This window comes from Trachypithecus francoisi, unplaced genomic scaffold (assembly GCF_009764315.1).
Source record: "Trachypithecus francoisi isolate TF-2019V2 unplaced genomic scaffold, Tfra_2.0 Lachesis_group13, whole genome shotgun sequence".
Classification (NCBI taxonomy): Eukaryota; Metazoa; Chordata; class Mammalia; order Primates; family Cercopithecidae; genus Trachypithecus; species Trachypithecus francoisi.
The window spans coordinates 54,948,981-55,070,876 of NW_022681458.1; the positions used below are offsets into that span (position 1 = coordinate 54,948,981).

General features: G+C 38.3%; 1 protein-coding gene across 1 annotated transcript; it reads right to left on the bottom strand.

Annotated features, from left to right (window-relative positions):
* Positions 1 to 45,629: 45,629 nt before the first annotated feature.
* On the bottom strand, positions 45,630 to 117,659 carry FAM171B (family with sequence similarity 171 member B). The gene is made up of 8 exons (XM_033230928.1): positions 117,237 to 117,659; positions 71,104 to 71,337; positions 68,071 to 68,163; positions 64,430 to 64,588; positions 60,496 to 60,666; positions 57,719 to 57,835; positions 50,331 to 50,454; positions 45,630 to 50,080 (listed from the first exon to the last, which is right to left on the bottom strand). Exons 1-8 carry the CDS (start codon positions 117,460 to 117,462, stop codon positions 48,736 to 48,738), a joined length of 2,469 nt encoding a protein of 822 aa, XP_033086819.1. The 5' UTR covers positions 117,463 to 117,659; the 3' UTR covers positions 45,630 to 48,735.
* Positions 117,660 to 121,896: the final 4,237 nt, after the last annotated feature.

Here is a 121,896-nt window from a genome sequence, read left to right on the forward strand (position 1 = left end):
AGTTGTATTGCCAGCCACCCCAGCACTGACTCACCTAAATTTGTGACATCAAATTTCATAGCCAGAGGTGATAGCATGTTCTGAATCTGTTCCCATGCCTCATCTCAGAAGGGCATGTTTAGAGGAAGAAACAAAAGAATTTAAACATACTAAGCCAAGAAGTTATTCCACAGAAAATTCCCCCAATTTTGAGCCATATATAATTGCAAGTAGAGGATTCTGTCCTAAACAATGGCTAGTCAGAAGGTGTTCTCTCAGGAATATATTCACAAATACGTCACATACATTTATAAACACATTACTTTTGGGGGAGAGTGGATTAGCAGGCAGCAATAATCTTTAATAGAATGCACGTGTTGATAGAATATAAACCAGTATCAGTACTACAAAGTGTGAGAACATGTGTTTGAAATCATGCTTTATGAATCAAAATTACCACTAATAAATTTTGAGCAGTCATACTAGAAGAAACACTGGATTATCTTCCTATTCTATCTGTAGAATGTATTACAAAATTTTCATATGAAAAGCATAGCTAAAAATTGAGGGAAAAAAATATAGAGTGGATTTCCTGGCCAAGATGGCTGCCTAGAAGCAGTTAGTGTGTGCTGCTCTCATGGAGAGGAGAAAGAGTGGTGAGTAAACACTAGCCCTTGAACTAGATTGTCCAGGTGAACATGTTGGAACTCATGAAGACACAATACAACCCACAGAGATCAGAGACAAGCAAGACAGGACAGCTGCCCACCTGGGACTGGCGTGGAGCCAGTGGAGGCTCCCCAGCAAGGGGAAATGATGAATGAATGAGAGCCCCCAGGGCCCTACAGTTCTGCCATGGACCTTTGCTCAGGAGATCTTGTGTGAACTCCCCTCCAACCAGGACCTCCAGACTGACATGGAGAGCTATGCGGAGTCTGGGCATAACCACCACTCAGGTACACATGAAATCCCAGGGGCCTCAGACCCCTAGGCACCAGCAACTGCAGCTCCAGCAACAGAGGAGCCCAGACTCCCTTACACATCCCCAGGATAAGGGCTGAAATGACAGGACTGAGGAGTGGACGGACTGCAGTCTTCACTTCCATTGCACTTCAGTGTATGAAGCCAGCTGGCCTGGGACCCTAGCATGGCCACCCCAGTCTCATTTGAGCTTTCTAGCTGCCAGAAGTTCTGCACTTCCCTGAGATGGAGTTCCCAGTGGCAGCAGGCAGGTCCGCCATTTTGCTACCCTGCAGCTCCTGCCCCTGCTGCCCTCAGACTCAGGAGGGAGAAAAGTGGTTAAGGGCTAATACAGGCCCCCAGCACAGTGCAGCTAGCTGCCTTACAGAAAAGCAGCCAGACTTTTCCATACAGTTACCTGCCCCTGTTACTCCTCACAGGGCAGGGCCTCTTGACTTGGGCCCCCAGCACAACCATTCTGCCCTTGCCTGAACACTTGGGTCCAGAGGCAACTCTGCAATTCCCTAGGGAGGAGATCTCAGAGACAACCCACAATACCTCTCCCAGTGCAGCTGCAGTGGTACCACTGTTACTCCTCTTCAGCTAGGGAAGGAACAAAGGGCCTGGTTGCATTTCTGGCACCTTCAGCACACTGCAGCCACCACACAGAGAGGAGTCCAGTCTCGTTTTCCTGTGAGCACCCAACCCCTACTCTTCACCAGGTAGGGCCCCTGACTGGGGACTGCATGGCAGTTGTCCCACCTCCCACTGACCATAGCCACTGGTAGTGGCTCTGTGTTTCCCTAGGGTGGAGCTCCCAAAGGTAACTGACAGCCCCTCTGCCATTGTAGTGGTTCTCTCCTTGCTGCCCTTAGACTGGTGAAGGAACAAAGACCCTGAGTGCTTTATTCATACCTCTAGCATACTGCAGCTACCCCAAGGAGAAGAGACCAGTCTGTCTTCCCTGCAAACCCCCTATAGCCCCCCTGCTCAACACCAGGCAGGGCCCTCCAGCCTGGGTCCACAACACAGCAGCCCCACCCTAGGCTGGTCACTCCAACTGGTAGCAGCTCAGCATTTCTCTAGGATGGAACCCCAAGAGACAAGTGAAAGGCCTTCTGCCATTACCACTGCTAAGGTCCCTGCCTCTGCTGCCTCCAAGCAGGAAGTAACAAGCCTGAGCTCATCCCAGGGATGCAGTGTACAGTCCAAGAGTGCAACCAGCACTGAAGTGGGAGAGGAGCCCACAGTCTCGGAGCACTGAGAAGGAGCACAATTGCAAATTCTAGAAAATAAAGAAGAATCGTATCTGAGCAAGAGTTTACCTACCAGTGATTACACTTAAGTGCCACATAGTGGATCACAACCCAAACTTCAATACCAAAAATAGTTTGCTAATATACAACCCCTTGAAACCAAGGACAAGAATTCAGCTACAAATAAAGACCCTGCACAAAGCCTTGGCTCTCTAAAAACATCCAGAAATGAGCCCAACTGACTTTCCTCAAATGACACAACAGTTCAAGGAACATCAACCCATACAAGTGAGAAAGAACTAGTGCAAGAATTCTGGCAACTCAAAAAGCAAGAGTGTGGTCTTTCATCCGGCCCTACTAGTTCCCCAGGGATAGTTCTTAACCAGGTTGAAATGACATTGAATTCAGAATATGAACAGGAACAAAGATCATTGAGATTCAAGAGAAAGGGAAAACCCAATCCAAAGAATCTAAGCATTGCAATAAACAGTACAGGGACTGAAACACAAAATGGCCATTTTAAGAAGGAACCAAACTGATAGAGCTGAAAAACATACTACAAGAATTTCATAGTACAATCAGAATAGACTCTGAGCAGAATAGATTCTGAGGAAAGAAACTCAGAGCTCAAAAACTGGTTCTCTGCACTATCTCAGACAAAAATAAAGAAAAATCAGTAGAACAGAACGAATAAAATCTCTGAGAAACATGGGATTATGTAAAGAGACCATATCTATGACTCATTAGCATCCCTGAAAGAGGAGAGAAAACAAGCAACTTGGAAAACATATTTGAGGATATCATCCATGAAAATTTCCCCAACCTCTCCAGAAGGGTCAACATTCAAATTTAGGAAATACAGAGAACACCAGTGAGATACTATACAAGATGACCATGCCCAAGACACATATTCATCAGATTCTCCAAGGTCAATATGAAAGAAAAAAATCTTAAAGGCAGTTGTAAAGAAGGGACAGATCACCTACAAAGGGAACCCCATTAGGCTAACACTGGAACTTTCAGCAGAAATCCTACAAACCAGAAGAGATTGGAGGTCTATATTCAGCATTCTTAAAGAAAAGAAACTCCAAGAATCTCATATCAGGCCAAACTAAGTTTCATAAGCAAAAGAGAAATAAGATTCTTTTCAGATAAACAAACGGTAAGGGAATTCATTACCAACAGACCTGCCTTACAAGAGGTCCTTAAGGGAGTGCTAATTATGGAAAGGAAAAACCTTACCAGCCACTATAAAAACACACAAGTATATAGACCATTGACACCATAAAGCAACTATACAACCAAGTCTGCATAATAACCAGCTAACAACATGATGATAGGATCAAATCTGCACATATCAATGTTAACTTTGAATGCAAACAGACTAGATGCCCCAATTAAAAGGCACAGAGTTCCAGGTTGTATAAAGAAGCAAGACCCAACTGTATGCTGTCCTCAAGAGACCCATCTCAGATGCAGTGATACCAAAGAAAAATCTAAGCAAACAGAAGGAGAAAAAAAAAAAAAACAACAAAAAACAAACAAACAAACAAAAACCCATGGAAACAGGGGTTGCTATTTCTAATTTCAGACAAGACAGACTTTAAACCAAAAATCTCAAATAAGACAAGAGTATTACATAACGGTAAAGGGTTCAATTCAGCAAGATAACCTAACTGTGCTAAATATATACACACCAGACACAGAAGCACCCAAGTTCATAAAACAAGTTCTTAGATACCTATGAAGAGACTTAGATAGCCACGTGATAATAGTGGGAGATTTCCAATACCCCACTGACAATATTAGAACATTGAGGCAGAAAACAAAGATGTTTGACATCTGAACTCCACATTTGCCCAAAGAGACCTAACAGACATCTATAGAACTCTCTACCCGCAAACAATAGAATGTACATTCTTCTCATCTGCACATGGCACATACTCAAAAATTGACTATACAATCAGGCATAAAATAATTCTCAGCAAATTGAAAAAAGTCATACCAATCACACTCTCAGATCACAGTATCGGGGGAACCAGCCCCCAATATTTCAATGTAGGTTCTTTTCTATTTTCCCTAAATGTCAGCCAGTCCAAGAAATAAAGGGGAAAAGTACAAAAGAGAAAAAATGTAAAGCTGGGTGTCCAGGGGAGACATCACATGTCGGCAGGTTCCATGATGCCCCCTGAGCTGTAAAACCAGCAAATTTTTATTAGTAATTTTCAAAGGGGCGGGAGTGTATGAATAGTTTGTGGGTCACAGAGATAACATGCTTCAAGGACAATAAAATATCACAAGACAAATGGGTAGGGCAAGGTCACAAGACCAGGGCTAAAGTAGAATTGCTGATGAAGTTTCATGTCCCTCTGTGTATGCATTGTCATTGATAAACATCTTAACAGGGTTCAAGAGCAGAGAACCTGTCTGACTAGAATTTGCCAGGCTGGAATTTCCTAATCCTAGCAAGCCTGGGAGCGCTGCAGGAGACCAGGGTGTGTTTCATCCCTATCTACAACTGCATAAGGCAGATACTCCCAGGTTGGCCATTTTAGAGGCCTCCCCCCCAGGAATGCATTCTTTTCCCAGGGCTGTTAATTATTAATATTCCTTACTGGGGAAAGAATTCAGCTATATTTCTCTTAACTGTTTTTGGCAATAAGAGAAATATGGCTTTGTCCTGCCCAGCTCCCAGGCAGTCAGACCTAATGGTTATCTCCCTTGTTCCCTAAACATTGCTGTTATCGTGTTCTTTTTTCAAGGTGCCCGGATTTCATATTGTTCAAACACACATGCTTTATGAACAATTTGTGCAGTTAATCATCACAGGGTCCTGAGGCAACATACATCTCAGCTTATGAAAATGATGGGAACCCGGGAGGTGGAGCTTGCAGTGAGCCAAGATCGTGCCACTGCACTCCAGCCTGAGCAATAGAGCGAGACTCCATCTAAAAAATATATTAATAACCAAAATCAAAGCCAAAATGGATGAAATTAAGACATGAAAAACCATGAAAAGATGAATAAAACCAGAAATTGGTTTTTAAAAAGAATAAGATACCACTAGCTAGAATAATAAAAAAACAAGAGAAGATCCAAGTAAACATCAGAAATGAAAAATGGAACATTACTACCAATGCACATAAATACAAAAAACCCTTAGAGACTATGATCAACACCTCTTTGCACACAAACTAGAAAACCTACAAGAAATGGATAAATTTCTGGAAACATACAACTTCCCAAGACCAAACCAGGAAGAAACTTATACCCCAAACACACCAGTAATGAGTTCTGAAGTTGAATCAGTAATAAAAAGCCTGCCAACCAGAAAAAAAGCCCAGGAGCAGACAGATTCACAAATTTTTCCAGGCATATAAAGAAGAGTTGGTACAATTCCTGCTGAAGCTATTCCAAAAATTGAAGTAGGAGGGATTCCTTGCTATCTCATTTTATGAGGCCAGCATCATTCTGATACCAAAACTGGGCAAAGACACACACAGCAAAAACAAAAAAAGAAAACTTGCAGCCAATGTCCTTGAGAAATATAGATACAACAATCCTCAACAAAATACTAGCAAACTGAATACAATAGCACATCAAAAAGCTAATCCACCACAATCAAGCAGGATTTATTTCTGGAATGCAATGTTGGTTCAATGCATGTAAATCAATGTGATTTATCATATAAACAAAACTAAAAACAAAAAACACATGATTATCTCAATAGGTGCAGAAAAAGCTTTCAATAAAATTCAGCATCCCTTCATGCTAAAAATCCTTCACAAACTAGAAATTGAAGGAACATACCTCTAAATAATAAAAGCTGTCTATGACAAACCCATAACCAATATCATACTTAATGAATGAAAGCTGGAAGCATTCCTCTTGAAAACTGGAACAAAACAAGAAAGCCCACTCTCACCTTTCCTATTTAACATAGTACTGGAAGTCCTAGTCAAGGCAATCAGGAAAGAGAAAGAAAGAAAAGGAATCCAAATAGGAAGAGAGGAAGTCAAATTATTTGTTGGCAGATGATGTAATTTCATACCTAGAAAAACCCATAATCTGAGCCCAAATGCTCCTAGATCTGACAACTTCAGCAAAGTTTCTGAATACAACATCAGTGTGTGAAAATCAGTAGCATTTCTATACACCAATAACACCCAAGCAGAGTGCCAAAAAATACAATAAAATCCAAAATAGCCACAACACAAAAAATAAAACACCTAGAAATACAACCAGGCAAGTGAAAGATCTCCACAACAGGAACTACAAAACACTGATGAAAGAAATCAGATATGATACAAATGGAAAAACATTTCATGTTCATGGATAGGAATAATTGACATCATTAAAATGGCCATGCTGCCCAAAGCAACATACAGACCCAATGCTATTTCCATCAAACTACCAACAACATTCTTTACAGAATTAGAAAAACGCTATTCTAAAATTTCATATGAAACCAATAAAAGAACCCAATCAGCCAATGTAATCCTAAGCAGAAAGAACAAAGCTGGAGGCATTACATTACCTGACTTAACCCTATACTACAAGGATACAGTAACCAAACGGCATGGTACTGGCACAAAAATAGATACATAGACAAATGGAACAGAATGGATAGCCCAGAAACAAATCTACACACCTACAACTATGTGATCTTTGACAAAGTAGACAGAAACAGGCAATTGGGAAAGGACTCCCTATTTAACAAATGGTGCTGGGGTAGCTGGCTAGCCATATGCACAGGATTAAAACTGGACCCATTCCTTATATCATATACAAAAATCAACTTAAGATGAATTAAAGACTTAAATGTAAAACCTAAAACTATAAAAATCCTTGAAGAAAGTCTAGGAAATATTATTCCAGACATAGGCCTTGGCAAAGGTTTTGTCAAGCAATTGCTACCAAAAAAAAAAAAAAAAAAAGTTGGCAAATGGAAACTAATTAAGCTAAGGAGCTTCAGCACAGCAAAAGCAACTATCAACAGACTAATTAGACAATCCACACAATCAGAGAAAATATTTGCAAACCATGCATCTGACAAAAGTCAAATATCCAGAATCTGTAAGGAACTTAAGCAAAAAGAATTTATTAAAAAGGGGGCAAAGTGTATGAACAGATACTTTTCAAAGAAGATATACATGTGACCTAAAAGCATATGAAAAAAATGTTTATCGTCACTAATCATTAGAGAAATGCAAATCAAAACCACAAGGAGATATCATCTCACACCAATCAAAATGGCCATTATTAAAAGTCACAAACAACAGATACTGGCAAGTCTACAGATAAAAGGGAATCCTTATACATTGCTGGTGGAAATGTAAATTCATTCCGCCACTATAGAACACAGTTTGGTGATTTATCAAAAAACTGAAAACAGCAGTCCCATCATTGGGTATATACTCAAAGGAATCTTAATTGTTCCACTATGAAGACACATGCATACATATGTTTATTGCACACTATTGACATAATAAAGACATGGAATCAACCTAAATGCCCATCAACAGTAGAATGGAGAAAGAAAATGTGGTACATATACACTATGAAATACTATGCATCCATAAAAAGAAATGAGATCATGTTTTTTTGCAGCAACATGGACAGAGCTAGAGACCACTATCCTAAGAAAACTAATGCAGTAACAGAAGAACAAACACCACATGCTCACTTATAAGTGAGAGGTAAACATTCCGTACACATACACACAAAGAAGGAACCAATAGACACCAGGACCTGCTTGAGTGTGGAGGATGGGAAAAGGGTGAAGATTGAAAAACTACCTATTGAATACTATGTTATTACCTGAGTGATGAAATATGTACACCAAACCCCCATGACATGCAATTTATTGTAGAACAAACTTGTGCATGGACCCTGAAACTTAAAGGTAATTTAATAAATAAAATAAATTTAATTAGCTCTTCCTCCACTTGTCTGTCCCAGTGCAAGGGATCTATGTGGCTGCTGGTATATGAAAACACTAACTGGCTTTTCCTTCCTCACTTACCAGAACTTCTAACCAGCAATAAATTAATGCATTGCTCTTGTTAACCTGCAGCATACATAGAGAGTTGAACTGGTTAGTAGGGTTAGTCACAAAATCTTTACTAAAGCATTTGTGAAGACTGCCATTATCATCAAGGCCCACCTCTGCCCCATTGTACTGAATTCAAGTTTGGTGAGAATCAAGCCAACTGTATTTATTTGTTTTTGTTTGTTTGTTTGCTTGTCTTTTGTTTTTTGTTTTTGTTTTTTCCTGCCTGGCTCAGGGCCCAGGTTCTCACTGGTGGTGGCACCTGCTTCCAGACTGTCCTACCGCATTTAGTGTACACACACACACACACACACACACACGTGTGTATATATATACTTTAAGTTCTGGGGTACGTGGGCAAAATGTGCAGGTTTGTTACGTAGATATACATGTACTATGGTGGCTTGCTGCAACTATCAACCCATCATTTACATTACGTATTTCTCCTAATGCTATCGTTCCACTAGCCCCCTACCCCCTGAAAGGCCCCAGTGTGTGATGTTTGCCTCCCTGTGTCCACGTGTTCTCACTGTCCAATTCCCACCCATGAGTGAGAACATGCGGTGTTTGGTTTTCTGTTCTTGTGTTAGTTTGCTGAGAATGATGGTTTCCAGCCCCATCCACATCCCTGAAAAGGAGATGAACTCATCTTTTTTTATGGCTGCATAGTATTCCATGGTTTTCTCCCCATTTTGTGGATTTTTCTTGGATCTACCTTGGGTGTTTGATGTTGGTGAACTTCAGATAAGATCTCTGAGTGGATGTCCTTTTTATTGATGTCGATGCTGTTCCTTTCTGTTTGTTGATTTTCCTTCTAACAGGCCCTTCTGCTGCAGATCTGCTGGGGTTTGCTGGAGGTCCACACCAGACCCTGTTTCCCTGAGTATTACCAGCAGAGGCTGTAGAACAGCAAAAATTGTTGCCTGTTTCTTCCTCTGGAAGCTTCATCCCAGAGGGCCGCCTGCCAGATGTCAGCCAAAGCTCTCCTGTATGAGGTGTCAGTCAGCCCCTACTGGGAGGTGTCTCCCAGCCCCTACTGGGAGGTATCTCCCAGTTAGGAGACATGGGGGTCAGGGACCCACCTGAGGTAGTCTGACCCTTAGCAGAGCTCAAACACTGTCTTGAGAGATCTGCTGCTCTCTTCATAGCTGTTAGGCAGGGACATTTAAGTCTGCTGAAGCTGTGCCCATAGCCACCTGTTCCCCCAGGTGCTCTTTCTCAGGGAGGTGAGGGTTTTAGCTATAAGCTCCTGACTGGGGCTGCTGCCTTTTTTTCAGAGATGCCCTGCCCAGAGAGGAGGAAACTAGAGAGGCAATCTGGCCACAGTGGCCTTGCTGAGCTGTGGTGGGCTCCACCCAGTTCAAACTTCCCAGAGGCTTTGTGTACACCGTGAGGGTAAAACTGCATACTCAAGCCTCAGCAATGGCAGACACCCCTCCCCCCACCAAGTCCGAGCATCCCAGGTTGACTTCAGACTGCTGTGCCCGAATTTTATTGAGGATTTTTGCATCCATGTTCATCAGGGATATTGGTCTAAACTTCTCTTTTTTTTTTGCTGTGTCTCTGCCAGGCTTTCGTGTCAGGATAATGTTGGCCTCATAAAATGAGTTAGGGAGGATTCCCTCTTTTTCTATTGATTGGAATAGTTTCAGAAGGAATGGTACCAACTCCTCCTTGTACCTCTGGTAGAATTTGGCTGTGAATCCGTCTGGTCCTGGACTTTTTTTGGTTGGTAGGCTATTAATTATTGCCTCAATTTCAGAACCTGCTATTGGTCTATTCAGGGATTCAACTTCTTCCTTGTTTAGTCTTGGGAGTGTAAGTGTCCAGGAAATTATCCATTTCTTCTAGATTTTCTAGTTGATTTGCGTAGAGGTGTTTATAGTATTCTCTGATGGTAGTTTGTATTTCTGTGGGGTCGGTGATGATATCCCCTTTATCATTTTTTATTGTGTCTATTTGATTCTTCTCTCCTTTCTTCTTTATTAGTCTTGCTAGCAGTCTATCACTTTTGTAGATCTTTTTTTAAAAAAAGCTCCTGGATTCATTGATTTTTTGGAGGGTTTTTTGTGTCTCTATCTCCTTCAGTTCTGCTCTGATCTTAGTTATTTCTTGCCTTCTGCTAGCTTTTGAATGTGTTTGCTCTTGCTTCTCTAGTTCTTTTAATTGTGATGCTAGGGTGTCAATTTTAGATCTTTCCTGCTTTCTCTTGTGGGCATTTAGTGCTATAAATTTCCCTCTACACACCGCTTTGAATGTGTCCCAGAGATTCTGGTATGTTGTATCTTTGTTCTCATTGGTTTCAAAGAACATCTTTATTTCTGCCTTCATTTCCTTATGTACCCAGTAGTCATTCAGGAGCAGGTTGTTCAGGTTCCAAGTGGTTGAGCAGTTTTGATTGAGTTTCTTAGTCCTGATTCTAGTTTGATTGCACTGTGGTCTGAGAGACAGTTTGTTATAGTTTCTGTTCTTTTATATTTGCTGGGAGTGCTTTACTTCCAACTATGTGGTCAATTTTGGAATAAGTGCAATGTGGTGCTGAGAAGAATGTATATTCCATTGATTTGGGGTGGAGAGTTCTGTAGATGTCTATTAGTTCCGCTTGGTTCAGAGCTGAGTTCAATTCCTGGATATCCTTGTTAACTTTCTGTCTCATTGATCTGTCTAATGTTGACAGGGGGGTGTTAAAATCTCCTGTTATTACTGTGTGGGATATAAGCATCTTTGTAAGTTTCTAAGGATGTGCTTTATGAATCTAGGTGCTCCTGTATTGGGTGCATGTATATTTAGGATAGTTAGCTCTTTTGTTGAATTGATCCCTTTACCATTATGTAATGGCCTTCTTTGTCTCTTTTGATCTTTGTTGGTTTAAAGTCTGTTTTATCAGAGACTAGGATTGTAACCCATGCCTTTTTTTGTTTTCCATTTGCTTGGTAAATCTTCCTCCATCCCTTCATTTTGAGCCTATGTGTGTCTCTGCATGTGAGATGGGTCTCCTGAATACAGCACACTGATGGATCTTGACTCTTTATCCTATTTGCCAGTCTGTGTCTTTTGATTGGACCATATAGTCCATTTACATTTAAGTTTAATATTGTTATGTGTGAATTTGATCCTGTCATTATGATGTTAGCTGGTTATTTTGCTCATTAGTTGATGCAGTTTCTTCCTAGTATCGATGGACTTTATATTTTGGTATGTTTTTGCAGTGGCTGGAACTGGTTGTTCCTTTCCATGTTTGGTGCTTCCTTCAGGAGCTCTTGTAGGGCAGGCCTGCTGGTGACAAAATCTCTAAGCATTTGCTTGTCTGTAAAGGATTTTATTTCTCCTTCACTTATGAAACTTAGTTTGGCTGGATATGAAATTCTGGGTTGAAAATTTTCTTGAAGAATGTTTAATAATCTCTTCTGGCTTGTAGAGTTTCTGCCAAGAGAGCTGCTCTTAGTCTGATGGGCTTTCCTTTGTGGGTAACCCGACCTTTCTCTCTGGGTGCTCTTAACATTTTTTCCTTCATTTCAACTTTGGTGAATCTGACAATTATGTGTCTTGGAGTTGCTCTTCTCAAGGAGTATCTTTGGTGTTCTCTGTATTTCCTGAATTTGAATGTTGGCCTTCCTTCCTAGGTTGGGGAAGTTCTCCTGGATGATATCCTGAAGAGTGTTTTCCAACTTGTTTCCATTTTCCCCCTTAATTTCAGGCACACCAATCAGACGTAGATTTGGTCTTTTCACATAATCCCATATTTCTCGGAGGCTTTGTTCACTGCTTTTTCCTCTTTTTTCTCTAGACTTCTCTTCTCACTTCATTTCATTCATTTGATCTTCAATCACTGATACTCTTTCTTCCAGTTGATTGAATCAGCTACTGAGGCTTGTGTGTTTGTCATGTAGTTCTCATGCCACGGTTTTCAGCTCTATTAGGTCATTTAAAGACTTCTCTACATTGGTTATTCTAGTTAGCTATTAGTCTAATCTTTTTTCAAGATTTTTAACTTCTTTGCAATGGGTTTGAAATTCCTTCTTTAGCTCAGAGAAGTTTGATCATCTGAAGCCTTCTTCTCTGAATTCATCAAAGTCATTCTCCGTCCAGCTTTGTTCCATTGCTGGCAAGGAGCTGCATTCCTTTGGAGGGGGAGAGGTGCTCTGATTTTTAGAATTTTCAGCTTTTCTCTTCTGTTTTTTCCCCACCTTTGTGGTTTTATCTACCTTTGGTAATGTACAGATGGGGTTTTGGTGTGGATATCCTTTCTGTTTGTTAGTTTTCCTTCTACCAGTCAGGACCCTCAGCTGCTGGTCTGTTGGAGTTTTCTCGAGTTCCACTCCAGATGCTGTTTGCCTGGGTATCAGCAATGGAGGCTGCAGGGGAGTGAATATTGCTGAACGACAAATGTTGCTGCCCGATCGTTCCTCTGGAAGCTTCGTCTCAGAGGGGTACCCGGCCGTGTGAGGTGTCAGTCTGCCCCTACTGGGGGGTGCCTCCTGGTTAGGCTGCTTGGGGGTTAGGGACCCACTTGAGGAGGCAGTCTGTCTGTTCTCAGATCTCAAACTCTGTGCTAGGAGAACCACTACTCTCTTCAAAGCTGTCAGACAGGGACACTTAAATCTGCAGAGGTTTCTGGTGCCTTTTATTTGGCTCTGCCCTGTCCCCAGAGGTGGAGTCTACAGAGGCAGGCAGGCCTCCTTGAGCTGCGGTGGGCTCCACCCAGTTCGAGCTTCCCAGCCGCTTTGTTTACCTACTCAAGCCTCAGCAATGGTGGACACCCCTCTCCCAGCCTCGCTGCCACCTTGCAATTAGATCTCAGACTGCTGTGCTAGCAATGAGGGAGGCCCCATGGGCGTCAGACCCTCCAAGCCAAGTGTGGGATATAATCTCCTGGTGTGCTGTTTGCTAAGACCCTTGGACAAGTGCAGTATTAGGGTGAGAGTGACCCCATTTTCCAGGTGCCATGTGTCATGGTTTCCCTCAGCTAGGAAAGGGAATTCCCTTACCCCTTGCACTTCCCAGGGGAGGTGATGCCTCTCCCTCCTTCGGCTCTCACTTGGTGGGCTGCCCCCACTGTCCTGTACCCACTGTCTGACACGCCCCAGTGAGATGAACCTGGTATCTCAGTTGGAAATGCAGAAATTACCTGTTTTCTGTGTCGCTCACGTTGGGAGCCGTAGCCTGGAGCTGTTCCTATTTGGCCATCTTGCCTTCCCCCTTCTATAATAGAATAATTTATATTCCTTTGCATATATACCCAGTAATGGAATTGCTAAGTCAGATGGTATTTCTGCCTCTAGATCTCTGAAGAACCACCACACTGTCTTCCCTAATGGTTGAAGTAATTTACATTCCCACCAACAGTGAAAAGTGTCAATTTTTCTCCACAACCTCACGAGCATCTATTGTTTCTAGACTTTTTAATAATCACCATTCTGACAGGCATGTGATGGTATCTCATTGGGGTTTTGACTCACATTTTACTAATGATCAGTGATGTTTAGCTTTTTTTCATATATTTGGCCACACAAATGTCTTCTTTTGAGAAGGGTCTGTTTATTCCTTTGCCTACTTTTTAATGGGGTTGTTTTTTTCTCATAAATTTAAATTTCTTGTAAAACTTGTATATTAGACCTTTGTCAGTGGACAAAGAAATTTTTCTCCCATTCTGTAGATTTTTTTGTTCACTCTAATGATAGTTTCTTTTGCTGTGCAGAAGCTCTTTAGTTTAACTACAACTCATTTGTCAATTTTGATTTTTGTCGCAATTGCTTTTGGCATTTTCATCATGAAATCTTTTCCCATGCCTATTTCCTGAATGGTATTGCTAGATTTGTTTCTAGGGTTTTTATAGTTTGGGGTTTTACATTTAAGTCTTTAATTCCTCTTTAGTTAATTTTTTATAAGGCGTAAGGAGGGGGTCCAGTTTCAATTTGCTGCATTTGGCTAGCCAGTTCTCCCAGCACCATTTATTAAACAGACAATCCTTTTCCCATTGCTTTTTTGTTTTTTCGTCAGGTTTATCGAAGATCAGGTGGTTGTAGGTGTGTGATCTTATTTCTGAGTTTTCTATTCTGTTCCAATATCTGTGTGTCTGTTTCTGTACCAGTACCATGCTGTTTTGATAACTGTATCCTTGTAGTACAGATTGAAGTCAGGCGGTGTAATGCCTTCAGTTTTGTTCTTTTTGCTAGGATTGCCTTAGCTGTTTGGGCTCTTTTTGTTCCATATGAATTTTAAAATAGTTTTTTCTAATTATGTGAAGAATTTCAATGGTAGTTTAGTAGGAATAGCATAGAATCCATAAATTACTTTGGGCAATATGGCCATTTTTGCAATATTGATTCTTTCTATCCATGAGCATAGAATGTTTTTTCATTTGTGTCCTCTCTGATTTCCTTGAGCGGTGATTTGTAGTTCTCTTTGAAGAGGTTCTTCACTTCCCTTATTAGCTGTATTCCTAGATATTTTATTCTTTTTATAGAAATTGTAAATGGGAGGTCATTCATGATTTGGTTCTCTGCTTGCCTGTTGTTGGTGTACAGGAATGCTAGAGATTGTTGCACATTTAATTTTTTTATCCTGAGACTTTGCTGAAGTTGCTTATCAGCTTAAGAAGTTTTGGGGCTGACATGATGGGATTTTTTTCTAGAAATAGAACCATGCCATCTGCAAACAAAGATAATTTGAATTCCTTTCTCCCTATTTAAATACCCTTTAATTCTTTCTCTCCCCTGATTGCCCTGGCCAGAAACTCCAATACCATGTTAAATAGGAGTGGTGAGAGAGGACATCTTTGTCTTGTGCTGGTTTTCAAGAGAAAGGCTTCCAGATTTTGCCTTTAGTATAATATTGGCTATGGTTTTGCCATATATGACTTTTATTATTTTGAAGTATGTTCCTTCAATACCTAGTTATTGGGAGCTTTTAACATGAAGGCCTTTTCAGTATCTATTAAGATAATCATGTGGCTTTTGTCTCCAATTCTGCTTATGTGATGAATCACATTTATTGATTTGCATATGTTGAACCAACCTTGCGTCCTGGGGATGAAGCCAACTTGATCGTAGTGGATAAATTTTTTGATGTGCGGCTGGATTTCGTTTGCCAGTATATTATTAAGGATTTTTGCATAATGTTCATCAGGAATATTGGCCTGAATTTTTTTTTCTTTTTAACTGTGCCAGGTTTTGGTCTTAGGATGATGCTGGCCTCATGAAATGAGTTAGGAAGGAGTCCCTCCTTTTCAATTGTTTAGAATAATTTCAGCAAAAATGGTACTATCATATTCTGCCCTTGTATCCCAGAACTTAAAATAAAATTAAAAAAGAAAAAGAGAAAGAAATGGTACCACCTCTTCTTTGTACCTGTGGTAGAATTCAGCTGTAAATCCATCTGCTCCAGGGCTTTTTTTGGTTGGTAGGGTATTTGTTACTGCCTTAATTTCAGAACTCATTATTGGTCTATTCAGGAGTTCAGTTTCTTCCTGGTTCAGTCGTGGAAGGCTGTATGTGTGTAGGAATTTATCCATTTCTTCTAGATTTTTTAGTTTATGTGCATAGAGGTGTTTCTAGTATTCTTTGATGATTGCTTGTATTTCTCTGAGGTCAGTGGTGATAATCCCCCTTACCATTTCTGATTGTGTCTATTTGATTTTTCTCTCTTTTCTTTATTAATGTAGCTAGTATTCTATTAATTGATGTTTTTAAAACTCAGCTCCTGGATTCATTGATTTTTTGAAGCATTTTTGTGTTTCTATCTCCTTCAGTTTTTGCTCTGATCTTGGTTATGTATTGCTTTCCAGCTTTGGTGTTTGTTTGATCTTGGTTCTCTAGTTCTTTTAGTTGTGATATTAGCTTGTTAATTTGAAATCTTTCCAGCTTTTTGATGTGGGAATTTGCTGCTATAAATTTCCCTCTTAACACTACTTTAGCCATATCCCAGAGATTCTGGTTCATTGTTCCTTTATTCTCATTAGTTTCAAAGAACTTCTTGATTTCTGCCTTAATTTCATTATTTACCCAGAAGTCATTCAGGAGAAGGTTGTTCAATTTCCATGTAGTTGTGTGGTTTTCAGTGAATTTCATAGTCTTGAGTTCTAGTTTGATTGCATTGCTGTCTGAGAGACTATTATGATTTCATTTCCTTTGAATTTGTTGAGGTATGTTTTACTTCCAATTATGTGATCAATTTAGAGTAAGTGCCATATGGTGATAAAAATGTATATTCTGTTGCTTCGGTGTGGGGAGTTCTGTAGATATCTATCAGATCCACTGCACCCAGAGTTGAGTTCAGGTCCGAATATCTTTGTTAATTTTCTGTCTCAGTGATCTAATATTGTCAGTGGGTTGTTAAAGTCTCCCACTATTATTGTGTGGGAGTCTAAGTCTCTTTGCAGTTCTCTAAGAACTTGCTTTATAAATCTGGGTGCTTCTGTATTGGGTGCATATATATTTAGTATAGTTAGGTCTCCTTGTTGAATTAAACCCTTTATTATCATGTATGCTTTTCTTTGTCTTTTTTGATCTTTGTTGGTTTCAAGTCTGTTTTGTCAGAAACTAGGGTTGTGACCCCTCTTCTTTTTGTTTTCCATTTGCTTGGTAAATTTTCCTGCATCCCTTAATTTTGAGCCTGTGTGTCTTTGCACATGAGATGGGTCTCTTGAAGACAGCATACTGATGAGTCTATACACGATCCAGCTTGCCATTCTTTGTCTTTTAATTGGAGCATTTAACCCATTTACATTTAAGGTTAGTATTGATATGTGTGGATTTGATCCTGTCTTCATGATACTAACTGGTTATTTTGCAGACTTGTTTATATGCTTGCTTCGTGGTGGCACTGGTCTGTGTACTTCAGTGTGCTTTTGTAGTGCCTCGTTAGGTTTTTTTCATATTTAGTGCTTCCTTCAGGACCTCTTGCAAAGCAGGCCTGGTAGTGATGAATTCTCTCAGCATTTGCTTGTCTGAAAAAGTTCTTCTTTCTCCTTCACTTATGAAGCTTAGTTTGGCTGATATGAAATTCTGAGTGGGAAATTATTTTCTTTAAAGATCTTGAATATTGACCCTCAGTCTCTTCTAGCTTGTAGGATTTCCACTGAGAGATCCACTGTTAGTCTTATGGGTTTCCCTTTGTGGGTAACCTGGTCTTTCTCTCCAGCTGCCCTTAACATTTTTTCTTTCATTTCAAACTTAAGAGAATCTGATGATTATGTGTCTTGGGGTTGAATTTCTTATGGAGTATCTTACTGAGGTTCTCTGGATTTCCTGAATTTGAATGTTGGCCTGTCTTGCTAGGTTGGGGAAATTCTTCTTGATGATATCCTGAAGTATGTTTTCCAACTTGGTTCCATTCTCCCTGTCTATTTTAGGTACCCCAGTCAGTTGTAGGTTCAGACTTTATACATAGCTTCATATTTCTCAGAGACTTTGTTCATTTCTTTTCATTCTTTTTTCTCTATTTTTGTTGGTCTTATTTCAGAAAGATAGTCTTCAAGCTCTGAGATTCTTCCCTCCTGTTAGTCTGCTTTGCTATTGTTACTTGTGATTGTTTTGTGAAGTTCTCGTATTGTGTTTTACAGCTCTATCAGGTTATTTATATTCTTCTTTAAACTGGCTATTCTGGTTATCAGCTCCTGTAATGTTTTATCATGATTCTTAGCTTCTTTTCATTGGGTTAGAACATGCTCCTTTAGCTCAGTGAAGTTCATTATTACCCACCTTCTGAAGCCTACTTCTGTCAATTCAGCCATCTCAACCTCAGCCCAGTTCTGTGCCCTTGCTGGAGAAGTGTTGTGGTCATTTGGAGGAAAAGCAGCACTCTGGCTTTTTGAGTTTTCAGCTTTTTTTTGCATTGATTCTTTTTCATATTTGTGGGCTTATTTACCTTCTATTTTTGAGGTTTCTAAACTTTGAGGGTTTTGCAGGGTCTTTCATTTTTTGTTGATGTTACTATTGTTGTTGCTTTCTGTTTAACAGTCAGGCCCCATTTCTGTAGGGCTGCTGTGATTTGCTGGGTGGTGACTCCAAACCCTACTTGCCTTGATTTTTCCCTTACTTGGAGGTATCACCAGAGAAGGCTGCAAAACAGCAAAGATGGCAATCTGCTCCTTTCTCTGGGAGCTCCATCCTAGGTGGAGTATTGACCTGTTGCTGGCCCAGATGCTCCTGTAGGAGTTGTCTGGAGACCTCTGTTAGGAATTCTCACCCAGTCAGGAAGGATGGGATCAAGGACCTGCTTAAAGCAGCAGTCTGGCTGCTTTTTGGTAGAGCAGGTGTCCTGCACTGGGAGAACCCTTCCTCATCTGTACCACCTGAATCTTCAGAGCCAGCAAACTGGAAAGGCCGAGTTGACTAAACCATAGAGATGTCAGATGGCCCTCCCCCTGCAGTCTTCATCCAAGGGAGAGATCAGAGTTCTGTCTATATAACCCTAACTGGAGTTGCTAAAATTTCCACAGGGAGGCCCTGGCCAGTGAAGAGAAATCAAGTGGGGTCCCACTTAAAAAAAGCAATCTGGCCACAATCTGGCACAGCAGCTGTGCTGCACTATGGGGGATTCCTTCTCATCCAGACTGCCTGGACTCCCCAGACCCAGCAAGCTAGAATGACTGAGTTGACCTAACCTTAGAAATGGTGGCCATCCTTCCCCTTGAGAACTCATCCATCTCAGGCAGTTTCCATCCTGTTGCAGTGGCTCTCTGGAATTCCAGGCCAGTGGGTCTTAACTGATGAGGTACCATGGAAATGGGGCCCACAGAACATTGCTGCTTGGCTTCTGGATTAAGCCCTCTTCCTCGGGAAGTATATGAGTAGATCTCCCACCTTGCCAGGATTCTTGGTGTCAGAGTGTGTAAAACTCCTGAGTTTCTGTGTGAGCTTAAGAGGTTGTTCTGCCAAGACTCTATACAGCTCTGTGCATCGCACCCAAGGCCCTGGTGGTGTGGGTTCACAAAGGAATCTCCTGATCCATGTATTGAAAAGATCCATGGGATAAGCGTGGTTTCCCAGGCGGGGCCACATAATTACTCACCACTTTTCTTGGCTGGCAATGGAGGATCCTTCAGCTCCTTGCTGCTCCCAGGTGGGCCATCACTCCACCTTGCTTCTTGCCAGTCTCCGTGGGTTGAGCCATCTGCCTAGTCAGTCCCAATGTGAGGACCTGGAAATTTCAGCTGAAAGTACAGAATTCACTCACTGTTTTCATTTTTCTTCATGAGAGCTGCAGACTGCAGCTGCTTCTAGTTGGGCATCTTCTGTCATCCTGTGTTTTATATCTACTTGTGGAATGTTGCTTTTTTAAAAAGAACTCCTAAAATTGTATAAGTTGGTTCTCCACTGGACAAAATCTGGATCTTCCCTTCCCTCCCATGCATTCTTGACACTACTTTCAGAGTGATCTAAGCACATTCATTTTATCACCTTAATTATTTTCTTCTTCTTCTTCTTCTTCTTCTTCTTCTTCTTCTTCTTCTTCTTCTTCTTCTTCTTCTTCTTCTTCTTCTTCTTCTTCTTCTTTCTTTTTTTTTTTTTTTTTTTGAGATGGAGTTTGCTCTGTCACCCAGGCTGGAGTGCAATGGCACAATCTCGGCTTACTGCAAGCTCTGTCTCCCAGGTTCACACCATTCTCCTGTCTTGGCCTCCTGAGTAACTGGGACTAACAGGTGCCTGACACCATGCCTGGCTAATTTTTTCTTTTTTTTTTTCAATTTCAGTAGAGATGGGGTTTCACTGTGTTAGCCAGGATGGTCTCGATCTCCTGACCTCGTGATCCACCTGCCTTGGTCTCCCAAAGTGCTGGGATTACAGATGTGAGCCACCATGTCCAGCCTTTTTCTTCTTTTAATTGACAAAAATTGTATATATTGTATAAAAAGTGCTTGATGTATGTACCACATTGCATAATATTTGAATCAAATTAACATATCATCATATATATTTATCAGTTTTTTTGTGGTGGGAATATTTAAAGTTACTCTCTTAGCAATTTTAAAGTATACAATATTATAGTCACTACGCTAGTCAATTCATCTCAGGAATTTATTTCTTTTATTAACTGAAGCTTCTTAACCTTTTTAATTTTTCACATTTTTAATTGGCACATAATATACATATTTATGGGGTACATAGTGATGTTTAGAGACATATAGTGTATAGTAATTAGGTTAGGATAATTAACATATTTATCTCAAACATTTGTTATGTCTTTGTGTTGAGCACATTCAGTATCCTTCTAGCTATTTGAAACTATATATGTTATATATATATGTTATGTTAACTATATATATTATATATATGTTTTTAACTATAGTCATCTTACAGTGCTATAGAATACTAGAACTTATTCCTTCTATCCAGCTGTAATTTTGTGTCTTTTAACAATTCTCTCCCTATTCCCACCTTCGCCCCATGCTTCCCAGCCTCTAGGATCCTTTGTTCTATTTTTACTTCTATGAGAACAACGTTTTAGCTTCCATATGTGCATGAGAACATGCAGTGTTTAACTTTCTGTTCCTGGTGTATTTCACTTAATATCCTCCAGTTCAATCCACGTTGCCATAAATGACACAATTTCATTCTTTTTCATGGCTACAGACTATTCCATTGTGTACATAAACCACATATTCTTCTTCCATTCATCTGTTATTGAGCACCTAGGCTTATTTCATATTTTGGCTAATGTAAGTAGTGCTGCAATAAATCTGAGGGTGCAGATGTCTCTTCAATATATTCCTGGTTCCCGGAGCAAGATGGCCAAATAGGAACAGCTCCAGCCTCCAGCTCTCAGCGCGAGTGACACAGAAAACGGGGGATTTCTGCATTTTCAACTGAGGTACTGGGTTCATCTCACTGGAGAGAGCCAGACAATTGGTGCTGGTCAGTTGCTGCAGCCCGACCAGCGAGAGCTGAAGCAGGGCAAGGCATCGCCTCACCTAGGAAGTGCAAGGGGGAAGGGAATCCCTTTTCCTAGCCAAGGGAAACTGAGACACACAACACCTGGAAAATCAGGTAACTCCTACCCTAATACTATGCTTTACCAAGGGTTTTAGCAAATGGCACAAGAGGAGATTATATCCCACACCTGGCCCAGAGGGTCCCATGCCCATGGAGCCTCCCTCATTTCTAGCACAGCAGTCTGAGATCTAACTGCAAGGCAGCAGCGAGACTAGGGGAGGGGCACCTGCCATTGCTGAGGCTTAAGTAGGTAAACAAAGCAGCCTGGAAGGTCCAATAGGGTGGAACCCACCACAGCTCAAGGAACCTGCCTGCCTCTGTAGAATCCACCTCTGGGGACAGGGCATAGCTAAACAAAAAACAGCAGAAACCTCTGCAGCTGTAAATGACCCTGTCTGACAGCTTTGAAGAGAGCAGTGGTTCTCCCAGCATGGAGGTTGAGATATGAGAACGGACAGACTGCAGGCTCAAGTGGGTCCCTGACCCTTGAGTAACCTAACTGGGAGATATCCCCCACTAGGTGCAGACCAACACCTCACACCTCACATGGTTGGGCACACCTCTGAGACAAAGTTTCCAGAGCAAGAATCAGACAGCAACACTCACTGTTCAGCAATATTCTATCTTCTGCAGCCTTCGCTGCTGATACCTAGGCAAACAGGGTCTGGAGTGGACCTCAAGCAAAGTCCAACAGACCTGCAGCTGAAGGTCCTGACTGTTGGAAGGAAAACTAACAAACAGAAAGGACACCCACACCAAAACCCCATCAGTACATCACCATCATCAAAGACCAAAGGCAGATAAAACCACAAAGATGGGGACAAAGCAGGGCAGAAAAGCTGGATATTCAAAAAATCAGAGCACATCTCCCCCTCCAAAGGAATGCAGCTCATCGCCAGCAACGGATCAAAGCTGGATGGAGAATGACTTTGACGAGTTGAGAGAAGGCGGCTTCGGTCGATCAAACTTCTTGGAGCTAAAGGAGGAACTACGTATCCAGCACAAAGAAGCTAAAAATCTTGAAAAAAGAATGGAAGAATGGATCACTAGAATAAACAATGCAGAAAAGGCCATACACAAACTGATAGACATGAAAACTATGACACGAGAAATACGTGACAAATGCACAAGCTTCAGTAACCGACTCGATCAACTGGAAGAAAGAGTATCAGTGATTGAAGATCAAATGAATGAAATGAAGTGAGAAGAGAAGTCTAGAGAAAAAAGAGGAAAAAGCAGTGAACAAAGCCTCCAAGAAATATGGGATTATGTGAAAAGACCAAATCTACGTCTGATTGGTGTGCCTGAAATTAAGGGGGAAAATGGAAACAAGTTGGAAAACACTCTTCAGGATATCATCCAGGAGAACTTCCCCAACCTAGGAAGGAAGGCCAACATTCAAATTCAGGAAATACAGAGAACACCAAAGATACTCCTTGAGAAGAGCAACTCCAAGACACATAATTGTCAGATTCACCAAAGTTGAAATGAAGGAAAAAATGTTAAGAGCACCCAGAGAGAAAGGTCGGGTTACCCACAAAGGAAAGCCCATCAGACTAAGAGCAGATCTCTTGGCAGAAACTCTACAAGCCAGAAGAGATTATTAAACATTCTTCAAGAAAAGAATTTTCAACCCAGAATTTCATATCCAGCCAAACTAAGTTTCATAAGTGAAGGAGAAATAAAATCCTTTACAGACAAGCAAATGCTTAGAGATTTTGTCACCAGCAGGCCTGCCTTACAAGAGACCCTGAAGGAAGCACTAAAAATGGAAAAGAACAATCGGTACCAGCCATTGCAAAAACATGCCAAAATATGAAGATCATCAATGCTAGGAAGAAACTGCATCAACTAACGAGCAAAATAACCAGCTAATATCATAATGACAGGATTAAGTTCACACATAACAATATTAACCTTAAATGTAAATGGACTAAATGGTCCAATTAAAAGACACAGACTGGCAAATAGGATAAAGAGTCAAGACCCATCAGTTTGCTGTATTCAGGAGACCCATCTCACATGCAGAGAGACACATAGGCTCAAAATAAAGGGATGGAGGAAGATCTACCAAGCAAATGGAGAACAAAAAAAAGCAGGGTTTGCAGTCCTAGTCTCTGATAAAACAGACTTTAAACCATCAAAGATCAAAAGAGACAAAGAAGGCCATTACATAATGGTAAAGGGATCAATTCAACAGGAAGAGTTAACTATCCTAAATATAAGGCACCCAATACAGGAGCACCTAGATTCATAAAGCACATCCTTAGAAACTTACAAAGAGACTTAGACTCCCATACAATAATAATGGGAGACTTCAACACCCCCCCTGTCAACATTAGACAGATCAACGAGACAGAAAGTTAACAAGGATATCCAGGAATTGAACTCAGCTCTGAACCAAGCAGAACTAATAGACATCTACAGAACTCTCCACCCCAAATCAATGGAATATACATTCTTCTCAGCACCACATTGCACTTATTCCAAAATTGACCACATAGTTGGAAGTAAAGCACTCCCAGCAAATATAAAAGAACAGAAACTATAACAAACTGTCTCTCAGACCACAGTGCAATCAAACTAGAATCAGGACTAAGAAACTCAATCAAAACCGCTCAACCACTTGGAACCTGAACAACCTGCTCCTGAATGACCACTGGGTACATAAGTAAATGAAGGCAGAAATAAAGATGTTCTTTGAAACCAATGAGAACAAAGATACAACATACCAGAATCTCTGGGACACATTCAAAGCGGTGTGTAGAGGGAAATTTATAGCACTAAATGCCCACAAGACAAAGCAGGAAAGATCTAAAATTGACACCCTAGCATCACAATTAAAAGAACTAGAGAAGCAAGAGCAAACACATTCAAAAGCTAGCAGAAGGCAAGAAATAACTAAGATCAGAGCAGAACTGAAGGAGATAGAGACACAAAAAACCCTCCAAAAAATCAATGAATCCAGGAGCTTTTTTTAAAAAAAAGATCAACAAAATTGATAGACTGCTGGCAAGACTAATAAAGAAGAAAGGAGAGAAGAATCAAATAGACACAATAAAAAATGATAAAGGGGATATCATCACCGACCCCACAGAAATACAAACTACCATCAGAGAATACTATAAACACCTCTACGCAAATCAACTAGAAAATCTAGAAGAAATGGATAATTTCCTGGACACTTACACTCTCCCAAGACTAAACAAGGAAGAAGTTGAATCCCTGAATAGACCAATAGCAGGTTCTGAAATTGAGGCAATAATTAATAGCCTACCAACCAAATAAAGTCCAGGACCAGACGGATTCACAGCCAAATTCTACCAGAGGTACAAGGAGGAGTTGGTACCATTCCTTCTGAAACTATTCCAATCAATAGAAAAAGAGGGAATCCTCCCTAACTCATTTTATGAGGCCAACATTATCCTGATACCAAAGCCTGGCAGAGACACAGCAAAAAAAAAAAGAGAAGTTTAGACCAATATCCCTGATGAACATCGATGCAAAAATCCTCAATAAAATACAGGCAAACTGAATCCAGCAGCACATCAAAAAGCTTATCCACCATGATCAAGTGGGCTTCATCCCTGGGATGCAAGGCTGGTTCAACATACACAAATCAATAAACGTAATCCAGCATATAAACAGAACCAAGGACAAAAATCACATGATTATCTCAATAGATGCAGAAAAGGCCTCTGACAAAATTCAACAGCCCTTCATGCTAAAAACTCTCAATAAATTCGGTATTGATGGAACATATCTCAAAATAATAAGAGCTCTTTATGAGAAACCCACAGCCAATATCATACTGAATGGGCAAAAACTGGAAAAATTCCCTTTGAAAACTGGCACAAGACAGGGATGCCCTCTCTCACCACTTCTATTCAACATAGTGTTGGAAGTTCTGGCTAGGGCAATCAGGCAAGAGAAAGAAGTAAAGAAGGGTATTCAGTTAGGAAAAGAAGAAGTCAAATTGTCCCTGTTTGCAGATGACATGATTGTATATTTAGAAAACCCCATTGTCTCAGCCCAAAATCTCTTTAAGCTGGTAAGCAACTTCAGCAAAATCTCAGGATACAAAATCAATGTGCAAAAATCACAAGTGTTCTTATACACCAGTAATAGACAAACAGAGAGCCAAATCATGACAGAATTCCCATTCACAATTGCTACAAAGAGAATAAAATACCTAGGAATTGAACTTACAAGGGATGTGAACGACCTCTTCAAGGAGAACTACAAACCACTGCTCAATGAAATAAAAGAGGGCACAAACAAATGAAAGAACATTCCATACTCATGGATAGGAAAGGTCAATACTGTGAAAATGGTCATACTGCCCAAGGTAATTTATAGATTCAATGCCATCCCTATTAAGCTACCAATGATTTTCTTCACAGAATTGGAAAAAGCTACTTTAAGTTCGTATGGAATCAAAAAAGAGCCCACATTGCCAAGAGAATCCTAAGTCAAAAGAACAAAGCTGGAGGCATCATGCTATCTGACTTCAAACTATACTACAAGGCTATAGTAACCAAAACAGCATGGTACTGGTACCAAAACAGAGATATAGACCAATGGAACAGAACAGAGCCCTCAGAAATAATACCACACATCTACAGCCATCCGATCTTTGACAAACCTGACAAAAACAAGAAATGGGGAAAGGAATCCCTATTTAATAAATGGTGCTGGGAAAATTGGCTAGCCATAAGTAGAAAGCTGAAACTGGATCCTTTCCTTACACCTTATATGAAAATTAATTCAAAATGGATTAGAGACTTAAATGTTAGACCTGAAACCCTAAAAACCCTAGAAGAAGACATAGGCAATACGATTCAGGATATAGGCATGGGCAAGGACTTCATGTCTAAAACACCAAAAGCAATGGCAACAAAAGCCAAAATTGACAAATGGGATCCAATTAAACTAAAGAACTTCTGCACAGCAAAAGAAACTACCATCAGAGTGAACAGGTACCCTACAGAATGGGAGAAAATTTTTGCAATCTACTCATCTGACAAAGGGCTGGTATCCAGAACCTACAAAGAACTCAATCAAATCTACAAGAAAAAAATGAAAAACCCCATCAAAAAGTGGGCAAAGCATATTAACAGACATTTCTCAAAAGAAGACATTCATACAGCCAACAGACACATGAAAAAATGCTCATCATTACTGGCCATCAGAGAATTGCAAATCAAAACCACAATGAAATACCATCTCACACCAGTTAGAATGTCAATCATTAAAAGATCAGGAAACAACAGGTGCTGGAGAGGATGTGGAGAAATAGGAAGAGTGCTACACTGTTGGTGGGATTGTAAACTAGTTCAACCATTGTGGAAAACAGTATGGCGATTTCTCAAGGATCTAGAACTAGAAATACTATATGACCCAGCTATCCCATTACTGGTTATGTATACCCAAAGGATCGTAAATAATGCTGCTATAAAGACACATGCACATGTATGTTTATTGTGGCACTATTCACAATTGCAAAGATTTGGAACCAACCCAAAGGTCCATCAGTGACAGACTGGATTAAGAAAATGTGGCACATATACACCATGGAATACTATGCAGCCATAGAAAAGGATGAGTTCCTGTCCTTTGTAGGGACATGGATGCAGCTGGAAACCATCATTCTCAGCAAACTATCGCATGAATGGAAAACCAAACACCACATGTTCTCACTCATAGGTGTGAATTGAACAATGAGATCACTTGGACACAGGAAGGGGAACATCACACACCAGGGTCCATTGTGGGGAGGGGGGAGGGTGGCGGGATGTCATTGAGAGTTATAACTGATGTAAATGACGAGTTGATGGGTGTTTACAAGTTGATGGGTGCAGCACACCAACATGGCACATGTATATATATGTAACAAACCTGCACATTGTGCACATGTACCCTAGAACTTAAAGTATAATTAAAAAAATAAAAAATATATACATATATGTGTGTGTATATATATTCATTTCCTTTAGATAAATGTGCAGGAATAAGATTGCTGGATCATATGGTTTTTCTTTTGGTAGTTTTTGGAGGAACTTCCATGCTCTTCTCCATAATGCCTGTACTAATTTACATTCCAACAAACAGTGTATAAGAATACCCCTTTCCCTGCATACTCACCAGCATTTGTTATTGTTTGTCTTTCTGGTAGCCATCCTAACTGGGGTGAGATGATACCTCATTGTGATTTTGATTTGCATTTTGTGATGATTATTGATGAACATTTTTTCATATACTTGTTGGCCATGTATGTCATTTTTTGAGAAATGTCTGCTCAGATTATTTGCACATTTTAATTGAAATTTTGGTTGTTGAGATGTTTGAGTTACTTCTATATTCTAAATATTCCATTGGATGAATAGTTTGCATATATTTTCTCCCATCATATAGGTTTCCTCTTCACTTTGTTGATTGTTTTTGTTGTTCTGTAGAAGCTTTTTTTTTTTTTTTTTTTTTGAGACCGAGTCTCACTCTGTCGCCGGGGCTGGAGTGCAGTGGCTGGATCTCAGCTCACTGCAAGCTCCGCCTCCCGGGTTCACGCCATTCTCCTGCCTCAGCCTCCCGAGTAGCTGGGACTACAGGCGCCCGCCACCTCGCCCGGCTAGTTTTTTTGTATTTTTTAGTAGAGACGGGGTTTCACAGTGTTCGCCAGGATGGTCTCGATCTCCTGACCTCGTGATCCGCCCGTCTCGGCCTCCCAAAGTGATGGGATTACAGGCTTGAGCCACCGCGCCCGGCCTGTAGAAGCTATTTAGTGTGATATAATCCCATTTGTTTATTTTTGCTTTTGTTGCCTGTGCTTTTGAAGATTTTACACAAAAAATCTTTGCCCAGACCAATGTCCTGAATCATTTCTGCTATGTTTTCTTCTAGAAGTTTTAAAATTTATAGTCTGAATTCAATCTGTTTTGAGTTGATTTTTGTATAGCATGAGAGATGGGGCTCTAATTTCATTATTTGGATTTAAATACCATTTTCCCATTATCATTTATTGAAGAGACTGTCTTTAATGGGTGTCATTAGCACTGTTGTCAAAAATCAGTTGGCTATAAATATGTGTATTAATTTCTGGGTTCTCTGTTCTGTTACATTGGTCTGTGTGTCTGTTTTATGCCAATGCCATGCTGTTTTGGTTACTATGGCTTTGCAGTATATTTTGAAATCAGGTAGTGTGATGTTTCCAGCTTTGTTATTTTTGCTCTTTGGAGTCTTCTGTGGTTCCACACAAACTTTAAGATTATTTTTCTATTTCTGTGAATAACATCTTGGTATTTGATGGGGATTACATTGAATCTGTAGATTGCTTTGAGTAGTATAGTCATCTTAACAATATTCTTATCCGTGAGTGTGAGATACCTTTTCATTTGCTTATGTCTTCTTCAATTACTTTTATCAGTGTTATGTAGTTTTCATTGTATAGGTCTTTCACCTATGTGGTTAAATTTATTTCTAGGTATTTTAGGTTTTTGGGTTTGTTTTGTTGTTGTTGTTGTTGTTGTTGTTTTTTTTTTTTTGGTAACTATTGTAAATGGGATTACCTTTTTTCTTTGTTTTTCAACTAGTTCATTATTCGTGTATTGAAACACTACCAACTTTTGTAAGTTGATTTTGTAGCCTGTAACTTCACTGTATTTATTAATTAATTTGAAGACTTTTTTGATAGAGCTTTTAGGTTTTTCTATATTAAGACCATACAATCTTCAAACAGGAACAATCTGACTTCTGTCTTTCCAGTTTAGGTATATTTAGGTTTCTTTCTCCTGCCTAGTTGCTCTGACTAGGATTCCAGTACTATATTAAATAAGAGTGGTATGAGTGGACACCCTTGTGTTCTAGTTTTTAGAGAAAGAGTTTTCAGCTTTCCCCCATTCAGTATGATGTTAGCTGTAGGGTTTTCATATATGGCCTTTATTATATATCTAATTTATTGACATTGTATATCTAATTTCCTTGTATATCTAATTTATTGACAGTTTATATCATGAATGATATTTAGGTTTTATAAAATACTTATTCTATTGAGATGATCATATGATTTTTATTCTTCATTCTGCTTATGTAATGAGGACGTTCATTGATTTCTGTATGTTGAACCATCTGTGCATTCCTGAGATAAATCCCATTTTATCATGGTGTATCTTTTTGATGTGTTGGTGGATTTAGTTTATTATGTCATGTTAGGGTTTTTGTGTCTATGTTCATCAGGAATATCAACCTGTAACTTTCTTTTCTGTTTTTTGTGTCCTTATTTGTTTTGGTATCAGAGTTATGCTGCTCTCATAGAATGAGTTAGAAAGTGTTCTCTTTACTTCAATTTTTTGGAATAGTTTGAGAATAATTGGTATTAATTCTTCTTTAAAAGTTTGGTAGAATTCAGTGGTGAAGCCATCTGGTCATGGACTTTTTATTGTTGGAAGACTTTTAATTACTGATTCAACCTCATTACTTGTTATTGTTCTATTCAACTTTTCTATTTCTTCTTGGTTTAATCTTGGTAGGTTGACTTGTCAAAGATTTATTCATTTCCTCTAGGCTTTCAAACTTATCAGCATATAGTTTATAATAATCTCTAATGGCCTTTTGTATTTCTGTGGTATCAATTGTGAAATCTGCTTGTTCATTTCTATCTTTATTTGGATCTTCTCTCCTTTTTTTTTTTTTTTTTTGATGGAGTCTTGCTCTGTTGCCCAGGCTGGAGTCCAGTGGCACAATCTTGGCTCACTGTAAGCTCCGACTCCCAGGTTCACGCCATTCTCCTTCCTCAGCCTCCCAAGTTGCTGGGACTACAGGTGCCATCCACTATGTCAGGCTAATTTTTCTATTTTTAGTAGAGACAGGATTTCACCATGTTAGCCAGGATGGTCTTAATCTCTTGATCTCGTGATCCACCCACCTTGGCCTCCCAAAGTGCTGGGATTACAGGAGTGAGCCACTGTGCCTGGCCTAGAGTTACCTCTCAATACTGCTTTTGCTGTATCCCATAGGATTTGGTATGTTGTGTCCTATTTTCATTTCTTTCAAGGAATTTTGAAATTTATTTCTTAATTTCTTCTTACCCATGGATTGTTTAGGAGCATGTTGTTTAATTTCCATGTATTTGTATGATTTGAAATGTCCCTTTAAAAAAATAAAAATTGATTTCTAGTTTTATTCTGTTGTGGTCAGATAAGATTTTTGATATGATTTCAGTTTTTTCAAATTTTTTGACACTTGTTTTGTGTTCTCACATGTGGTCAATTCTCTACTGCCAGGGAATTCAAGATGATGGAGAAGCTGGTTGTCTGCCTCAATCTCACTTTTTCCAGTTTAGAAACCACAAGTTGGGGATAATTTTTCTGCATACTTGGCTAAAGTGAGAATTAGGTGGATAACCAGCAAAATTGGTGAAGGGGCATGATGGATGTGGAAATCTAATTCTCTCTTGAGTTGCTCCATTTTTTTTCACTTTGCTGTGGTTCCAGAAACTGTCTCATCTTCATATCAGTACATCATACATTTATCTTTGCCTTTTTTTTTTTTTTTTGAGATGGAGTCTTGCTCTGTCACCAGGCTGGAGTGCAGTGGCACAATATCGGCTCACTAAAATCTCCACCTTCTGGGTTAAAGCGATTTTCCTGCCTCAGCCTCCTGAGTAGCTGGGACTATAGGTGCATGCCACCACACCCACCTAATTTGTGTATTTTTAGTGGAGATGGGGTTTCACCATGTTGTCCAGGATGATCTCAATCTCTTGACCTTGTGATCTGCCCACCTCAGCCTCCCACAGTGCTGGGATTGCAGGCGTGAACTACCACCCTTGGCCTATCTTTGACTTTTGACCAGGGGTATTCAGTCTTTTGGCTTCCCTGGCCACATTGGAAGAATTGTCTTGGGCCACACATAAAATACACAAACACTAACAATAGCTGATGAGCTTTAAAAACAAAAAATCACAAAAAACAAACTTATCTTGTTAGGGTCAGTTACTGGTTCCTTACTTTGTTAATTTGTAATGATCATGATTCCCTGTTTGCTGTTGTTTCTTATGTTTGTATGTCTATGTCTTTGCATTGAATGATTCATTATTTATTCCAGTCATCTCTAGCTTGTTTTGGTTTTTATTCGATATATTTACTTAGACGTACTTTACCACTAGGATCCTGACTCCGTTTTGGCTCTGGATGGCATCTTAGGCTAAGGTTTGCCTCAGGTGGAGCTCTGCCCCTCCTGAATGAGGGAGGTCCATGATATCCTAGCAGTATGGGAAGGTTGGCTAGGGGGTTTGTGCCCAGGGAACCTGTGGGATGAACTTTCACAGTGCTACTGAACAGTCACTCTGATCTGACAGCTCCTTAGGCTGAGTTATGGGGCAGAGTTTCCAAGGCTGGGGATGATATTCCTGCCTTCCCGCTTTGTCTCTGTCCTCAGGGGTATTTCTCCCTTGATGCTTCCTGTGAGTTAAGACAGGGTAGGTCTCCTGCCAGGAAACCCAAGATGATGGGGAAGCTGGTTGTCTCCCTCAATCTCACCTTTTCCAATTTAGAAAACACAATTGGGAAAAAATTTTCTGCATACTTGGAAAAAGTGAGAATCAGGAGACAACCAGCAAAATTTGGGGAGGGGCATGATAGATGTGGAAATCCAATTCTCTTAATGAATTGCTCAGTTTTTTCACTTTATTGTGGTTTCAGAAACTGTCTCATCTTCATATTTGAGTTCTGGGATATTTCTGGTAATAATTTCGGTGCTGTATATATGTATTTTTGGTATTCTGTTGGTTGGGAGAGAGAGAGGCTAGGCAGTGCTTCAGCTAGCTTCTACACAGCAATTTGGAACTCAAATTCTCTCTCATTTATTATTTTATTAAATATGTTTTCTTTACCTTTTCCCTTCTCTTCTTCTGGAATGCCCACAATGTGAATATTTGTTTGTTTAATGGTGTCCTATACATAAATTCGTAGGCTTTCATCGTTCTTTTTTCTTTATCTCTTTTTCTTTGGTCTCTCTGTTATTTCAAACTAACTGTCTTCTAGTTCAGAGACTTTTTTCTTCTGCTTAATCTAGTCTGTTTTTGAAGCTCTTAATTACATTTTTATCTCATTAGTTGAGTTATTCAGCTGTGGAATTCATATTTGTATCTTTTTTTTCCAGTATCTACTTTGTTGTTGAATTTTTCATTCAATTCATGAATTGTTTTTCTGATTTTATTGAATTGTCTATCTGTATTATTTTGTATCTTCACTAAATTTCCTTGATTATTATTCTGATTTTTTGTGACATTTTGCATATTTCCTTATGATTGGGGTCTGTTACTGGAGAATAATTGTGGTCCCTCAAAGGTGTCATGTTTCCTTACTTTTTCATGTTTGATGTGTCCTTCCATTGATTTCTATGCATCTAGCAGAAGGGTCACCCTTTCCAGTTTTATGAAGTAGATGTTGTAGAAAAGATTTATTTCTTTAGATGGGTATTGGGCTGTTGGTTTGATGAGGTATGTTGGCTTTGGTTCTAGGTGGACACAGTAGTGTAGGCTCTATATAGTTTCTTCAGCTATAATCTATATTAGTAATGTTTGTAAGTGTGTCTGTGGCTTAAGCTGAGAAACATAGTGGTGGCAGTGGAGCTTTCCCAGAAATAGGCTTGCTGGGCTGTTTCTCAGGTCAGAGCACATGATGGGTCAGCCAAGGGGTCTGGCTTACTGAGGTTGAGGGTCTATTACTCCAACTGGGGCACAAGCATGTAGTTGCTTAGCCAGCCTGGGGACATGCCTGTCAGGCGCAGCCTGTTTTTGTTTCTCAAGCCTGGGACATGACCACCCAACTACTTAACTGGCCTGAAGGGTGTGTGTTTTAGTGGTGGCCCTCAGGGCTGTTTCTCAGGCCCAGGATGTCAGTGCACAGCTACTCAACTGGCTTGAGTACATATCTGTCAGGGGTGGCCTGTGGAGTTGTTTTTCAGTCCCAGAACACAGGTGCACAGCTCACTGGTCAACTTGAGGACATTTCTGCCCGGGACTGTTTCTCAGGTGTGAATTGCAGGCAGAGTTTTTGGGCAATCCAGGGCAGGGGCATTTCTATGTGGGTCAGGCATGCCACAGGGCTGTTTCTCAGGCATTGGACATGAACATGTAGCCACTCTGCCAGCCTAGGGGTATGGCACCTGCTCAGTGGGGGAGCTCTGGGGGGATGGGGAGTGAGGCACACAGCAGTCTGCTGGCTCAAGAGTAAGTTCACCCTGGGTGGGTTTGCAAGACTTTTTTCCAACTGGATGTGTAGGTAGTGGTGGTTGGTTTGTTTCCCTGCTTTGCAGGACCAGAGTCACAGCTGATCCTGGGCCCAAGCTCTACATAGCTGGGTTTGTGGTGGTCAGCCCCTGGCTCCCCACCACCCAGTGTGGGCTTGATGCAATGAAAATGGAGCCCCAGTGCTTCAGAAGTGCAGTGGCTACTTGCCCCCAGAGGAAGACACACTCCAGCGATGGCCCTGATCTCAACATGGCACTGTGCTGCAGCAGCTTGACTGGGTGTATGGTGGGAGTATACATCTTGTGCTCCTAATCTGGAGCAGTGCACCTATGTGAAGCCCTAACAGCTCTTTCAACTGGGCACAGGGCTTTGAGAGAACCGTATGATACTCCTGTACTAAGGACTTTAGGTATTTACGGTAGCAGTGGGGGCTGATGGGATTTTTCTGCTTACCTTCCTCCCTCACCTCCTCCGCCTCTGCAAGTGGAAGTCCCTCTTGTCTGCACCAATCTGATCTGGGTGAGGGAGACAAGACTTCAGAGGCCAGGTGCCTCCACACTGCCTTCCTGAGTTTCAATCACCATAGATACATCTCCACTCCCCTGCTGCACTCCAGTGTTTTCCCTTCAACATCCGAGTCAATTCTTAGCTGTATTTTCATTGTCTTGGTCTTTTCTTGCAGGGGGAATGAGCACCAAGCATCTGCAGTCAGCCATCTTGCTGATGATGTCACTCCCATTTTGTACCTTGACCAATATGTCCCAATCCCCACGCCCACTCTCCAGCCCTTAGTAACCACCATCTACTCTCTATTTCTATGAGTTTCATTTTAGAGTCCATGTATAAGTGAGGTCTCACAGTATTTGTCTTTCTGTGCCAGACTTTTTTCACTTAGCAAAATGTCCTCCAGATTCATCTATGTTGTCACAAATGGCAGGATTTCCTTTTCTTAAAGGATGAATAGTGTTTATTTTGTAAATATACCGTAGTTTTTAATCCATTCATCCACTGATGAACACTTAGAATGACTTTATAATTTGGCTACTGTGAATAATGCTGCAATGAATATGTGCAGTATCTCTTCAGTGTACTCATTTCTTTTGACTGTATACTCAGAAGAATACTTGGTGGATTATATGATAGTTCCATTATTAATTTGAGGAACCTCCATACTGGTTTATGTAATAGCTTACCAATTTACATTCCTTCCAACAATGTGCTATTGTAATTGGGATTGTTTTCTTGATTTCTTTTTCAGATAATTCATTGTTAGTGTTTACAAAGGCAACTGATTTTTGTACATTGATTTTGTATCCTGAAACTTTATTGAATTCATTTATTAGTTCTAAAAGTTATTTGAAGCCTTTAAAGCTTTTAATGCATAAGATTATGTCATCTGCAGAGACAGTTTACTTCCTTTGTGATTTTAATACTTTTTTTTTCTCTTGCTTAATTGCTCTAGCTAGGACTTCCAGTACTACTTGAATAGAAGTTGTGGGCCGGGCGCGGTGGCTCAAGCCTGTAATCCCAGCACTTTGGGAGGCCGAGACGGGCGGATCACGAGGTCAGGAGATCGAGACCATCCTGGCTAACATGGTGAAACCCCGTCTCTACTAAAAATACAAAAAAAAAACTAGCCGGGCGAGATGGCGGGCGCCTGTAGTCCCAGCTACTGGGGAGGCTGAGGCAGGAGAATGGGGTGAACCCGGGAGGCGGAGCTTGCAGTGAGCCGAGATTGCGCCACTGCACTCCAGCTTGGGCGACAGAGCGAGACTCCGCCTCAAAAAAAAAAAAAAAAAAGAAGTTGTGAGAGTGAATATTGTTCCAGATCTCAGAGGAAACGCTTTCAGCTTTTCATCATTGAGTATGATGTAAGCTGTGGGCTTGTCACATATGGCTTTTATGATGTTGAGGTGTATTCCTTCTGTAACTAATTTATTGGTAGTTTTTATCATGAAAGGATGTTGAATTTTGTTAGATAATTTTTCTTGATGCACTCTTAATATGATATTTGTCTTATATTCTGTTAATGTGGTATATCAATTTATTGATTTGCATATATTGAACCATCCTTACATCCATTAATAAATCCCACTTTACCACAGTGAATAATCATTTTAATGTGCTGTTAAGTTTGTTTCACTAGTGTTTTGATGAGAATTTTTGCATCTATGTTCGTCAGAGATACTGGATTGTAATTTTCTTGTAATGGTATTGTCTGGCTTTGGTATCAGGGCCTCATATAATTCACTTGAAAGTTATTTCTTTTTCTTTGATTTTTGGAAGACTTTCAGAAGGATTGGTATTAGTTCTTCTTTAAATGTTTCATAGAATTCAGCAGTGAAGGCATCAGGTCCTGGGCTTTTTGTGGTGAGTGATTTCCTAAAAAAATTATTAATTCAGTCTCCTTGCTTGTTATTGATCTGCTCAGATTTTCTACTTAATAATTCAGTCTTAGTAGATTGTGTGTATCTAGAAATTTATCCATTCCTTCCAGGTTATCCAATTTGTTGGTGTATACTTGGTAATCTTCTTAACCTCTTTATTTCTATGTCTTTAGTTGTAATAGCTCCTTGTTTATTTCTGATTTTGAGTCTTCTGGTTTTTTCTTAGTGAAAGGTATATCAACTTATCTTTTAAAATATAACAATTCTTAGGTTTATTAATCTCGTCCATTGTTTTCCTAGTTTCTTTTTTTTCCTGGCCTGATCTTTATTATCTTCCTTATACAAACTTTTTCTTGGTTTGTTCTTTTTTCAGACCCTTTTGGCGTAATGTTAGTTTGCGTATTTGGATTTTTTTCCTTTATAATGTAGGCATTTACTGCTTTTGCTGCATTCCACAAGCTTTCATATGTTTTGTTTCCATTTTCTTTTGTATTAATATAATTTTTAATTTCTATTTTAATTTCCTCTTTTTTTTTTTTTTTTTTTTTTGAGACAGAGTCTTTGCTCTTTTGCCCAGGCTGGAGTGCAGTGGCATGATCTCGGCTCACTGCAAGCTCTGCCTTCTGGGTTAACACCATTCTCCTGCCTCGGCCTCCTGAGTAGCTGGGACTAAAAGTGCCTGCCACCACGCCCAGCTAATTTTTTGTATTTTTAGTAGAGATGGGGTTTCACCATGTTAGCCAGGATGGTCTTGATCTCCTGATCTTGTGATCCACCCGCCTTGGCGTCCCAAAGTGCTGGGATTACAGGTGTGAGCCACCATGCCTGGTCTTAATTTCTTTTTTGATCCATTAGTTGATCAGAAACCTATTGCTTAATTTCCACATATTTATGAATTTTCCAATCTTCCTATCATTGCTTTTTAGTTTCATATTATTGTAGTTGAAAGAGATATTTGAGGTGATTTCAATCTTCTTAAATTTGTTTTGTTTTATGACACAACATAAGAATGTTTCATGTGTATTGGAGAAGGATATGTTTCATGTGTATTTGAGAATGTTTCATGTGTATTTGATATGTTTCATGTGTATTTGAGAATGTTTCTTGTGTATTTCATGTGTATTTGAGAATGTTTCATGTGTATTTGAGAAGGATATGTATTCTGCTGCTGTTAGATGGAATGATCTTTCTATATGTCTGCTAGGTTCCTTTGGTTTATCATTCAAGTCCACTTCATCCTTATTGATATTTTTTTCTTTTTGGTATGGATAATATATCCATTGTTGAAAGTAGAATATTAAAGTCCCCCACTGTTATATTGCTGTGTATTTCTCCTTTGTGTTAATATCTGCCTATTATATTCAGATGATCTGATGGTGGGTGCCTATATATTTATAATTGTTATAACCTCTTGATAAATTGACATCTTTATTATATATGAACACTTTTGTCTAATGCAGGCATTTACTACTACATTAGAATTTTATAGTTTTACAGTTTTTGACTTAGTCTGCTTTTTCTTTTGCAAGTATAGGCACCCCCGCTCTCTTTGGTTATAATTTGCATAGAATATCTTTTTTCATTCACTTACCTTCTATGTGTCCTCAAGCCTAAAGTGAGTATTTTGTACACAGAATGTTATTGGATCATATTTTTCAACTTATTAATTTTTTTTATTTCAATAGGTTTTGGAGAACAGGTGGTGTTTGGTTACATGAATAACTTCTTTAGTTATTCTCAGATCTCCGAGATTTTGGTACACCAAACATTCAGGCAATGTACACTGTACCAGTGTGTAGTCTTTTAACCCTCTCCCTGCTCCTATCCTTACCTTAGGTCCCAAAAGTCCATTGTATTATTTCCACACCTTTGCATCCTTGTAGCTTAGTTCCCACTTACGATTGAGAACATAAAATGTTTGATTTTCCATTCCTGAGTTACTTCACTTAGAATAATGGTCTCCAGTTCCATCTAGATTTCTGCAAATGCCATTATTTCATTCCTTTTTATGGCTGAGTAGCATTCCATGGTATATATTGATATGATTTGGCTGTGTCTCCACCCAAATCTTATCTTGAATACCCACATGTTGTGGGAGAGATCTGGTGGGAGGTAATTGAATCATGGAGTAGGTCTTTCCCATGCCATTCTTGGGATAGTGAATACGTTTCACAAGATCTGATGATTTGAAAAAATGAGGGGTTTCCCACACAAGCTCTCTTTCTTTGCCTGCCACCATCCATGTAAGATATGACTTGCTCCTCTTTGCCTTCCACCATGATTTTGAGGCCTCCCTAGTCATGTGGAACTGTAAGTCCATTAAATCTCTCTCTCTCTTTTTTTTTTTTTTGGAAATCGTCCAGTCTCAGTATGTCTTTATCAGCAGTGTGAAAAGGAACTAATACATATATACACCACAATTTATCCACTCATTGATGAGCATTTAGGCTGGTTTCATATTTTTGCAATTGTGAATTGTGCTGCTATAAACATGCATGTGCAAGTATATGTTTTGTATAACACCTTCTTTTCCTCTGGGTAGACATCCAGGAATGGGATTGCTGGATCAAATGGTAGTTCTACTTTTAGTTCTTTAAGCAATCTCCACACTGTTTTCCATAGTAGAATGATTATTCCTTCAAATATGTTGACCAAACTTTTAGATTTCTCCTCAGGAGCAGCAATTATTCTTAGGTTTGGTCTTTTAACATAATCCCAAACTTCCTGAAGGTTTTGCTCATGTTTTAATTTTTATCTTTGTCCTTATTGGGTTGGGTTAATTCAAAAGCCTTGTCTTCAAGCTCTGATGTTCTTTTTTCTGCTTGTTCGATTCTATTGCTGAGACTTTCCAGTGGATTTTGCATTTCTCTAAGTATGTCCTTCATTTCCAGAAGTGATTGTTTTTTATTTACGCTGTTTATCTATTTTTCTATTCATATCCTGTGACATTAAAGTTTCTTTAAGTTTGTATTCACCTTTCTCTGGTGCCTTCTTGAGTAGCTTAAAAATCAACCTTCTGAATTATTCTGGCAATTCAGAGATTTCTTTTCAGTTTGGATCCATTGCTGGTGAGTTATTGTAATCTTTTGGGGGTGTTAAATAACCTTGTTTTTTCATATTACCAGAACTGTTTTTCTGGTTTCTTCTCATTTGGGTAGACTATGTCAGAGGGAAGATATGGTGCTCAAGAGCTGCTGTTCAGATTCTTTTGTCTTATGGGGATGTGGTGCTCTCCCCATTCCCCTAGGGATGGGGCTTTCTGAGAGCTCAACTACAGTGATTGTTGTTTCTCTTCTGGATCCAGCCACACAGCAGAGCTACTGGGCTCTGGACTGGTTCTGTAGAGTGTCTGCAAAGAGTCCTGTGATGTGATCCATCTTCAGGTCTCTCAGTCATGGATACCAGAACCTGTTCCAATGCATGTAGCAGGGGAGTGAAGTGGACTCTGTGAGAGTCCTTGGTTGTATTTTTGCTTAGTGTGCTGGTTTTGTGTTGGTTGGCCTCTGGCCAGGACATAGTGCTTTCAAGGGAGTATACAAGCTTGCCCTAAGGTCACCTGGATAAGTATTTGGGTGTCTCAGGTGGTGGGTGGGCCACAGAGCTTCCAAGAAACTATGTCCTTTGTCTTCAGCTACCAGAGTAGGTAGAGAAAGACCATCAAGTAGGGGTGGGGTCTGGTGTGTCTGAGCTCAGACGCTTCTTGGGCAGGGCATGCTTCAGCTGTTGTAGGGGGTGGGGGTGTGGTTCTCAGGCTGATGAAGTTACATTACCAGGGAGATTACGGCTGCCTCTGCCACATCATACAGGTCACCAGAGAAGTGGGGGAAAGCCAGCAGTGACAGGACTTACCCAGCTCCCATACAGCTGGAAAGGCTGGTCTCACTCCCACTGTGTCCCCCTAACCACACTGAGTTTATTTCCAGGCAGCCAGTGAGCAGGGCTGAGAACTTGCCCCAGGCTACAAGCCTCCCTGCTGAGAAAGTAAACAGGGCTTTCAGGTTTCATGCCTCCCTACCTTCTTTCTGCAGCTTCTATGTTCATATCTGTATTCCAGGTCACTCCCTCCCCCAGTTTCTGTCCAGGAAACTTCACCTTCAGTTGAAATTGTTACAAAGTTCAGCTGAATGTTTCCTTTCCCCTCATCTTTCCCCATTTCCACTGCCAGCAAGGACCCCTATGAGATAAAGTCAGAAATGGCTTCCCTGGGGACTGAGAGGGCCCACAGGACTCCTCCCTGTGCTTCCTCTACCCCCATATTTTGCTCAGCTCTCTAAATTTGTCTCAGCTCCAGGTAACATCAGATCCTTCTCCTGTGATCTGGACCTTCAGGTTTCCCAGGGAGGATGTGTGTTTGGGGGTGGATGTTCCCTCTTTTACACTTTGAATACTCACATTCTTTTGGCTGTCTCATAGAACCTGCAACAGCAAGCCGCTTCCTTCAAAGGGCCTGTGGAGTCTCTGATTTTCTTGGTATGTTGCTGCACTAATTCTTGGAGCAAAGGTTCACAGTGTGAGCCTCCACACGCTGCTCTGAGTGGGAACTGGAAGTTAGTCCTGTCTCCTATCTGCCATTTCTTTCCAACTGAGATAATATTTTTTAATCCATTTAAACACTGCATCTTTTGATTGGAAAATACATTCATTTGCATGTAAAGTAATAATCGATATGTAAGAACTTTTGCCATTTTGTTGTTCACTGTTTCATTATTCCTTTTTTCCATTATACCATTCTTTTCTTCCTCCTTTGTAATTTGTTAAATTTTTAGAGTGCATGCTTTGACTTTTTTTTTTAATCTTTGTGTATTCACTAGAGGTTTATTTTTTCTTTGTGTTCACCATGGGACTTATATGAAACATCTTATTGTTATAATATTCTATTTTGAACTGAAAACTTAAGTTCAATAGCATACAAAACCCACACTTCTACTTCTCTCCTCACCACCTTTTAGGCTATTGATGTTACATTTTACATCTTTCTATTTTGTTTATTTATCAGCAAATTGTAGCTATAGTTATTTTTAATACTTTGGTCTTTTAACTTTTGTATAGAGTCAAAAGTCATTTACACACCATTATTACAGTATTAGAGTATACTGGATTTGACTAAATATTTACCTTTACCAGTGAATTTTGTACAAATGGTCCCCAACTTACATTGGTTTGACTTATAATTTTGTGACTTTATGATGGGTTTATCAGGATGTTTCCCCATTATAAGTTGAGAAACATTTGTACTTTCATATGTTTTCATGTTGCTGTTTAGCATCCTTTTGTTTCAACTCTAAGAACTTCATTATTTCTTGTAAGGCAGGTCTACTGGTGATGACTTCTCTCAGGTTTTCTTTGTCAGGGAATGTCTCTCTGTCCTTCATATGTGAAGGACATCTTTGCCATGTATAGTATTACTTGTTAAGAGTTTTTTTTTTTTTTCTTTTTGCACTTTGAATATGTTCTCTCACTTCCCCCTGGCTTGCAAGGGTTTTGTTAAAAAGTCTGCTGATAGTCTTATGAAGGTTCCCTTGTGTGTAATAAGGCACTTTTCTCTTGGTGCTGTCTTTGATTTTTGAACATTTGATCATAATATGTCTCAGAATATTCTTCATTGGGTCTGATAGAGTTTGGATATTTGTCCCTGCCTAAATCTCATGTTGAATTGTAATTCTTAGTCTAGTGGGAGGGGTTTGGATCATGGAGGTGAATCCCTTGTGGCTTGGTGCTGTTTTCATGATAGTGAGTGAGTTCTTACAAGGTCTGGTCACTTAAAAGTATGTGGCTTCCTGTAAAACCTGCAGAACCATTAGCCAATTAAGTCTCTTTTCTTTATAAGTTACACAGTCTCAAGTATTTATAGCAATGTAGGAACAGGGTCAATCTTGCTTAGGGGTTTTTGAGCTCCATGAATCTGGATGTCTATAATCCTCTCAATATTTGGGAAGTTTTCAGCTACTATTTATTTAAATAAGTGTTCTTTAACTTTCTCTCTCTCTCTTCTTTCAGAAACTCCTATAATTAATAATATATTTGTATTTGATGGTGTCCCATAAGTCTCTTATGCTTCCTTCATTCTTTTTCTTCCTATAATTGGGTAATTTCAACTTTTCTGTCTTCAAGTTCGCTCAGACAACTAGCCTATCACCAGGTGTACAGACTGGTGTGGCTTCCTGTGGGTTTCTGGGAAGGCTCCCCCTGGGTCACTGGGTAGTTCTCTGGACAGGCAGTGTTGGCCCCAGCTCATAGATGAGAGGGACTTAAAACAGTTGCAGGGCTGCTTCAGGTTCCACAGCTGAGACTAAGTTTGACAGGTCTGCCTCCAGGAACTCAGACAAGTGTATCTCCCCCTGGGGACCTCATGGGGCAGGACTGCTTGCAGTCTGCAGCTGACAGAGCTGAAGACAAGTCTCTTAGCCATTTCAGGGTCCACAGGAAGAAACAAAGTCAGCAGGCCAGTCACTCAAGGCATAAATGGCATGACTTTATCTGCGTTCCTTGGTGGGTGATTGTGGTAGTGGGATCAAGGCCAAACATGGCTGCAACTGAGTTCTCAGGATGACAGGGCCATTTCCAGGTCTGGAACTGGGACCATAGCCTGTGAGATTTCTACATGGGCACAGTTCTACCCTCTAGAATGGCCTCACTAGGTCTTGAGCTCCAGTAGGGTTTCACAAACTCCTATCTGAATTCCAGAGCTCCCACAAAGGCACTTTTGCCTTTGTTGCTTGAGAGGATACAAGCAGGGGAGCTCCTATTTTACCATCTTGCTGATGTCACTCTCTCCCCTTCTCAAAACACTTCCAATTATTCCACTGAAAAAAAATCCATTATCATTCATCTAATTCATTACTCCATTAATCAATATTTATTGAGTACATACTATAACAAAGGTACTGTTAAGAATTGGAGGAATTATAAAGCATGGTTTGTGTCCATAAGGATCTTGAGGTCTAAGAAGACAAACATAAGCAAGATATCAACATAACAATTTAGTACATGCAATCAGGCAGTATTTGCTTTAGAAGTGAAATGAGCTCATCTTGGGGCAGATGGAATTTTGAAATTTCCTGATTCAGATTAGTTTCTTACTAAGGCTAATTTTAATAGTATCAAATCTCACCCTGACTTAAAAAAAGAAAAAGGCAGGAAAGACAGGTCTCAATTTCAAGAAGAGTAAATACAGTTCTCTTATCACTAATTCATGACAGCTTGCTCTTATGTCTCATTATGAAAAAAGAAAATAATAGGACAGTAGCAAGGATTACTTTTTGAGAAAACAGAATTTCAGAAGACAGGTATGTGTTAAAGATTGTTATCATGAAATTCACTTTCAATATTCTTTTCTTGTCATTTTATTTACACATTAAGGAAAAAAACTTATTCAGAGAAATAATTTTTCCCTTCCTTTTGTAAGTATAAGCAGTCCCTAGAAATAATTGGTAAGCTCCTTAATTATAGATCTCGTCTACTTATTAACATACTCTTCAGTGGTCAATATTCACATCAATAGTGTTTTTTTAAATAATCCATGGAATAATGACAAGCAACTCTTTTAAAATTCAGAAATACTACATTTTTAAAAGTAACAATGAGGAAATATCTGCAAAAGTATTTTTTTTTTTTTGTATTTTATGGACACAAACCTTTCAGAAATTATCTAAATCAGAAATCAGGGTTTTGAAATAGTCTTTAGTATAAAATTTTGGATACTGATAAGCTAATTTTTTAAGTTGAATTTTTAAAAGTATTTTTCTATGAAAAAATAATCTACATTATTGGATTGAAATATGGAGATATGTAAAATAAAAATTCTGAGACATTTACTCTATATTGCTTAGTAGCCACTATTACCCTTTCAGTATAGCATTTAGAAAAGGTTTCTAACTAAGCTGTTCAAGTGTAATAAGTCCAGAGACTCTTGGGAATGTAATTATTTGTTTTGAATCAGACTGTCTGCAGTTAGTCTAGTGTTTTAATAAGGTCTACAAGGATTAGAACTAGTCAACATATGAATTATGAAACCCCTAATCAACCTGAAGAACAGAAAAAAAAAAATCAACTTACAGGAAAAATGCGGTACTCTTTCAAGACTGTGGAATAGCATTCAGAACCATAGCAGGGGTAGACTTGAAAACCAGGAAATACAGGTTTCAACTAAGAAAGGTTTTGTTGCCTAGGGGGATAAAATAGCATATGCTTCTAAAGATGTGAACTTTCTTTTTTAAAAATAATCTGTGGGTTTACATCATCATGTAAACTTTCCCAAAAGAAATAGGAAACTATTTATCTACTATAGCTAACAAAGTGCAGAAACGTGTTATTGCAATATTTTAACAAACATCACAGGTAGTTTTAAAATGTAATCTTTAAACTTACCTTTTTTGGAAAGAAAATAGTTTTTTTTCTAAGACATGTACCATTATATACTTGATGAAAATGTTTTCCCATAATTTGTCATTGAGATTATTAGCTTTTCAGCATTTAATATGGCAAATTGTGGTTGACTTCTAGACTATTTTCTTCTAGTCAAACTCTGAAGATGTTATGTTTTAAAAATCTTAATAGGCAGAAATCTACAGTCCTCAAACTGAGGCTCAAAATGAAAAGATAAAGACAAGTCAAAGAAATAATATTTATTTTGATGGAGCAAACAAATTCAAAACTAAGAAAATAGGGCAGTTTTCTCAGAAGAAATTAGCTCTCCAGTTGATTTAGAGAGAACTTACTAAGTAAGCTGTCTCACTGTGTATCCATCTATTAAGAAATCCACCTATAAAAAGAGGTCCACAAGGTGATTTCATGGGGTCTAGATAAAGAAACACTGGTGTAAATATTTTTCCAACATTTACTTCAAGGAAAGGATCACTGATTATCTGCCAGTTATTAAGTACCGAAATGTGAATCACTTTTGATAAACTTGTTAAAATGTCTCTTAATTCCATCCAACTACTTTTCTTACAGTTCTTACATCTCAGTCTTCCCATATTAGTTTCTCTTCTGAAATGAGAATGTGATGATCTTTGGCAGCTGTTTCTGATTTATGAATAGTTTTGTTACAAACCAGTACCATGTGAGTTAGGGTCCCCTATGGCTCCTCCAGGGGCTGTATCATTTCTGATAAGACTAAGACTCTCTTAGATGGAGACCTGGCTCCCTAACAAAGGTAGCCATAGCTTGGCTGGCACATGCAGGGATCCAAGTGAAACTATTTATCATAAAGCCAGTGTTGGGAATTACAATCTCTATTGGTGAGTGGATTCAGAGTCCAATTCCCATTAGAACTGACCAAAGCTATTTTTAGTACCATATTAATTTATAAAAGTTACAGGAAATGTCTAAAAACATGGCAGTCAAGATAATTCTACAAAGTATTCTAAAGTCCCCAAATACAAACTGCCTGAACTGATTAAGCAGAAAGGTTCTTGGAGAGCTAACTCTTTAAATATAAACAGCCTTTATGTTATCATTTAGATTCAGATTTAGAGTTCAAATAATATTTTAAAAAGGGGTTGAGGGTTTACTGTATCATTTTCTCCCTTAGGTGTTTTGGGATTTGTCATTTATTTTAGATTCGATCAGATTGTCTTAAGTCTCCTCAGTGGATGGAAAACAATTTGTCTACACTCAGCTCTAACAGTAAAAAATGGGAACTTTGGAGACATGAAGTATAAAGAAATATCAAGTTCATTATATAAACAAAAGGGGTTATTTTACTGTAGGAGATGTAATAAGTAAAAAGTAATAATTGAATATTTACTAGATTAAATGGCAATGTAGGGAGGAAGGTTTTCTAGTTTACCAAAAATGAAACAATGCATCAAGCACATTTTAGATTTATTTTATTATTTTTAATGAACTATGTTTAACATTTTACAAATCTTCAGGTTGTTACAATTTTCAGCAGTAAATATAGTAGTAACAGCAATAAATACACCGAAATATGAGATTTCTCTGAAAGAATACAAAAAATAGAAACACCTGGAAATAAGAAGGCAAAATGTCAATTCTAGATCTGAAATAGAAATTAATACAGCTGAATTCCTTTACAATGCTGGTACATGGGAAAATGAGAAACTCATGCGCCTTATAAATGAATGTGTGACTTTGAGCTTCACCTTTCTGGGAAGTTTTGAGGGACATCATTTGACCCACAGATCTCTAAAACCCTATAATACATATCGATACCAGAGGATTCAAACACATAGTGGCCTGAAAATGATTGCCAAAGCAAAGAAGTGCTTTCATTCCTCAACATTTGTGATCTTTGTGGTATACTATGTATTATAAAAGGGCATAATCCCTATACAACTGCATAAAGTCATAAAAATTGATTTATAAAGTCTCAAGATCATAATATGTATTCAAAAATACATATAGCTGTGCTTTAGTAAATGAATCCATCAGTCAGTCGAGAGATAGTTTTGCCTTTAATATATATCCAAAGTATATACAATGGATCGACAAATGTTAACAATTTGTGACCAAAATCATCTAGGTTTATATTTGAAAAAACCTTAGTTTTCAATTTAAAAATTTAAGAAAGTTGTGAATATTGTTTATTATCACTTGGGTTAAGAAAAAGTAGATGGCTTCAGCTTTTTAACAGGAAATTTGTGAACTACTCACAAATGAGAAGTCACACTCTTTTGATCATTAGAAAAGATAAATTGCCTATAATTACCAATTGAGAACAGCATGTGCAGTGTAAAAATAATAAGGTTTTATTCTGAAACCAAACAAGTAGTTCTAGAAAAGCCCTTGGGATACATCATCTCATTTCATTTCCCTTACACAAAAATGAATAAAATAAGCGGCATACTTGAATGGTATACCCTTACACCAATATGTGTATTTCATTACCAAGCTGAGATGAAACATTTTTATTTAAAGGTGGGAAAAATAAACACTTAAAATATAAAGTTTTGCTATATAGTTTCTGACTTCATTCCAACATAAACAATTTATCAATATATACTGTATTCAAAAAACAAGAAATACTACTCACATGCAAAATGTATTGTTCCAACATGAAACACTAGGTCTATATTTTTAATAAAACTGCACATCTGTTTGGTTAACTGAAAGAAAACGTACACTTAAAAAAGATGTTATATCCTTCTAATAATGCAAGTCTATATCAAAGGCACTTCAGCAGAGCACTAACTTTAACCTTTTCCAAATCATTTTCATTTGTGCTGCTTTTGATGTATCTTTCTGTGTAAGACCAATAAGAAGCCTTCTCTAATTGTTATAAGCCTTATTGCTTAAAAAAAAGAAAAGGAAGCCTATGTATTACCCAAAACATTTATTTCTTCTATGGATTGGAGTAATATATAGCAAATATTTACCTAGGGTCTTTATGTTCTTTGGGTTAACACAGAATGGTAGGAAAGTTATTTGACAGGTTAGATGTTGCAGAAGTTGCAGGAAAAATTTGCACATCTAGCTATAATTTTACTAAAGCAAATGTGGCTATTTTGGTTCACTGAACTTGTTGACGGTCTCTATGTTGCTCCCATGTTGGATAGCAGGGAACGAAAAATAAAGCAATTTAGGATTTTTACCCCCACAAGGGAAAGGTGCTTCAGACATTTGCCTTCAGGGAAATTTTAAGAAAAATGGAATCAGTTGATTTTAATGAATAATGAGCTTTTTATTTTTAGGATGTATGAATGGTAATTGAGTTAATTAAAAAGTTGTTCACATTGAATGCTTGCTATGATGAAAAGAATATAGATATATTACTTACAAAACTGAAAAAAGAAGTTGCAAAGGCTATAAGTGATGTAGGGAAAAACTTTTACTTTTCCCCTGAAATTGAAACTGTTTTTCTTAAATATCTTTTAAGCAAATCAATATCTGGATATACAACTACTATCCTGAAGGTATTTTTGAGCCTCAGGAAAAATGGCATTTCTTTTTCTTCTCATCAACATTTAAGACAAATAAATCAATGTTTATTTTTATCTCCACATATTTTAGTGTTCAAAAGAAACTTTCACATCATTTTTTAAAATTTCATAGCCTTTAAGTGACTGAGTTCAGGTTTTTAGAATAGAGGAAATATATGAAAACCAATTTAGCCTAAAAGTATCAGTGAGCCTTAAATCAAAGTCATAGATTATTTTTTCAGATTTGTAAAAAGTTTTCCTTGACAGCTAAGCTTGCTTCATTGTTGAGGGGAAGAAAAAATAATTAATTTTTAAATAAAAACTCAGCATTAGAACATTAATGGCCAAATTTCTAAATTACAAATTAACACCTTACTTATTTTGTGAAGTTATATCCAAAAACAACCAAAGAGCTGGTGTCTCCCTCTCTAATGACCAAGTAGCTTCTTGTCCATATTATATATATGTAGGATTTACGTTTGGGATGATACAATACACATGCTGTTTAAAGAGCAAACAACATTTTCTTTGAGATAACTCTAGAGTAACATCAGTCCAAGTCATTTATCAAGTTATTTTTAAGTATAGGCAGAAGAGGATGTAATAGTAACATTTAAAAGAATATGATGCCTGAAGTCAGTGTTGTTTCTAAATGTTCCATGGGGTAGTCACCATGGCACAGGCAACATTTTTGGAGGCAACTTGAGGAGTATATATTTCACTGTTTATTCTTAAGAGAGTCAAGGCCAAACTGGCTGGCCGAGCAACATTTTCAGAAAACTAACATCTTGATGCTATTTTACATTTTGAAAACTTGGATACTGTAATTCATTACCCAAAAATAAATGAATAGGCCAGAAAAAGCATTCCTTGGTATCATCTTTCTCTCTGATTACTGAATTACCATTTACTCTGCTTGAGACATGTCCAAGAACCATGAGATTGCTCAGTCTCAACTTCTTAAGTTCATACAGCAATTTACAACAAGAAGCAAGAATAAACAGCACGAGACAGCAGACACACAATCCCCGTTGGAGTTAATTTATGGGAATCAGTGGGCGTTCCTCTCGCTTCTTCCAGATGTTAGTCTTGCTATCTCTTTTGGCTAGTGGTGGTCTGCCCCTTCTTTTAGTGGGGGATGTATTAGCTTCAAAATCTTCAACAGTGCTTTTCCTTCCTGGGGACTCTTCCCCAGGGTGCTCCATAATCACTCCACTCCCTCCATCTAGGATGTGCCTTAAAGTTGGGTCCTCAGGGGAACAGACCGTGGTTCCACTCTCACTGCTGCTTAGGTCTAAATCTTCTAAGTAAAGGATCTTGGGCTGATGCATGCTTTTGATGAATGTTTTCTCCCTCTCGAGCTTTCTACTTGAGTGAAGCTCATTCAAGTCCACCCCAGAGTCCAGACTGGTGTCATTGCTCTGGGTTCTCTTGCCCTTTTTCAGGTCTATAAAGGAGTGCCTCACTTGCGCAACTGGCTTTCCATCAAGAGACACAAACCAGGCTCTGGGATGCGGGGAGGGCTTTCCTTTGGACAGCTCCAGGAGGGTCTGTTCTGAAATTCCTTGAAGTTCCGATGAAAATGGAGTCATTACAACAGCCTCATTTAGTGTTCCAGGAACAGAGACGGATTCCAGTAAACTGCTTGAATATCGGCTCCAATCTGAAGCCTGGGATGGTAAGCTCTGTTGACCTTCAAGTATGATATCCTCTTCCCTGGCATCTGGGGGCTGTGCATGAGAATGAATTGGCATTTTGGGCAAGGTCTGCGTAAAGTTCTCTCGATTTACTGGTTCCATCAGTTGGCCATAGACTAACTGTCCCTTTCTTGGCAAAGTAGCTGACTTAGCAGTATGTAACTGTTCCGGCGTGGAGAAGAGGTCAGATGTCTGAAGAATGGCAATGGGCTGGCTGTAAATATGCATAAGCTGTTCAGGAATATGGGAACGCCCATATGCCTCCTCATTACCTGTGAGATACCTCTTTTCATCTTGAGCATCACCTAGAGATGAAGATAGATTGTTGTTAATATGTTTAGGTTGTTTGGACCTTACACTGGGCTCCAAAGACTGTGTTGGGTTTCTTGAGTAATTATTTTGATTGACTGATAGAAATGCAACATCTTCATTGTAGATTTTAAAATCGTCCCGAGTTTTTACCATGGAAACTCTTTCTTCTGTTTCTGCCTTTGATGGTTCCTTTTTCTGAGGACTATATGAGGAGTTTTTGGCATTGAATAACTGTGACTTGTCCTCAGCTTTTAATGCAACTTTAACTGTACTGATATGATTTATGTGTGTTGTTGAAGTTGTCTGGTCTCTCTTGAGGACCTCAAGTTTAGTGATATTTCTTTCTCTTTTCTGTGGAGTACCACATTTATCCCTAGAGTAGAAGAGAAGGCAAAAAATATTTAAAAGTTATGACACAAATGGTTCATTTTTTAAAAATCACTCCACAATCTACACATCATATATGTGCAATGCTATTGTGAGATATGCAGATTAAAAATAAGAAAGGCTATATTGTAAGATTACATTTATTTCTACAAATAAACTTTTCAATGTACAGAATACACTGAAATGATACCATACCTTGATAATTTCTGTGTTTATAGCCATTAATATTTTCTTACCTGCAATAACAAAGTAGTACAGCAAAAAATCCAATGACAATGACTATTGTTCCTCCTAATATGGCTGTAAGAAATACTGTATGGTAGGCAGTTATGTCCTTGGAATCTTCATTTATACCTGAACCTACATGGTTCAATATAAACAAAGAGAAAATGTTATTTTAGATCAAATTCTCAACTATGTCACATGCTGGGTGAGGCACATTGAATAAGTATACACACTTTTATTTGTTTGCTCCCCTCCTATGACAGATTTCCCTATGGGTGAAGTAAACCTTCCCTATCCGTTGGCTTCATTGACTGACTCACTTTAACCAATGAAATGTGAGCATATTAAATAAGTTTGCATGGTATGGCTCTGCCCTCTTGCTCAAGCCTTCTAATATGTGAATAGCATATCCCAGAGAGCTTTCATTCCTTCAACCTGGCATCTAGAATGAGAGTATCTGTTGAACTGAATGAAGCCAAGTTCAACAGTGTAGCAGACAACCTGAAACACTCATGAAATGTAAGTAGCAAATAAGTGTTTGATATTGTTAGCCACCGAGACAGCAGGGTTGTTTATTACCGCAGCAGTGGCTATGACAGAAGATGCTGAGATGCTGCTATAGAAAGCTTAAAACATATGACATTGGCTTCCAGGCCAGGCAGTGAGAAAACTGTTTCAACAGGCAGTAAAACTGGTGATCCAAGTAACAAAAAAAGTTGGTAAAATAAACTGGGAGAAAATATTTTTAACTAATTTGAGCTTTGTACAAAGAGATTTTAAGATAGTAAATACAGCTGATAATCAACATTCTATTTTATTTAATCTTAAAAAATTTTAAAGACAAATTCAAAAAAAGGATTTACCAAAGCAAACAGGGGTATAAAGAAATAGAATCCAAAAATTCTAAGACTTGAAGGATTAAGAGTTGCATCTCCTTCTACCTGGGCTCTAGAGTAAATGGAGCACAACTGACCCACTATCCTCCTGCTATGAGAACATACATATAGGAATGGAATTGTGATAAGCTTTACTGCAGTAAAAGCTGACTAGGATGATTTCAACATAAAAATGAATGCTAGTGGTAAAAACATACATATAAGACCAATGGAACAGAACAGAGAACCTATAAATAAATCCATACATCTATAGTGAACTCATTTTCAATAAAGGTGCCAAGAACACATATTGGGGAAAGGACAGTCTCTTCAATACACAGTGCTGGGAAAACTGGATAGCCTTATGCAGAAGAATGAAACTAGACTCTTATCTCTTACTATATACAAAAATCAAATCAAAATAGAATAAAGACTTAAATCTAAGACCTCAAATTACGAAATCACCAAAAGAAAACACTGAGGAAACTCTCCAATAAATCTGGGCAAAGATTTATTGAGTAATATCCTGCAAGTACAGTCGACCAAAGCAAAAATGGGATAACATCAAAAGCTTCTGTAGAGCAAAACAAACAATCAACAAAGAGAAGAGACAACCCACAGAATGGGAGAAAATAATAACCAGAATATATAAGGAACTCAATTCAACAGGAAAAATTCTAATAATCCCATTAAAAAATGACCAAAAGACTTGAATAGAACACTTCCCAAAAAAAGACAAACAAATGGCAAACAGGTAAACGAAAAGAAGCTCGACATATTTGATCAGAGAACTGCAAATCAAAACTACTATAAGATCATCTTATCCCACCCAGTTCACATGACTTTTATCCAAAAGACAGGCAATAATGAATGCTGGTGAGGATGTAGAGAAAAGGGAACCCTCCGACACTGTTGGTGAGAATGTAAATTAATATAGTCACTATGGAGAACAATTAGGATGTTTCTCAAAAAAAAAAAAAAAAATAGAGCTACCATATGACCCATCAACCCCACTGCTAGATATATACCCAAAAGAAAAGAACTCAATATATCAAAGAGATATCAGCACTCCCATATTCATTGCAGCACTGTTCACAGTAGCCAAGATTTGGAAGTGACCTAAGTGTCTATCAACAGATGAATGGATAAAGGAAATGTGGCATATATACACAATGGAGTACTATTCAACCATAGAAAAGGATGTGATCCTGTCATCTGCAACAACATGAAAGGGAGTTTAGGACATTGTGTTAAGTGAAATAAGCCAGGCACAGAAAAATAGACTTTGCATGTTCTCATTCATCTGTGGGAGCTAAACACTAAAACAACTGGAAATTGAGGGTAGAATGATGGTTTACCAGAGGCTAGGAAGGGTGGTGTGGGGTTGGGGGAGAGTAGGGATGGTTAGTTAATTAGAATAAGATCTAGTATTTTGATAGTACAACAGAGTGAATACAGACAATAATTGTACATTTAAAAATAAAGAGTATAATTAAAACATAACAAAGAAATAAATGCTTGAGGTGATAAATACCCCATTTATGTTGATGTGATTATTATGCATGATTATTATGCATTGTATGCCTGTATTAAAATAGCTCATGTACCTGAGAAATATAAACACTTATTATGTACGCACAAATATAAAACATTTAAAAACGTGATAAAGATGAATGCTATTGGGCAGCTAATCTTGAGGTAATCTGCTTCAATATCACAGAGACTTCAATATCACAAAGCTCAAAAAGGTATATAATAAGTCTACTTATCAGTACCAATTATATTCTATTTTTTTATTTTTTATTTGAGACGGAGTCTCGCTCTGTCGCCCAGGCTGGAGTGCAGTGGCGCGATCTCGGCTCACTGCAAACTCCGCCTCCCGGGTTTACGCCATTCTTCTGCCTCAGCCTCCCGAGTAGCTGGGACTACAGGCGCCCGCCATCTCGCCCGGCTAGTTTTTTGTATTTTTTAGTAGAGATGGGGTTTCACCATGTTAGCCAGGATGGTCTCAATCTCCTGACCTCGTGATCCACCCATCTCGGCCTCCCAAAGTGCTGGGATTACAGGCTTGAGCCACCGCGCCCGGCCAGTACCAATTATATTCTAATATGTATTCAGGGAGATAGGGTAAGAAGAGTGAGTGGTGGGGCAACTAGTTTCTGGTCATCTTTACCATGAGAAAACATCCAGAATGAGGCTCCCACCTGTACTGAGGACACTGAAGAATTTGAGGGACCACCACCTCTTTAATTTTATCTTTCAAATTTTCCACTAAAGATTTGGAGAAACAGTATTGCAGTTATGCATGTAGACTTTAGAGCCAAAGTGTCTGAATTGGAACTCTCACCTCACCATTTATTTTTATGCAGTCTTGGGAAAGTTTCATTTCTTTTCTATCTACTTCCCCTATCTGCAGAGCAGTAACAGTTATTTAATCCTCAGCAGTTCACATGGGTTAGATATGAGTAAATACTTGTGAAACACTTAGACCAGTGCTTGGCTCACAATAAGCGCTCAGTTTATGTTATACCACACTATTGTTGAATGAAGCTTTAAGGTTATATTAAAACGGGCACTCTAATATTGGCCATAATTTCACAGATGGTGACTGATCTATCTTATTTAATAGACAAACAAGCACAACACTGTACGATACGAAATTTCGTCAAACATGAAATGACAGTAACTTTCTGCTATCTGTAGATTTGTATGGAGGGTTGGTTTGATTATAACTGGGCATAAATGAGTTTGTTTCCAGAATGGAATAATGCTAACAACTCCACAGGAATCCAACAAAACTCACATTTGGAAACAGGATGTTGACATATTGAGTTTGCCCCAAATCCTATACGTATGGCAGTAGCAAGAGAATGCATCTGTCTGTATGTGTGTGCATGCATGCCTAAAAGGAGTTAGGTAGGAAAGCGTTTTTTTCATTCAAGTATATTTAAAATGCACATTTAAAACACTTGCTTATTAAACTCTGTACTCAACCACTTACTCTCCTACAGCAATCTGAAAAATTAATCTCTTGCACTTAATATTTTTCCAAGGAATTCTAGAACTCTATTTAAACTTAAAAAACAAATTAACCACATTTATAACTAAAGAAGCCCTGCAAACACTAGCTCATCATAGGCACCATTTTGATTTTATAGTATTATATCTTAAAATGTTTAGGGACATTAGGAATTGTGTCATAATCAACATATATATATTTGGTCTCTGTCCCTAGTTTCTGGCACAGAGCTTCTAAAACACTTGGAATTTCCTGAGCAACAGGGGTTCTAGGAGTGTCTTTCTTTTGTTCTATTATGTGGTCTTTGACCCTGTTTCCTAACATAGAGCTCCTAAATCCCTTGGAATTTTCTGGGTGTTGGGAGTATCTTTTGTTCTAAGTTGACTCTGGACAGGCTCATGCTTGGGGGCTGGTGACCAACAAGCCATGCTTAGAAGCTTGTAGCTTTCAGCACCACCCCTCATACTCCGGGAGGGAGAATGGCTGGAGATTAAGTTAATAATTGATCATGCCTGCACGAGGAAGCCTCCATCAACATCAACAGTGTAGGGTGTGTAAAGCCTCTAGGTTGATAAACACATCCACGGACCAGAAGGGTGATATACCCCAACTCTATGGGGGAAAAAGCTCCTGTACACAGGACCATTGCCCTATGTACCTTTTCATCTGCTTTATTACAAGCTGTTAAGTGTAAATAAGTGTTCCCCTGATTTCTGTGAGCTATCATAGCAAATAATCAAACCTGAGGAGAGAATTGTGCAAACCCCCCATTTGAAGCCAAATCTGAGAACCTGCTGCTTGCAATGGGCACCTGAAATGGGGGCAGTCCTATGGGATTAAACCCTTAACCTGAGGGATCTGATGCTAACTAACGTCAGGATTGAACTGAATTACAGGATATAATCAACGTCCACTGAAAATTGGAGAATTGGTTGGTGTGTGGAAAGATCATGTGAAGACACCTTGAGAAAATGGCCATCTGGAAGCCAGGAAGAGACCTCACCAACCCTGACAGCACCTTGACCTTGGACAGTAGCCTCCAGACTGTGAGAACATAAATTTCTGTTAATAGCCAGTTACTACTCTGCAGTTATTTTGTTATGGCAGCCTGAGCAGACTAACACAATATCCAACTCTCCCAATGTAGAAACAAGAAAACTAATGCTCAGTTGGGTAAGTACCTATTTCAAGCTCACTCAGTTAATTATAGACAAAGTAAGGGCTATCATCAAGTTATCCATATTTCTAATGTAGTATTCCTTTGACTGATATGCTTGCAGAATAAATTCTTCAAAAGCATCACTAGAAGATCTCTAATTCAAACTAAACAAGAAGCCCCTACTTTTATTTTTGTACTCATCCAAACAACATCTTTTCCAACAAATAATCTGGAACAGAACTTCCACGTGGTTTTAGAAAATAATTTTGGCTTTTGTAATTCATAAAGCTATCTTATATAATTCAGTTATTTTAGATATATTTTTAGTGTAAGTACATTTCTCTATAAAACTCAAATGCTCCATAGGTTCTTTTTATTAAAAATGAAATGAGTTGTATGAAATTAGTTTTTCATCAATATTTCATTATAGTTGCAAATATAGAATGGGATAAGGCCAGACAGCTGGCAAGATTGTATGATATTTTGTATCATGAAAAGCAAAAGTAACCACCCTCTGGTTTCTGAATAAATAATCTTGTAAGCACTAAGTTCAAAGAGAAACAAAAAGAACATTTCTCGATTATATATGGCTACTTAGTCCCAGCTTCTCAAGAGGTTGAAGTGGGAGGATCCAGAGTTTGAGCCCAGCCTGAGCAGGCAACATAGCAAGACCCAATCAAAAAAGAAAATTCAAACTTGCCAACACAGAATGAAAATAAAAATCAAACTTGATTTTAAACACTAGAGAAAACCAATAGCCTTCAAAATAATAGACAGTCATAATAATGTTAGATGACAAAATGTTGCAGATAAACATATGTAAAATGTCATCCATGTTCTGGATCAGGGTAAGTACTAGGACTATCCCTAATCAGTATGAAATACCCAGGTAGCAACTACCCCTCAGCTGTGAGCCAAAACACTTGATAAACCAAAAGAATTATCTCTAATGCATGTATATCATAATCTTCAATCATGTATTCAACTTTCACTCTAAAATCTTCACTAAAATAACACTAAACGTTTTGCTTTATTTTTAATCTGTAAAAACACAAACCTACAAGAATAAAGGAAAATAAGCTATCATAATTGACTCATGAAAGCTGGTGGCAGGGAAAGCCAAGAAGCAATTTGATTTATGCCAACACATACCCAAAAGGCCCAGGAAGTGGTAGCAGGCTGACAGTACAACCGGTCTAGACTACTGCAGGTTAGAGAATTTTTCTTTTTTTCAAAATTTAATGGCTAAAATATGCAATGCTTGAATATTTTGAGGAATGTACACAACTTGAGATCAATGTAGGGTTTCCTGAGGTACAAATTACCTAATTTGACAACATGTTAAATATAAGGAAATGAAATTCTCATTTTTTCCTAGAATATGAACAGATCTTCCCTAGGGGACAATTCATGGTTTTGCTCCCCAGCCTCCATCTTCCTTCTGTTCAAAATGTCAGACCAATTTTCATCTAGTACAGGGGTGTCCAGTCTTTTGGCTGCCTTGGGCCACACATAAAATACATTAATGATAGCTCATGAGCTCAAAAAAAAATCACAAAACAAACTCAATGTCTTTAGGAAGTTTACAAATTTGTATTGGGTCTCATTCAAAGCTGTCCTAGGTTGCATACAGCCTGTGGGCTGGGAGTTGGACAAGCTTGATTTAATACATCCTCAGTCTTTTCTTGAATGATGGTGTCCGCAGACTTCCAAGAGCCCTTCCTCTCCTCCTCAATCCCCACCAAGTAACATATGTGCTCGTGACCCAAAAGTGGGCCACTGGGATGATCATTCTTCAGCCCTAGAATGATCAGGAACAGTATAAGGAAAATACTGGAAAGGGCTGGAAAGGGTTGGAGCCAGCCACCACACAGCAGCAACCTGGCAAAGGTTGTTAAGCAGGCTGCTAACTAGGCCATCTGGCACAGCAAGGAGTCCTACCTTTCAGCATGTGGTTCTTCAGCCTTCCCTGGGATCCTGTGAACTCCCTACTTCCTTCTAATATAGGATATTTTTAAATTACTCAAAATATTTTTCTGTTGCTTGCAACCAAAAGCTCTGATTTGGACAGAATTTATTCATAAAAAAAAAAGTAGACTAAGAAAATACTTGATTTGAACAAACTTCACTCTTCACAGATTCATCAGATATAACTGTAAGAGATCTTAGAGTTCATGGAGCTTAATCTTATACACATGAAAAAAAAAATGCTGAGATCAAGTTCCTATCCCATTGTCATATAGCTTGTAAGTGGCAGTGCTAAGAATAAAACTGAGGTCTGCTGCTATCAATTCCAGCAAGACTATTTGGATTATATGTTTTAATTACTTTCATTTTTTATAATACCTCTAGTTCCTGGAAGTGGAGCTGCTATCCAGTAGCCCAAATGTGGTGCATCATATGTCCAGATTAAATGATTGTTATGTTCCTTGACCATTCCCCGACCATGATTTACCCAAGCACCTAAAAAGGAAGGTATGTAAAAAATACCAGTTAGTTACAGTTATATATCTTAAGAACTGATGGTCATGCATAGAATATGTTATGGGACTTTTTCAAAGATTATGAAAACTGTGGCAATATATTATCATAGGCTAATATATATCACATCATATTATAATATAGTATATACTGTAATAGAATAATTTGGACGATTTGTCATGACCAAAAAACACTGTAAATAAACTAAGGATGGCCAGGTGTAGTGGCTCAAGCCGGTAATCCCAGAACTTTGGGAGGCCAAGGCACGTGGATCACAAGGTCAGGTGTTCAAGACCAGTCTGGCCAACATGGTGAAACCCCGTCTCCATTAAAAACACAAAAATTATCAATTTACGATACCTATTATTGTAATAGGTACTGAAATAAACTCACCTTAGAATTAGACCTTCAAATAACTGGATCACAAAACCTTAATCATGGAATTCATGAAAAACTCATCTATTAATTTTGTGAGTTTTAAAATTAAAAAGTACTAAATTTTCACATTTCTTGATATTAATATACGTTTTTGGCATACCAATTAAGAATTGTCATTCCAAAAAAATTCTCATTTTATATTAAAACAAAATAGTTATTTTAAAAAACCACAAAAATTAGCCAGGCATGGTGGTGCATGCCTGTAATCCCACATACTCAGGAGGCTGAGGCAGGAGAATCACTTGAGCCTGGGAGGTGGAGGCTGCAGTGAGCTGAGAGTGTGCCACTGCACTCCAGCCTGGGTGACAGAGCAAGACTCTGTCTCGAAAAAAGAAAATAATAAAATAAACGAAGGACATAGACATACTTAGAAAAATCATGACTCTCCAGATTCTATTTAAACTGTGCATATTAAGATAGCTCTTATCACCTGTTCTGATATTCTGATTAAATATACTGTTTTATGGCCTTAATTTTTTACTAAATATTGTTTTGGTCTAGTACTGTTGGTATTGTTCTTATAGAACTAGATCTTCTAAACTTTTAATAAATGTTACCTCATCCAGTAAAATTTGCTGTCAAAAGAAAAAAGAATTCAGTAAAACCTATACCTCTTATGAAGTTTTATTTATAAATAGCATAACAAAGCTATTTGAGTTTGGTGTATATTTGTATTATGGTTTATTGATTTATTATAGGGCATTATCTACAACATGTAAAAAAGTATTTTAATAAGGTAGAGAAACTTGAAAATGATGAGAATAATTTAATCTATTGCTTTTAAACAGTCCACAAGTGTTATATCAGTGATAAATCAATTCAAAAAATGTTGTCACTGAAAGGTACATTAGAGATAAATGCCTTGGCCAGAAAGAACAATCAGCAACCAGGACTCAAACAGCAGATATTCTTTCTTTAAGTGCCTTAACACAGCTTCCTCATTCAACAAATCAGGAAACTGAGGCCCAAATAAGTTAAATGGCTTATTCCAAATAGTACTGCTGGCAAACAGACTAGACTCCAAATCTTAGAGTTTTTAATCTAATGATTTCAGTAGCATACTATCATGGTTATATAGTTTCCACTCTTTCTTTAAAACATAGATACATTACTGCTTATATTCTATAGTGAAAATGTATGTGTTTTGGGGGTCTTATTACCCATATGAAATCCCATTTCAAGTCTCCTTTGAGGATCTATTGTGCCCTATTCTCCATCAACATGATCAGTTTAGGGTTCCACCCCAGCTTCAACATGTGACTTGAAGTCTAAATAAATCTGTGCATTCAATTTGCAGGTCACAAAGACAGGTTCTAAGATGGGCATGCAAACTCCACTCTACAACTACAGTGAGTCCAAGGGCTTCTGCTATATATAGCTCCTAAGAAAATCTCTGCACTGGCCTTCAACCTGGCAAAGTATAACATTAGAGCACCTACAGCCTTCTTGTCACTCTGAAGGGAAATCCTATCCTAGAAAGGTGCTAATACAGAGCAAACAGATGAGAGTGGAGGAGGACAGGAACCAAGCCCAAGCCCTGTGAAACTAACTAGACTGTACATGACTCCCCCAAGGAAGTCCTACCTCTAAACTTTTCAGCTGTGGGCTGATCATTTTCCTTTTTCTTTTCTTTCTTTCTTTTTTTGGTAACTCACACTCCTACCTTATTTACATGAGAACCCATGAACAAAACAAAGGGAAGCTGAGGATGAAAATATACATATATTTCCAGCTGCTATTTAGGAGGCAAAACCCAGAGAACAAAACTAGTATCTAAGGGGTTTCTTTGGAAAAACAATTACTCTTTCTATCTCTTAATAACATAATGTTATTTTTTTTCATGAAACTAGCATACATTTCCCAATTGCCTTAAACCATGCTTTTAGATAGGTATTATGAGTTTATCAAAACAAAAGCAAACTTCTAAGAAGAGAGATAATTAAAAAAAATTATTTCTACCTCAGAATGGTGGTGCTACAAAAAGGTAATGGAATGAATAAATAATGCTATTTTTTGACATGTGTATTCCCATCATTTCCCCAATAGTTGTATTATATTAAAGTGAGGTCAATTTTGGTCACTAACAAATACATTGGTGATGTTGCTGAAAAACTAGAGTTGTATCAAGTTCTAAGATAAAACAGCCAGTTAGTCGATTGACAAATATGCAAAATATTCAGAATATTTTAAGCTAGCTCACATACCTGTGTTCATATCAAATGTCCAAGCAGGTATGCGATCCCCTGCACTTACATCATTCAGACGTAGGAGAGGAAGAGAAGTCTGAATAGAGCCATTGACTTTTAGTTCTTTTCCTCCAGAATATATTTTCACACATATTGCAGCAAGAGGGGTCAATTCAATGTTTTCAAAACCTATAAAAGAGGACAGTTTATTAAAATCATATATAAACAGAAGTGGCAGTTACCTAATTATTATGGGTCTAAAATAAGTAGTTCCTCTATTTCACCAAGGGTTATCTATTTTAATATCAAATAGATATTGAATACACATTAAGGATTTTTAAAATGTAATTTTAAAATATTGTCTAAATATAGGCTATGCAATGTAACATAAATCAACATGAGCCTAAGTTATCTAAGCCATCTGATATGAGGGCACTAGAATCCAATTCAATATTTTTATAAATCTAAAAAGCAACAACCAAAAAAACCCTATCTCATTACAGAACCATACTCAAATAAAGGCTCCATCATACACCATCAATGCAGATGTGGATTTGAAATATCTGGCCCTCTCTTTTCCAAGACCATCTGTTTTAAGGAGAGCTAGAACCCACAGATCCAGCTGCACTTCTTACATAAAAAGCATTCAGATTAAAAGTACAATTTTTAATGGATAGGTTTGGCAATTAAACATGAAACAAAATCACTGTGATATTACTTGATAAAAATTATGTCTTAATATACTTGATTATTCATACAATTGAAAGAATATAAACTTAGATTTTAAATCTAATACTAGACTTCAAAGCTTGAAAAGTAGCAGAAAGGGAGATAACAGAATTGGTTATATTGTTTTGCCTAAGGTTTTAAAGAGTAAATTATACAATTTATAGTAAGGCTTCTTAAATATCAGGAACTATCTACAGATGTCTGTTACACTCTGGGCAGAGAGAGGGAGCAGAAAGTGCCTTTCTTTTGCTTTTGAAATATTAGCAATGCCAAACAAAGTTATAATATATACCAGTATATTTATGAATAAAATTATACATGTTAAAATTACAGTATTTCTACAAATAGATGGTGAAAGTATACTTTTTATCTATTTGCTTTTGGTCTACACTTTTGAATCTTTGGCTTCAAAACTAGAATTTTGTTCATTCATTTAACAAATATTTACGGAGTCCCTACCGGCACCATGCACTCATATGGGCCCCAAAGACACAGTAAATACATAATTTCTGATATTGTCTGCAATACTTTTTTCATAATTCCTATCAAATATCCTTTTTCCCCCCATGTATTTACTCCTCATCAGTTTTTTACCCCATCCAAATGTAAGTGCATGATAATCTAGAAAAGGAACATAATTAGGTGGTCAAGAAAGGCCTCCTGTCTGAGGAGGGCACATCTGGGCTGCAGCCAAATGGGAAGGACCTCCAAGAACTTTCCAGGCAGAATAAACAAATCCAAAGCCTCCAAATTAGAAGTGATCTTGGCAGGTGCAGGAAAGAAAGGTGGCCACAGGGCGAGAGGGCAGCAGGGGAGACAGGCAAGAGTGGAGGGCCTTGGCAGCCACAGAAAGAGTACTCGTTATCATGACTACTTATCATCTGGAATGGCTTCAACCGTCAGACAGGGCAAGTAGTGGCTTATTGAAAATTTTCAATTAAATATAAGAATTAACTGTAGTAAATTACCTGAAGGACTAATATTAAATGAGCAAAGCACTGCCACATATATTTTATAGGCTGGTATTGCTAGTAAGTCATCCACTGCAAGCACAAATCAAATGTTATACAAATTGTTAAGTAACTACATCAACCTATTCAGTAAAACCAGTTGGCTGGCTTTCTGAAGTACCTGCTTCAACCCCACCCTTCAGCTCTGTGCAGTCAGTGGCTTTACAAACTGTTGAAACCGGCACACCAGCATTTGAGATAAAGCCAATGGAGGAGAAAAGAATGGTGCAAGGGGAAAACGACTGATAAAAACAGTAAGAAGGAGAACAAAACTTTTATGAAAGAACATTTTTATCCTCACAGAACTCTAGAACTGCGGAATCTTAATAGAGTGACCACTAGCTGCATGTGGCTATTTAAATTAAGTTCCTCAGTGCACTGGTCATGTTTCAAGAGCACAACAGCCACATGTTGGACAGAGAAGAGTATTTCCATTTGGCAGCACTGCTCTTGAACTTTTTAAATGATAGCAGCATTCTCAGGATAATCCAAACTTTTAATGAATACTCTCAAAAGCAGTGTTGGGGGACAGAGTTCATTGTGACCCTTTTCCACTGGATCTAATGAGTCTTGGCCATGAACACCCTTCAGAGCCATGAGTTTCATTTGTGATAGTATGTACAGATACCATTCTAGTAAATGTTTTTATTTATAGTATGCTGTAAGTTACATCTGGAAAATCTTGGCAGATGTCTTAGTTTGGCTTCTCAAGAAGCAGACCCTGAGATAATAATTTGAGTGCAAATAGTTTATTTTGTAGGTAAGCCCAGGAAGCACCTAGCACTAAGAGAAGCATAATTCAGAAGGAAGGGAGCCAACACAGGATGTGTTAACAAGCAGGTTATCACTGGTAACTCCAGCTCAGTTCCACTAGGGACATACACTGGCTCAGAGTTGTCCTAGCCATACCAGCTCTTGTGTGTCATTGGTTGACAGCTTGCCCCATGTGACGGTCAAGTGTGCTTCCTGGAACCAAGGAATGCCCTCAGGCAGTCACAGATGTGTGCAGTAGGAAAAGCAGGTTTGTAACACAAGAATGAGCGTCATCTGGCTGGGGCACTGATAGCATCAACTACAGCAAGCAAAACAAAACAAAACAAAACTATCTAACCAAAATACTTATTTCCTGTTATCACTCATTGCTGGCTGTTCCTCAAATGAAACAAAATATCTGGAAAAAAAGATGAAACTATCAGAATTATAGACTGTTTGAGGTTATTTTAAACAGTGGATTTCCAGTTAGGTTACAATGAGTGGTGAAAATGGTAGAACACGCCTGTAATCCCAGCACGTTGGGAGGCTGAGGTGGGTGAATTGTTGAGCAGAGGAGTTCAAGACCAGCCGAGGCAACATGGCGAAACCCCATCTCTACAAAAAATAAAAAAATTGGCCGGGTGTGGTGGTGCACACCTGTAGTCCTAGCTACTTGGGAGGTTTAGGTAGGAAGATCACTTGAACCTGGGTGGTTAAGGCTGCAGTGAACCAAAATCATGCCACTGCACTCCAGCTTGGGAAACAGAGCAAGACCCTATCTCAAAAGAAAAAAAAAAATGGCGGAACAAGTATGGATATACAGAGGGAAATGATGTTTTTAAGGGGTTTATTTATGAATGTATTTTTAAATGTAAAATTCCATTGTTCCCCTTTTATATTATGACAGCCTTATAGAAATATGAGTGCTGTTGACTCTGAAATACATGTATTTTCAGTATTTATATTTTACACAGAGAAGAGCAAATATTTACAATAGCTTACTCCAATAAACTCTTACTCTATAAACTTTTTTATATCTCAATTATTGACACTTCTCATCAGTTGGATAAAAATGAATAGGTGGAATTATGAAAAAAATACTAACTGAATTTTAATTTTTAAATGTATTAAATTTTCAAAGCTATACAATAATCATAACTATTTTCTGTACCTTACCTGCTTTGGATCAAATAAAATTTAATAAATTTAAAAGAAATCAAAATTTCCATGCATTTGAAATAATGTATGCAGAGTTTTTCTTTCATTGAATAATATATATTTCATTGGATAAAGGGAATTTTTATTATATACATTTTAATAACTAGATTTATGTCTCAAGTGATGTGTATTATCCATAGCTTAAATATTGAATATTTAATAGCTATCTAAATAGCTAAACATTTGATGAAAGATTTGTGTACTAAAGTTTCTTATAACTATATTATGCAAAAAGATAATACCTGGTTTATTGAGAGTAATTCCAGTTGTATGCAGAAAATTGTCCACTTTCAAAAACTGTTGTAGAACTGTAAGATAGCCGGTAACGTTGCTTATATGATGGTTGTCAGGAAGTTTAATTAAGGCTTTTGAAAACTGAACACTTGGTTGAGATTTGGCATCTGGAATAAAGGAAACCTTATTAACAAAGAGATAAAGGCATGTTGACTATAGCAGCATTGGTCAGGATGTTTTACTTTAAAAAAAGCAATTATTATTATTGCTAAATATCATTAGCATCTTCTCATGTAATTATTTTAAATGCAGAACTAAGAAATTTTCCTTTCTTTAGATGACACATGGCACCTTTGCAACTGATTGATTCTGCTGCCCAGAATTTCCTCACCCTTTTCTTTCCACTCTGGGGAACCCCACACTGACCATTTTTAGCCCATGTGTTTCATTTGGGGTCTCATTTCTGTAACAGTAGTGGAGTTGATGGTGCATGCCAGAATGGGTTGAAACCAATTAAAAGCATCTCATTCTCTTGGCCACAGTGATTTGTTCAATGATAGGCCCTGTCCCAAGCACAGTTAATGAGATGTAATGTGTGTTTTGCTTGGACTGGATTTTATGTGAACAGGTATACATCCAGGAGTTGTAACAGCTATCTTGCAATAAAAAATGAAAGCTTGTTTAAAAATCGAGGCAGCATTCAAAGAGTGGAGAGTTGAGAAACTGAGAACCAGTTCTCAGTTATTTCTACTGAAGTCCTGATCGAGCCATGTCTAAAGTTTGTCCTATTCCTACACTTACCATCTGTAAGAGAAACAAAGAAATGCTTCTTTTGGGCTTAAGCTAGATTAAACTGGGTTTTCAGTAACTTGCAACAGAAAAGTGTCTCTGATGATATTCAGCCACATACTTAAGTGGGTAAGCTTCTCTATCAGTTAACTAACCATGCATTAAAAGTCTTTCAAATGCCAGGTACTTAATTTATAAATATCTCAGTAACTGAATTTTTCCTAAGTATAAATATCTCAGTATCTTCTAACATTATCTATCAAGTGAGAATTCAGTGACAATATTGATATTTCTGTAATCAACAGATTTTGAATTTAATAATTCAAAGATCAACTCTTACACCTGGAAATTATCAGAAACATCAGCTTTTGCTTTGAACTTTAGTAAGGTCACCGATGAAGACAGAAGCAATCAATTAAATGGACATCAGTTTTTAAAGAGCTGCATGACAATAAATGATAAATGAAACAATGTAAGACTTCTCAGTTTGTAGTTTTTGTGTGTCTGAAGCTAGAAAAAGTAATACCTGGAAAATAGTTAAGAAAAGTAACATAATTATATGCTTTTGTTTGGTTGTTGAGGATACAATCTAAAGCCTTCTGATCACTCACAGGTACTACCTATGACTTGCTCTTTTAAAATATGTGGCTTAATTCTTTTGAAGACCACATTTCTTAACAACTGAATACATGCACACTAAGCAAAATGTCTAGCTGAGCTTCTGTCAGGTTTTGTACATTCCTAAATGTTCTAATTTCTCCTTTGGCCATAAATACATAAACACACAGGCTTAATTTCCACTGTACAAACCTAATGAAACATTTTATGGAAGTTTAGCAGTAAGGATATGTATTTTTTACAGAAAGATTTAACATCATTATGAAACATTCATACTTTCCTGCCTGGCCTTATGAATGGGTCACCTTTTAGGAAAATGAGACAGTAAAAGGAAGGGATTTGAGAATTCAAGAGGACTCACAGTGTTCTCACAGAAACCTGCCAAGGCATGGCCAGTACTTTCCAGACAAATGAGTGCTTACCATTGCTTGGCACAGTGGCAAAGGATTGGTACGGGACATGGTCACACAGATCCATTTCATGCATTCCAGCAGAAACTATGATTTTTAATGGGGTTTGAAGATGCCAGTAAGGGGTAGAGATGCATCAAAACAAACACTGAAGAGGGACTGTGAAGAAGCTAATTTCATTAAGGCCCCAACAGCATTAAACATAGCTTCTCTGTATACTTGTGGTTCTTATTTACTTTCCATTCTTTCACACAAGGCTCCACATCCACCATTCTGCCATACACAGCAAAAATCACTAACTCAAAATTCTGGCAAGGCCAGGCATGGCAGCTCCCAGCACTTTGGGAGGCTAAGATGGGCAGATCACTTGAGGTCAGGAGTTTGAGACCAGCCTGGCCAACATGGTGAAACCCCATCTCTATGAAAAATACAAAAATTAGCCAGGCATGGTGGTACATGCCTGTGGTGTCAGCTACTTGGGAGGCTGAGGTGGAAGGATCACTTGAGTCCAGGAGGTGGAGGTTGCAGCGAGTTGAGATTGCACCACTGTACTCCAGCCTGGGTGACAGAGCCAGCTGTCTCAAAAACAAACAAAAGCTGGCCAGGCACAGTGGCTCATGACTGTAATCCTAGCACTTTGGGAGGCTGAGTTGAGTGGCTTACCAGAGGTCAGGAGTTTAAGACCACCCTGATCAACATGGAGAAACCCCATCTCTACTAAAAATACAAAATTAGCTGGGTGTGGTAGCACATGCCTGTAATACCAGCTACTCGGGAGGCTGAGGCAAGAGAATCACTTGAACCCGGGAGGCAGAGGTTATGGTGAGCCGAGATCACGTCATTGTACTCAAGCCTGGGCAACTCAAGCGAAACTCTGTCCCAAAGGAAAAAAAAAATCTGGCAAATGTCTTAGTATTTCATAAGTAAGAGATTCTACAGCCTCACTCAGTAAATTGCTTCAAGGTTCAGCAAGCCCTAGTTTATTTTCTTCCCAAATAATAAATTTTCTGGTTTCATACTTTAGGAATAGATAAGACAGCATCTAAATATGAAAAGAACTTTCACAGAGAGTTCTTTTTACCATGACGCTCTTACTGGACTCTACCTTGAGGGCTTTCTCACTTTATCAGTCATTCCTATTACACTTTAGACCTAAACATAAATTTACCAATACAAAACAAAAAGGTAAATTGTTGTCATTTATAGAGGTTTCCTAAAATATGCAATCAAAGAGTCACCGAATTCTGAGGTTTCTACGGGTTGCGGGGAGTTAGGATGAAATGATCATCTTCGTGGCTGGTAAAGCAGAATTGGAGGACACAGTTTGAATCAGTACCCAAAATATGATTTCTGCATTCTTCCCCTTGGGATACACAAGTGAGGCAAATCACATCTCCAGAGCAGATACTTTACTACCAAGTCTTAGGCATCTCCCATGAAAGCCACAAATTTAATGCGGGAGGCAGGGAGGAAGCAATCTGCAAATTAGCCCCAAAGGCCTGAGCAATATGTCCTGACCTTTCCTCAATTTCTCCCACCATGGAAGCCCCAGTAAGAAATGTGATTTGGAAAGAAGAACAGAAGTTCTCTACAATGTGCCTATTTGAGGGGCTAAAATAGTAATGGAAAAAATGATTCCTGCTACACAAAAAAGCCACACCATTCATTTGACAGTAAAATAAGTATCAATTCAGATCAACTTATAGTCAGTACTAATCATACTAAACAATTGAGATTTTCTCAAGTTATAATTCACACTGATTCTTGGTGAAGAAGTGCAGTTATACAACAATAACTTCAAGTGCTTACTTAGTTAGAAGTATGGTACTTACCAGCTAATTTTCCAGTAATTAAAACAGTGTCTTCAAATAGCCATATATTTGCTTGGCTTTGCGGGAACAGTGAAAGTGTAACTGATGAATATACTGTGAAATATAGCACAGTTAGAATATTGTACTTAATGTGAGGGGGAAAAAACTAGGACAAATATAGTTTCGTAACAGCAAGTCTCAAAAAGTGTGTGTGTGGCGGGGAACAACTGCTTGATGGGAAGAGCAATTCAAAACAAAGAAAGAATGAATATAAAATATGATGGAGGAAAAAGGTCACGATAAAGTAAGAAGAAAACATTGGTTAACACTATTTATTTTACTAATCTGTTCCATGTGATAGTAGTAGTCTATACAAAGGTGATGAATGATGTTCTGTAACCCCAGATATAAATGATCAAGTTAAATGCTTGAATAACCCCCCGATATATTTTCTTTGTTACTTGTTATTAAGATTTAAAAAAATTTTTTGGCTCCATGATTCAAGCTTCTCTAGATATAACTATATCCACTTTTCATTTTTACCTTCTCACATAAGAGCACAGTGCTCTTCTGCACACGGTGTGGTTTGCCAAAAGGATCCTGAGCTGGCAGAGAAGGAAACAATTTAACGCACAAAATGATTCAAAGGCAACCTTTAGTAGTAATGCAGGATGGAGGTAAACCTGCCTACAAGTGTAGGCAGCTGAACTACCTGTTGGGGATGAGTTAATTGCAGATTACCTGAAAGATATTATTTCAAGATTGGAGCAAGAAGCTGGGACAAAAGACCATTTTACAAGCAAGATCAAATCAAACTTATCAATCCTTCAAAAGAAAAATCAGTTTTGAGGAGTTCCCAAAGCACAAGTTCTCATTTGATATCTTTCCTCTATGCTGTGTATTTAAAATAGAAATAGGATGGCATCCTCAAATCTCTTAAGAGAAAACACAGTTGCATGGAAATACTTTTATTATTTTGAGATATGTCAAAGTTTAAAGAAAATATGGAGAAAAGTAAAATACAAAAAGTATACAATGATGTGTGGAGGTAAAATGAAATATACTTTTCTCCTTCCATAGGAAAAGAGAACTACCAAATAAAAATGTAATTTCAATTTCAGGATATATTAACATTTAGACTGATTAATGGATTAAATTGGAGCGGTGGGAGGGTCACAGTTTGAATGTCAAGGTGATTTTAAGTAAGACATTATCCCATATTTGGATACTTTCTCAGTCACACATCTGTTAAAGATCAGGAGAATCTTTCTGAACCTCAAACACATTCAGATTTCTTTTCCCATGAAAATTGTTTCCTATTATAAACGGGATGTAATACCTACTGTGAAAAACTTGAGGAACACAGAAAATAAGATGAAAAGTGATGATCATTGCAATACCACCACAGGAACAATCATTAATAATATTTTATTATAGCTCTTTGTTGGGTATTCCTGTGATTTTTTTAAAATAGCAAATTATGATATTGTATACAGAATACTGTTACCCTGCCTTTTTCATTTAATAACGTATTTCTCTCAAAACGTACTTTTCATAACATTTTTAACACACATATTTCATTTATTAAGGTATCAAGATTTACTTATTTACTGCATTAATCCCATAGATTTAGAATGTTTCCATTTCACTATTACAAAAATATTGCATCAACTTCCTGGTACATGAACATCTGTCCACTGTATTTAATATTTTAACATACGTTTATTTGTGCAGATTCATAAAGTGGAATACTGGGTCAAAGTTTATGAAGATTTTGAAGACTTTGACACAAACATTTCAAAAATTGTTACCGAGGTAATTTTGCCAGTTTGTACTTCTACCAAGAATGTTTGAGAATGCTGATCTTATCTTGTTTGACAATATTAAAGATAATCATTTAACAACTTTTTTAAGGCAAAAAAATCTAAGAACTGCGTATTTCTTTGGTGTACTGATCTTAGATTAAAGCACGTTGTCATATTTACTAACCATTTGTATTTCCTGTTTTGAAAATTGATAGGCCATGATTTTGTCCATTTACCTTATTTAGTTAGGGTCTTGGCATTTGCATATTGATTTGTATGAATTCTTTACATATTAAGGACATTATGCCTTATTGTTTCAAATATTTTTACAACCTCAGTTGCTTTTTATGTTTATGACATACAGGAGTTTATTAATATGTTCATATATAACTTATGGCATCTTTCATTGCTTTTAAATTTAAACAGACCATCCTAACTGAAAGGTCAGATAGTTTATTTTCTTATTTAATATAATTATTTTATACATTTGATCGATCTAAGCAATATATTTTCACATATGGATTCAATTAATTTATTCCAAATAGTTAACCAAAATATATATATCATTTAATAACTATCCAACCTTTTCTCAATGATTTCTAATGGCATCTTATCATAGATAAAATTTTTATAAATACTGTGTCCAATTTGCACCATAATACAACTTATCACTGTTAATTTTGTAGATATATAATATTTTAGTTGTCTGTAATGCCAATCGTCCATAGGAGATGTATTTTTACAAGATTCCCATGTATCTTTACACATTTATTCTTTAAAGATTATTTTTGCCAATTTTTAAAAAAATGAATTAAATCTATAATATGTTAGGGAGGTTTCAGATAGTTTACCTGTTGGGACAGAAGACCCTGAACTAAAACAGGCCCAAGAGAACTTGTTTGCCCATTCTACCATGTGAGGACACCGAAGATATCATCTATAAACAAAAAAGCCCTCACCAGACACAGAATCTGCTGGCACCTTGATCTTAGACTTCCCAGACTCCAGAACTACAAGAAATAAATTCCTCTTCTTTACAAGCTACCCAGCTTAGAGTATTTCACTATAGCAGCCTGAAAAGACCAAGGCAATGCTTTCTTTAAAGTGGCACTCCCTTCTAACCTCCTTAAACTGACTTAAGCTTTCTCATTTTCAGCTTACCAGAACAAGATATTCCCCAAACAGAGAAAAAAATTCATTTATATTTAGCAAAAACAAAACAAAACAAAAATAGTGTTTAAGTACTTACTTGGCATTCTTCTGGTTTTCCAAGGCAGAGGGGTCAACACGTAGCCATCTTTGTAAGCAATAATAGTTAAACTAAGTCCTAATTTGTAGGGTACTTTTATCAGGACTGCTCCATTGCTTTTTGTTACTGTGGAATTTGTCTTCGTGTAGTTTACAAACACTTCTACAACTGCTTGGCTCAGGTACTGACGACTGATGATGTCATTCACCTGAACTTTCAGCATAAATACAGACACTGGAAAGAAAAAGGTAAAAATTGCAGCATGTTGTATCCTATAATGCATATGTCATAGTCTTTAAATGTCATTCAACATATCTAAATAACAGTGCAAAACTGTTGTTAAACTTAGGAACTACATATACATATAATAATGAAGAATTCATTATTCTTCCTAAGATGAAATAAATTTTAACACAGTGAAGTGCTCCATAACAACATTTCACTTAATGACGGACCACATATATAATCTTCCAGAAAATTATGATGGAGCTAAAAAATTCCCATTGCCTAGTGACATCATAGCCATCATAGTGTTGCAGTGCAATGCATTACTCACGTGTTAGTGGTGATGCTGGTGTAAATGAACCTGTGCTGCCAGTTGTACGAAAGTATAGCATTTATAATTAGGTACGGCATATAAAACTTGATAATCGATGACTACATTACTGGTTTATGAATTTACTATACTGTTGAATCATTATTTTACAACGCAGTCCTTCTACACACAAAAATAAAACTTAATTGTAAAAAAGACTCAGGAGGTATTCCAAAAAAATAAAGGCATTGTTATCTTAGGAGATGACAGTTCCATGCATGCTGCTGCCCCTGAAGACCTTCCAGTGGGACAAGATGTGGAGGTGGAAAACAATAATATTGATGATCCTGCCCTGTGTAAGCCTGGGCTAATGTTTATATTTGTGTCTTAGTTTTTAACAAAAAAAGCTTAAAAAGTAAAAAGTAAAAAATTTTAAAAATAGAAAAAAAATCTTATCAAATAAGGATAGAAAAAAATTTGTACATCTGTACAATGTGTTTCTTTTAAGCTAAGTGTTATTACAAAAGAATCAAAAAGTTTAAATTTTTTTGTCTATGAAGTTATAGTAAGCTAAGGTTAACTTATTGAAGAAAAATATTTTTTTTCTAAATTTAATATAGCCTAAGCATACCACTGTGGAGTGTTTGCACAGTCTACAGTAGTATACGGTAATGTCCTAGGGCTTCACATTCACACTCACCCATAGCAACTTCCAGTCCTGCAAGCTCCATTCACGGTAAGTGCCCTTTACAAGTGTACTATTTTTTTAAAAAATCTTTTGTATGGTCTTTTTGTTGTGCCTTTTCTATGCTAAGTTTAGATGCACTGACACCTAACATTGTGTTATAATTGCCTGTAGTATCCAGTACAGTAACATGCTGTACAGGCTTGTAGCTTAGGAGCAATAGGCTATACCATATAACCTAGGTGTGCAGTAGGCTACACCATCTAGGTTTGTATAAGTACATTATGATGTTCACAAAACAAAATCACCTAACAATGCACTTCTCATAGTGTACTGACATTGTTAAGTTACACATGGCTGTATTTGTTATTAAGGCACAATATTACTCCATCTTTTTCCTATCAATTAAAAAAGGAGAAGAAAGGACAGCAGTTAATAATGGGAAGATTGAGGTTCTCTCTTAAGGAAAATACATTTTTATTGTGTTTCACTAACTCTAATGCTATCAATAGCAACAAGAGACAGACAAATTCCTAGACAGTCAGAAATGGGTCCCCTTTCAGTGCCAACCTTCAAGCCAAAGAAAGCCTGAAACCGGAAAACTGAATTGTCAGTTCTGGACAGTGTCCACGACCAGAGTGAGAACTACTATCTTTGTCTTATCCTCTCTCTCTTGATTGGTTCCTTTTGGATGATGACTTTTCACCAACTGAATGCTGTTTTTTCCAAGATGACCCATAGACTAGCATGCACTTCCCCATTCTAAGCCCACAAAAACTCCAGACTCAGACTCACAGATGGCTACCCTGCTTTCAGGGTCGCCTATTCACTGACAGCTTTCCTTTTGTTGCTCAATACAATTCTTCTCTGCCCTACTTATTCTCCAGTGTCTGTGTACCTTATTCTTCTTGGGCATAGGACAAGAACCCAGAACTCACCAGACTGTGGGCAGCAGAAACAAACAAGCTGTAACCTTGACATCTGCCCAATGGGCTGTGGATGGTGGGAATAAAATAGCTGTAACACGCTCCTGCTCACCAAGCTATGGAAGTGGAGAGCTGAAACATTTCTGGAAGCTCAGACCCCCCAAGCCAGAGTTGTAACATCCTTTGGGGCCCCGTGATCACTGGCATCTCTGAATTTTTAGGTGTCACCATGTTCCCCTAGTCTAGATGCCAGCACCCAACACAGAAGCCACTTGTAGCATGCCCAGTCCAGCCACAGGCTGAGTGTGGAGCCAGTGCGGGATCTGAGCAGGCATGAGCCGAGCACAGCCTGCTGGGCTGAGCAACACGCAGACAGAGTCAGCTGCAGAGATTTCTGGTTGTCAAAGCAGTACTGTAGGAATCTTGTAACACTATCAAGTTATATAGATTTAACATATTCCAAATGTAGTCAAAGTTCTTAGAATAAAATGCCACTACTGCATGGCTAGCTCTTTTATTTTTTTCCGCTGTCTGGAAAGCAGAAGATGTTTTTCAGTGCCAACTATACAAAATATCAAAAATCCTTCTTTAAAATATCAAAAAGCATTATCCATTAGGTATATAAGAAAACAAGGCTGAGCATGATGGCTCATGCATGTAATCCCCGCATTTTAGGAGGCTGAGGCAGGAGGATTGCTTGAGTCCACGAGTTCGAGACCAGCCTAGGCAACATAGTGAGACCCTATCTCTACAAAAAAATTGAAATTAGCTGGGTGTACTGGCATGTGCCAGCTGCTTGGGAGGGTGAGATGGCAGGATCATTTAGCCAGGAGGTCAAGGCTGCAGTGAGCCATGATCGCACCACTGCACTGCAGCCTGGGCAACACAGCGTGACCCCATCTCCTAAAAAAAGAGAAAGAAAAGAAACCAACATATCTTGAGGAAAATGAAAACTAAAGTCTGTTTTTACTCAAACCTCTGGTCTTACTCCTTAAGTACAGATCTTGATAACGTCTGCCCAAGAAAGTTTGTACCACCATGAAAGTGCCTTTGTAAGCATGTATCACATCTCTGTGAAAGATGCTTTCTCTTCCCCGTAAAATAGGTTCTGGAGTCAGTCACTATCCACCTCTGCCATTCCCTAGACATGTGACGTTGGGTAAGTTAGCTCTCAAGGTCCATTTGCTCATATGTAAAATCAGGAAAATAGCTACTCTGAGATAATAAAATGAAATAATGTGTCCAGTACAAAGCTTGTGTATCACTTAATGTGATTGGTAATAAAAATTATTATTCCACGATTAGAGAGCACTTCAAAAACATTAGAGTACACCGATAAGAAATATAAAGATTGATTATGCTGCAATGCATTTGCATAAACCTATTTTTACTCAAAATTTGTATCAAGAATAGCACATCAGATAAAAAATTCTAGTCAATGTTGACGGAGCCTCAATATTGTTATCAAAATAGTTATACCTTGTCTGTTCTTTGTTAAACTGGACCTTAAATTGCTTCTAGATCATAACAACATTTCAGATACAAATATAACTTTTGCAGTAATCACCCAGTCCTAGGGAAGGTTCAATCCACCAAACTAAAACAAACAAACAAACAAACAAACAAACCAAAAGCTCTGATCCCTTCCAGAGTCTAAAAGGTTAAATGTTATCCAAACACTATTCTCTCTCTCTCTCTCTCTCTCTCACACACACACACACACACACAGAGATATAAATATATTTTGGTATATGTTTATGAAATATATTATGAAAATTTTAACCATAATAAGAACTAAAATGTGCTGGGGGTAATGAGCCATGCATTGTGTTAGTTTTTAAGTACATTATTCTACTTACTCTTCAAAAAAACCTCATTGAAGAGATATTGTTGTTTTTTTTATACATATTGGTAACTGAGAGTTGCAGGTTTGAAAATGAACCATGGCTAACCCTCAGTAAATGGAGGAAACAGGTCATAAACTCAGGACACCTCTCATCAAAGCTTATCTTGTAAACCATTGCCCTGCATCTGCCTGGTTACTCTCTTAAAAGCAATTATCATCTCAATTTAGAGTGTGGAGATGGGAAGAATTGACTGAGAATAGCAAAGAGAAGATTATATCAAATCATACCTTAAAATGAGGTCCATTAGTCAGTGTGAAACAATTTCCTGAACAACAATCTCATATATATTCAAATATAAATATGAGGAAGAGATTCCAAGGTGATACAGAGATAAGTAAAGTTTATCCACACATCTGCTTTGCATCATCAATAATAATAGAAAACCTTGTGAGGGGTCAAATTACTTTGAGTAGTCATTAGTATCATCACTTTTAAGAGATAAATTGAAGAACATTCAGTAATAAAAGACCAAATAAGCTTTGGGTCTTAAGCTGTTCCTCAAACTATCTTTCCATTGTATCATAAATTCAGCCCATTAATAGTATTTTGTTACAAAACAAATATGTTTGTAACAACTTAAAATCAAAAAATGAAGGTAAAGAATAAATATATGTGCCTCAGATTACCTTTATAAAAATTATAACAGACAATTATAACAGTTGGGGAGATCTGATCTAACCAACCGCCTTCCTCTTTCCTGTAGCCTTCAAGCTACCTTAATTATTCCTGGGATAAGGCGGGCTAGCACTGGGAGACATTTAGTTTACAGTTTAAATAATAATCGCCCTTCCTCAAAAATGTAACTGCCTTTGTAAAGCTAGTGAGATAATCGGGTTAGGAGGATGTGAGGAGCCTGAATTCTAAGGTGTAGAATGCCAGCCATTCTTCTGGAGGTCAAAAGATATGCAACTTCCCCAATTACGCCTGCAAATAACATCACTATTGTAGAACCTAAGGACTGGCCGTTTGAGATGCTTTTCAGGTTTTTTAATGTCTGAATTGATGGCTCCACCACTCCTGTGGCAGCACCCAGAAGCACCTCAGCTCAAGAGGACAGCTTTGACTCCCTATGATTTCATCTCTGACCCAACCAATCAGCAGAAGCACCCACTGCCTAGCCACTGCCACCCCACCCCCTGCTTCCCCCAAACTGATGGCAGTGACAGCCCATGTGGAGCAGCCACTGTGAGGATGCCAGCTGCAGTGGGGGAGGCACAGATGGGGCTGCACAATCCACAGGGCCAGAGGGAGCCCTGCCCCTACCGAGTTGGTGGGGCAGGAGCCAACACTCCTGGGCACAGCTGCAGCCTGTCAGCTGCAGCTACAGACCCCAGCCTCCCTCTGCTCTCAGGGTCCCAGGAAGCTTCCTTCCCTCACAGGCTTGAAAGTGCCTGCTTCCACTGTCTGGCCTCTCCCTGCTCTCAGTGCCAGCTCTGGGGCAAAGCAAAGTTGTGGCCAAGCACAGGCACTTTTGCAACCCAGCTGAATGTGCACACACTTGGGACAGCACTGATAGGCCGGCCCCCTGCCACCTAGGCCTCCTCCGGACTTTGGGCCCTGAAGGCCACAGGAGGGAAACAGCAGAGGCTGAGGGTGGCTCCACGTGGGATTGTGGGTACCCCTCAGCACGAAAACCTGCGCACCATGGACCACATGATTGATGGTGCAGGAGTCAGGTTCCTGGGCAGGAAGGGGTGGGTCCCTGGTGAAGCCCCGCCTTCAGGCCAGGGATGGTCTGAAGCATGGAGGCCAGGCTGCCAGTCCCACAGACCAGAATGAGAACTTACGGTGCATTTTCCCGGCCCACTCATGTACCAATCAGCATGTACTTCCTCCACTCTGAAGCCCATAAAAACTCTGGACTCAGCCAGACTCAGGCAGAGGACAGGATGACGTGCCTGCAGATAGGAGCTACTCACTCCGGATCGCCTCTGACTTGAGGGCCACAGAGATGTTAGGGTGACCTGCTTACGGATAGGAGCTACCCACTCCAGGTATCCTCTCTCTGCTGAGGGCTGCACAATCATTGAGATGACCTAACTGAAGATAGAAGCTACCCACTCCAGGTCTCCCCTCGGCTGAGAGCTGTATTCATCGGGATAAGCTGCCTGTGGATAAGAGCTACCTACCCGCTCTGGGTCTCCTCTCTGCTGAGGGTTACAGACATTGGGACAACCTGCCTCTGGATAGGAGCTACCCACTCTTGGTCTCCTCTCTGCTGAGGGCTGTCCTCATTGAGATGTCCTGCCTGTGGAAAGAAGCTACTCACGTCAGGGTATCATTTATACCTACACTGATAACACCCATCCTACAGTCTGAGAGCTGTACTTTTGCTCAATAAAGCACCTCTTCACCTTGCTCACCCTCCAGTTGTCTGTGTACTTCATTTTTCCTGGATGTGGGATAAGAACTCAGGTCCCACTGAATGGTTGGGACTGAAAGAGCTGTAACACATACAGGGTTGACATATGCCCCTCCACTCACCACACTGCAGGTAACAAGAAGGAAACAGAAGAGCTGCAGTCCTTCAGGAAGCCCAGACCTAAGAGCTCCCTGAGTGAAAGCTGAGACACCCTCTTTAAGACTCTGTGGTTCCTGTAGTCTCCAAGCTTCCAGGTGCCACTGCGTTCCCTGGTGCCTGTAGTGGAAGCCATTTGAGGTACACCTGTTCCAGCCACAACCTTGCAGGGAGCCAGCACCCATGCCAGCGCCTGGAGCTGCCTGCCCTGTCACAGTTGGTATGTCTGACTGTGTGCAGTGGCTGTTCACTCACTCACGCACTCCTCACTGCTCTGTGCCAGGCTCACCCTTGGCAGGCATGGGATCCAGGCTAGCAGTGCGAGCTAAGTGCAGCCTGCTGGGCCAAGTGGGTGGGCCTGAGCAAAACTCAGGCAAAGAAACCACCAGCCACAAAGGTTTCTGGCTGGCAAAGTGATACCCCAAGGATCCTGTGACAAAACAACCTTTGAAAAACCTCCAAATTATTGGGTTTATTTATTACTGATTTGAGTAATAAATAAACTGGTCTTCTGTTCAGCTGGCTCTGTGTGAACTAAACTCTTTCTTCATTGCAATTCCCCTGCCTTGATAAATCGGCTATATCTGGGAAGCAGGCAAGAAGAACCCATTGGTCAGTTATATCCCAAGTCTTATATGTACAGACCACAAAAATCTCAATATACCTTTGTAAAATATGTAACATCAAATCCATTTTATTGATTTTAAAAAATGAAGATTCAGATAGGTCATGAAAATTGACCAAAGTCTCACAGATGGTAAGAGGCCACGCCAGTCTTCAAATACACCTACTGTTACAGTTGGTAGTCAGACATGAGCAAGGCAGGAGAGGACCCACCCTCACCAGGAATGTCGGGCAAACATCAGGCAATGATCATGCACCTGTTAAACTGTCTCTCCATAATAATAATTGGTCACAGCCAGCACCAGGGAAGGGCAGTCTCCCAGTAGATAGAAAATCTGAAATTGGTGATCAGCAACTTCCTGATGAGATCTCAGGAATTGGGTGAGTGGGCCTAAGCATGTGCACTAAGAGGTAAAATAGCAGAGTTTAACTGAAATATGACCTTCCTCTAGCAACACTTGACTGGTGAGGGAAAATGCCTCAAGTGAGCATGTGTACAACTTCAGTAAACACACTGCACGTGCAGCCACTCCCAAGTGCTAGCAGGCCACTGCACATGCAGACAGCCCACTCCACAGGAAGAATCAGAGAAGTAAAGCAAACCTGGAAGCTGCTAATATGTAAGACCCCAAGTCAAAAGTCAAACCATGCACTTGAATCTCAAGTTGCCTGCTTGCCCCTCTTCCAGGTGTACTTTACTTTTGTCCCTGCTCTAAAACCTTTTAATAAACTTTCATGCCTGCTCTAAAACCTCCCTTGGTCTCTCTCTGTCTTATACCCCTCGGTTGAATTCTTTCTTCTGAGAAGGCAAGAACTGAGGTGGCTGCAGACCCATGTGGATTCACCACTGCCAACACCACGAAGGACTCCAAAGCCATCTTTGAACTATGGAACAGTGGGGCTTGGGGTGACACTACTAAATTAACTCAAGTAATATATGATTGCAATCATCATTGAGAATTTAAATTCTTATTTAACATCCATTAAAAAGAAAAAGCATCCCCTGGCCATATACACACATACTCATGCCAAACCATGTCCTCAAACTCAAATGGAAAATATAACACTTGGGTTAAAAAAAAAAAAAAAAAGGTTATAATAGTAAGATATATCAATGGCTCCCAACCTTTTGGGCACCAGGCTCCGGTTTTAGAGAAGACAATTTTTCCACGGACCAGGTTAGGGGGATAGTTTCAGGATGATTCAAATGCATTACATTTATTGTGTACTTTATTATTATTACATTGCAATATATGATGAAATAATTATAAAACTCCCCTCAGTGGGAGTTGTATACAAGATAGAAGCTTGTTTTCTTGTATCTAGATGGTCCCATCTCGGGGTGATGGGACAGAGTGACAGATCATCAGGAATTAGATTTTCATAAGGAGCATGCAACCTAGATCCCTCACATGCTCAGTTCAAAATAGGATTCATGCTCCTATGAGAAACTAATACTGCCACTGATCTGACAAGAGGCGGAGCCCAGGCGGTAATGTGAGTGATGTGGAGTGGCAGTAAACACAGATGAAGCTTCACTGACTCACCGGCTGCTCGCTTTCTGCTGTGAGGCCCAGTTCCTGATAGGTCTCAGTATCTTTATCTGTCCGTGTCCAAGGGATTTCAGACCCCTGATATATATGACATGATGGGCTTCTAAACCAAATGTACTTGGATAGGTAGTTGGATAGTATTAAAAAACTGTATGTGTAGAGAAAAAGTAGCTGCTGCTCAATTTGAAATAATTCTCCCAGCCACCCAGTCCCTAATCCTTCAGTCAAAATTTACTGAGCCACCAGCATAAAGCACCCAACTAGTATAGGCCAGATAGATTCTATCTGGACCTCAAAATATGAATACAGTTACAGAGATGCTAATGGTTGCTGGAACTGAATTACCTTGGAAAGTCTATGAGGCCTTACCATTGTGCTTTCTAGTGCTTCCCTAGTCTCTCTCCTTCCAGAAGCTGGGTTGTGCAGCCCTTCCAGCTGATCTGTGAACTACATAATAATCTATCCTAGAAACTCCTTTCATTTCTTGTAGCCAGAGTTTGTTTCTGTTGCCTGCTCCTTAAGTAAGCATATTAAATATGTACAACTGTAAATAAAGGATAATATTTACCAGGCCACTATTTTATAGACATAGATACCTGTTATAGAATGTGAAGGAATTAAGGATACTGTTGAGTACCAAAAGCATGATAAACCATATGACAGACAAACTGAACATAACTAACTCATAAGGGAATTAGGATTCTCTATTCAAATTCAGTAAGAGATCTTGTTCAAACCAAATGTACCTACAATGGCTCCTTCAACAGCATATTTAATAGGGAATTTTTATTAATTCATTTGTTTAAAAGATCAATTTCAGAGAGTCTCAGAGCCTTTGGATTTACAGACAAATCCCAATGTGTGGTAAGATCTTAAGTTAAATTCGCAAAAGAAAAAAAACTGCATATTCCATCTGTTTCATCCTTGTAAAAGTACAGTTGCCAAAATAAGACACACTGAAACCCTCCTGACATTCTGAAGCTGGATTTGATTTATAAAATGTTTTCTAAAACATGTTCTAATCCAGAATGGATGATTTTATTTTTTCACATGCAATAATGTTAATATAAATCTGATGAGAAAATATCATATTTAGAAAAAAAAAGATTTGCAAAGGTCAAGTCTTGATGATCCAAATCACAATCCCCTCTCTGATGAGATCGCCTATATCTATATCTTAAAGTGCTTCGTAGACTCAGTGCATAATACAGGCCTGACCAATGGGCTCCTCTCTAGCTCAAAATGGAAACAACCGCCTTGCAGTTGTTTCCAGCCCAGTGCTGGAAACTTTACACATATTGTCCAATTTCATCCTAACACACACCTGTAAGACATTTCCCAACTTTAAAGCAAGGAAATTGAGATTAAAACTACACAGCTGACTGGGTGCAGTGGCTCATGCCTGTAATCCCAGCACCCTGGGAGGCCGAGGCAGGTGGATCATGAGGTCAAGAGATTGAGACCATCCTGGCCAACATGGTGAAACTCTATCTCTATTAAAAATACAAAAATTAGCTAGGTGTGGTGGCACGTGCCTGTAGTCCCAGCTACTCAGAAGACTGAGACAGGAGAATTGCTTGAACCCGGGAAGCAGAGGTTGCAGTGAACTGAGATCGCGCCACTGCACTACAGGCTGGCTACAGAGAGAGACTCTGTCTCAAAACAAACAAACAAGCAAACAAAAAACCGAAAAGCTGCACAGCTTATAAGGTTATAGCCAGGAGTCACAGCCAACTCCCTCTGACTCCAAGTCCCACGTTCCACATTAACTCTTATTGAAAGGCATTAGGGATTTGGTTTTCGTCATATTTACTAACTTATTTTCTCACAACCAATGCTCAGAAGGAAATTCTCATTGACTGACTCTCTGAGCCTCTTTTCCCCATCCTCAAACTTGGTTTGTCTCTCACCCCAGCACAAGCCACAGCAAAAGCAGCATTTAAAAACAAACAACATGAACAACAACAACAAAAAAACCTCAGCTGAAAGCTTGGTCAAAGTAATTAATGAGGCATGAACAACTCTTTTTTACTTCAAGTAAAAGTTACAAACAATTAGCTGCTTATGACTTCTGATAACAGGATGCTTCTGATTTCTATGGTGTCAACAGCTTGATCAAGCAAGCAGCACAGTCAGCCAGAAGCAATATATATCCCTAATAATCCTCTACCAGTTCTCTCCTCCAAAAAATAAAAATAAATAAATAAAATACTTTGGCATTTAGACAGGGCAGATTCCATGATTAAATATATGATTTTCAGCTGGAGGTGCTTTTGTCTACCTACCCTTCTCCAGTGTAATTGTTTAGCTTTCAATGAGCATATTTATTTTCTCTGTCACTTAATCATAATCATTATGTCTCACCCACATAATCATCTTTTCCACATATCACTATTTGTTTTAAAATGGTTCAATATTAAATGATTCAACTGCACCCTTAGAAAACATAATCTAAATGTTGAGATAAACAAGTAAAAATAAAATACATATCAGTGAGCTAGGTCCTGAGGTTGCTGGTGAAGATTTAACTATTTAGTAGATGGTTTCAAGCATTGTTAAGTAGTGAGAATCACTAAAATTCAAATAACAATAAATAGGTATAAAGGAATATTCTAGAAAAAATATTAGAACCAATATTATATTATGGTCTTCCTACAGAATACAAATAGGTAACTAAAAGTCCAAAAGGGCTTAAAAAATACTGCTAACTATATATATTTGGGTGACATTTACATCTTTATGTAGGTGGGCTGAAAAATCACAATCCCACTTCTTTTCAAGAGACTCTGACATCATCCTATTATGTTGTCACCATTATGTAGGTTACAACTATACATATAGACAAGCTACCTCATTTTCAGATTTATCCAGTACAAAAACTCACCTACTTCATTTCCATTATGTTTCAAAAGCAAGTATCTATAATAATTTCATTTCATATGCTACAACTTTATCTCCTATAGGAATACATTGCTAAAATAAAAAGATTTTATAAACTGACTATAGGTCAAATTTTTAAAACAATATTTTAATGAGATAAATTCAAAAAACTTTATTGAGGTTTATGTATCCTGAGAACTAGGAAAAATGGAGAACACAAAAATATAGTAGAATAAAATGGTTGGAAACAATAGAAATGTTCATTTATATGAATTCATTCAACAAATGTTTACTGATTACCTACTTTTGCTCAGATCTGCACGAGATGGGGACTGGGGATACAGAAAGCAATAGAAAACAGACTTTTCTTGATGTATAATTCTGAGGGGAAACAACACGTGAGGAAAAACACAGAATTTCTGATATTACAATAAAGGAGGTAGAAAAGGAGTACTGAAACAGACAAAAGAACTTCCTATACTATCTAAAACAATCTTCTAGAAATTATGTAGAAATTAATTTAGAATATGTATAAAAATTCCTGTATCAAAAAACAATGACACTAATATCTACTTTGATATCAATTTACATTATCACTTTTTTTTTAACAGGAAGAATGTCAACATTTTGAGTCCAGATCATCTGAGGACTTGCCCATGAATTCTCACCTATTTTTCATGATCTGACTTTTTGATCTACTTCTGTGGAGATGCTGTGGTAGGGACCCAAAAGATACCAGGTTTCTGCTTATCTCCCAAATCAGGCTTCTTGGGGTCATTCAGAGGTCTAGTTTGCTCTCTACCCACCATTTTCACACAAAATATTCAGCTACCAAGAACTCTTAGTTTTGAGGTAGGTATACAAACACCTGAAGAAATCTGGTTCCAAATTTAATTTAATTTAATTCCAAATTTAAATGTCTAGGTATTTAAATCATTAGTAGAAACATAACCATCATGGTTTCACTAAACATAATATCAATTGTTTTCTAACTCTTCAGGCAAGCATTCAAAATTCTCTGAGATCTGACCACCACCTCCCTTTCTAGTCTTTTTTCCCCACTCATCATACTCATATCAGATATGGGCAAATTACAGCCTACCTGCCAACTCTGACCCACTCTGATTTTGTAAATAAAGTTTTACTGGAAAATGGTCATGCTAATTCATTTATACATTACCTGTGGCTACACTTGCTACAATGGCAAAGTTTGCTACAATGCTATCTGGCACTCTACAGAAAAAGTTTGCAGAACCCGGTTCTATACTGTCTCATAAACAGTCATTGGTCACTAACCAAGACAACCCATTTTCCTGCTACAGTGTAATTATTCATCTCTTTCTTCCATCTGAAATACCCTTTTAAAAATCTCTACCTGTTAAAATCCTAACCTATCCTTCAAAGTATGGTCAAATATCCCTTTTTCAAATAAATGTCCCCTCAGCCCAATCAGATGGGATCTCCTGTTCTGTACTGACCAGATGAATGACACATGATATATTCTGGCATGTTTTCCTTTTCTGTGTATCTTCTCTCTGCAAAAGTCAGGTTCTTGACAGCCTCTGTTGTTTCCAACTCAGTCATGAGTCACACTGAAGCTTGAGCTAAATAAGAGTTAGTGTGTGGATACTTACTAAATGAAAGAGGGGTGCGGGGGAAAGACAGAAGAAGAGGAGTTGCAGAGAGAAAAGGAATGAAGGGAGAGAGGTAGAAAAAGGAGAAAGAGATCAGAAATGGCCAAGCACCTGAAAAAAGGAATGATAATTGCAGGATTTCGGCAGGGGCCACCAGAAATTACAGCCAGCTCTCCAGCCCCAGTATTGGGTACAAAATTTTAAGCTTAATCCCACACTTGACAGTGAAAAATATTTTACATTACTATAATAATTACAGCAAGAACTAAATAACAAGATTCCTCTTCCTTTCAGAAATTAATACCATTTTTTTTCATAAGAATCTTAACCTGGAATTTTTGACTAGAAAAAAACAATTTTGACTGAAGAATGATACTAGGGAGTAGCAAAACTTCCTAAATAATATAAGGGAACTATATCCTAGCAAAGAGTAAATTAAACATTTTATTTTTACTACTATAAAACAATATCAACAAAGTAGTTTTACGAGTCTTTCTCCCAGAGTACTAGCACAATTTCCCTACTTAATTGGAATGAGGGCTGAAAGTTCAGAAAAGAGTTGAGGACAACGAAGGAGCTTATAAAGAAAAAGGACCATATTATTAGGCATTCTGAAAAGTGGGATAGAAAGGGTTTAATCAGTTTACTCTCTGCAGCATTTCAAATATGGACACACAAGCCTCCTTCTTTTAAAGAAACAACAGGGTGCTGAATTAAAAAAAAAAAAATCAGTAAAATAGAAAAGCCTCCTTTCCATTGCTTAAGCCCCAGATTGGATCCAAACTCTTATTTGGCTTTGAGGTTTAAAAGAAAAAGAAAAAAAAATATGTGCGTGTTTGAATCAAAAACAAATTTACTTGCAGTAAACTAATATTTATTACAGAGAAAATGTCGATTCTAAGAAGAAATTAATGAGATAGAATAAAGACATGATCTCCAAAGGTATAAAATGTTATGGAGCAAATAAAATACACTTTTTATCCATTAGGACTGAAGGCTTCAATAAGTGTGATTCACCAGAGCTAATGAAATGGATAACATAAAAAGGACCTTTGCAACTTAAGAACTAACACACAATAGACAACTCAACAGAGAACAAATGAGAGAGCTGAGTCATTACTATTTGGACTCCAGTCCTTCTTGCCTACCTAAAGGACCCTTTTTCTCAATGGAAACCAATCAATCTGACCCAAGCTCCTAAAACAGATTGTCCAAACTCACTCCACAGGCATTTATCATCCTGACTTGTTTTTTCTTCCCAATTTTTCATCCTTCCTTAGAATCACAAGCACTTATTCACTAACTCAGACATTTATTCAAGATTTATTAAGGATACTTCATGTGATGGCACTAAGTAGAGAGAGACAGAAGAGCCTTCAGCCCAGTGAGGAAAGCTCAAGATAATTTTAAGTGTTTGAAAAAGCACTGGTCACCACTGCCATGTAAGTACTGAGCACCTAACTCAGACTAACGTGAGAGCGCTCCTCTGTGAAGACAAAATCAGAACTGAGTTTTGAAAATGGGGTGTGAGGGGAACGAGTGAATAGCACAGATCCCTGAACCTGGGAATTTAATCACAGATAAGACTCAGCTCAGATATACCCTCTGCGCTAGGCATGGTGTGACTGATTTCCCCTTCCTTTGAATCGATACAGCACAAACTGGGTTATCGCCTAAGATCAGGGTCATGTTTGGCATAATAGATGAAAAGAAGACAGAGAAAGTAAATTTTTTTTCCTGAGGTTACTCAGCAAAAATTCTTTTTTTTTTTTTTTTTTTTGAGACGGAGTGTCTCTCGCCCAGGCTGGAGTGCAGTGGCGTGATCTCGGCTCACTGCAAGCTCTGCCTCCCAGGTTCACACCATTCTCCTGCCTCAGCCTCCCAAGTAGCTGGGACTACAGGTGCCCACCACCATGCCCGGATAATGTTTTGTATTTTTAGTAGAGACAGGGTTTCACCGTGTTAGCCAGGATGGTCTCGATCTCCTGACCTTGTGATCCACCTGCCTTGGCCTCCCAAAGTTCTGGGATTATAGGCGTGAGCCACAGCGCCTGGCCTACTCAGCAAAAATTCTTAATGAGGAAAGAACAAAGAGGTTAAGAAGAATATGTAAAAGTTCTGCCAAAAATAGAAATACATGAGCTCATGAAACATAAGAAGATATTCCTCCTTAGAGGAAAGATGGGAATTTAGCAATTCATTCGGCAAGCATGTGCTAAGTGACATCATCCTCTGCTCTCAATGTCCTTTTCTGAGCCCACTGCATCTCTCAGCTCATTTCCCCTCCTTTATCTTCATCCATTCTGATCCACAATGGCCTCCTTACACTTTCTTGAACACTCCAGGCACACTGTCACCTCCGGGTCTTTGCATAGGTAATTCCTTCTTAGAATTGTCTTCTCCCAGAAATCCAAATAGCTTACTCCCTCACTTTCTAGAAGTCTTTGTCAAAACGACACTTCTCATGACTCCTCTCCTCCCAATCTGACTTTCCTGTGTTTCGGGGGTCCCAAGACCACCTTAAGGTTGGTGATTCATCAAAAGGAATCAAATGTCCTTGGACAGGTTATACTCAAAACTATGCTTTATTATAGAAAAGGATGAAGAGTAAAACAATATGAAAAACGTATTTCTTCTAGCTGTTAGCTGCAGGGACACAGGCAGTGTCTCTGCATAGGGAAGGCCAGTAGAGTCTTAGGGTCCAAAGCTGTCAAGGCATTGGTCATGTGGACACATTCCTGTAACATAACTAGCGAGGGCAGCAAAAACACAGGACCCCCAGCATAAATATCAAGTGTATATCATGATCTTGCTAAATGATCCTGAAGTCTTGACAAGCTGGAACAGCATATCCCATTGCTCCAGGTATATAAAATATCATCATCAATCAGTAAAATAAAGAACACTCTGAGGGCCACATTCCCAGAAGCCGGCCAAAGACAATCATAGCTCCAGGCTTCATGACAAGCAAGGACAGAGCAACCAAACCTGCTGTGCTAACTCACTTCTCAACTTTGATCTATTTTTTCCATAATATTTTTCCATACTACCTTCTTAACACATATATAACTTATTCATTAGGTTCATTTTCTGTTTCCCCAACTAGAATGTTAACTCTATAAGGTCATGGACATTCTCATTTTATTTACTATATCCTCAAATATCAATACTTATTTTTGAATTAATGAATACTTGAATTAATGAATGAACTCCTTACTCTTGTACCAGCACATGGGACTACTGGCTCAAAACCACTTAATAATTGCAAGAAGAGATGCAAATGTGTGAAATGAGGTAGAAGGCCTTGAAGTACAGGGTGGGGCAAGAAGATGGGTAAGCAATCATTTCTGGCACAGAACATTTGTAAGTTTTGTACTTTAAACAAAGTACAAATTCTTTAATTCTTTATCGTTTCTTCCTTCAGCAACTTCTTCAATAAATATACTAATTCTTTTGATGTGAAAAAAGGATTTAAAATGCAAGATTAGGACCACCATTGTTGCTCTGCCTTAGAAAAACAAACATATGAAGATCAAATTCATCATTTATCTGTTACCCAACTTTAAGTAATTAATTGGAAAAATACTAGAACCAAAATTGAAGTTGGCAATAAAAATGAGAATAATACAGTTGAAAATAAATAAAAAGACATAAGGGGGAAAGTTTCACTTGAGAAAACAAATTTTTGAATATAGAATTACAAAATCTATTTCATACAGACTATTTCTAATAAATTATTATTTAAAAGAGCCATTTGTTGGGAATCTTTTAACAGTATTGTTCATCCTCCAGGTGTTTCACATTATTGATAAATCTATATGAGAGAGACAAAAGGACCTTTGGGGAATCAACAGTTACTGAATGTTCCCTCTCATGAATGTAACAATGGAAATCTGGTTAGATCCATTTGCTAGGGTACAATACCCCCTTGGGGATGAATTAAGTGTGAATTACTTGAATTGGATACAGAGTACCCGAGCCTCCTTTGCAGCTTAATGACTCAATGCCCCTAAGTATTCCCAATTTAGTATAATTGATGAATGAAGTCTGGAGACGACTGTATCATCTCCAGGCCAAAAGGAGAATCAGGCTATTGCCATTTATATAATTAATACTCTGAAAAGGATTTATTGTCCAAAACGGAAAATGCCCACAAAAAATTATTCCCCCAAAGTTCCTAAAAAGGATGCAATATCCCCAAACACCAAATAATTGTAAAACGTGATTACCATTTTGAGCTGCACAACTCTGAGCCAGGGGAAATGGGGTAAGACGGAACTCATTATTGGAGTCCATGTTAACACTTTTCAATAGAACGAGCTTTAAGATAGGGTTAACCGTCTGTACCAACTGGGATGGCCAGTGGCCTCCACTTCCTGCCAAGAGAACTGTCTAGCACAGCCCAAAGGCCATCATCTCTATCTATGCCCTGTGCAACCGGACAACCCAGTCCTCTCCATCCTGCAGCAGAGAAGTTTTCTTTACTGCATGGTAAACATTCATTCACTGCATGAATGCATGGCGTATCATGCATTCAAAACTTGATCACTGGTGTATCATGCATTCAAGTTTTAAAAACATTAAAATGTGAAACAGTTGATCACAGAATAAAAAAAAAAAAGGGTACTGTAAAGCATATATGACCACAGTGCCTTAAATCTAGTTAAGTCCCTTTTTTTAAAGCACCTATTTTTAGTGGTTCCATATCTTTAATGCTGAAAAGAAACAGTGTGATCTATCTTTTGTTAGAATGTGTACAGGCTTGTCAATTCACATCTAAAATGAACAACATAATGAACAAAAACTTAGTAAATCAATTCTGTGTCATACCTAGAACAGAAAATCATCAAATGCCTGAGATTTGGGGCAGGCCCCAAACTATGCTCAAAGCTACCAAAGGTGATACAATGAACTCATAGGGGTGCCAGAAGATACTTTAAATTTTCCATGCAAGCACAATGATACTAACATCTGTTAGATATCACAAACACCAGGGAATTTACAATTTCAGCATTAGATCATACTATGTTCAATCAAATGACATGGTTCTTTGTAAAGCTGTGTTTTCAGTGACTGCTCTGATAGAAAGTAAATACTTCATGAAAATAAATTTAAGCAGGAAATGGAAGGTGGAAATTTTCAGTCTTATTCCAATGTTGGCAAAGTTGTGCACACATATCCCATTAAGCAATTAGCAAATATGTTTTTTTTTTTTTTTCAAATAACTACTAAGTTAGACATTACATTATCTGGTTACCAAACAACTACTGAGACACTGAGGGGACTGTGAACCAAGACAGTTTTGGAGCCTTTGTTTTGTGCAATCTTAATGCTACATACTTTTATTAAGCACCTACTATATGCAAGATCTGTACTAGGCACTGAGAGAGACACAAATTAGTTGCCTCTCATATGTATACAAGTCAGTAGGAGTGAGTGACAGTACCAAGAAAATTACAGGTAAATTGAGAGTTTAGAGAATTGTACAATTAAATTATTCTGGCTAACAATGTTAAGCAAGAAATCAGTCATTTATGAACTCTTAGTGTACATCTAAAAGGTGCTTGTTCACTTTATTGTCTTAGTAAGAACATTCTAGAAAACATGTTTTGTTTGAAAAAAACATTTAGTATTCTAAATACACTTTTATTTTCTGAAAGCATGACTGATTGCTTGATTGCTCGAGTCAATGAAATGTTGAATGAGAATCTTATAAAACCTCAAGATTATCAGTGTTCATAATGTGTTACTATTGTTAACCTTCTCTAGAATGCTTAACTCTCTTGGCCCAGAACAGCAGTTCTCAACCCTGGCTATACATTAGACTTACCTAGGAGACTAAACTTTTGCTACCTTCCCAGGCCCCACCCCAGTCCCAATTAAGTTAAAATCACTGCAGATGGAGTCCAGAGAAGCATATTTTTAAAAGGTTTCAGATGATTTCTAGTGCACAGCCAAGATGTGACCTAAAATGATAAATAGGTAATATCCTGAAGGGATAAGGATATGACCTAAAGCCATCTTCTTCGGTTCATATTTAATTGTTCTGTTTTTCTTACTATAACAATAAGAATTGAAATTGCTTATCTTCAATATCATTGATATTTTATGACTTACTCCCAAATCCTGATGCATACCCCTAGAGGCACAAGCACCCCAGAATATCAGAGAGGTAGGATACTGACAAAAATGAAAGCTGACTTTTGATGGCTACCAGATCTGCTGATAGTTATTATTAATTTTTTAAAACAAATTACTGTTATCTGCCATTTTCTGCTCATTTATTTCTGCATCCTTCCCATATTAGAAATGTCTGGTTAACTCAGGGTTTGGGTACATTTAAGGTGTTTAATTAGAGGAGTTTTGTTTGTTTGTTTGTTTGTTTTTACATGAGCTACACAGAAAATTTGGAAAATACAAAAAACTATAGAGAAAAATAAAAATATTTCCTAATCCCATTTTTCAGAGGTCACTTGATTTCCATCCAGCACTTTTAAAAGCATAACGAAAAAAGCAGACCTATAAAATTCAGATCATATTGTGATTACTTATGTCTACATTTGCATAAGCACAGTAATGTATTAAAGAAACTCACCAAATTGTTAATATTGACTATATCAGTAGGAGTCATTCTGGAGAGGGGATACTATGTGACTCACCAAAATGTATGACATGACAACTACAGTGCACATGTATTAAGCAGGAGGGGAAAAAGAAAATTAGACAATAAAGAATATTATGGCCAGGCGTGGTGGCTCACGCCTGTAATCCCAGCACTTTGGGAGGCCGAGGTGGGCAGATCACCTGAAGTCAGGAGTTCGAGACCAGCCTGGCTAACATGGTGAAATCCCATCTCTACTAAAAATACAAAAATTAGCCGGGTATAGTGGCGGGTGCCTGTAATCCCAGCTACTCAGGAGGCTGAGTCAGGAGAATCGCTTGAACCCAGGAGGTGGAGGTTGCAGTGACCCGAGATTGCACCATTGCATTTCAGCCTGGGCGACAGAGCGAGACTCCATCTCAAAAAAATAAAAGAATATTATATGCTGTGTTTTTCAGTTAAGATTATATTGCAAACATACAAAATGGTACTAAATATTTCTAAAATTATCTTGTTTCTTATTTAAGAAAATCCTATGGGTTATTGTTAACTTTTTCTTATTACTATATGTTTAGACCTAATTTTTCACATTTGCAAACAATGCTTTAATCAAAATCTATTTTCATATACCTTTCTCTGAATTTACAATTGCTTCCTGGGGAGGAGAAATAATAGGTCAAAGCTGTGAACTGTTCATAGCTTCTTGATGTGCATTGCTAAAATGCTTTCCAGAATGTGATGCCAATTTACACTGTAAACAGGAGAGTATTCCTACATTATTTTACTGTAGTCAATATATCAATGTGACTGCTCCTGTCTCCTCAGGGAGTTAACAGGGAAATGAATGCTCAGTATGCTTTGAAATCATTATATTTTCCTTTAACTTGCTTTCATTCCCAAGATTGTTGTTTCATTTTTTTTCCTCACAACAGTCTCTTGATAGGTTAAGAGAGCTTCTTATAAAGAAAATTAAACACACAAACAATAGCCTGACAGCAACAACAGTCCAATATATATTATTTTGTTGTTTTGGGATTCCATTGGTGAACGCACATAATTTATTTACAGTGAAATAAAGTGGGAAAAAACGAAATATCCATTTTTCCCTTTTACAGAAACCTTTCTCTCCTTGTTCTATCAATGCGCAAAGTATGTTTAGATCAATGAAGAAACAAATGGAACTCAGAAACTGCAAGATACATGCTTCAGCATGTCTTTCAGAAAGGGTTTGAAATCTTCTGTCAGCATTTAATTTAAGCAGATGAGACACACCACGCTGGGAGAGTGGGGAAAGTGGTTAGATTTAAACAGAATTCGATGGAGCATTTTTTCCAATGTTTCTCTGACACTTTAGTACATTGTAGGGTTTTCCCTGTAATTTAACATCTGAAAGGAATACTGACCAGTAAATACAAATTCAGGTGCTATGAGAACACGGAGTGCCTTAAAGAATAGCACAGCATGAATAGCACAGCATGAGTGAGATACAGTCTACAGCATTAGTAGATGGCAACTGTATTGCCAGGAAGGCCTGGAAATTTTAAGCAAAATAAAAATATATATATTAAATTGAAATGTCTTAAAAGAAAAAGCAGACATGACACAACACATGTGCAATACACATTTCATACAAAAGAAACATCTGTAGGTAGCATCTCAGTATTTTTTAAAAATTAAGATATCAATTAAATTTGCCTCAGTAAACATGAATACTGACCAGGAATTAAGTAAAATGCCAGGTCCAGTAGAAGTATATGGCATAACAGCTTCTATTTATTCAACACCTTCTTTGAGTTAGTAGCTAGCTATGTTAATGTTTATGTAAGTATATTTAATATTCCCCAATTTCAAGCCTGAATTAATTCAAAATCTAATGGGAAAGGCATATAAAATTATACAAACAAAGTATTATAGGGATAGAGAAGAGGGAAATATGAATTCTAAATGAGGGAATATGGGATATTTTCAAGTAGGAAATAATTAAGACTGATTTGAAAGAATAGATGTGAAAACCTAGAGTTGAGCCAAGGGCACATCAGAAAGAAAGAATAGTGTGAGAAAAGGAACAAAAGTTTTGTTTTTTTGTTTTGTTTTGTTTTTAAGGCATGTTAAGGGAATGACAGTCAGCTGTAGCAAGAAAAAAGCCTGGGAACAATGGAGACGACTGGATTTCATTCCGCTGCTGATGTAAGGAAGGTTGAGCTGTGTGTGACAAGACCTTTCTGGTATAGAAAGACCTCTGGTATAGAAAGAGCAATTTATAAAATGGCCTTAAATAGTCAGAAACTGGATATAGCTATTGAAATAGTTTAGGAGCAAGAAAAGAAAATCAAAATTAGAGCAGAGGCAGTGACAAAGGAGGATCAGAAGCAAAAGCATTTCGGATTTGGCAAATGACACAATATTGAGATGGGGAAAATGTTAAACGATACTGCGATTTTTGAGTTTTGATAACCAGGTGAACAGAAATAATATTCATTTATTTTAATAACATTTATTGAGCACCTAATAATTGTCAGTCAAGGTGATAGGCACTGACTATCAGCCAAACAGCAAAACAGCAATAGACCATACTCCATAGGACTGCAAAGTCTAGCAGGAGGCTGCAGACAAATCCATATGTCATGACAACTGAGTGTGAAGAAAGCGTGCATTAATAAGTCATGTGATTTGGAAACATAGCAGGACACAAAGCCCGGGCTGGGTCCAGAAAGATTCCTGATAGAAGTGAAAGGTGACACCAGAAAGTCTCTCCTCACCTTAGCAAGCAGAAGCTATCCAGACAGAAGAGACTTCCAGGCAGAGAGAGAAAAAACACTGAAGCCTAAGATAGCAGCTGGCAGAAACTACAGAGAGGAAAGCCCGACTACAGCATGGAATGCAAGAGAGAAGGAGAGAGAGAAGCGGAGGGGCACCTGATCAGAAGCATCCATTACAGTGGACTCATATACTGTCCTCCTGGAAAGAAACATAAATGAACTTTTTTTTTTTTTATCTTGGTAATTCAATGATGTAACTCCGTGTAAAAGATCTCTCCTCTTAATAACAGAACAGTAATTCTTTAATCCCTTTGAGAATCTTATTTATGTATGGATCTCTCCTTACTCCCATCTCAACTGCGCCCCCAACAAAGAAAAGCATGCACTCATAAATACATGAAAATTATTCATGCAATTTCTTGGGCTAGGAGATTCCCATAAACTAAGGTTCTAAATATTTATTTTTATTGTATTTATTTTTACTCATGTTCTCTTCTTCACATTTTTTAAAAGAAGAGTAATTGTTTTAAGTACCACTGCTATTTTCAAAAATGTGTTCTGCCTTCATGAGTAAGGATGGGCTCTTTTCCCAGAGAGGCTGTATAGTCTATTTTAAGAGCTAAACAGCCAGGGTTCTAACACCAGCTCCATCTCTCACTACCCATGTCATAGTGGCAAGTTACACTGTCTGCCTGAATTTCGTTCTATGAAATGAGGACAATGACAGCACCTGACTAACAGACATACCTCACAGGGTTATCAGAGGACTGCATAAAATAATATAGTCAATGTGCTTAGAACAGCAACTGGTCCTGAAGTATTACTACAGTAAGTACAACAACAACAACAACAACAACAACAAACTCTCAGAAAAGAAAAATAGAAGAGGAAAAACATGAAAAATATTGCATTATTAACCACAAAAAATGCAAACTGTACAACTACTTTTGAGGAGAACTTAAACAGACCTAGAAATGTTGAAAATGTACATACCATATAATTCAGCAATTCCATTTCTTTGTATGAACTCTATATAAATTGTTATATGCCTCTAAAAGGAGATACCTACTAAACAGATCATTGCACCCAGCATACTACAAAGCCAAAGATAAAGCCTACCTGTCCATCAGTGTGACTTATTTATACAATGGAATATTATGCAGTAATTATAGTAAGTTAATGAGATGCAAATATATCAATAAAGAAAGTCCTTCAACATGATATTAAGTGAAGAAAACTGCAAAAGCATATGTATAATATGTGTATACATCTATTACGGTTTTTTAAACAGAAAATGATTGACACCAATTCAAGACAGTGATTAATTCTGGGTAAGGAAGGAAAAGGGATGAAAATGAGGATTGATTCTATCTTTGATTTTTATTTCTCAAAGGAGAGAGAGGCCAGGCAAGGTGTCTTACACCCATAATCCCAGTGCTTTGGGAGGCTGAGGCAGGATGATCCCTTAAAGCCAGGAGTTCAAGACCAGCCTGGGCAATATAGTGATACACTCTCTCTACAAAAAAAATTAAAAATCAGCTGGGTGTGGTGGTGCACACCTGCAGTCCCCGCTACTGGGGATGCTGAGGTGGGAAGATCCCTTGACCCCAGGAGTTTGAGGCTGCAGTGAGCCCTCCAGCCTGAGAGACAGATCAAGATTATCTCCAAAAAACAATTCAAATTTAAAGTTTTGATTTTAAAAAGAGGGAGAGACAAAATGTGAAGCAAACAGAGCAAAAAGCTAATATTTGATTAATCTCAGTGGTGAGCACTTGGGGACCCATTACATACAGACTTTGCTTCTATGTTTGAAATCTTAAGGATTTAAAAATTTAAGAAAAACAAAATAGAAGTGGAAGAATTCATTACTATGCTGAACATGTGAATATAAAAATACAAACCGAAATCTTAGTTCCTATTTCCTGCTTAAGTTCTACTAGCTACTCTTCTATCTAGAGACAAATAGCAAAGAAAATTTCTATTACTTTCCAGCCACCCTCTTTTATGTAGGTGATCAAAATATGCTGATCAAAAAGCAGGTAATTATATAGTAAATTGTTGGGAAATAAATGAAAGTTTGTCTCTCCTTCCCTGAGTTCCCACAGCACTTTTCAATGTTAACAGAGCATATTATGACGGTCTGCCTTATATTTTTATGTTTATGTCCTCTCTGCCTATAAACAGTACCTTGAAACCAAATCAGTCCCGGCTAGGTGTGGTGACTCATGCTTATAATCCTAGCATTCTGTAAGGTGGAGGCCTGAGGATTGCTTGAGCCCAGGAGTTCAAGACCAGCCTAGGCAATGTAATGAGTCCCTGTCTCTACAAAAATTTAAAAATTAGCCAGGCGTGGTGGCATGTGCCTGTCGTCCCAGCTACTTGGGAGGCTGAGGTAAGAGGAGGATGGCTTGAGTGCAGGAGGTCGAGGCTGTAGTGAGCTGTGATTGTGCCACTTACACTTCAGCCTGGTTGACAGAGCAAAACTCAAGTCTCAAAACAAACAAACAAACAAAACACACACACACACACACACACACACACACACACACACCCCTCAGTTCCTTCGAAAAGCAAGCCAAAGAGATTCTGGGCATAGTAAATGTTTACCTGCCCTTGTACTGAATGTGAGAGTTGTACTCTATGCCCATCTCTCTATTTGACTACTGAATAATTTTCCATTTTGCAGTTCAGCATATCATGTTGTTTTAATTATTGGATGTTACAGACTTTAAGGAATTACCACCTCTAAAGTAAATTTTTCTAATTCTTGCTCTTCTGACAAAGCCTGAGACAATAACACAAACTGCTTTGGGTTAAGAACTGAGCAATCCTCAAATCTTTTATTCAGCTGGCTATCTAGACATGGTTGCCTTATTAGCCCTTGCCATACTTGTCAATCAGTTCCACCTAACCGATCAAGAAGCCAACATTTATCCATCGGCATAACTATTCAGGAAGCAATTACTGTGAACTCAATACAAGTCCAGGGGTGATGCCTTCCTGCCATTAGCTGGGCTCTGGAAGCACAGAGAAAAAAAGATCATTTTAATGTGACTGAATCATTTATTTTCAGTTACAACCAAAGTGGACTAAAAATAATTCCTAAATAACATTCTGATTTATTTTTGTCCCACCAATTCTAAACTTTCATTTGATGTATTACTTTAATTTGGACACAATTTATATCATGACTAGCAAGTTTTAGTAAACTCCTGGTGGATCCTGTTTGGCCTTTATAATTCATGACTTTCTTCTGCTTCCTACTTGTAGACACAGAATAAATAGTAAAATTTCCAGACACTTTTCTCTTAATGTGTAGTTTCTTTCATCTCATCTTTTAACAAAAGTCACATAAAATGTTGTTTTACTTGTGAATATTGTTAACATTGGAAAGTTTTTTAACTATTTAGATGGAAATGCCCTACCAATTTGAGAACTCAACCAGCTTCAAATTTCACAGAACACAATCTTCCAGATCTAATCAATATATTAATCAATCTGCTGCCTCCATTATGATGTTAATGCCCTTCTCTGTTGTGGAGTGGTAACTGCAATACTAGAGAGAAACACAATTTACTACTCCGTTGAGGTATTAAAAAAAAAAAAAAAAGATTTCATCTGCTCCGCAGAATTCTAAAATGACTGTTCAAAGTCACACCATTTTAATGGACAAATGATACTGTCCAACACAATGCCACAATGCCAAGGCCAGCAAAGGAAAAAGAAAAATTTTCTTGTTTTTCACATAAAGAAGAGCATTATCTTTTCAATAAAAGGTTTTCCACAGGACCACAGCCAGTATTTGTTGGCTTCTTAGTATGCTGGGAATATTCTAGCTCATGTTAAGATTTTCTGAACAGAAGAATAAAAACTACTGTTTGAATTCAAAACAAAAGGCGTCAACAATAGTGAAAAGCCAAAGCTCAGATGAATACCTTACTGATTTTTGGCTTTCAAATATATTTTTCTTGGTTTCTTGCTTTAGGTAATGTTCCAAAGACAATATTGTTTCTAGGTTGTTTTAAAAGAAAAACAGTAATTTTATTCCACAATATGCTTTAATACTTCTTACTACAGAAACATATGTACTTTTAAAAGTGAATTTACAGGAAGCACAATTTGTTTTCATTAAAAAACAAATCTGGCCTCATTTATTAGAAAGTTATAAAATGGGTATACCTTTTCTCTCTCCCTACCTATTCAACCCTTACTAATAGTATATAAATCAATGAAATAAAAGGTTTATACTTCTGATTTAATTTACTAAAAGTAATCTCTAATAATTATTGATAAGTATCTGTTGAATTAGGTATTTTACACATATTATCTCTAATACTTACAATAACTCTAAAGGATGTAATTCTATCCCAGAGGAAGTTTAATGAGTTTGCCCAAGATCACTCCCTAGAAGGGGAAGAACAGATTTTAAACTACAGTTGCCATCACACTAAAGCCCATGCTCTAGTCACCAAACCATGCAGCCCTAGAATGAGTCCTGCTGGTTACATGAATGGCAGATGCCCGTGTGAGTGCACAGAACCCTGACCATCCCTGAGCCTCATTTCCCTTAACCACCCCCCTCAGACTACTACCCTCTCACTTCATGCTCTCCAGGGCAGCCGCACAGGCCTTCCTTCAAGACTCAGACTCACCAAGATCTTTCTTGTCCAACACCACAAGCATGAACTGAGGTTTAGCTGGTCAGTTTTTTTTTTTTTTTAGATGGAGTCTTGCTCTGTCGTCCAGGCTGGAGTGCAGTGGCGCGATCTTGGCTCACTGCAAGCTCCGCCTCCCGGGTTCCCCGGGTTCATGCCTTTCTCCTGTCTCAGCCTCCTTAGTAGCTGGGACTACAGGCGCCTGCCACCACGCCCAGTTAATTTTTGCATTTTTAGCAGAGACCGGGTTTCACCTTGTTAGCCAGGATGGTCTTGATTTCCTGACCTCGTAATACGCCCGCCTCGCCTCCCAAAGTGCTGTGAGCCACCATGCCCGGCCACCCAGCTTTTTTAAGTGCCAAAAAGCAGTTGATTGATTGCCCTCATTTGTTATGCTATTTGTGAAAACAGAATTTTCATTTGATAATTATTGAAGACTGATTAATTAAATGTACTTGTTTGCAATATAGATTTAGAAACGTGTTTTTATAAGTCAGAGGCCCCTGGGCAGTATTTTGAGGAGGAAAAAAAAAGGATTCATGTTGGGAAGACAGAATCCAAGGACATTTAAATTAGTACTGTGAAGTGAACAAATAAATGAAAGTGAGAAAAAGGGTGTGAGTGGGAGTGAGAAGGCATGAGGTTATCATCACGGACCAAAAAGCAACAAAACTCAGTGCTAATAAGAGACAAAAATAAAGGCAGAAATGGAAAGAAACAAAAGTGTAGAACAGGGAAAGAAAGTGACTCTAAAAAATGCCCCAGGTTTAAGAATTGTACTTCAGTATATTAATATGATTGACTGACAGTTCTCCAACTCAAAGCATTTTATGGTATTACTCAAGTCAACATATTCCCCTTCATTTTAACACCATCAGCATTTACCCCAAACTCATACATCTTAAATACTTTCTAATAAAAAAGAATGTTGGAATACCTATTATGTGTCTAGCACTGTGAGAGGCATGAGGATACAGTGGAAGAACAAAGAGAGACAGTCCATGGAGCTTACTCTCACAAGGAGAAAGACAACTATCCATTAGTCCCATTTAAACGTCTGTTGGGACATACTAAGGGCACAAAGAAAAAGGTAGAATGAGAGATTATGTTTCATAGCAATGCACTTAATTAAACATTACAAAACTCTAGGAAAATTAGCAAAAAAAGGAAGATAATAACAAGTCAAGTAAATATTATTTAAATGATCCTGAACATTTTGGGAGCAAATACATAAATAACAAAAAATACTTAATTCCTTGGATACTTCCCTTAATATATATATATATATATATTCATAACATATTATGACACTACATGCTTTTATAGAGCACTTACTGAGCACAAGTCATTCTGGGACATGAAATGAGTGAATACAGTACCAATGTCCTAAAGAAATTCATAAGCTCAAGAGAAAGACAAGATAAACACACCAGAAACAATTAGAAACTAATTTAAAAAGACATATTATCAAATATTGACTCACCAAACAGAGATTATAAGTGATACAGTTAGATAAAGATAATCATGGACCAGAAAAACCTCATGGAGAAAGCACAGTTAAGTTGGTTTCTGCTGAAGTTTGGAATATAAAAGAGGTAGGGCAGTGTCAATGAGAGAAAAGTGTCAACAGATTAAAAATTTGCTTGAATTAGGGCTTAGTGTAAGAAATAACATATAAAGTCAGTTAAGACTTTTGGTTTAAAGTTATGGAAATCCAACCAGAATTTGCTGAGGCCAAAAAAAAAAAAAAAAAAAAAAAACAGAATTTATTAAGTCATGGAATACAAGGAAGGGTTATATAAGCAGGCCAGGGGAAGTTAACTATCTATCCAGATCTTAGGAATGACTGGAACCAGGAACTCCATTTCTGTGTACTGGCTTCATCTCCATTAACAGCCTGGCTGGTTTTCTCCACAGGGTGGGGACTGTGGCAGATGACAATTCCCAGTTTTCACATCTTACCATTTCCATCATCAACTATGGAAGGATGATGGTGGTATAATCAGAATAAAGTTGGGAAGAAGTACCAGACAGCCAATGCTATCTACATTCACCATAAAAGTTACAGCCAAAGAGCAGAGTTGACCAATGGGAAATGACCCCAGGTTGGTGGGAAATAATCAAAGAACAAAATAAATGGAAAGCCTGGAAGAGAGTATGTAGCTAAATTACTACTTTCTTACAACACTTGGACTTACCACAATCTGGTGCACATATATTAGTATAAACAAAGTATGCTATTTGCACAAATAAAACAGGCCCAAGTAAACCTTCTTTTTCCACAGAACAGTCTATAAGATTCATTTATTCATTCATTACTTGAAATTCTGTACTTTTTTATTTTTACATCGCTTATTTAAGAGTTTTTAATAATTGTTTTACCATTACCATTTTTTTAAAAGTATGACTTGCACAAAACTGAAAAGTATCCAGGTCTTAAGAAAGGCATCCTGAAGCTTTTAGAGATGAAAACTCCCGGTGTATATAAGTAAGCTTCAATTGGTTCTGCAATTGTGTGTGTGTGTGTGTATGTATGTGTGTGTGCATGTGGAAAGATAGTAATAGACCAAACATGAAATTTTAACAACTGTTGTATCTTGGTGGAGGGCATATGGATTTTCATTACCCAATTTCAATGTTTCAGTATATTTCAAAGTATTCATTATAAACAATTGGAGGCAGATAGAAGCCTCATGGAAACTTCAACTTTATATATATATATATGACAATAAAATGAAAATTTAGGAAAGACAACAATGTTTCAGCAAGATGCATGCAGCAAGGGTATGGTTTGAGTTACAGGGAAGCAAAAATGAGAAACCCTAACAGATGCAATCATCCAAACAGATGGTGTTGGGGCCTAGACAGGGAAAGTGGCCATAAAAATCAAACAGCAGGAACAAATACTAAAAACACTGTCATTGGACACTTAAAAAGAGGGAAAAGACAGAATCAATGAAGATTCCATGCCCTCCAAGTTCGATGAGTAGAGAAATGGTGGAAATAAATAAGGTCTAAAGAGGAAGCAAATCTGTTGGGTTAAGACAGTATCTTTCGTTAAACAGATTTATATGTTGCCTCTTCACAATTCACACTCTGAATGGTGGTGCAAGTGGTATAAACTCCCGCTTAGTCTCTAAAAGCCAAAAAAGACAACACACCACACAAGTACCCTGAGAACACTGGGCTAGAGCCCGAGGGAGAACAGCCATAGTCAGCCCATATGCTTCTCCTCTTAAGCCACCTGTCTCGGCGTCTCAGTTCCCTCAGCCTGGAACAGTTACAGAATTTCAGGGATTTTTAAAAATGCAAAAACTGCATGACAGGTGCTTTATGTGATAAGAACAAACTTCAATTGTATCCACAAAATACATCAATGCATACAGCTTAAAATAAACATATGCCCTTTCTTCTGCTTTGATAATTTCCAGCTAAGTGGCCTCTTGCTATGAGTACATCTCTAGGCTAACCTGAAAAAGAGAAAATTTCATGAATATTAAAAATTCTTGATATTTATTAGTTTTCATGAACTTTCCAATTTAACAGAAGCCCAGGCAACTGCTATGTGCAATTATATTTTTTAAAGTCTCAATTTAGATATTGCAACCACAATAATTAACAAAATATATTTTAAATCACTCACTGTCTTGTGGTGGGGTATGGAAATGAAATCTGAGGTCACTGAAAGGGAAATAAGAGAAGTTGTCTCATGATGTATTGGGGGAAATGGCCAGCAGGCTGGCGCAGGTGGGAAAGAGAGGTTATAGAAGATACCAACACACAACTGGTCTGTGTTGTTGTATTCAAGTTGAGGATTGACATGTTCAGAAAACAGCACAATCTGGTCAAGATGGTGACACTCCCACTGTTTTTGTGGCAGGGGAAAGTATTTCTATGATATATCAATGTAAAGGCAAAAAGTACCAATTGCTAGCTCATAGTAGATCCCAATAAATTGGCAGAAATGGGGTTTATGTTTGAATTCTGAATTCAGTTTCCTTATTTAAGAAAGGAAGATGCATTACCAGTCTGGTTTCTTCAAGAAATGTGGGTACTATGGAAGAAGCTATATTTAGTTTTCTTTTCTAATCTGGAATAAGCCCTAAAAATACGAAATAAAATGGAAAATTCTAGAGACTACTTGATGAAGTTTGGATGTGTGTCCCCGCCCAAATCTCATGTTGAAATGTAATCCTCAGTGTTGGAGCTGGGGCCTAGTGGGAGGTGACAGGATCATGGGGGCAGATTTCCCATGAATGGTTTACCACCATGCCCTTGGTGCTGTCCTTGCCATAGTCAGTACTCGCAAGATCTGGTCATTTAAAAGTGGCACCTCCCACTCTCTCTCAGTCATTCTTCCTCTGTGTGAAGGGCCTGCTCCCTCTTTGCCTTCTACCATGATTGGATGCTCCCAGAGGCCTCCTCAGAAACAGATGCTTCTATGTTTCCTGTATAGCCTGTACAACCATGAGCCAATTAAACCTCCTTTCTTAAAAATTACTAAGTCTCAAGTAGTTATAGCAGTGCAAGAATGGCTTAATATACATAGCGTACCTTTTTCCATCCTTTTACTTTCAGCCTAAGTATATCATGATATTTGAAGTAGCTTCCTTTAGACAACGTATTGTTGGGTTATGTTTCTTTTGATTGGTTGGTTTTTGTCCAGTCTTCCAATCTGTAATTTAAGTGCTATATTTGGATCACTGATACTTAATATAATTGTTAATATGTCAGAGCTTAAGTCTGCACTTTATTATTGTCACAGAAAGATAAAATAGATCTCAATCAAAAGTTAAAATAATTTCCTTTTTCTTCCTTTCTACATAATGCTGAGACTCACTTTAAGTGTGCTTTCTTCTGGGAAACTCAGGCCAAATTACTTCCCCCCAAACCTGTTTCCACAGTAGCCTATACATACCTCAAATATACTCATCACATTATTATTATGTGTGGTCTTCTTATCCATGTCTCAACTGAGTGTTCTCTGCAAGCAGTGACAATGTATTTTATTTCTATATATTTGGCACCATGCATGGTGCCTGGCAAATAGATATTCAATGAGTTTTGTTTAAAAAAAAAATCGTGAAATCAGTCTAGTAGGAATCTTGTATATTCTCACCAACCCCATAGATAAACTGGCATATGATATGTTGAATTTGCATAAATGCCAAATTTTGCTTTTCAAAGCAGGTATTGCTCTTCATCCAAAACCTGTATACTTTGACCACTTTAGTCCTAAGGTCCTACAGTCTTTTCCCCACATAAGATCCTTTTCTTATATAATCTGGAGAAGCCAGCTCAAGCATGTGAATGAAAGAACATATTCAATTACCCAAATAATTATCTATATGGAGACCTTAATTTATTCATTCAATACATATTTATACAGGGATATAGCCCCAAGCAAAGCAATTATTGCACCTGGCCTGATCTGGCTTCCAAACTAAAGGAAAAGATAAATATGGAAATATGGAACAGATGCCTAGCCACCAATTAATTACAGACCTTTCACAACTAGGAGGTGCCTCTGAGAGTGCATAACAGAGGAACCTAGCTTAGACAGGAAAGTCAATGAAAAACCTTTAAAAAAAAAAGTGGTATTTAAGCTAATATCTGAAGTTTGAATGTAATTATCCAGGCAATTGGGGTGGGGGATGGGCAGTGCCTGTGTTGGATGTTAAAAACCAGAGAAACAACCTGTGTTAAGGCACTGAGGCACAAAACCTGTCACTCCCAAGGTACAGAGAACTGGAGCAGTGATGAAGTGGGAAAGAAGCTGGAGTGGAGACTGCAGTAGTGAATCATGCAAAGCCTTACAGGTCACATTACGATTTTTGACTTGGTTCTCAATGTAACTAATGTGTACTTAAAAATAATCATTATAGTAATCAGCATAGGAGGGCAGGGTAGGGAACAATCCCCAAGGCTTTTCTGGGGAGTCTGGATTTCAGAGCATCAAGAATGGACATAAGACCGGTTGATGTGCTAATATGAGCTAGTGCTAAGAGTAACCTGAGCTAGAGCAGAGGCAGTAAAGATGGGGAAAAATTAACAGAGGAGGAATATATTTACAAAGTAGACTCCTAAATGGAGTTTGCTGATAGACGAAGAGGAGTGTAGAGCTGGTAGCAAGCACAGCACCAACTACTCTCACTGGCTGCTGGAGCACTTTATTGGTTTTTAGTAACAGTAAGGAAGGAAATATTTATTTTAGCTGGCATGGTAGGAAATCAAGAGTCTAGGTTTATTATTAAACTGTGATACCTGTGATATAGCCACATAAAGATATCAAAATAATTGGTAGATATATTCAGGAGTGAGCTCTGGGGAATCTTAGCATATAGATGATATTTAAAGCAACTGGAGTGGATATGACCACCTGGGGGAGAGGAGGCTGAGAAGAGAGTCAGAGAATGTTAAATAGAAAAATAAATTTTGTTTCTACTTTCATGTTTTAGAATGTAAGGATATTTTAATGACATGCATATTATAGTTTCAAATGTGTTATAATATTAATATATAATTTTCAATATAATGTAATTATTAGAGAGCAAATTATTTGAGTTATAGACTTTCTACTATACTATTGATAAGGAGTATTGGTAAAGAAGAAAGGGGAGTGAATTGGGCCAAGGTTGTTAGAGCCATGATGGGCCCATGTACCGTCCCTGCATAGCGTCCTGATCTTTAAGCCAGTCCTTATATAGAGAAAGCACAATCACCACAACAGGACTGGGATTTGTCAAGGGGTGTCTATATCTTTTTCACTTTCATTTCTATGCCCTAGATCGTTCTCTAAAGCTGCAGCTTTCCAAGCTCAACACATGCTATTATTTATCTTTGGAATATCAGAATGTGCTGAGATACAAATTTCTCCTTTTGGATTTCCAAGTGAAAGATAAATTCTGTAAGATAGAGCTAGTCCTCAAAGTACAGAAATTCTCTCTGCCATTCACTCCTCATAGTCTCTTGCGTTTCCAATGTAATCAGTTATTAATGATACCATAAGAAGTGTGAATCAAAAAAATAAAAATATGGGTTTCACTGAGTTTAGAGATGATATTAATTCCAAAAGCCTGGAACAGCATTGGTGATAAAAATAGCAAGTTAAATTACAGATTTAAATCACTGTAGACTGAAATTACCATTTTGACCCCAAAACAGCTTAGGTCCTGAGAGGAAAAGGTTTAGGTTTTTATAAATGCCTTCTTTGGGAATTACTAACAACCAGGGTAAGCCCTCATCTGCTAAAACTGATTGAGGTTTATAATCAGGCCTGGGGGGATTAGATGACTGGAAAATCATCAGAGCCCATATTAAGATTAATTCAATCTCAGTGACTATTTTTCAGTGGAAGAGCCATGAGCCAAAATGCAGAGTTTCTGGATTGACTGCCAACGGATTCTGAACAAAGGGTTTTTTCAGGTATAAGGTATCCCACCTGTTTATTATATAACAAAACCTAGATATGAATCAATTCCAAGTTATGTGATTTGTCAGAAGATATTTATTACATATTGGCAGCCATTCCACCAACAGAATGGAGAAACTAAGGCTGAAAAAAGTGACCGAGATACGTGCATTCTAAGCAATCACGAATCTTTTAAGGGTTTAGAGCCTTCTGGTTGGATTGGTTATATGGCTGTCATGCTTGCTAATTTCACCCATCATATCTGCACAATAACAACAACAAAAAAATCTTCACATGTTAAGAAAACACAATGTTTTTTGAGTCTAAATGTTATTTGAGTTTGAATGTTACCTTTGTTCTCTTATTGAGTCCACTTACAAAGGCTTAATTAACCATGGTAGGTTTTCTGACCCCTTTCAGGGGTCAGAGATGCCTTTGAAAATCTCAAAGCACATTGAACAATAGATAATGGCAGATTGTCTAATTAATTTCAGGGTTCCCAGGAACCCCCTATGCCCTTCTATTGACTCCCTAGAACCTCTGCGTTGCCATGAGGTAGGAGGCAGGACTTGGACACCCCAAACAGAGAACTAGCTAAACCAGGGACAGGGCAGAAGCAGCTTTCCATAAGACATGCCCACTAGTGTGCCATGGCAACAACCCAGAGTTGCCGCCCCTTTCCACGGCAATGACCCAATAACCCAAAAGCTACTACCCTTCCCTAGAAATCTCTGCATAAACCATCCTTTAACATATATGTAGTTAAAAGGAAGTACAAATATGACTACAAAACTGCCCAGAGCTGCTACTGTCTGCCTATGGGGTAGCTCTGTGCTGCAGGAGCAGTCACGAAGTTGTAACACCATAGGAGCCGTAACACTGATGGTTTAATCAAGCTGCTGTCTTCTACTCTACCACTGACTCACCACTGAATTCTTTCCTGGGCGAGGCCAAGAACCTTTGCAGGCTAAGCCCCACTTTGGGGCTTGCCTGTCCTGCATCAATAACGTATAAAGGAATGAGAGTCCTTTACATATACACGGGAGAAAAAAGATTCACTACTTGGGAGACCCTTCCTGCTCCACGGACTGTTGACTTACCTGACTCCCTCTCTCATCTCTTGAGCCTCCAAAGTCTTCACTTCCAACATCTTCACATCCTACATTTGCCAAGCTTTATCGGTGCATAGACTTCTCTCCTATTTGAAATAGTATACTACGGTACAGAAGCAATTTTAAAATACACATTCTTTTGACTCCTCTGATTCACGAACTTGAAGCAGTTGGTAGTAAAAGTTTTAGATTATGAACAAGCTCAACCCTTGTCATACTTGCTATGAAGGAAATCAGCAAATTATCCTTAATAGTTTTATCAGACTTTGTAACTGCCAGTGTTACCACAATTTCTTTTAAGGGTATCTACCTTAAAAGAATGTCTTTTAAGGGTTTCTAGCTCGTGTCTTACACTTTTCAAACACTGCCAGAGCAAAGAACATAAGAGAAGGTCATTTCTACCTCATTCTAGTTCTAAGAGCATATGATTCCAAGAAAGTTTATTATAAAGCATAGATATGAGTATAACCTGGGAAGGGAATACTTTTGGTTTTTTAAAAAAATCATTACATATTTTAATTAATATTAGGCATTGATTTATTGTAAATAGCATTAGATCAGATTAGCTGTTTCATACAATACTATAAAAATAATGCTTATAGTCAAAATCTGATTAATATAAAGAAAGTGAAATTTTTAGAAGTATTAAGTCATAGCTTTTCTGCTAAACCTCCAGAATTAAACAGCACACATATATTGAAAAATATACTTCAGGAAGTACTTATTTTATGAAGAGACGTTATTTGTCTTTAAATACAAATACTTTGAAAGTACCAGTTCATTTAAATATAAATAAGTGGATGGGTTTTTTAACTTCAGGTGTACAAACCAAATTAACCATAATCCCTTGCATGACACACCCTTATCACTGATCCATGAATGGTTTGTTTTACTTAAATAGTTAAATAAATTCTACTATGCCCATTATTTTGGTGATATTTTTCCCCTTACACAAAAGCATATTCTTCATCTATTTCATTCTTACAGTAAATGGATATTTTTCTGGTAATCTTGTTTCAGTCACCCAGACATTTATAAACAAACCCTACTCATGCAAATGTCAAAGAACATTAGCAGCATGTTTCAAGTTTTAAAGAAACTTAATTCATTTAATTACACTGAGCCATAATTTGACATCTTAATTTTTACCCTTTCCCAAAACACAGGAAAGGAGGCAAGGGTGGAATGGGTCACAAACTCCAGGACATCTGCTGTCTCTAACTCCTGGTTATAGTTAATCCATTAAGAAAAACAAATCACCTGTCTATCCATCCTGTTTCTGTTTGTGTCATGTTCCTATTATTAAAAAGCAGAGGAATAGGTCAGCGGGAATAAAAGCGTGAACACTGGTGCTATTTTATTTCAGAAAGGACAAAGGATATGGAATTTTATAATGTCTTTGGAGCCCAAGGTCCTCACAGCATGAGCTATGAGTTGAAGCTGAACATTTCTACCAGTTGACTGGTCAACTGCTTACGTAAAGACCAGCTAGCATTTGGACCCACACATACGAATTGCTGTTAGTTTAGCCAAGTAAATGTTCTACATCTCAGCAGAGCCAACAAGTGAATTAAAAATATGTAATTTGACTGGGCACAGTGGCTCACGCCTGTAATCCCAGCTACTTGGGAGGCTGAGACACGGTAATTGCTTGAACCCAGGAGGCGGAGGTTGCAGTGAGCTGAGACTGGACTGCACCACTGCACTCCAGCCTGGGGGACAGAGTGAGATCCTGTGTCTATATATATATAATTTATAAATGAAATTTCTTTACTGAACAGGAACAAAACTGAACTAAGTACAAGAAGTGATTATACTGGCAAATGAAATATTAACTTAAATGTTATATTATTCCCTAAATTGTTATGATATAGAAATCTGCTTGACGAAAAAAAAAAAGCATATTAAATAGAAATTGAAATGTCACATATAAATGAAATTAATTTTAAATCTTACTTTCTGTGTAAGATATAGAACCTTAATGTGGAGAACTTTGGCATTATCAGCTCAAGATTTGAAGAGTAATACATGACTGAAGCATGCTATAATTGTGGTTCACTAGGTCCCTGAGGCATATTTGACACATTAATAATGATGGAAGGTGATTACCATTTCCCTGACACTCGCTGCCCTACATGAAATGGCACTCTCAATCACTCACTCATTTTAGGCCCAAATAAACTGGCTTTATATTCATAGGCATTATTAACAAGAATGTAAGAATATAGCCTAGTCATTGTGACACGAACAATCATAAAAGAAAAAAAAATTAAATGGCACAGAACCTGATATGTCTTGGACATGTGAATTGTGCTGATGCAAAAGGCCAATTAAAGAGGCATCTCCAAACAGAATCTTCAAAGCAAACAGAGCCGTTTTCTTAACGCTTACACAGTTATATAGCAATTAATGTTTTGGTCAACAGACCACATATATGACAGTGGTGGTCCCATAAGAGTATAATACCATTTTTACTTTGCCTTTTCTATGTTTAGATACACAAGTAGTTAAAATTGTGTTACAAGTGCCTACAGTATTCAGTAGAGTCACATGCTGTACAGATTTGTTGCCTAGGAGTGATAGGCTATAACATATAGTCTAGGTGTGTAGTCGCCTATACCATTTAGGTTTGTGTAAGTACACTCTATGATGTTCACAGAATGACAGTCACCTAATGACGCATATTTCAGAAAATGTCCTTGTTGTTCAATAATGCAGGACTGCATTTTACTACCACACATATCTTTCATGGTTTTAGACTCTTCCAGATAAGTATTTCAAAGCAAACTTTACCAACAGCAAATGGAAAATAGTGTATCCATTTCCTAGCTAAGGCAACTTGGGCAAAAGGAAATTAAGAAACATTACACTAAGCCAAGTAAATGAATGACAACAATACCAGAGCTAACCTAGTCAGGCAGACATTGAGAGAGAATCAAGTTCAATATTTATATACTTGGGGGAAGAGCTTTATTGCAGAAAAATAATTGGTACAGTTTCTACTTACTCACATTAAGAACACTATAAAGCTGCTACTAAAACAAACTGGACTCAAATTCAACACAATAACATATGTGTTATCAACACCAAGAAATAACTCCTTTTGGTTATTAAAATCCTGGAAAGAAATCATTATTACCCCATCTGGGAATATGGCCTTTGAGGCATGATTACTTAGTTATTTCGAATCCCACTTTTCCTGTTGATTTTTCAAATTTCTTGAACAGAAAAAAGTAAGTAAATAAGTGCTTTCATGGATGGGAGATTTAAGTGGCTACCAAGGGCAGGAGAAAATGGTGAGATGTAGGACAAAAAGTACAAAGTAGCAGATATGTAAGATGAGTAAGTCTAAAGACCTAAGGTACAGCATGAGGACTATAGTTAGAATATTGTACTGTATACTGGAAATTTGGTGAGAATAGGTTTTGGTGTTGTTATCACACCAAAAAAGGTAACTATGTGAGAGGATGGATATGTTAGTTTGCTTGACTATAGTAATTATTTCACTATGTATAAGCCTATTAAAATATTCTGTTGTTATAACATATACAATTAAAAAATAAAGTTAGCCAGGTACGGTAGCTCACATCTGTAATCCCAGCACTTTGGGAGGCTGAGGTGGGCAGATCACCTGAGGTCAGGAGTTCAAGAACAGCTTGGTCAACATGGCGAAACCCCGTCTCTACTAAAAAAAATATAAAAATTAGCCAGGCATGGTGACAGGCACCTGTAATCCCAGCTATTTAGGAGGTTAAGGCAGGAGAATCACTTGAACCTGGGAGGCAGAGGTTGCAGTGCGCTGAGATTGCACCACTACACTCCAGTCTGGACAACAGAGCAAAAGTCTATATGAAAAAAAAAAAGTTAAAAAGAAGTTTAAATTAAGTTATTTTAAGAAAAAGCATACAGTAATACTATATATTACATTTCATTATTTTTAAAGTAATCATCTTAAGAGAGGTAAGTTCCACCTACATAGAATATTGGGGAACAAAAACATTTTTCACTTCAAAAGTATATCAGTTGGTCAAGCAATTCCACTCCTAGGCATTTATCCAACAGATACGAAAACATGTACACACAAAGATTTGTATAAGAATGCAGCAGCTTCATTCAGAATAGCTAAAACTGGAAACAACCCAAATACTCATCAACAGAAAAATCAATAAACTGATCTGTGGTAATTCATACAATGGAATACTATTCAGCAATAAAAAGGAATAAACTGCTAAATATGCTACAAAATGAATAAAATCTATGGAAATTATACTAAGCTAAAGAAGCTGGACACATGCTATTTGATTCCATTTTGTGAAATTCTATAAAATGCAAAATTAATCTATGATGAAAACAAAATCAACACAGCAGACATCGCCAGGTGAGGGACAGGAATTCCCTAGGAAGGGGCTATGAGGAAACTTTCTAAGGTGATATAAACATCTATATCTCAATACAGTGATGTTTACATGGGTATATCTATTTGTCAAGAGTGTACAGTAAAATATGTACAATTCATATACGTACATTTTACCTCTAAAAGGACCTATTAAGAAAAAAAAAAACAAAACGCCCCAGTCCATACTACCCAAAGCAGTTTACAGAGTCAATGGAAACTCTATCAAAATACCAATGGCATACTTCACAGAAATAGAATTAAAAAAAAAAAATCCTAAAATTTATGTGGAACTACAAAAAGCTCCAAATAGCCAAAGCCATCCTGAGCTTTAAAAAAAAAAAAAAAAAAAATTGGAGAGATCACAGTGCCAGACTTGAAATTATACTACAGAGCCATAGTAACTAAAACAGCATTGTAACTGGCATAAAAACAGACACAGAGACCAATGGAACAGAATAGAGAACCCAAAAATAAATCTATTCATCTACGGTGAACTCATTTTCAACCAAGGTGCCAAGAACATACTGGGAAACTGGATATCCTTATGCAGAAGAATAAAACTAGACCCCTATCCCTCACCATATACAAAAATAAAATCAAAATGGATTAAAGATTTAAATCTAAGACCCCAAACTATGAAGCTACCACAAAAAAACACTGGGGAAATTTTCCAGGACATTGATCTGCACCAAGATTTATTGAGCAATACCCTATAAGCACAGGCAACCAAAGCAAAAATGGATAAATGAGATCACATCAAAAGCATCTGCAAAGGAAACAATTAACAAAGTGAAGAGATAACCCATAGAATGGGAGAAAATATCTGCCAACTATCCATCTGACAAAGGATTCATAACCAGAATATATAAGGAACTCAAACAATTCAATATGCAAAAAATCCAATAATCCTATTTAAAAGTAGGCAAAAGATGTACATAGACATTTCCCAAAAGAAAACATACAAATGGCAAACAGGTATATGAAAAGGTGCTCAACATCACTGATCATCAGAGAAATGCAAATCAAAACTACAATGATATCTCATCTCATCCAGTTAAAATGGCTTTTATCCAAAGACAGGCAATAAGAAATGCTGATGAGGATGTGGAGAAAAAGAAACCCTTGTACACCACTGGTGGGAATGTAAATTAGTACAACCACTATGGAAAATAGTAGGAGGTTCCTCAAAAAATTAAAAATAGAGGTACCATATGATTCAGCAATACCGCTGTTAGGTATATACCCCAAAGAAAGCAAATCAGTATATTGAAGAGATATCTGTACTGCCATGTTTATTGCAGCACTATTCACAATCGCCAAGATTTGGAAGCAACCTAAGTGTCCATTAACAGATAATGGATAAAGAAAACGTGATACATATACACAATGGAGTACTATTCAACCATTAAAAAGGATCAGATCCTCTCATTTGCAACAACATGAATGGAACAGGAGAATATTAAGTGAAATAAGCCAGGCACAGACCATCCTTGCATATTCTTACTCATTTGTGGAAACTAAAATGTAAAACCATTAAACTCATGGAGATAGAGATTAGAATGATGGTGTTATCAGAGGCTAGGAAGGGTATTGGGAGGGGAGAAAAAGTGGGGATTGTTAACGAGTATAAAAATATAGTCAGAATGAATAAGATCTATTACTTGATAGCACAACAGGGTAACTGTAATAAACAATAACTTATTGTATATTTTAACATAACTGAAAGTGTAACTGGAATGTTTACAACACAAAAGATAAATGTTTGAGGTGATCAACACCTCATTTACCCTGATGTGATAATTATTCATTTTATGCCTGTATCAAAATATCTCATGTAGCCCTTAAGTATATACACCTACTATGTTCCCATAAAAATTAAAAATTAAAAACAAATCCCACATAGTGGAAACAGGTAGAAATATGGGTGAAACAACAATGGCAGAATTTTGACCATTGTTAAAATTGGGTGACAGGTATAGGCTTTTATTACACTATCCTGTTTACTTTCTATATATTTAACATCTTGCAAAATAAAAAATTTAAAAATAGATATCACTGAAATATGCAATCAAAAATTATCACATCATGAAAATATGCCTCTCAAGAAGCTTTCTCTGTACCGAAAAGACATTTCTATAATCCCTGGAGATCCCCTGTGTCTCTGCTTCACATGGAGAATTTTAAACGGAGCTCATTATTTTTCCCCAGCTCCTCTCACCCTCAACCCCAGCATGCCTCCCATCTAATGGGCTATCAGAATGAGTATAATACGGTTGTACTAACCACCACTAGCCCCCAAATTAATTCTTCTCAGCACCCTCAAATATTTATTCCTAACAAATACGGGTACAGATGGAGAAATAAGAGCTGTTGTATACACTGGAGAAAACAATTGATTTGATGGATACTAACCTTAGTCTTTATTTTCACTGGTCTCTGAAGATGGTGTTTTTGTAAGTTAATGAGAAAATGGAAATGTACTTTTATTTGTTGATTTTTAAAAATTTTTTCACATTTAAGTTTTTTTGTTTCATCTTGCTTTCTTATTTCTCAGAAATATAAAGAGGTATAAATTTTTAGAATAATAAAATCCAGAGAATACTAAGCAAGGGCAATGGTGAATTTCTCTACTATGGACTGATAAGGCTTAGTCATATATCAGTCGTTTAATGTGTCATATTCGTTTTCTAAATTTTGCCTGAGAAAAGACCTAGAGTTTTTCATATGGTATGTCCAAAGAATCAGAAGCATCATACAGACGTAAAGAATGAACTCAAGCTCAATCACAGCTATTTAAAGGTATAATATGTTAAAATCCTCCTAGGTCATAAGAGGATTAAGTATACTCAGGTAAAGAATTATGGTTCATGCTTGTAAACCCAACATTTTGGGAGGCTGAGGTGGGAGAATTGCTTGAGCCCAGAGTTCCCGAGTTTGAGACTAGCCTGGGCAACAAAGCAGGACCCTAGCTCTACAAAAAATAAAAAAATTAAAAATTAGCTGGGCGCAGTGGCATGCACCTGTAGTTCAGCTATTCAAGAGGCTGTGCCCAGGAGGTTGAGACTGAGTTGAGCCATGATCACGCCACTGCACTCAACCGTGTCTCAGAAAAAAACCCCCAAAATTCTTGATAGAACCTAATAAGTAGGCCCAAGTACTGGTATCAATCAGTTTTCTGTAGTCGACATAAGATAAACACTGATAGTAACTAAAATTAAAGATCCAAAATTTATATACTTTACAATTTCTACTTACAAATTTTACTACATAACATTTATTTTTATAAATCCCCTGCTAAACTCCAATGGAGAGTTTCTCCAATGAAGAAGAATACTGAGAAAGTGAATTCATTCATTCATTCATCCATTCAACAAATGGTTGAATGTCTATGGGTACCAACCAGGTGCTCTTCGAGATATTAGAAATATAGCAGTAAACAAAACAAAGTCCACGCTTTCACAGAGCTTATGTTCTATCAAGGGAAAACAGGCTTATTAGAACAGCTGAGAATAATGAGTACCATGGAGGAGAATGAATACCGGTAAGAGCAAAAAGGATGTGCAGATCATTATTTTAAACACCTGGTCAGGAAAAGGTCTCTCAGTTACTGAGACACTTGAGCAAACCTGAAAAATGTGAAGTTCCAGAATTCCAGGCAGAGAAAATGGCAAGTGCAAAGGCCAAACACTTGGGTCCACTTGCAAGCTAAAGAAAATAGAACTAGTGTGGCTACAGTGGAGTGAGTTAGGGTAAGGGCTAAAGGAGACGGGAGAAAAGGAGGATACAAAGGATCTAGACACTGGTAGGCCATTTTCACGACCTGGGCATCTAGTATGAGAGAGACGGGAAGCCATTGGAGGACTATGAGCAGAAATGATCCTATTTAAATGTTTGTTTGTTTTTTTTTTTTTAAAGATCCCTAGCTGTGTGAGGAGAACAGACAGTAGGGAAACAAAGGTTGAAACAGGAAGACCAGTTCAATGGAGAGATCACAATGCATTCAAAGGAATATTTTAACTTCATTTGTCTATAAGCTATGTTGCATTATAAGACTTAATATTCCAATAACTAAAACAGCAGTCAATTGAATTGCTCCCTTGTTTGCCACTGGCTTGGGTAATTAGAGTTTTTGAGGAAGAAGAATCATCATAAGTTACTTTTCAGGTTCTAGTTTGATCTATTGAATAGTGTGGTTCCTTTATTCAATCTAATAAGAAAATAAAACAAAAACTGCTAATTTCCCAGACAATCATCTTTTTCAGAATATTCCCTCACAAATATCAGAAAGCAAACATTTTAATTTGCATGCTTGATTCAGGTTTCATATTATTGCAGTTATTCATAACCCTAATCACAACATATATGTATTACAGTAGTCAAAACTCATTTAATATTCCTGAAAGGTACATTGAAATAAAAATATACTGCAAACCATAAAACCCACCAACACTCTCCCAGACTTCTGCTTCATAGTGAATTTATGAAATATCTCTATTAATGAGGCCAATCAATCTGATATATCCAATTTCCTTAAGTTCAGCGAACGGCATGTCTAACAGTAGCCTCACCCAAACCACGTTATCACTTTCAGTTATTAAAAGCTGGGTAGGAAAACCACCATACACTATACCTTTCAAGACTTTTAGCCACACTTGAGTGTTACTAATTGGTTTCAGAGGGTGTCAGAAACACATGCTTTCCTGCACACTTTGGTGATTTCATTCTATGCTCAGAGCACTTTGATAAATTAAATCATCCTGGCTGTGTCATGAATCGCAGTTGGCATGCCTGTGTACTGCTTTTTGATGACGAGCAAGCAATACAAAACGTGATGCTGATTCCACTCTTTAAAATCTCATTTTCAGCACTCATATAGTGTTACCAGGCAGGATTTTAAAACAAAAACAAACGTCATAATAAAATTCACTTTGGTTTCACAAAATCTAAGCCTTCATGCCAGAAAATTGGAGGCTTTTTTTCTTTCCAAATAGCAGACAGAATCTACATCCAGGAAGCGAAGTGGGTTGGGGGGTAGGGAGATGCAATATACATGGATAATCCAGCTATTTGCTTACCGATGGAGCTGTAATGGGGGTAGAGGGAGAAACTGCAGAACTGTTACAGACACCTATACCACAGCCGTATTTCTGCACCTTCATTGAACAGTGTCAAGAATCTGCCTCATTTAAGTTCTACTAACAAGTAAGGAGATTTCCCTCTCCAAGGATAGGCTTTTGCTGTACTAATACCACTCCAGACTTCACCATATGTATCCCCCTCTCCTTTTCCCTTTCCTTCAATTACAAACTCCTATTTTGTTTTGCTTCATCTTATTGTACTAAAAGCATTCTTTGCAATAAGATGAACCCTTAAACCCTTCCTGGGGTAAGGAGAAAGAGAAATAAATAATAAAATAAATCAAGATTTATCTCTTCATGGCTAAATTTATATATAGCAGGCATGGAGAAATGGTGAAAAGGGATGTGTGGGTGTCCATGGCAAGATTTCTCAGTCTTTAGGAGAGAAAAGGATAGAGAACAAAATGCTTAAGGGATTTAAGAACCGTGTGTGTGTGTGTGTGTGTGTGTGTGTGTGTGTGCGTGCAGTCATTCCCAGGGCGGAGGGTAGAATTCAGGAAGAAGGGAGGGAAAAGAAAAAGATAATCAATCCAGGCGGTCACCCACCCCCAGCCTTCCCGACCCCTCTCCAACCCACTGCAGTGCTCTGAGCTGCCCAGAAAGCTCATTACCCGAAGAGCAGATTCCCTACACCACATCAAGGGACCAAAGGCTGTGTAGCCAGTCTGGGGCGAGAGATCGGGAGGGATGGTGACAGGAACGAGGATGGGAATGGCTAGGGAAGGGGCGAGGAAGCCGGCGAGGCCCTAAGAGATCGCCGGCCGAGACTGAAAGGCCGGGCTGGGCAGCCAGGACCTACCTGGAACCGTCAAGGTGGACGTTGCCCCAGGCACCTCTGGCCTCTCTTCCTCAGCCTCCTCCAGCTGCTTTTGCTGTTGCTGCTGCTGCTGCTGCTGTTGGATGAGGCTGAGGTCGGAGCGACTGAGTTCCGCTCTGGCGGCCGCGGGGACCAGCCGCGCCTTCAGCAGCACCGCTGCCAGGCCGAGAAGCAGGGTGCAAGGGACACGCCGGCAGAGCCTCGCCATGGCCGAGAGCCAGAGGGCCGCGGCGGCATATTGCGGGGCTCCGGGCGGCGGCGGGCGCCAGGGCTGCGGGCTCCCGGCAGCGCCCGCTCGCTCGCTCCCCCTCGCGCAGTCTGCCAAGCACTCCCTCTCCGGGAGGAGGAAGAGGCCCGGGAGGCGGAGAGGGCGGAGGAGGAGGGAAGGGGAGTTTGCATCCTTGCGCATGTGACGCGCGGGGAGGGGCGAGCCCAGGCCCGCGGCCCCGCGCCCGGCAGCCACCTGGGGCCGGGCTGCTCCGAGAGGACGCGGATGCTGGGGCTGCAGCTCGGGTGGAGGGCCCTAGGGGAAACCGAAATGGGAGGCCTTCTGGGAGCTGATAGACCCTCACAGTCTCCACTTCCCACTGAGGCACGGGGAAGATTTGCAGAGAGTGGAATAAAATTCCCTCCACCTGAGCCCAAAGTAGCAGGGAAGGTGGTATATTGATTACTCCCATCCAGCACATAACGTGACACCAAAGGATCAAAAGGCCAGGATCTCAACCAAATAGGCTTTGCTGCATCACCGCCATCACTGGTTGGTTAGCTAGAAGTTAAACTGCAGCGCGCCAGATTTTGACTAAACGTCTTTTCTCTACCCTAGTGGGAATTTCTTTCCATATCATAAAATATTCTTAATTACCTTTTGTCTAATTCTAGCCTACCCTTTTCATTTGTTCAAAAAAAAAAAAACTTACTAAATACTAGTTGCTTACCATGCGCCAGCATTTCCTCAGGTGTTTGGAGTAAGTAAAATATAATCCCTGCATTCCAGGAGCTCATCATCTATTAGGGGAGAGGAACACAGAAACAAATTAGAACCCAATGTGATGCTACGAACAGAAAAGCAGTACAAGTCCAGACGTCTCAGAATTGGAAGAAAATATGTCGTGTATGTAGGCGCTATGAAACACCAGGGGAGGTAGAATATAAAAAAGAGTAAGACTTCCACGCGGGAGAAATCAGGAACGTGGAAGTGTGTGTGTGTGAAGCCCAGAGGTGTGTAAGCACAGTGGGCTTGGAAAAGTGTAAACAATTATTCTAATGGAGGAATGACAGTGTTTTAGATTGAAGAGCAGAGTGGAGACCAGGTCATTAAAGAATAATAGTAATAACAAGGATTTCTGTAGTACTTGCTGCGTGCTTAAGGACTTAACATTTGTTAACTTCTGGAATAAACTTAGATGCTGTATACAGAAATTGAAATTTACACTGTAGATGATAATGAAAGAAATTGATCAGGGAAGAAACTTGCTACCAGTTGTGCATTTTAGAAGAATCACTTTGCTCTCAGTATGGCAGATGGATTAAAGGGGGATAAATTGGAAGAGAAGATGCCAGTTTAGAGATGTTTGCCAAAACCCATGAGGAGATGCCAAAGGTCATTGAAACTGAAAAGGAAAAGAGTAGGAGACACAGTATATAAGACTACAATAAACAGATATGGTTAATTGGGAAGAGGAGGAGATGTGCCTAGTGTGAACACCTAAATTGACAAATTGAGATCTTAGATGGCGGCTTATGACCTTATCAACATTAACTGGCCTAGAGTAATGAGCCCTGGCTTGTTCAGTTGTGGTCTCTTTGTATTTGGAGAACCTGTGGGACATCTCATAGTGCAATATAAATGTCATCTGCTGTGACATCACCCCATTTACCATCGTAGTTCATTGTCCTTTTCCACCCTCATAATTCTTACCTTGTCCCTCCCCGTGTTTTCAATATGCTGGAAAACAACAAACTTCTCAGTACTGGAAAAGTATTTTTTGGTTAAGCAGATGAAAATAGTGTATATATAACTAATGGTTTAGTTGTTTTGTCCCTTCCAAATCTCATAGTGAAATGTGACCTCCAATGGTGGAGGTGGGGCCTAGTGGGAGGTCTTTGGTTCATAGGAGAGAATTCCTCATGAATGGCTTGGTGTGCTCCTCATGGTAATGACTGAGTTCCTGCTCTGAGCTCACAAGAGATCTGGTTGTTTAAAAGTGTGGCAACTCCGTTCTCTCTCTCGCTTGCTCCCTCTCCTATCATGTGACACTCTGGCCCCCTTTCACCATCCACCATGATTGTAAGCTTCCTAAGGTCTCACCAGAGCAGGTGCCAGCACCACAGTTCCATCTTACAGCCAGCAGAACTGATCCAAAGTAAACCGCTTTTCTTTATGTTACTGGGCTGACATAAAGAAAATGGACTGACACAATAACCATAAATAAAATAACAATAGGCATTTTGCATATATTATCTCATTATATCTTCAGATCATCTCTACAAATTAGCTCTCATTATCCTATTTAGCAAATGGAGACACTGGAGATCAGAGAGGCTCCGTGTCTTGCCAGAGGCTACATTTACAGTGTGTGACTTTACCTTTCTGCACCGTTTGAGACTTCTGCTGTGAGTTTGTATTGCTTTTTTAGTGATTTTTAAACAAAAATTAGGTATGTGGACCCCATAATTTTGGGGAAAATAGACACTAAAGTGAGGCCACTCACACTAAGCATCATTCTTCCATCAGGACTTTCCTTCCCTGGTCTGTGTGAGGCAGGAGCCCTTGGGGGAGGGGCTCCAGAGCTGAAGGCAGCAAGTTTCCATTAGTTTCATCAAGCTGTTTTTATTGCAATCTCTTCCAAGTTACCTCTGCTCCTGGAGAGAAGAAAGGAGAAAACGGAAATGGCTCCAAAAACCTGACTGGTGGATGAGAAGGAAAGGAATGCTGCCAGGATTTCTGTCATCCTGCCTTGGGGTAGCCAAGTTATTTTTAATATAGTAGAAGCAGATCTTCTGGAGGCAAAGCCAGTGGGTCATGGACCCCAGTAGAGGGTAGACCTCAAATCTTTCACTACTATGGACTGTTTCAAGAGATAAGTGTTGTCAATCAAGAGTATTTAAATGGTTTTTAAGTGCTTCATTATTTGTGTAGTTTATGCTTAATTTCTGTGCAATATAAAAAGCCATATTATCCGATGCAATTGGGGCTAGTACTTGACAAATGAAAAACATTCATCAAGAGACCAAAGTCAATACATCCTAAATATATCTTAAACCACCTATTTTACCCAAGATAAATAAATACATATTCGTTCATGAATCTTTTGATGTAGGGCCAAGAATTTTTCTTTGAGTATTCAACCACATCCTAGAGTTGGAAGTCATAAACCACAATTATGATACACCACTATAATTTGCAGGTTTAGTTTAAGTGGAAGTTCTCAAAGACCCTTGCCACACAATCAGAGTGCCAAGTCATTGTATGTTCAATTTTTTCCCCAAGCTTGTAGGATTTTCTCACATACTTAGTATTAAACTTAGATTTTATTTTATTTTATTTTATTTTATTCTATTTTTTGAAACAGAGTCTCACTCTTGTCTTCCAGGCTAGAGTGCAATGGAACAATTTTGGCTCACTGCAACCTCCACCTCCCGGGTTCAAGTGATTCTCCTGCCCAGCCTCCTGAGTAGCTGGGATTACAGGTGCATGCCACCACACCTGGCTACTTTTTGTATTTTTAGTAGAGTCTAAAAATACAATGTTGGCCAGACTGGTCTTGAACTCCTGACCTCAGGTGATGCGCCCTCCTTGGCCTCCCAAAATGCTGGGATTACAGGTGTGAGCCACCACACCTGGCCTACACTTAGTTTTAATAGGAAAAACTTACTTCTTTCAAATCCATATTGTATATATTCCTTATCACACATATAACTGGCAAAAAAAAAAAGGAAAAGTTTGTGAAAAATATAACTGACTTTTGGCACAGGCACAACCCAATGATAGTAGTAAACACGGCAGACATTCAGGAAGATGTAAGCTGATAACTACTTTGCCCTAAATGTTAGTCTGTGTGTTTTACAAAGGAATGAAAAATGCCAGTTAATCCAGCAAGTTATTTTCAGGTACGTAGTCCATGATAAAGTTTATGCTAAACACAATGTAATCACTAAGGTTAGAAACTCATCATTTTGGCCGGGCGCGGTGGCTCAAGCCTGTAATCCCAGCACTTTGGGAGGCCGAGACGGGCGGATCACGAGGTCAGGAGATCGAGACCATCCTGGCGAACACTGTGAAACCCCGTCTCTACTAAAAAATACAAAAACTAGCCGGGCGAGATGGCGGGCGTCTGTAGTCCCAGCTACTCGGGAGGCTGAGGCAGAAGAATGGCGTGAACCCGGAGTCGGAGCTTGCAGTGAGCTGAGATCCGGCCACTGCACTCCAGCCCCGGCGACAGAGCAAGACTCCGTCTCAAAAAAAAAAAAAAAAAAAAAAAAAAAAAAAAAAAAAAAAAAAAAAAAGAAACTCATCATTTTTAGAAAAATGCCCCAAGAACCATCAGAAAGCAAAGCACAATACTATACACATATAATTCTGCCCCACTTAAAACCTACTGGTACCTCCTCATTACTCTTAGCACAAATCCAAAATTCA

Excerpts from the sequence above, each read along its gene's own strand:
- FAM171B (XM_033230928.1), bottom strand. The coding sequence starts at position 117,462 with ATGGCGAGGCTCTGCCGGCGTGTCCCTTGCACCCTGCTTCTCGGCCTG. Across the intron at positions 71,338-117,236 it reads GTCCACCTTGACGGTTCCAG|TGTCTGTATTTATGCTGAAA; the intron begins GTAGGTCCTGGC and ends TTTTCTTTCCAG. Across the intron at positions 68,164-71,103 it reads GAAAACCAGAAGAATGCCAA|TATATTCATCAGTTACACTT; the intron begins GTAAGTACTTAA and ends TATATTTCACAG.